The sequence below is a fragment of the Rana temporaria genome, chromosome 1, assembly GCF_905171775.1.
Source record: "Rana temporaria chromosome 1, aRanTem1.1, whole genome shotgun sequence".
Lineage (NCBI taxonomy): Eukaryota > Metazoa > Chordata > Amphibia > Anura > Ranidae > Rana > Rana temporaria.
This window is the reverse complement of record NC_053489.1, coordinates 223,974,887-224,119,065: the sequence shown is the minus strand read 5'-3', so window position 1 is coordinate 224,119,065 and position 144,179 is coordinate 223,974,887.

The following is a 144,179-nucleotide window of genomic DNA, read 5'->3' as shown; positions in this document are numbered from 1 at the left end:
CCCAGATTCCGATAAGCCTCCCGCCCGCATACCCCGACAACCAACGGCCAGGGTTGTCGGGAAGGGGCCCTGTCCTCATCAACATGGGGACAGGGTGCTCTGAGGTGGGGGGGCCGCAGTGCGCCCCCCTGCCCCAGAGCAGCCAACCCCCCCATGTTGAGGGCATGCAGCCTGGTACGGCTCAGGAGGGGGGGGGGGGGCGCTCGCTCATCCCCACTCCCTTCCTGGCTGGCCAGGTAGCGTGCTTTGGATACGGGTCTGGTATGGATTGTAGGGGGGCTCTCCTTACAACCCATAACAGACCTAAGGGCCCGGTATGCTCCTGAGGGGGGGACCCATGCCGGATTTTTATTTAAAATCCGGCGGGGACTTCCCCCTCAGGATTCATAACAAACGCCGCACACGTGTAGAATTGGCGGGAATCCAAGTCGGATCTCCCGTCGCTTCTATGACGCGCTTGCTGGGATGTGCTATCACTATTCCAGTGAATGCGAGATGTCGGCGAGATCTCGGCACCATGTCGCCGAGTATCAGCGCGACGCTGTCGTGCTAAAAACACAATATCACAAACACCTACTGTATATGGTGTTAAACTGGCAGTAAAGCACGCAAAATGATATGGCGTTAAACTGGCAGTAACGCACACAGAAGTAAATGGCGTTAAACTATATGGTGTTAAAATGGCAGTAACGCATGCAAAACTATATGGTGTTAAACTGGCAGTAATGCACACAGAACTATATGGTGTTAAACTAGCAGTAACGCACGTAAAACTATATGGTGTTAAACTGGCAGTAATGCACACAGAACTATATGGCGTTAACAGGGCAGTAATGCACACAGAACTATATGGTGTTAAACTGGCAGTAACGCATGCAAAACTATATGGTGTTAAACTAGCAGAAACTCACGCAAAACTATATGGCGTTAAAATGGCAGTAATGCATGAAAAACTATATGACATTAAACTGGCAGTAACGCAATCAAATAGATGGTGTTCAACCGTCACTACACTAACGCTGTCTGAACTGTCCCTACTCTAGCTATACACTAATGTCAAGATTACTGACACGGTCTAACTACACTACAGTGAAACTATCTGAGCTGTCCCTCTACTCTAGCTGCACACTATGCAAAGCTGAATTATGGTCCTCCTCACTACACTCACACTATGCCTAGACTGACACTAAACCAATATTCTACACTGACAATTGAAGCAAAATAGCACAGTATAGCACACTAACTAACTAATAGCACTGAACAGAGCCCTGTTCTATCTCTCTCCACGCCAAAATCACACTGAAAATGTCTGCCATTGAAAGAATACTATTATACTGTGGGGCGGGAATGAGCCACGATTGGATAAAGTCATGATGACAGTGTGCAATCAGGACTCTGACAGTGCTCTGTGCCCTGATTGGCTGAAGCTGTTCAGCGCCGCAATGCATTGTGGTCGGTTTGGGGGGCGAACAAACGGTCAAGCCACCTGTTTGTTCGGATGTTCGTCTAAACAACAAAAGTTCAACCCGAACTTATGCTCGGGCCGAACCGTTCGTCCATACCTAGTAGCAGCAACCACTGGATTATATACAGAATATATGTATATATACTGGCCCAGATTCGGTAAGATTTGCGCATAAATTACGGAGGCACAGGGCAACGATTTTGCCCTGCGCCCCCGCAAATTTGCGCCGCTGCCCTCGATTCACGGAGCAGTGGCTCCGTAAATTGCGAGGGCGCGCCGGCAAAATTGCCTGGCGTAAGCGCGCGCAATTTAAATGATCCCGCAGGGGGCGGGAATCATTTAAATTAGGCGCGTTCCCGCGCGGATCATAAAGCGCATGCGCCGTCGGGAAACTTTCCCGACGTGCATTGCGGCAAATGGCGTCGCAAGGACGTCATTTGCTTCAAAGTGAACGTGAATGGCGTCCAGCGCCATTCACGAATCACTTACGCAAACGACGTGAAATTCAAATTTCCCGACGCGGGAACGGCGGGTATACTTTAGCATTGGCTTCCCCTACTATTAGAAGGGGCAGCCTTACGCTAAACACGCCGTACGGAAACGACGTAACTTGCGTACGCAGGGCTCGCGCAACATTGTGAATCGGTGTTAGTATGCAATTTGCATACTATACACTGAGCACAATGGGAGCGCCCCCTAGCGGTCATCGCAAGAATGCAGCCTAAAATCTGCATGGCATAAGAGCCTTATGCCACGCAGATTTTAGGCTGCAGTCGGCGTTACGATTTTCCTGAATCAGGAGCATTCGTAACGCCGGCGCAAGCAAGCAATTGCGCTGCGTAACTATGGTTACGCAGGCGCAATTGCTCTCTGAATCCGGGCCACTCTTTGATTTTGTCTTGCTAGGGGGTTCTAGCTTGAGTGTACAACATACCCATAATGCCGAACAGCTGTTGGAGCTGACCTTTGTATGCAGCATGCTGTCGCATTGCTGTGTGATAACTAGCATGCACCAAAACACCACACATTCCCTCCTATTGCTTCAGGAAAATATAGGCATTCCATGCACCTTCCAAAAAATACTAAAATGAGAATCAGTAATGGGGAGGCAAGCAAGTCCAGCAGGATATAGAGTGGTAGGGCCACAAAAATTGGGGACATGGCCCTTTGTTCTCAAAATTGCTGATCAATAGTATCACACCACTCCCAGAAGATATTTAGCTAGCTGACAAAACCTTCTACATCTTCATCATCTTATGACGCATACACACGATCAGAATTTCCGATGAAAAAAGTCAGATGGACTTTTTTCATCAGAAATTCCGATCATGTGTGGGCCCCATCTGACTTTTTTCCGCCGGTGTTTAGAAATAGAACATGTTTTATTTTTTTCCGATGGAAAAAAAAACAATAGAAAATTCCTATTGTCTGTGTGCAACTCCGACAGAGAAAAACCCTTGCATGCTCAGAATCAAGTCGACGCATGCGCAGAAGAATTAAAATTCATTTTTCTTGGCTCGTCGTAGTGTTTTACGTCACCGCGTTTTGGACGGTCGGAATTTAGTCTGACAGTGTGTATGCAAGATTGATGAAAGTCAGCTTCATCGGGAAATTCCATCGGATTTTATTCCATCGAAAATTCCGTTTGTGTGTACGCGGCTTTAGATGCAGAAAAGTAGGATTGCTCTTCCTCCTACTGTACTCCTCTAAACGTTGTGCTTTTCTATAACCCAATATTTTTAACATATTCTCTCAAGTTCAAGTATTTGTTTACCTTCAATGTATCCCTTAAATCTGCATTAGAAGGCCCTCTATTTTTTTTCTTTTGCCATTGGTACATGTTCCCCATGGAAGTATTGGGGCTCTTGTGTCTCATAGGGATATAACAAATATCCCAGGAGATCATCAAAACATTGTTGCCATACTTCCTCATAGGCATGTGCTGATTCCTTCAAGACTCACTTGCAGGGGTGTTAAACCTTTCAGCACCAAAGTCCCTGTAATCAGGATTTAAAGGCTCTGTCCCACCTAAAAACTCTCAGAGCCTCCAAATGATGGGTCACAAGTGAGGATTAACCAATCCAGAGAGTACTGTAAACTAGTCCTCTCCTCTCTGACTGGACTACCCTGAAACCTCTCACCCTGCACGGGAGAGAACCCCTAAGTACTCAAAATGTCTAACAAACTTTCCCTTTAAGGGACCACAATCCATATAGTGGAAAATATACCTCCCATCCAAGAACCATCCCTGGAAACCTGTACATATCCCCACCTGCCTCAATGCGGAGATGTCAGAGGCACTGTGGGCCACCCTAAAGTTTCAGGCCGCGTACACACGGTCGTTCCAAATCGATGAGAATGGACCAAAGTTCAGTTTCATTGGTCCAAACCGACCATGTGTATGGCCCATCGGTCTGTTGTCCTTCGGGCCAAAATTTTAAAACATGCTTTAAAATCGAACCGATGGACCGCTGATCGATCGGTCCAAATTGTTTGGCAATTTTTTTTTTGTTTTTGTTTTTGGCAACTCATCACACCAATGTCCCCCCCCTCAAGGAGGTTGTGTCCTTTGTTAATTACACATTGTATTTCGGAAATGTTTGATGGCTATTCACCAGAAAAACACAATAGACAAGGTTGTAACGTAAAAAAAAAATCCATTTATTCTGGCAAAAATAAATAAGAAAAATAACGGCAACACTTGATCAATTTACAACATACATGCAGACTTTATGGACACCAAAGGCACAGTCCACCATGATCAAGAACAAAATCAACAACCTCAGGAGTCACAATGGGCTCCACAAATCACAAAAAATAAAAGCAGCAGCAAATGACATAAATTACCCCAAGCTGTGGTACTTCAACAAGCGCAGTTTGTGGCCAAATCAGCAGGAAGGCAGGGATTCACTTTCTGGTCTTCCTTACAGCCTTCCTTCCAGGCTGCCTTGCAGCATAACTTCCATGGCCCCATCCACGGCCCCTTTCAGGTGGTGATGATGTGGCAGCAGGAGTAATAAGATGAGCAGCAGGCCGGGCCGGGTCACTCAGATCAGTGTCCCTTGTCAGCAGGTCCCTTCTGGCCCACAACATGACCTTGTTGATCATGTCTTTGGTGAGCCCTCTTTTTTCCTCCCCCAATTCCTGCAGGTCATTGGAGAGGGAAGAACTGTAGCTCTCTGTTGGGTTCAGGATGATCTCGGATACCTCCCTGATGACCTGCAAGCTCTCCTCCTCCAGCTGCCTCAAGCGCCTTCTTTGGCTTGGTCGGCGCATCTGGAGGGGAGTCACCTGTGAGATGGTGCTGAGCCTGGGTACCTGCTGACATCCACTTGGCCCGGCCTCCTTCTGGCTGCCACTCACCCCTTCCACCTGGCTGACATCTTCAGGAGCTGCCGCCTCCTGGCTGGTCTCTTCCTGTGTAGTAAAAAGGAACATGTTTTAATATTTTGCACAATCAATCACACACATTTTCATGCTCTTGACTGTTTTATTTTTTTCATAATTTAAATTGAACTGACTCTCATTCTGACCCCTGCAGTTGGCATCCCTGTCACAATTCGTTCTGCCCACGACTTTTGTTTGTGTTTCCTAGCTTTCCATTTTGGTTACAAATTCATCTCAATAAACCAACAAGAATTTGCAGCCAAGAAATATGTTGTAAACTACTATACCTCACTGAAGGCCGGCAGATCTGCCTCCTAGATGTCAGCCAGCTCCTGCTCGCACTCTGCAGGGGTGGGGGATCCGTGGAAGTTCTGCTGGAACGAAGTCTGGAAGGAAGGGTGGAAGGAAGACTGGAAAGTGAAGGCCGGCCATCCATTTGATCCTCCAAAAAGCTGAGCTCTGTGTAGTACCACAGCTTGGGCTCCTTTACAGCACATGCTGCTGCTCCTGACCTTTGTGATTTGTGCTTTTTACGGTAGTTCTTCCTGTATGCACCCCTGAGGTTGTTGAATTTATCCCTAACCATGGTGCCTGTGCACTCCGGTATCCAAGTCTGCATGTATGTTGCAAATTGTGTTCAAGTGTTGCCGTTCTCACATTTGCCTTGTGGTAGGCTGGGTTCCTAGAATCCCAAAGGGAGGGTAGTTCCCGATATTTGTCGATAAATCTGAGAACATTTTCATGCACATTTAGCTGGTCCATCGTTTAAATGTTTTTCTAGAATACCAAAACAAAAAAATAGAAACACTAGGCTCAGCTTTTACATTGTCAGAATATGCGCACAATCTTTTGAGCCTCAAACACAGTGTCTCCTGCTGCTAAAATGATGCCCAGCTCTGCCCCATTGTTGTTGAAAATGCTGACTTTACCTGCAAACCCTGTGTTTATATTTCACAAAATAAGTGGCATAATAACATGCAAAAGTAATGATAGCATTCACCAAGGCACTATTCATGTGTAGATATCACATCTAGCATTGATGAGATGATACACTGCCTAATTACCTCTGTCCAACAATCACAATCGTTGCCTGATCTGATACACACTAAAATAAAGATGTTTTGCAATCTCACATATATATTTGAAGCTGTCTCCGAGCAAATGGAGAGCAAAATAGCATGGGGGGCCCCAAGCTATATAATCGCGCAAGGGTGCAATCAACATATAAACCCCACATCCAATTACTCAAGTATCTAGGCCTCTGCTGGTTCCATTTTCAAAATTACCTTTGATTCTGCCGTTCCTCACTTCCTCTCGAGCAGACTCCGCCTAAAATCACGTAATCCCGTCGTTATTCTTATATACCCGCGCATGCGTGAAACGCCGCCCTCTTCGCCCGCCCATGACGGACCCTTCCCTCTTTTCCACGCCCTAAATCATTGTGAAACAAGAATATGGCGGGGTCACAGGAGTGTGGTTTACCCTTTCCCGACAACATGAAAATAAAATAAAATTATGCAGAACCAAAAACTTTTCTATTTTGTTACCAGAAAAATAAAAAAAGCAGAGGTTGAGCACAGAATAAAAACCCCTGAAAAATAAAAAAATGGAGTGGCTTCTTCTTTCTATGCTCAATACCAGTATGTAGATGAGTGACTACTGTGCAATTGTGGCTTTTTACTAAAACAGAGAACTACATTTGGCACTAGAAGTGCACTAGAAGGAGAACCAGGGAGACAGATCAAAGGAAACCAAAGCAAGAATGACAAACAACTGTATAAATTCCAATGGTCAAATTATTAATTAATTAATTAATATTTCTTTATTTTGGGGGCCGAATTAGAAAGAAATATTTTCTGGCATAGCAATGGCCCCCCGACCCATGAAGTACTCAACATATTTGTCGCGTGCCTCAAGAGCAGATTGGGGGGCCAAGCCAGTGCGACCAGTGTCCATGCCAGGAAAGGTAGTCCTGCCTCAGAACCAATGTTGGATAGGTACGACTGGGAGTGCATGCGTAAAAAAATATGCAAAATGCAACAGGCAAAAACAACGGTGTTCAATTTATATTCTGCCAGGTGTATCGCTGTCTGGAACAGGCGGAACCGGCTGGCGAGTATCCCAAATGCATTCTCGACTACCCTCCGAGCTCTGGAGAGCCTAAAAGTGAAAACCCTCCTCTCCGGGGTGAGGGTCCTCTGGGGAAAAGGCCGCACGAGGTGAGGTCCAAGCCTGAAAGCTTCATCCGCGAGAAAAACAAACGGAAGTCCCTCCAAATTGTCTTCATCCCGTGGCAGTTCCAGACCACCAGATTGGAGACGCTTGGCAAACTCCGTCTGCGCGAACACTCCCCCATCAGACAGCCGGCCGTTCTTCCCCACGTCCACATACAAAAATTCGTACTGTGCCGACACCACCGCCATCAACACGATACTATGAAAACCTTTGTAGTTGAAATAGTACGACCCCAAACAGGCTGGCGGCACTATGCGGACGTGTTTCCTATCTATTGTCCCTCCGCAGTTCGGAAAATCATACCGCTGGGCAAATTGGGAAGCCACAGTCTGCCATTCCTGTGGCTTGGAGGGAAACTGTGGGGACAAACAAAAAATTACAATTAGAAATTTGAAAAATAACCATTGCTATCACAATTCAAAAAACATCCATGTGCAACATCAGTATAACATTTATTAGTATTGGAGTGAGTATTACATGGCCAAAAATATAGGCCCACTTATCAGACTCCTCACCCCTCTGATGGGGCATTAAAGATTTTTAGGGGGGGGGTTCTAGCTGAGTGTAGGCCCTAAAATTATAAACAGGTAGCACTCTGCCTAAAAAAAATGTGAAACAAATATATTAGACACATTTTAAGGGGGGGGGGAACTACAATGGAGCAGACAAAAATCAGGTATAAAAATGACTAGGCTAGGTGTGTTTGGCCCTAGGATAGCATGCTGGACAGGTTAGTGAAGGGAAAGATGCATGTAGGACAAGAAAAGGAGCATGGAAAGCTGAAAACATGCATGGGGACAAAAGGGAACATTCACAACATATTACAATCATGGTAAGTAGGGAAATCTGCAAGAAATAGAAGACATTAGCATACATTAAAGACATAGATTGTGATGTTAAAGGAGGAAACTTACCTTAATATAGTCCTCCTGCATGACTTGAATGATAGCAGAACATGTCTCCGGTATGATGATCCCAAACGCCTGGGGAGAGATGCCTGTCGAGAACTTGAGAGCCTGCAGGCTCCTCCCAGTAGCCAGGAACCGCAACGTGGCAATAAGCCTCTGCTCGGCCGTGATGGCTTAGCGCATCACAGTGTCCTGCCTCGTGAAATAGGGGGACAGAAGATCCAAAAGACGGTGGAAAAGGGGGTCCGTCATACGGAGAAAGTTCCTGAAGTCATCAGGATTATTCTTCTGGATTTCCCTAAGCAGAGGCATATGAGAGAATTGGTCACGCTGGCGCAACCGATTCTTGGCCCGGGAACTCCTCCTCCCCCTGTTCCTGGCCAAAGTCCTTGAGTTAATATGAACTGCAGAAGACAGCCCATACGCAGCAGGAATTCTAGCAAAATCACGCTGCTCCATCATGGATTCAAACCGGTCGGCTGGTCAGGACGCACTTCAAACAGAAAGCACCCCAAAATCCAGCAACACCTGTAAAGAACGCAATGCACACAGATACGAGCGGACAGGACGGCACTGCAAAGCAGAAACGACCCGAAAGCCAGCACTGAATGACAAATACGAACCCACAAGCACACACTGAACCAGAGAATACGATCTGAAAAAGGACGGAGACCGAAAAGCGCGAATCGGCTCTCACCAAACTTTCACTAACACGCAGTTACATGGAATTAGCAAAAGCTGACTCAAGGGCGGCGACAAAGGCTTTGGCCTTCCCCTTTATAGTGACGTCGTACGTGGTTTACGTGTCCGCATTCTGACCTGATCGGAATTTAAACTGATGGTGTGTACGCACATCAGTCCGTCAGGCCACTTCAGCAGTGAACCGATGAAAATGGTCCGTCGGACCATTCTCATCGGATTGACCGCCCATGTGTACAGGGCCTAAATGTACCCCAGGCATTTGCATTCTGGACTGTGTCCTACCACACATTGTAATACCAGGTACCATATTGTTACCCTGACATTTGTGTATTTTTCTGTCTCATACAGTGGGGCATGGTCCGACACCAGATAAAACATCCTGAAAATTAAAACCTACTTAATGGCAAGGCACTCTCATCCCGCTACAGCATAATTTCTCTCTGGCTTTCAACTTCCTGGTTGTCAACTAAAAGTCTATGGAATAATACTCCCCATTGACCTCTTGGGACAAAATGACTCCTAACTTAAGCCTTTATAGAAGCCATCAATTAAATTTATTAAAGGAGTCAGGTGCAATCATCACTGGATACTGCCATAAAGCTATTTTAAGCTAAACAAAATTAGAAGCACCACCATCTTGTCCCTAACCTGCAACTGTCTAAGCTTGAAGTACTAGTTGTACACCCACCTCTGTGCTTCTTGTGCCCTTTACCAAAGGCATCACTTTAGCAATCCTCTCACCCTCATGGGTGTATAATTAGGGATGGGTTCAGATTTGGCTCAATGAAGGCTTAGTCAGGAATGTTGCATGTTCAACATTCCTGCACCTGCTGAACCATTTGGCCAGTGGTCAACTTCTGCAGAAGGAAATCATTAATTGATTTATCAGTAGTATTTCTGTGGCCAATGAACAAATACATCCTGCTGTGCAGGTTGCAAATCATCCTTAATTGCTAAAGCATCCACCAGCATCAAGGCAAACACTATTTCACTGCCTGTAGGCTTATACACAAGCATACCAGGTCATTGACCAAACATGATCATCACCATATCTGGTCAATGGTGTCAGAAAGCTCCAGCTCCCCATGTTTACATTCAGCTGGCAGCTTTCAATTGCTATGTTAAGTTTTTCAGGATCAGATGATCAAGCACAGACATTGGCCCAGATTCTCGTAGATCGGCGCATCTTTATGCCGGCGTAGCGCATCTCGGATGTGTTATGCCGACGTAACTTAGAGAGGCAAGCTCCGTATTCTCTAATCAGAAGCGTTCATTTTTGCGCCGGCGCAGTGTAAATTCGTCGGCGTAAGTCAGCGTAATTCAAAGTAGGAAGGAAGTGGGCGTGATCCATTTAAATGAACCGTGACCCCATGCAAATGAAGGGCCGAACGGACGGCGCATGCGCCGTCACGTGATTGCATGTCCCACGCCCCTCTGCGCATGCTACTCTTGCCATTAATCCTGAGTTACGCCAGCCCACTGTTTACGCCCAGGGGATAAATACGCCCAGACATGCGCCCGTCGAGTGCAAAAGTACACCTGTTTGGTTTGGTTTGGTGGATTGGTGGCTTTACTTTTGCACTGATTGGAGACATGTCTGCCGAGCGTTCTAGGACCCGCAAAACAATTTCTCTCCAGAGGAGAAAGGCATAATACTTGCTGCCATGGAGAGGTACTATGATCGCCTCCATGGGGCCCTCAGCAAGAATACCAGCAAGGGGAGAAGGGACGAGATCCTTCAGAGGATCACGGACCAGGTAAATGCAGTGGGTAATGAGGCAAGGAGGCCCAAAGATATTGGCAAGAAGAGAAATGATCTTCGCCGGAGGCTTAAGGAAAAGATGGCTCTCATGGTGACCCATGCCAGGGGCACTGGTGGTGGACCTGCCTCCAGGGTCCGTCTCACTCCTGACGAGAAGGTTGTTGCCCGCTGCCTTACCAGGGTGCAAGTGGAGGGAATGCCGGGCTATGACTCAGTTCAGCCGCCCTTGAGGACAGGTAAGTGTGTTTTTATTCTACTATCTGGTGTGTAGCATGTGAGGGGGGGAAGGGAATATGTGACAAGTGTGTGGGTTCACCAACATGTGAATGTTTTGTGTCATCCGCAGATGTCCAGGAGGGAGCTGGGCCATCTGGTGCCCCTGCCCATCCCACACCATCCCCTGATGATTCTGCCCCTGCCCGTCCCACACCCTCTTCGTCTGATGAAGATGCCCCTGACCCCCAGGGAAGGCAAGCGGCATTGGTGGAGGAGAGTGGTGGCCAGACCTCCAGTGAGGAGGTCATTCAGGATGCGGAGCATTTGGGGGAGGAGGTGTCACTCTACCTGGAGGATTCGTCCACCTCGGCTGGTCCATCCCGGACGTCAAGCCAACGATCCTCGAGTCCCTCTGTCTCCATCCCCAACACACCAACTCCCTATAATCCCTCTGGCTCCATCCCCAACCCACCCACTCCCTCAAGTCCCTCCCCCTATGCCAGGCCTGAAGCCTCTCGTGGGCCCAGGAAGGCAACCAGGAAAACCAGGGGGGTACTAGAATTCCTGCCTGTGACCCTGACCACTGCCCAGGACACACAGACCCGCCTTATGGGTGAGATGGCCCAGGACCTGCGTAGAGTGGCCGACAGCCTTGGCGACAGGGGACACATGACTGATGGTCTGCAGGACGTGGCAGCCAATACCACAGCAACAATATCCTGCTTGGGGGATCTCCAGAGCACCACGGCTACCCTTGTGGCAGAGGTGCGGACCCTGAATGAGTCCGTCCAGTGCCACACTGCTGCCATTGTGGGAGTCCAGACGGAGACCAACAACCTTCTGAGACTTATAGCGGTGGCATTAGAGGGCAGGCCTCCAGCCCTGGTGGATGCTCCTCGGCCTGATGTTCCCCCCCCCCCCACCTTCAACCAGGCAGTTGCGGAGCCGTGGCCGTGGGCGTGGCAGCAGTCAGGGCAACTAGTTTTTTTATTATGGCTCTGGTGAAGAGTTTTTATTTATTTTTATTATGGCTCTGGTGAAGAGTGTTTATTTATTTTTGTTAATAATGCACACAGTCAGGCGTGCAGATTAGTGTAGAGAAAAAAGGAGTCGCGCTTATTAAACCAAATGTGAAAAACCTGTGTAGTATGAACCAATCCCTTTATGAGCGAATCGGTTAAATCACTTGTGACAATTAACAAGATCCCTATTTATGGAGGATCAATATAAAACGTATTCAATACACTTATTGATCAAACCTGTATAGTGTGAACCAATCCCTTGAGGGAAAGGGGTTAGATCACTTGTGACAAATGCAAGATCCCTGCTATGAAGGATCAATGTAAATTACTTCAATACACTTATTTAGTCAAAATAAATCTATATAGAAAAAATGTGCAAGAACAGTCCATTCCATAATAAAAAATAAAAAATAAGATAAAATAAAATTAGTCCCAAATAGTGGAAGAGGTGATGAATCCCAAGTGTGACTTTAGACAAATCCACAGTATGGTGAATGATGACAGACGGTGAGCCCTCCACCAACAGGTAACACTGACTCTTACCAGAAGGACAGTATAAAACAGCAGTAAGAATAAAAGCCTCTTTCTCCTCCTTCAACAGAAATGGGTATGAGCATCCATCCACCCTCACTCAGCGCCACAGCAATGAAAGCCAATGAGCAAAACGATTCGGAATTCCAAAGTATGTAAAAAGGAATCAAAAGCAGCTCATAGCGTATTACTGTATAAACGGTTTATTCAAATAAAAGGAAGATTGCGCACTTACATCAATCAGCATATATAAAAGCATAGAAAACAGCCGGCCGGACTGTATCGTGAAGCGTGTGCCCGAGACTTCCGGGTCCTCACATGTGCGACTTAGTGTGACTGGTGTGTGAATGTGGGGGGGGGTGACACTCCTGCCAGCAAAGGGGTGTCACCCTCGGCCGTGTGAATGGTGTATGAATGTTTAGCAACATAATTGGAGCCTTGGCGCGGCGTTGCTGCTCCCAAGTCCCGTGCTGTGGACTTGGGCTAATCCAATGTGATGAGGATGTGGGGTGTGTGCTAGGGACCACAGTGGTGTGCATGCGTGCATTCTCCTTGTGCCATGATGAATGTGTGTGTTTAACGTGTAAATATACGTTCCACGAGGCATCTCCTGACTGCTGTTCCCTCAGAAGACGGGGTAGCCTTGGTTTGGGGGGGACTGTCTGGTTCAGGGGTCAGGTCATCACGTATGTCAATCTCCAGGCCCTTTCTCACGGCGAACTTGTGCAGAATGCAACATGCCCCAATGATCTGGCACACGAAGTTTGGGGAATACAACAGGGTACCCCCAGACTTATCCAGGCATCGGAAACGGGACTTCAGGATGCCAAAGGTGCGTTCCACCACTCCACGGGTACGTATGTGTGCAGCATTGTAGTTTTCCTCTCCTGGAGTTTGGGGATTCCGGAATGGAGTCATGAGATGGGGTCCAAGTGCATATGCCGCGTCACCTGGAAGGGAAAAGACAGGAGGATGTTAGCCGTTCATGTGCCCCTCGTGATGTCTGCATCAGGGGGTCAGACAGGCATGCCTGACACCCATGTCACTCACCAACCAGCCAGCTGTCCCCGTACACGTTCTGTTCAAATTCTGTTGGGATGGTGCTTTGACGGTATATGTAGCTGTCGTGGCTGGAACCGGGATGTTTGGCACGGACGTGCCATATGAGGCCTTGGGCATCGACTATCATCTGTACGTTGTTGGAATGCCAGTGCTTACGATTGCGGTATATGTACTCTGTGTCACGGGGGGCTGTAGTGCCACATGTGTGCAATCAATGGCCCCCACGGTGCGTGGGAATCCTGCAATTCTGACAAAATATGACCTTGCCTTATTCTGCAGATGCTCCTGGGTGGGTCTGATGATGTGGTGGGACATGCGTGTAAGGATTGCGGGGATAACCTGGTGCACGCATCTGCTCATGCTGGTTTGTGACATCCCAGCCACCACTCCACTTGTACACTGAAAAGATCCACTTGCAAGGAAATGCAGTGTTGCCAGTACCTTGACCAGTGGCTGCACTGCATGTGAGCGGTGTGTCTGGCTGGTGATGTCATCCTGCAGGGTTCTAGCTAATTCCAGGATGGCATTAGTGTTGAATCTGAAGATGCGATACACCTCCGAATCCCCCATGCCAAAGATGTTTATGCGCGTTCGTTATATCCTCTCCCGTGCCCTCCTCTTTCTACGCGCCTGGGCACACACTAGTAGTGCTATGACCATGCCTGCCCCTGGCATGTTGGCATACAGAAGTCTTGTGCTGCAAGTGTGGTTGCTCAGCTCGTCCGTAACGGTGCTGCTGAAGCTGCTCTCCAGCTGACCTGCACACGTCTGGTGCAAAGTTGCCCCTGCTTTATGAGGGGCAAGTTTAGGCCGGACGTACAGCTTACACGCACCGCGCGTAGCCTGCGTCGGGCGGTCGTACGTTTGGGAATCGGCGCATTTCCCTCATTTGCATATTTGAATAGGAAATCAATGGGAGCGCAGGATGCTCCCGGCGTAACTATGCGCCTACACTACGCCGGCGTACAAAAGTTACGTCGATCGGAAGAAGCCTATTTTCAGGCATATCTGATTCTGTGGGTACGGCTCATAGATACGACGGCGCAAATTTACACTTACGCCGCGCATCTTGAGATACGCCGGCGTAACTTCTTTGAGAATCTGGGCCATTGTCTTTCTTTCAACAGGTTGTCAGTATAGCACAACCCCCGGAGGAGCTGCTGGTTTGTTTTAAGTGGCATGTTACCTCGTGTTCCTCCGCCATCTAGGGGTATTTGGTGAAAGTTGTAGTAACGGAATGTCAACAGGTATCTTTTCTGTGCTCTTTATTACCCAGCCGGGTAAAAACAATAAAACTTGGTGTAGAATAGAGGTTTAGCGAAAGTGGAGATAGCAGATTCAGGTGTGAACAATAGGGAAACAGTCCTGCTTCCAACGATACTTTCTTTTTCACCACTCCAGCCTGAGTGGGTGTAGTGCACCTGGACAGGCCTCTCTCACAAGCCTGGCAGCCAGAATGTCACTCGGAACTTGGGAAAATAAGTCTCTGCCACAGACCCTCCCGATGGTTGAAACAGCGGAGACAATCCTCCTTAGCAGACTTGACACCTGGATCTCCTTCAGATAGTTTTAAATTAGGGTACCGACTGACAGGTGACCAACATCCAGCCTCTCAGTGTTCAGTTCCCCTGGTCCCCGATGGATGGTCAGGCCCCTATTGGAACACCAGCCTCTCTTGGTACTCCTCAGGCAGACTCTCCACCGTACGGCCTACTCCAACAGGACGGACAGCCCAGGACCTCCTTAAAGCGGGGGTTCACCCGAAAAACACATTTTTAACATTAGATTGAGGCTAATTGTGGGAAGCACAATCGGGTGTTTTTTTTTTTAATCAATGCAGTACTTATCGTTTTAGAGATAGATGTTCTCCGCCACTTCCGGGTATGGTCTGCGGGACTGGGCGTTCCTATTTGATTGACAGCCTTCCGACCGTCGCATACAGCGCGTCACGAGTTGCCGAAAGCAGCCGAACGTCGGCGCCGTATAAAGCCGCACCGACTCTATACTGCACAGGAATGGGGGAAGATGCCCTTGTGCTCATAATATGTTTTTCACATGTTGTCCTCATTAAAATCCATACCAGTTTGGACCCCCATTAAACTCCCTGGTTGTAGCTCCAATTACTTTACCCTGGGTTGTTGAACAAGTCAGGGGTGTCCCCTATCCCCTCCTTTATTCACTCTGGCAATAGAGCTACTGGCTTACTTCATTACTTCCAACCCTAATATTAGAAAACATGTTAATAATAACTAGGAATTTAAATTAAAGGGTCACTAAAGGATTATTTTTTTAGCTAAATAGCTTCCTTTACCTTACTGCAGTCCTGTTTTCATGTCCTCATTGTTAGTTTTTGCTATGATGTTGCTGTAATCCTCTGTTCTGAACAGTCTGTTTCCTGATGAAAAAAGTCATGGGAGCTTTCTCTCTGTGGCACTAATCAAGGAGGTGTGATTACTGTGTGTCTTAAACCCCTCAGAACCAATCACTTTCGTTTTACAAACCATCACTGCCCTATTGGCTCTGTGTCTCTGTACTTCACAGAAGAATGAAACTAGATGCATAAACAAAACTGAAACTACAGGTACATTATATGATTGATTTTTATCTATTTTTAATCATTTTTAAAAGGAATCAGTTAACTATTATGTCTCTATACCCTGTAAACAGTCATTTCAGCAAAAAATGTTTGTTCCTTTACAACTCCTTTAAGCCTATACACTGACACATGTCTTTATGTTTGTGACTGACCCCTTAATCTCCTTGACCAATCTCCTAACCACACTCAATGCTTTTTATAACAGGCCTGGGTGTAAATCCATCTTAATGCGTGGACATGCCCATCAATATTCCACAACCCTTATTGAATAACATCAAAGACAAATGTGGGTTCTCCTGGAGTAACAATACCTGGGGATTCACTCAGATCCTCCCCTTATGCTAATGTATACCCATAATTACCCTCAAGCTTTCCAACATTAAACAATTGCTCAACCTGTGGTTCTCATACCGAAGATTTTTGAGCATAATACAGGCAGTGAAAATGGCTGTCCTCCCAAAATGTTTATTTTGTATTTTTCTGTATCCCGTTCAACATTACAGGCGATCCAGACGCCTTGTATGGGATGTTTGCTGATGTATAGAGCCCAATCTAGAGGAGGCTTTGGTTGTCCGGACCTTTGGAAATACTTTCTGGCTGCACGATTGATACAACTAGCAAAGTGGCATACCTCCCCAACCCATATACCATGGCTTCAATTTGAATGGATTTCAGTGGCCCCATACTACCTCCCTGGCCTCCTCTGGTCATGCTCTATAGGTCCAAGAGAGGTTGCACCACTTAATGGTATTGTGAGCCAATCACTTTATCTCTGGTCTCTCTATAAAGAGAAGTTCAAACTGCTTTCGAGATCCCCTCACTTAGCTTCCTTTTCTGGGTGAACCCATATTCCCCCAGCTTTCAATACAGGGCCTCACTATTGCAAGGCTCCTCCTTTTGCTCCTTTGGGTACCTTCAACTGAACTATGCCTTTCCTCGCTTTAAATTCTATAAATATTAGTAGATCCAACACTTTTTCTCCAACATTCTTATACAGTATGAGGATGTGGCCAAGTCACCATTTGAAAGTTTATGTGGCGAGGGTTCTAGAGATAAAGGGAGTATCTAAATCTTATATAAATACCTAAACGATCATGATACTCAACTGCTATGCTAGGTTGGGAAGCAGAAAACAGCCAGGAGCTCTCTGCAGAGGACTGGCTCAATATGGTCTCCAATATGCATTAATGTACCCGCCCTATTGCTATCAAGTATACTGTGGTTAACCACTTCCAAACCCCCTTCTGCACATTTACTGGTGACCTGGCTACACAAAACAATATACCTGTATGTCGCTTTGTGCAGTAGTCTCTGGGGGCGCAATCCCTACACAGTTAGTAAGCACCCCCTAGGCACACACTTTGGCCTTTAATTGCCCCTGGCGTTAACCCCTTCCCTGTCAGTGTCATTAGTACAATAACAGTGCCTATTTTTAGTACTGATCATTGTATTTGTATCACTGGTCCCCAAAAAAGTGTCAAAAGTGTCAGTTAGTTAGTAAGTAGATATGTCTACCGCAATGTTGCGGACCCGGTAAGAATCGATGATCACCACCATTACTAGTAGAAAAAAAATCATAAAAATATCCCATCATTTGTAGATGCTATTTTTTTACCAAAAATATATAGCAGAATACATATTGGTCTAAATAGATGAAGAAATGTTTTTAATTTTTTTATTGGATATGTATTATAGCAGAAAGTAAAAAATATTGTTTTGTTCTTTTTGTTCTAAATTGTCGCTCTTTTTTTTGTTTATAGGGCAAAAAAAAAAAAAAAAAAACTGCAGAGGTGATCAAATACCACTAAAATAAAGCTCTATTTGTGGGGAAAAAAGGACATCAATTTTATTTGGATACATATTTGTCGCACGACCGCTTAATTGTCAGTTAAAGTAACACAGTGCCTTATCGCAAAAATGGCCTGGTCATGAAGAGGTCAAAACTTTCTGGGGCTGAAGTTGTTAAGCTTCATACCCGTTCATATTATACCCCTGATAAGCTACACAGAATGTACCCATTAGTACATTCTGTAACCCCCTCTCTTAAGTCCTCACTTAAAGTTGCTTTCCCCTACTCTTGGACTGACGCCACCATCCCGTATTTAGGGCTTTTACTGACAGCAGATCCCTCTAAATTAGCAGAGGCTAATTACTCACCCTTGATAGCTACAATATTTCAGGAAACTACTCACTTAGCCAAGGTGGAGCTTTTCTGGTCAGGGCGCTTATGTTTCCCTCAGATTCTCTACATCTTAAAACTCTTATGCCTAGTACACACGAGAGGATTTTGATCTCCTGGTTGTACTAACCAGGAGATCAAAATCCCCGCGGAATTCCATCCGCGGTGACACGTCGCGCCGTCGCCGCGATGATGACGCGGCGACGCGGTGATATAAGGACTTCCACGCATGCGTCGAATCATTACGACGCATGTGGGGGATGGATTCGGACGGATTGATCCGGTGAGTCTGGACAGACCAGTGGATCAATCCGTTGGAATGGATTCCAGCGGATAGATTTCTTAGCATGTTAGGAAATTTTTATCCGCTGGAAATCCATCCCCGGGGACAAAAATCTGCGGAAACAGATCCGCTGGATTGTACACACCAGGGGATCTATCCGCTGAAACCGGTCAGCGGATCAATTTCAGCGGATCGATCCTCTCGTGTGTACGGGGCCTGAAACTCTTCCAATACCGCTTAAGAACAACCACCTAAAGACCGTACAGAATATCCTCAAGATCTAAGCACCCTCAGATCTCAGGCTCTCCTTGTCAATCATAGACTAGACGGAGGAATGGACAATATAGACTTTCATGATTATTTTCATGCATCCTTACTCATTCAGATTGGACACAGTTTTTTTTCTACACCTGAGATTCTTTGGTGCCAAATAGAATCAACCTTTAGCCCTGGTCCAGATCCAGATCAGACACCTGGAGACCATACCCTCCAAAACACTTTCCACTTACGATACAGTCCACTCCACTCCAAAGACTTGCACCACTATTTCTCTACCCAGTTTTTTGAGAATTTGATTACAGATATTTCTCTTTTACATTGGCAGCGAAAGGATATTCACCTAATCACAAACCTCTTTACTGGTAATAAAATCAAGTCCCTTGAGAAGCTTTTCAGAGAGTTTAATCTCCCTTTCTCAGATCATTATCTACACTTTCAAATTCCCCACCTCTTTCCCAAATCTTCAGGTCCCTTTTTCACTCCGTGGCATGGAAATTCCTCCTTCCAAAGGTATCTCTATCTTTTACTACTTATTTCAGGATAAGTTAACCTACACTAAATCTTCACCATACCACAAATGGGAAACTGGCTTGGTTGAATTATACACCCCTACTCAATGGTGCTCTGCATTTAAATATCTCTAAAAAAATCCTCACAATGCACAAATCAATGAGAGTTGTCCCAGAAAATGGCATTACGCTGGTACCTCACACCCCTTCACATCGCTAAGTTTCTTCCTCTGTTGAAGGGGATGCAGAGATTAAGAACATCTATTACATATGTTGTGGACTTGCAAGCATCTCACCGGCTTCTGGTGAAACATTTACATTTTATCTCAGGCATTGCGGGTATTCTTACTGCACCTGACTCTGGTCTTGCAATTCTCAATTTAGGAATAAATTAGTTCTCTCTTTCTTGCTGCTCTATAGTTACTCATATCTTACTGGCGGCTAGATTGCTCGTAGCCAGAGGTTGGAAATCTGCTGAAATACCAAACCTGTCAGGCCATTGAGATCGTCCATTTGCACTACAAAAACAAAGCTATGCTTGCTACCAAATGAGGTATAAGGAATGTTTTAGACTCACAATGGAAGTTTTGGACTGACCACTTTAAAGTGAGCTAATGCAACACAAAGTGATGTAATGCTCTCTTTGATATCTGCATTGATCATTTTTGGACCTAATGCCACGTACACACGGTCGTTTTTCGGCATGAAAAAAAATGAAAATTTTCATCATGAAAATGATTTTTTTCCAACTTCATTATTAAAAACGATGTTGCCCACACACCATCATTTTTGAAAAATAATGAACAAAGCACGGTGACGGACAACACGTACAACGGCACTCTAAAGGGGAAGTTCTATTCGCCTTTGGGCTGCTTTTAGCTGATTCCTTGTTAGTAAAAGACGATTCACGCTTTTTTGTCTGTTACAGCGTGATGAATGTGCTTACTCCATTATGAATTTCATAACTTGCTTCTGGGCATGCGCGGGTTTAAAACGTTGTTTTTGCCCACACACGATCATTTTTTACAACACGAAAAACAACATTTTGAAAAACGACATGAAAAAATGCAGCACGGTCGAATTTTTTTTTTGTCGTTTTTCAGAAGCCAAAAAACAATGTGAAGCCCACACACGATCATTTTAAATGACGTTTTAAAAAACGTAGTTTTTTTTTCATACCGAAAAATTATTGTGTGTATGCGGCATGACTCTCTGTATCCCTTTGTACATTTTGTACTTTTTTTTCTGTACTATATGTACCATCTTTGTATTCCTTAATTTCTAAAATGAATAAAACAATGGGAAAAAAAACAGATTTTGTCAGATTTTTGATGCTGAAAGCGGTACAGGCGTTTTATACTGTAGACCAGTAATTCTTAGGAATAACTCACTTAAATCTGTCCAAACCAGAGTCTAGTAGACATCTTGGGTATGATAAAGTTTGAAACACAAAATCATGAATTATAATATAATAAATAACTATAAATAATAATAATAACAAATAATAACATAATAATAATAATAATAATACATTTTCATTCAATACATTTTAGTCAATCATATAATCAAATCAGAAAAACTGAAACAAAAATGTCCAAAGAAGGGTGCAACATTACTAATATTGCTTTAGTAAAAATCCTGGGTACGATACATTTTAAAACATGGGACTTCACAAAGTCCGACGTCACCATCAGGACAATGGAACCTGGTTTCCTTTCATATTTTCTTTACACTGTCATCATGCTTTGAGCAACAAACCATGCACATCCTTGTGGGTGCTGACTTTTTTCAGTTGGTGGGATGTAGTCCATGAAGTGACGACCAGTCAGGCATTCCGGGTTGACAATGCCAGCAGCACAATGTCCTGCTCTATTCACAGTGGTTGGTGTTTGGTGGTTCAGAAAGATCAGTTGGGCAACTTTCCAAACAAAGTCCGCATGAACCACAGGTTTCTCACACTTTTTTTTTGCAGAATGTAGGCATTCCACAAGCATTGCTCAAGAAGATGCCTGAATATCTTCTTGTAATACTTTTGTTGTTGTTTTCTCATTGCTGGATAAATGGCATTGCTTGGTGAGCTCTGTCAACACCTCCCATGGTGTTGTTGTAGTCTATCACTACCTGTGGCTTCATGATGTCTTTCCCACCTTTTGTGCGTACCATGACATTGGAGGTATTATGGATTGTACTCATTAGGCACAAATCTTTTTTTTCATGCCAACGCAGTGCCATCATTTTGCCTTTCTGCCAGGCAACCATTTCTCCTGTCTTGAGCTTCTTATTGCCAAAGATTGGCAACATGTCACGCCGGTTAGCCCTAACAGTTCCATAGGCATCCATTTTGTTCTGCAGAAGGTACTCATAAAGTTCAGGAGATGTGTAAAAGTTGTCTGTAGTTACACAAGAGCCCTGATTTAGCAATGGCTCAATCAGTGAAAGAACAGAACATGTTGTCATTCCATAATTACTGTATTTTGGGTTGAATTTGGTTCCTTTCCCAGTGTATAGGACAGAATTCCAAATATAACCAGTTGTCGATTCACATAGCATAAAGGATTTTATGCCAAATCATGCTCTATCTGATGCCATGTATTGTATCCTGCTGAGTTTTCCCTTGTAGGCCATTCGACTTTCATTTATGCTGATGTCTTCTTCTGAATCATTTGATATACTTTCCAAATCTTCTTGAGTTTTGGTGCTGGATGAGTAGTTTCATCAAATTCTTAATCGTTTTCAAAGTGCAAATACTTCATTATCAGTAAAAATGTATACTCTGACATGACTGTGCCAAAGAATGGAGTGGCTAGTAATTTGTTGGTTGTCAAATACCACTTCTGCAGGGGTTTACTCACCACTACCTGAAGAATTATTAGGCCCAGAAATTTCCAAATGTTCTCTTTGGTCACGGGTTCCCAATTTCTGCTCCTTGAAAACTTCCGATGCGTAGCAGCCTGTTGCTCTTGGTACCGGTTTGTCTCTGTAACTACTTTTACAATAACTTAATCGGTCATAAATAGTTGGAGGTATGCTAAGGGTTTGTCATCTTCAACATCCAATTTCATACCAGGTGCTCCAGTAAATGGGAATCTTGGGGGTGCTATGTGATCTGTACCGCAGTCAATAGAGCACCAAGTCTGCACTAGGGATGAGCTTCACATTTGATACGAACGTATGTTCGACTCGAACATCGGTCGTTTGATCGTTCGACGAAACTCAAACAAAACGGGTCGTTCGCGCCAAATTCGAGTGACGTAAAACATCCCATAATTCACTGCGGTGTTGAGCGCTGATGATTGGCCAAGCATGTTGTATGTCCCGCATACTTGGTCAATCACAGCGCGCAAAAAACGAAGAGTCATAATTGGCCAAAGCCAGGGTGGCTTTGGCCAATTATAGCTCAGGGGGATTAGTACACGTTCTATAAAAGGCAGCCTGCACGGCGGCCTTGTGTAGTGTGTTCCGGCTTTTGTTAGAGAAGTCAGTCAGACAGTTAGAGAGAGAGAGAGATAGAGACACAGGGGCTGATTTACTATGCTCTATGCCTTAATTAGTGCGCCGGGTGGAGGCTTAATTAGGCGCATGAACCAGCGTAGCAGCCGGCGCATTGAAAGTAATATGTAATGCCGCGCCGATCTCCCTATAGAAGTCTATGGGAGAATTCAAAAGTGTTATTATTAAAGGCTAATCTGCAAGTTTTGTCCTAAAAAGTGTTTGGGGACCTCAGTCCTGCCCCAGGGGACATGTATCAATGTTTTTTTTTTTTTTTTAAACGGCCGTTTTTTTGGGAGCAGTGAAATTAATAATTCTTAAAGTGAAACAATAAAAGTGAAATATTCCTTTAAATTTCGTACCTAGGGGGGGTGTAATGTCAGCATGTGAAATAGCGCATTTTTCCCGCACTTAGAACTGCCCCTGCACAAAGTGACATTCAGAAGGAAAAAAAGCCATTTAAAATTCACACGCGGCTATAATGAATTGTCGGCTCTGACAATTCTGACAGGATTAATTCATAAAACAAACAAAAAAATGTGTAGGGGTTCCCCCAAATTAAATTACCAGGCCAATTACCAGGTTCCCGGCAAATATCCATTCCAGGCCCTTCAGGTCTGGTGTGGATTTTAAGGGGAACTCCACCCCAAATTTAAAAAAAAAATGGCGTGGAGTCCCCCTAAAAATCCACACCAGACCCTTATCCGAGCACGTTAACCTGGCCGGCCGCAGAAAAGAGGGGGGGACAGAGTGCGCCCCCCCCCCTCTCCTGAACCGCACCAGGCCACATGCCCTCAACATGGGGAGGATGTCCCCATGTTGATGGGGACAAGGGCCTCATCCCCACAACCCTTGCCCGGTGGTTGTGGGGGTCTGCGGGCGGGGGGCTTATCAGAATCTGGAAGACCCCTTTAACAAAGGGGACCCCCAGATCCTGCCCCCCCCTATGTGAAATGGTAATGGGGTACATTGTACCTCTACCATTTCACCCCCAAAAAATGTCAAAGTGTTAAAAATGACAGTAGCCGGTTTTTGACAAATCTTTTAATAAAATCTTCTTTTCTTCTTCCATTCGGGTTTCTTCCGCTGCTTCTTTCTTGGGTCTTCTCGTCTACATCTTGCCCGACGTGTTCTTCTATCTTCTCCGTCCGTCCTTCAGCCTCCTCGTCTGCCCGGTGTCTTCTCCTATCTTCTTCTCCTTCAGCCTCCTCGTCTGCCCGGTGTCTTCTCCTGTCTTCTCCGTCCTTCAGCCTTGTCGTCTGCCCGGTGTCTTCTCCTATCTTCTTCTCCTTCCGTCGGCCTCCTCGTCCGCATCTTGTGTGTTCTCCTGTCTTCTCCTCGGTCCGCCAGCGTTCGAATTTGAATTGGCCGCCGTGTTCCGCTCCTGGGACCCGCCCCCCTCTGACGCCACCAGTAAACTCCTTAGAAGGTCATGTGCGTCAGAGGGGGGCGGGGTCACAGAGCGTCACACGGCGGGGGAATTCGATTTGAAGCGCGACGTCCGGAGAAGAAAAACCCGCCGCAGCTTCCAATTGAAGTTCCCGCCGTGTCACACTCATGTGACCCCGCCCCCCTCTGACGCACATATGCCACACGCGGACTTTCAGATGAGTTAACCTGCGGCGTCAGAGGGGGGCGGGTCCCAGGAGCGGGAACACGGTGGGATCTTCAATTTCAAGCGCAGCACCCAGAAGATCAAGAAGATGTGGACGAGAAGGTCGACGGACAGAGAAGAAGATGGGAGAAGACGGCAAGACGGCAAGATGTGGACGAGAAGACCCAATAAAGAAGCAGAGGAAGAAACCCGAATGAAAGAAGAAGAAGGAACCACGGAAAGAAGATTTTATTAAAGGAATTGTCAAAAACCAGCTACTGTAATTTTTCACACTTTTGTCACTTTTTTTTTGTAAAATGGTAGGGGTACAATGTACCCCATTACCATTTCACACAGGGGGGGGGCGGGATCTGGGGGTCCCCTTTGTTAAAGGGGTCTTCCAGATTCTGATAAGCCCCCCGCCCGCAGACCCCCACAACCACCGGGCAAGGGTTGTGGGGATGAGGCCCTTGTCCCCATCAACATGGGGACATCCTCCCCATGTTGAGGGCATGTGGCCTGGTGCGGTTCAGGAGAGGGGGGGGGCCGCACTCTGTCCCCCCCTCTTTTCTGCGGCCGGCCAGGTTAACGTGCTCGGATAAGGGTCTGGTGTGGATTTTTAGGGGGACTCCACGCCATTTTTTTTTTATTTGGGGTGGAGTTCCCCTTAAAATCCACACCAGACCTGAAGGGCCTGGTATGGATATTTGGGGGGACCCCACGCCATTTTTTTGGGGGGGTTTTACGGCGGGGTTCCCCTTAATATCCATTCCAGACCTGAAGGGCCTGGTAATTTAATTTGGGGGCACCCCCATACTTTTTTTTTTGTTTTAATGAGCAATGACTGTAATCTTTATAGCCATGAGTACTTTAAACTTACTTTTTTTTCACTTCAGAAATGACATCTTGTACAGGGACAGTTCTAAGCACGGGAAACATGCGTGTAAACCCCCTCCCCCCCTGTATGAAATTTAAAGGAATATTTCACTTTTATTATTTCACTTTAACCACTTGTAAACATCCCTTGTAATAGGACTAGTGTGTGACAGGTCCTCTTTATGGAGAGAGGCGGGGTCAATAAGGCTGGAAAGCATGGTATTGGAGAAAAAAAAAGATCTCATGTTTTCAGCTGCAATCATGTTCGTTCAGCACAGTGGTGTAGTGTATAGCACTTTGACCTAGCAGCAAAAGGGTCGCTGGTTCGAATCCCGCCCGTGACACTATCTGCATGGAGTTTGCATGTTCTCCCTGTGCCTGCGTGGGTTTCCTCCCACACTATAAAAACATGCTGTAAATCGGATCCGGTCTAAATAAGCCCTAATATGCAGTAGTATATTTAGGTTTTGTGCTGTCCTAGGCCTGACTACATTTCTGCACCTCCTAATCGAAAAATGACCCACCCCCTCCTGTCAAAGCCACACCCTGTTTTTGTATCACCCGCCCTGGAATTTTCAGGGCACACACACACACTAGTTCTGGGGGGGAGGGGGTTACTGGGGGGGGGGGGAGGGGGTTACTGCCCCGCCTCTGCACTGCCTCCTGGCGTGGTGGCCATCTGTAAGCCAGAGGGGCCCCATAATCTTCTATTGCCCGGGGGCCCCATGAGTTGTCAGTCCGCCCCTGGTTCTAGTTTAAGCACAAATTTCATAGAGTTTTATTGAGAGGCCTAAGAAAATATAACCATGCCAATAGGCCAGGATACAGCGTGGCTAATATGTATGAATGTGTTAGAGCACCCCACCCAATGTTAACTAAAAAATTATTAATTTGCAAATAAGTATCATCTGCTCATTTTTTTGGGGATGTCTGCACCCCTGATAGTGACAACATTTGTGAGGTGTCTTCACCCTTTCTAATTCATTCACTTCCTGTCACATAGCCAAACAGGAAGTGATGGTAAAACCTTACTAATATCTTTTCTTGGGGACACAGAGATCAATCTAAATAGTTTCCCATTATGTAAATTGCACTCTAGCATTTTACTGTGTACACCCCAAATTATTAGGGATCTTGGACTTTGGGGTCCATTTACTAAAGGCAAATCCACTTTGCACTACAAGTGCAAAGCAAGGAAGAAAGAAAACAAAACAACTTTGCTTCTACAGGATTGGATGTTAAAACCATTAGTGCTTCCTCTCTGATTTTCAGCAACTATGCTTGTACTGCAGAGTGGCTTTGCCTTTACTAAACCCCAAACTAAATAATCATTTGGGGCAGGGATCCTCAAACTACGGCCCTCCAGCTGTTGTAGAACTACACATCCCATGAGGCCTTGTAATGCACTGACATTCACAGACATGACTAGGCATGATGGGAATTGTAGATCCTGAACAACTGGAGGGCCGTAGTTTGAAGACCCATGATTTGGGGTGTACACAGCAGTGCTGGAGTGCAATTTGCTTAATGGGGACACTAGTTAGATTGACCTGTGTCCCCAAGAAATGACACTGGTAGGGTTTTAACCTCACTTCCTGTTCAGCTGTGTGACATGAAGTGAAGCCAATTTTAAGAAAAGGGACACAAAGCTCAACCCAAAAAAAAAAAACACAAAGCAGGGGTTCTAACACTCACTTGGCTTCCATCAAACACCCACAATTTGAATAGGATTGCCTTGCGCTAGATTTAAGCACAGTGCTGTAAATCAGCACGTCAAGCCTGTCCACCAATAGCAAACCCCCCCCCACAGGCCATGTTTGCAGGTTTTCTTTCATCTTGTACATGTGCTTTAAAAGACAGTCTGGACAGCAATTCTTGATAAGAGAAATCCACAAAACATGTCCTGTCGGGGGTACTTGAGGGCTGAGGACCACTGCAGAAAAAAGAAAATACTTACCAGTTTTGTCTTTAAAGTCATGGAGAAAAAACATGGCAAACATTTCATGATTACACACCAGGAAAGAAGCTTAGACAAAAATCACACATAATTTGTTAGGCCCAAACCGATTTCAGCTGCAGCTGTCAACATATGTAGCATGAAAAAGTAACAAAAGACAAACTTAAAAATTTTAAAGTAATTTTTATTGGTCAACAAAACAAGGAAAGCAAAAAAAGACAAACAAACAAACACAAACAAAAATACATTTCAAAAATCTAAATAACCATAGCTTTAACATCTTCACACATTTTTCATAAAATAAGGCCACATAGACAAATACATCAAAGTGAACATCATTTAAAAATAAACCAAAACCATTGGCAAAATAAAACAAAAACCATGCAACAAACCACATTTGTGTTTAGCAACAGCATTTCTGCCAGCCTGCCCCTTCTGAGGGCAGCTGAGGAATGATCGATCCCTGCTTTTTATAACAGTGCTAGTAATGAAGCAATTGAAACCACATGAACAAATTGCAGTCTCTAGTTTGGGTGAGCTTGTAATTGGGCACACCTGCAATTAACCCAAACCACGCTCTATGAGCATCCAAGTGTTTTTCACCTTTTAAAAAGAAAGGATAATTGTTTTCTAAGTGTTTGAGCATGCTCAGTTCATCACACATGTAGGAACCAAGCTGCAATGGCATGAGAGCTTTTTTTTTTTTTTTTCCCCTGATCTGATGCTTTCCAGCCTGAAGGGGAGGTGTTAAAGACAGAAGTAAACACGCACATTTAATAATCTATTTGTGGGAAAAAAAAGGTTGCCAATTTTGTTTGGGAGCCACGTCGCACGACTGCGCAATTGTCAGTTAAAGCGACGCCGTGCCGAATCACAAAAACTGGCACGGTCATTGACCAGAAATATGGTCCGGGCTCAAGTGGTTAAAAATTCACAAAACACTAAAGTTAGCCCAATTTTTGTTGATAATGTGAAAGATGATGTTACACCGAGTAAATAGATACCTTACATGTCACGCTTTACTATTGCAAACACGCCTGGAATGGGGCCAAAATTCAGTACTTGAAATTCCCCATAGGCGACCTTTTTTTTTTCAGGTTACCAGTTTATAGTTACAAAGAAGGTCTAGTGCTAAAAGTCTTGCTCTCGCTCTAACGCACGCGTCAATACCTCACATGTGTGGTTTGAACGATGTTTATATATGTGGGCGGGACTTGCGTAAGTCCCGCCCACATATGTAAACACCGTTCAAACCACACATGTGAGGTAGTGACGCGTGCGTTAGAGCGAGAGCAAGACTTTTAGCACTAGACTTTCTCTGTAGCTATAAACTGGTAACCTGAGGGAAAAAAAAAAAAGGTCGCCTATGGGGATTTTTTTAAGTAATGAATTTTGGCCCCATTCCAGGCATGTTTTCAATAGTAAAGCGTGACATGTAAGGTATCTATTTACTCGGTGTAACATCATCTTTCACATTATCACCAAAAATTGGGCTAACTTTAGTGTTTTGTGAATTTTTAACCACTTGAGCCCCGGACCATATTGCTGGTCAATGACCGTGCCAGTTTTTGTGATTCGGCACGGCGTCGCTTTAACTGACAATTGCGCAGTCGTGCGACGTGGCTCCCAAAAAAAATTGGCAACCTTTTTTTTTCCCACAAAGAGAGCTTTATTTTGGTGGTATTTGATCACCTCTTCGTTTTTTTAATTTTTTGAGCTATAACCAAAAATAGAGCGACAATTTAAAAAACCAAAAAGAGTAATTTTGACTTTTTGCTATAATAAATATCCCCTAAAATATATATTCAAAAAAATAAATAAATCCCTCAGTTTAGGCCGATACATATTCTACATCTTTTTGGTTCCCAAAAACTCGCAATTAGCGTTTATTGATTGGTTTTGGCAAAAGTCTCCAAAATATGGCATTTTTGTTGTATTTTTTATTTAACAAGTTATTGCGGCGATCAGCGATTTTTATCGGTACTGCGACATTATGGCGGACACATCGGACACTTTTTTGGAACCATTGGCATTTTTCTAGCGATCAGTGCTCTAAAAATGCATTGCTTACTCTAAAAATGCCACTGGCAGGGAAGGGGTTAACACTAGGTGCGAGGGAGGGGTTAAATATGTTCCCTGGGTGTGTTCTAACTGAAGGGGGGGGGGGGACTGACATGGGTAAATGACAGATCGCTGTTCATGAAGGGGAACTCAAGACCAAAAAAAAAAAAAATGTGGGTTCCCCTTCAGGTGCATACCAGGCTCTTAGGCTTGGTCTGGAACATAAGGGGTTAAACCCGCGCCGAAAACCAGCGTGGGGTTCCCCCCAAGATCCAAACCAAGCCCTCATCCCAGGCACGCAGTCTGGCCGGACAGGAATGGGGGCGGGGACGAGCGAGCGCCCCCCCTCCTGAGCCGTACCGGACCGCATGCCCTCAACATGGGGGAGTGTGTGCTGTGGGGGAGGGGGGCACTGCCCCCCCACCCCAAAGCACTCTTGTCCCCATGTCGATAGGGACAAGAGCCTCTTCCCGACAACCCTGGCCGTTGGTTGTCGGGGTATGCGGGCGGGGGGCTTATCAGAATCTGAGAGGCCCCTTTACTAAGGTGGCCCCCAGATTCCGGCCCCCCACCCTATGTGAAGGAGTATGGGGGTACATCGTACCCCTACCCATTCACCTGGGGAAAAAAATGTAAAGAAATAAAACACCACACATGAATAAATTAATTTATTAGTCTGCCAGGGGTTTCTGCCGGGGCCCCCCCACCACCACATTAGGCCCCGGGCTTCGCCGTCTTTCACCGGGACCCCCTTCACCAGTGATGCTCCTGTCCTTTGGGGGAGGGTTCCGGGCTTCAACGGTTTCTGCGGGGGGGGGGGGGGTGCACTTGCACCCCACCCCCGTCTTCAGCGCCGTAATTCACCGGGACCCCCTTCACCAGTGAGGCTCCTGCCTTTGGGGGAGGGTTCCGGGCTTCGACGGTTTCTGCGGGGGGGGGGGGTGCACTGGCACCCCACCCCCGTCTTCAGCGCCGTAATTCACCGGGACCCCCTTCACCAGTGAGGCTCCTGCCTTTGGGGGAGGGTCCTGGGCTTCGACGGTTTCTGCGGGGGGGGTGCACTGGCACCCCACCCCCGTCTTCAGCGCTGTAATTCACCGGGACCCCCTTCACCAGTGAGGCTCCTGCCTTTGGGGGAGGGTCCCGGGCTTCTACGGTGTTTTCCGCCGGGGGGCGACACCCGCGGGCTTCTGCGATGCCTTCCGCTTCTGCCTGTTTCCTCCGCGGAGCACAGGGCTTGTCTCCGCTGTCCTCTCCCTTCTCTTCCATTCGATGTTGACACGACGAGGTCCGGCGCTGGAATGCCGTCTGAGCAGCGGGCATGGACTTATATAGGGCAATGCCACCATGTGACCTCAACCCATGTGACATCACATTCCCTGGGCATGATGGGAATGTGATGTCACATGGGTTGAGGTCACATGGTGGCATTACCCTATATAAGTCCATGCCCGCCGCTGACACGGCATGTCAGCGCGGAACCTCGTTGTGTCAACATCCAATGGAAGAGAAGGGAGAGGACAGCGCAGAAAAGCCCTGGGCTCCCGGAGGAGACAGGCAGAAGAAGGAAGAGAGAAGAAAGAAGACGGAAGAAAGCCCTGGCTCCGCGGGGGAGCCAGGCAGAAAAGGGAGCAGAGAAGACAGAAGAGAAAAGACCTGGGAGTTGGCGCACCCCCGGCAGAAGACCAGGAAGACCGGAACCCTGGCGGAAGGCACCGGAAAGACCAGGGGATAGGCGCCATCCCCCGGCAGAAGACCCCGAAGTCCGGATGCCCCCCTTAATGTAAAAGAGCTTAAATGGGGTGGGGGCATCCGGCGGAAGGCTCCGGAGAGGACCGAGGGATGGCGCCCTCCCCTGGCAGAAATCACCGAAGCCCAGGGTCCCGGCGGAAGATCGGGAGAGAAGAAACCCCCCCTTGTAAGAGAGCTAAAGAAGAAAGGGGGGGCTCCGGAGCAGATTAATAAAATATTTTATTCTGTGTGGTGTTTTATTTTACTTTACACTTTCCCCCATGTGAATGGGTAGAGGTACGATGTACCCCATACTCATTCACATAGGGTGGGGGGCCAGCATCTGGGGGCCCCCTTATTAAAGGGAGTTCGCAGATTCCGATTAGCCCCACCCGCATCCCCCGACAACCAATGGCAAGGGTTGTCGGGAAGAGGCTCTTGTCCCTATCGACATGGGGACAAGAGTGCTGTGGGGTGGGGGGGCAGTGCCCCCCTCCCCCACAGCACACACTCCCCCATGTTGAGGGCATGCGGTCTGGTACGGCTCAGGAGGGGGGGGGCGCTCGCTCGTCCCCACCCCCATTCCTGTCCGGGCCAGACTGCGTGCTTGGGATGAGGGCTTGGTTTGGATCTGGGGGGGACCCCCGCGCCGAATCGGCGCGGGTTTAACCCCTCACGTTCCGGACCAAGCCTAAGAGCCTAATGTAGCCCTGGAGGGGGACCCGCGCCGATTTCAAGTTTGAAATTTGGCGCGGAGTTCCCCATCATGGCTGAAAACAGCTCGGAGATTCCCATGCGCCGTGTCACGCAGCGCATTCACGGGTACGCCGCTTGGTATTTACCAAGATTTTCACGGCGTACTGACAAGGCGCACGGAAAGCGCCGACATTTCTCTCTGCGCATGCCCAGTATGCAAATGAACCTCCCGAGGTTCAGGCGCACTGTGCAAGCGTACGGGGATCTGTTTTCAAAAAACACTTTCCCTTTCAATTCGGCCCGCCAAACACATTCAAACACATGTCACTTCACTTCCCCTGCATCCCTCCCCCCCTAATAAACTCCCGCCCAAACCCCCGCAATTTACATTTCAATGTGCCGTGCGCCAGGTCTGTACTGGTGCACAATGCACCCTCTCCTGGGCGCACGGAGCACATTAGTAACTAGGGAAATACACTGCACTAGCAGCGTATTTCTTTAGTAAATGGCAAAACGGCTGCTACTCCTGCTTTTACTCCATGAGTCATGGAGTAAAGGCTTGGTAAATCAGCCCCACAGTGTCTTTTCTACCAGATAGATAGATAGATAGATAGATAGATAGATAGATAGATAGATAGATAGATAGATAGATAGATAGATAGATAGATAGATAGATTGATAGATAGATTGATAGATAGATTGATAGATAGATAGAGCAGGAAGGCTAGTCAGTATAGTTAAATCTACAGTTTGTAGAGAATATATTCACATCCCTAGGAGTTGTCAATATATTTATAAACTGTATAGCTCAGCTAGATCTGCTATTACTATCTGTCAGGCAGGAGATTGTTCTACATGCAGTGCTCTAACGTGTTGTATTGCCTGCATTAGGGATTAGCTTTAAAATATTAGTCTGTGTTATTCAACGTGTGCTAATTAATTGCACATACACGCATTACCTGTTACTGCACATGTGCAATTTATTTGCACAGATACATAGTCGCTTTTAATGCAAGTGGGCTATTGAATTGCACAGAAACGCAGTCGTTCTTACTGCGTGTGTGCTGTTTAATAGCAACTAAACGCAGTTGGTGTCACTGCGTGTGTGCTGTTACATAGCACCTGAACGCAGTCGCTCTTACTGCGCGGGTGCTGTTTAATACCACTTAAACGCAGTTGGTGTCACTGCGTGTGTGCTGTTACATAGCACTTGAACGCAGTCGCTCTTACTGTGTGTGTGCTGTTTAATAGCAACTAAACGCAGTTGGTGTCACTGCATGTGTGCTGTTACATAGCACCTGAACGCAGTCACTTTTACTGCGCGGGTGCTGTTTAATACCACCTAAACGCAGTTGGTGTCACTGCGTGTGTGCTGTTACATAGCACTTGAATGCAGTCGCTCTTACTGCGTGTGTGCTGTTTAATAGCAACTAAACGCAGTTGGTGTCACTGCGTGTGTGCTGCTACATAGCACCTGAACGCAGTCGCTCTTACTGCGTGGGTGTTGTTTAATACCACCTAAACGCAGTTGGTGTCACTGCGTGTGTGCTGTTACATAGCACTTGAACGCAGTCGCTCTTACTGCGCGGGTGCTGTTTAATACCACCTAAACGCAGTTGGTGTAACTGCATGTGTGCTGTTACATAGCACTTGAACGCAGTCGCTCTTACTGCGCGGGTGTTGTTTAATACCACCTGAACACAGTTGGTGTGACTGCGACTATTTTGTTACATAGCACCTGAACGCAGTCGCTCTTACTGCGCATGTGCAGTTTAATACCACCTGAACGCAGTTGGTGTGACTGCGTCTGTTTTGTTACACAGCACCTGAACGCAGTCGCTCTTACTGCACGTGTGCAGTTTACTAACACCTGAACGCAGTTGGTGTGACTGCGCCTGTTTTGTTACATAGCACCTGAACCCAGTCGCTCTTACTGCGTGTGTGCAGTTTACTAACACCTGAACGCAGTCGGTGTGACTGCGACTATTTTGTTACATAACACCTGAACGCAGTCCCTCTTACTGCGTGTGTGCAGTTTACTAACACCTGAACGCAGTCGGTGTGACTGCGACTATTTTGTTACTTAACACCTGAACGCAGTCCCTCTTACTGCGTGTGTGCAGTTTACTAACACCTGAACGCAGTTGGTGTGACTGCGTCTGTTTTGTTACATAGCACCTGAACGCATAAATATGGCTGGAAGGACAAAGAGAGGCAGAGAGTCACGAGGGCAAGCAGGCTCTGCATCTAGAGGTAACGCTGGTGGTGGATGTGGTGCATCCTCTTCAGCACGTGGCTTTGGCCGCTCGTCCTTCTTTTCGGGAGCTGGCCCTGTTGAGCCTCAACATGCAGAGAAATTAGTTGAGTGGATGACCAAGCCGTCCTCATCCTCCTCATCCTCTCTCACACAGACTGATCATAGTTTGTCTGGCAAAGCAGCTGCCAAGGCGTCCTCTTCCCTCTGCACAATGGCATCACACAATCCTTCCCTAGTCCCACCGTGTCCTCCTGAGGAGTCCCCCGAACTGTTTCAACACAGTGTTGGGTACATGCTACATGAAGATGTGCAGCGTTTTGAAGACTCCGATGGCAGAACACAGATAGAGGAAGGCATTGATGTGAGCCCAGGGAGAGGGGGTGGCCGAGAGGGACAACAATCTGGGAGTGATGTTCCCCCAGCTGGAGCATACTGCCAGGTTTTCAACAGTGATGATGAGGAGGGAGGGGATGATGAGGTCATTGACTCTACCTGGGTGCCTGATAGGAGAAAGGAGGAGGAAGAGGAGGAGGAGGAGGACGAGGCACATGCACATCTCCAAAGAGGCAGGATGCCCTCCAGGGGTCAGCTTAAGGGCAGCACACCAACTGCATTACGTGGCGCTGCTGTGTCTCAATGGTACAGCAAAAGTTCTTTGGTGTGGGCCTTTTTTCAAACATGTCCATCAGATCGTACCTTTACTGTTTGCAACATATGTCTCAAGCGTATCTCGCGTGGCCAAAACATCACCCGCTTGGGCACCACATGTTTGTCCAGACATATGTCGAGCTGCCATGCAGCTCATTGGCAAGCATACCAGAAAGACCCACACCAAAGTCCGAAGCGGACCTCCCCTTGCCCTTCTGTGACCTCCAACCCCACTAGACCCCCAGTCCTCTCTGAAGCCTGCACCGAAGGTGTAGAAATAGGTGTGTCACAACGTAGTAGTGGTAGTACATGCAGGCAATCTACTGATAGTACCAGACACATTTCCCTGCCCCAGCTGCTGCAGCGCTGAAAGAAGTACGCTCCCAGCCATCCACATGCCCAGCGGTTGAATGCTAGCTTATCAAAATTGCTAGCACTTCAACTGCTACCTTTTCAGTTGGTAGATTCTGCCCCCTTCCGTGAGTTTGTGGAATGTGCAGTACCTCAGTGGCAAGTACCCAAACGCCACTTTTTCTCACGGAAGGCGATTCCGGCTCTCTACCGGCATGTGGAAGGCAATGTCCATGCCTCGCTGGACAGGGCGGTCAGTGGTAAGGTGCATCTTACCGCTGACTCATGGTCCAGCAGGCATGGACAGGGACATTACCTGTCTTTTACGGCCCATTGGGTGACTCTGCTGGCAGCTGGGAAGGACGCAGGGCAAGGTAAAATAGTTTTGGAGGTTGTTCCACCACCACGCCTCCAAAACACTACTACTGCTTGTGACACACCTCTCTCCTCCACCCCCTCCTCTTCTTCTTCCTCTGTGGCCTCTTCCTGTGGTGATGTTTGCTCAGAACCAGCCATGCTCCGTAGGCGTACGGGGGGCTACACAGGAATGCAGGCCAAGAGATGCCATGCGGTGCTAGAGCTGGTGTGCTTGGGAGACAGGAGCCACACTGGGGAAGAGGTTCTTTCAGCTCTGCAGGGGCAGGCTCAGAGGTGGTTGACGCCACGCCAGCTGAAGCCTGGAATGGTGGTCAGCGATAATGGCACCAACCTCCTCTCTGCCCTGCGACAGGGAAAACTCACCCATGTGCCCTGTTTTGCGCATGTTCTCAATTTGGTGGTGCAGTGGTTCTTGGGCAGGTACCCAGGCTTACAGGATGTCCTGAAGCAGGCCAGAAAAGTATGTGTGCATTTCCGGAGGTCATATAATGCCACTGCTCGGCTGACAGACCTCCAGAGGGAATACAACCTGTTCAAGAACCGCCTAATCTGTGACATGCCCACCAGATGAAACTCTACGTTGGCCATGCTGCAGCGGCTGCACACGCAGCAGAGGGCCATCAATGAGTGCCTGTGCCAATATGGCAGCAGAACTGGCTCAGGGGAGCTTGGTTTTTTTTTACCACGCCAGTGGGCCTTGATCAGGGATGCATGAACTGTCCTGTCACCATTTGAGGAGGCCACGAGGATGGTGAGCAGTGACAGTGCATGCATCAGTGAGACTGTCCCGCTTATTCACATGTTGGAGCACACCCTACGTGGAATAATGGACAGGGCCCTTGAGGCAGAACAGAGGGAGGAAGAGGAGGACTTCCTTACCTCTCAAGGCCCCCTTTATCCAGACACTGTTCCTGCTTGCCCACCTAGAACACAGGAAGAGGAGGAGGAGGATGAGGAGGAGGAGGAGGAGGATGATTGTATCAGCAGCATGGAGGTGGAGCCTAGCACTCAGCATCAACAGCAGCAGTCTTCAAAGGGATCATTTACAGTCCCAAGGAACACGTGGACTTTTACGTGGCTGGGATGAGGTGGCTGCTGATCCTGTCGTCCTCAGTGACCCAGATATCTGTGCCCCGAATGCCTCTGCAAACCTACGCTGCATGGCTTCCCTGATCCTGCAAAGCCTGCGTAAGGATCCTCGTGTACGTGCTATCAAGGAGAGGACTCATTACTGGCTGGCAACTCTCCTTGATCCACGTTACAAGTGTAAGGTAGCGGACCTTATGTTGCCATCGTAGAGGGAGAAGAAGATAAAACTTCTGCGGGAGGCCTTGCAGAAGGGTCTGTGCAATGCGTTCCCAGAACCGGGGGGATTACCAAAACCTGGCCCTGGACAACGTCTTGCTGAGGCTTCGGTGAGTCAGAGAAGGAGCGATGGAGAAGGTGACCATCTGACCGATGCGTTCAGACAATTTTTTAGTCCACAGCCCCAAGGTCTGAGCGGTTCCAGCAACCATTGCCAGCGTCTGGTTTACATGGTCTGGGAATAGCTAGCGGCAAGATCCGACTTGGACACCTTCCCCACCGAAAATCCTCTGGCTTACTGGGTCTTGAGGATGGATCACTGCCAGAGCTTGCACAGTACGCAATTGAGCTACTGGCTTGCTCTGCATCCAGTGTTCTTTCAGAACGCACATTCAGTGCTGCTGAAGGCTTTGTGACCGATTACAGGGTGCGCCTCTCCACCGACTCTGTTGATCGACTGACCTTCATAAAAATGAATCAGGCTTGGATCAACACCAGCTACCAAGCCCCTGATGCTGATGTTACTGAATAATAATTTTTTGTTGAAATGTCAGATCCCTTTGAGACTGCTGATGCTGAGTGACTGTCCTGTTATGCTGCTGATGGAATATCCTTCTCCTCCTCACTTTTCTTGCTGATAGCTAGTAGGAAATTTTGTTTTTCTGGGCTCCGCCACCAGTGCCTAAGGCCTAATTTTTCTGCCTAATAAAAATTTTTGATGCAATACTTTGCACGTGGCTCCTTGTTGCACTCCAATTAAAGATATTGGGAGGGGTTGCAGTGTTGTGTTGTGCATAAGGCCTAATTTTTCTGCCCCTGTGTAACAAGGACGTCTAATAACAATTTTTGATGCAATACTTTGCACGTGGCTCCTTGTTGCGCTCCAATTACAGTTATTGGCAGGGGTTGCAGTGTTGTGTTGTGCCTACGGACAAATTTTTCTGCCCCTGTTTAACAGGGGCGCCTAATAACAATTTTTGATGCAATACTTTGCACGTGGCTCCTTGTTGCGCTCCAATTACAGTTATTGGTAGGGGTTGCAGTGTTGTGTTGTGCCTAAGGACACATTTTTGTGCCCCTGTGTAACAGGGGCGCCTAATAACAATTTTTGATGCAATACTTTGCACGTGGCTCTTTGTTGCGCTCCAATTACAGTATGTTTGAGGGGTGCCCTACAATTTTGCTTTCACAAAAAAATAATGGCCCCCCCACCACCCCTAAAAAAATCGAGATATTGTTGCCACACAGCACGTGCGCAAGCAGTATTAAATTACTTTGTTCTTATAATAATTTCATGTTGTGCAGGGACATTTCTAAACACGTGCCACTACTATAGACACACAGTAGGTGTGATATTTAAAGGAATTTTTCATTTTTTTTTCCACTGTAAGCATCATTAAAATCGCTGCTCCGGAAAAAACGGAAATTTTTAAAACTTTTTTTTCCATTGATACATGTTCCCTGGGGCAAGACCCGGGTTCTGAAAGACGTTTTCCAACATTAAATTGAATATTGGTCTTTAAAATTAGCATTTTTGAATTCGAACGTTCGAGTCCCATAGACTTCAATGGGGTTCTAAATGTTCGCGCGAACCCGCGGTCTGTTCGAACGTTCTGGTGCGAACCGAACCTCAGCTCATCCCTAGTCTGCACATCACTAAGCTTAGTCGCAGGATCGTGGCCGAAATAACTTTCTGTGTCTAATGACGAATTTCCCCATGAATCTCTATCACTCAATTCTGCAAGTGATTCTTCATCACTATAGCTGTTTTCCAGCAGGTCATAAACCACTTTTGATGGCATGCTTTTTGGATGTCATGTCATGGTTATTCTCCAGTTTCCAGGCAGAAAGTACAGTAAAACTGCAGGCAAGGGCACTGAAAAAAGCACTAGGGGGCAAACTGAGGTCAAATTATTTGATACAGTAATGTAATCCAATAAGATTACAATGTATTGTGTGTGTGTGTTGTGTTTTACCTGTTTTGAATCTTCCACCGGTTCCATCCCCTGCGTCACAACGCTCGCTGGGAAGGGAAGCCGGAACACACAGAGCATCAGGCGTAAGATCCAGCCACTGGACACAGCGGGAGTACTTCCTGGGATCCCAGGGACAAGGTAAGTCACCTCTTTTAGGATCCAGCGATGCAATCCCGAGGCTCAAGGTTACCGCTAATGGTTCTGAAGTTTCACCCCAAACCACACTTGGGAATACCACCAAGGAGATTAAAATCATGGAGAATAAAGCAGAAAAGAAACCAAAGTCTACAGAAACACCCAAAGCCTTGAATTGTGTTAGGTCAGAAGAATGAAAATGTCAGGGATATCTTACCACTAATAAGAGATATAAGAGATATAACAAAACAGCATTGACCCCCATCTACTTTGATGGAGAGATACGTTTTATAACGAATTACTGTATGCTCAAATTTATGTCATTTTTATATTTCTTATTGCAATTGTTGCTTTTATTCCCATGCATTTTCTTTTTGCTTTGGTGTCTAGTAAAGGGCAATATTTCTAACAAGTAGCTTGGTACAGTGGATGTGTTTAACATTTATTTCATGGTCATTAAACAATTTTCCAAGAGCCTGCATGAAGTAGAAATGAAATAAAGTAGTGCTATCTACAAGTAATTTAAATCAATTATTCTTTACAGTGAATGAGCCAAACCATTTTCCCTACATCTTTTCTTTTACAATTGCTCTTTAGAGAGATTCAGTTTTATATCAGTGAATCTGTTTTTTAGATTGTTTATCATTAAATAAAATTATAAATGAATTAGCATGCTTGCTGTTTCGTTAAAAAATGTAGCATTTATTTAAGCTAAACATAAAAAATTTTGAGAATTGCATAGTACACTGCAACCAACGGTGATACAGAAGTTCCAAGCTTACTGGAAAGTGAATATAAAAATATTTCATAGTGTATTTTTCTGCTGCTATGCTTGTGTAAATGTAAAGAAAATGTATAAAATGCTTCAGGTACCTCTAGTGAACGTATATTTAAATGATTATTGTGGAACATATTTTAAAAGAGAAGAATGGGTTTCCTTCTTATTCCCTAATTATACTTACCTAGGTGCGATGCTGCATCTGTCCCCCGGTGCCTCTGCACTGAAAACTGAGAGATCAAACACAGCCAATCACTTGGTTTTAAGAGCTCCATGAGCAGAGAGATGTAGACTGTCAGTCACAGCTCTCTGCTCATCTCCCTCCGCGCTCATTGGGAGCTGGGCTGTGAAGGGGCGGAGCAGACCTTCTCAGGCTCTCAGTGGCTGGGAGACTGAGACGGGTATCAGATTCCAGGCACTTGACTTTATTGTCGCAATTGACGCAGTGCCTGGACTGATATCTGTGATGTCAGCAGAGAGCGGATTTCAGTCCACTCTCTGCTGAAAACGTATGCACCGAAATATGAAAAAAATAAAATAACACTATTCACATTAACCAGATTTTCACACATTTATTTACATACTGTTACTGTTACATACTGTTACTGCAAATATGTATCCCAAACCTGGCACCCTAGACAAGCATATTGTCAGGATCCAGATCCAAACCTAGGGCCTCTGTTGGGCCTGGCTGTGGCTTTTCCTACTGACTTAGCTGCAACTCTGAATAGCAGAATGATCTTTTGATCAATCCAAACTCATACTTAGTTTTTCACTGAACTCTTATTCTCCCCTGAATTTCATTTATAAGCCATGTCTTTGCACTTCCCGTTTGCCAGATTATTGTGCTTATGCATGTATCTTGTTGCAACTGCTTCACTGAGCATTACCATAACTTGTGTACCATCCCTTGGATGACAGTTCACCAACTGATCATATCGCTTTCCTCTTTTAACCTGATTCATTTGGCTATTGACTTTAGTTTGACCACCAGCTATACTACTGCATGTTCTTTTTTACTGCTACTGCTTGCTTGTGTAATCAACCTGGCCACAAACATGCTTGCTTTAATATTTACTAAACTCAAATTATTGATCATGCCATATATATTGATTTCCCCCAGCCCAAATATTTTCACTAGATTCTGATTATTGATAATTAGTAGCACAGCTTATGCATAGGAACTTTATTCCTGGTTCATCCTTATTTAATTTAACTTGAAGACCAAGCCTTTTCTGTAATTTTTTGTTTGCATTGATTAGTATTTTATGCTAGAAAATATTCATTATATATGTTTTTTAAAGCAGAGTCCAGAGAAAACAAATTGGTGGGTTTTGTAATTTTTTTATGTTACACAATATTTGTGCAGTGGTTTTTCAAACACAATTTTTTGCAAAGAAATCTACTTTTTTTACATTTTAATGCCATAAAACACAATTAATAACTAATTTTGTTGGGTAAAATATAAAAGATGATGTTATACCAAGTAAATATATACTAAACGCCACGCTTTAAAATTAGACACATTCGTGCTGCGTAAATTTTACTATACATAGGTGACAATTTAAAAGCTTTTAAGAGTTACCACTTTAGATTTACACAGGTCTGGTGCTAGAATTTCAGCCCATGATCTGAAGTTTGCTGTGATACCTGACATGCGTAGGACAATTGCTGTTTGCGTGCGTGCGGGCCAGACATGTGTCTTCACCTTTGCACGCAAGCACCGGGGAACAGAGGTACTTAAAAGAAAAAATAAATAATATATATTTACAGTGTTGATTACTTTTATTGCTGTCACAAGGAATGTAAACATCCCTTGTGACAGCAATAGGCATGCAACAGGTACTCTTTATGGAGACATCTGGGGTCTATAAAACAACAGATCCCTCCTCTTCCCTAAAAAGCATTTAATCACACCAAGACTAGTGAGATTAAATGCTTTTGATTTTTAAAAATGCTGTCATTTACATTGGCGTAGCCCGGAAATTATGTGACATCATCGCTTTCTGGTTACTATATCATAGATCTAATCAAAGCCTATCCAGTCTTTTTTGGGCTCAATGACAGCTGGGGGAAGCACTGGCTGGTCGATCGGGACTCCTGGTAAGACAAGAGATCCTGGTAAAGCCATGAAAGGCAGGTGGGAGGGGGGATGTCCTCTCCAGCTGCTTGTAATAGCAATACCTAGGCTAGTTAGCCACTGGGATTGCTTTTACAAGAGAGCCGACCACTGGCTCTAAAAAAATGGCTGCAGGATAATGCCTTCAGCTGCAGGCATTATTCTGGTATAACTGCTCAAAACTCCGGCTATGTATGGATACATCACTGGAGTTGAAGTTTCTTATTCTTAAATGAAATTATTAAACCCAGTAATTCATATCAACTAATAAAGCCTCGTACACACGACCGAGGAACTCGATGGGTGAAACACATCGTTTTCCTCGTCGAGTTCCTTGTTAGGCTGTCGAGGAACTCGACAAGGCAAGTTTCTTCATTCCCATTGAGGAAAAAGAAGACATGCTCTCTTTTTGGCTCGATGGGATCCTCGACAGTTTCCTCGTCGAAAAATGTACACACGGCCGGTTTCCTCTGCAAAAAAAAATCCCAGCAAGTTTCTTGCTGGTTTTTGCCGAGAAACTCTGTTGTGTGTACGAGGCCTCAGAATTTTGTTTTACTGGTCTGTCTTCAACAGTATTCTGATTGAATGCTCTAGGTTATTGTCTTTGAAGTTTAGCAACTGAGAATTACACATCTTTATTATATAAGGCCATGTTGCGACATACTGATCTTCTAACTTACAACAGTTAAACATTGTTTATGACTGCTACAGGTAAGGAAAACACATAACGGTAAGTTACTTTCACATGAAGTATTTTAATTCTTTCTAACATTATAATACATTTATGTTATGTATAAGTTGCAGATACAAACATTACCTAATAGATGTGTTCACTCTTCAAACAAAATTTTCCTTCCTTTCACAATGGTCAATTAAAAAATGATCTACATTACAAAAAAATACATTGTCCTGGAAAACATTTAAGATGAGTTATGGGCGATTCTCGTTTACTTAAATGAAGTCTACTAAGTTTAGAACTTTTTTTTTACACTAAATATTGTTTTTGTCTTCACTGTTGGTGTTTAGATTGAAAAAGGTTGAATTTCCATCTACTATTAAAGTACATCTTTGACAACCGACTTTCTGTTAACTGTTTTTTGCATTTACCTTTTTTTCAGTTTTCTTTCTACATAAAAATAAATCTGCCACAACATATAAAATACAACATAGTAATAAAAAATTAACAAACAACACAATCAACATTAAAACTACACACAACAATTCAAGAACAAAGTCGTGCTCACTGTAATATCTTAATTAATAAACTACACAAATTTTCAGTTGGGGATCCATAGGCAGTAACCACTTGATTGTTTCACCATGCAGATTTATTTTGCAAGTTTTTATTTGTTCCACTCTCTGTTTTAAACATGGTGAGCCTGATATTGAGAACTACTACCAAATAATAATAATAATAATAATAATAATAATAATAATAATAATAATAATAATAATAATTAAAAAAAAGGAAAATAAATACAATTACAAACAGTGATTATCAACCCTATTCACAAATTAGATGAGTCAGATTTTTCCCCCCTTAGAAATATTTACAATGATTTCTGCAGTCTAAGAAGATTCATGTGATTGCTTTCTGATATAATGATTGTCTGATTCTCCACAAATCACAAATCTGCAAACAATTATTCAGACAAATCAATAGTTTGTGAATGACACATTTTTCCTGCTTCTATCATCACTAAAAACATCTACTGACTGGAATTTCTCCAATCACAAGCCTGTAGGAAGCACTATTTGTTTTATGTGAAAGACATTATGACAATAAAGTGGGCGTTAATCACAAAATTACAATCTACTGATACAAAATCTTATTGTTTTAATTTTTTTGTGACCAGATGTTTCTAAAAAAAAAATATTTTTTTGTAAAAATATTAAGTGGAAAATTAATATCTCTTGGCTTGCCAGCTCGATATTCTACCCATTTGTTTGTGAAAAGGATAATGTAATCAATTACATGGTGAATGTCTAAAACAATTCATAATGTTTGCTCATTTGCATTTATTTGTTATGCTACAGATATGCCACATCATTTTATCACTTGCTTCTTTCTGTTAGTGCACTTTCCTTGGATTTTACGCTCACCATTTAAGTAAATGGAAAGTAGACAGCATGTCAAAAACTGACAGTATATGACATGTTTTGATGGTGCTTCTTAATGTGATGCAAATAAACAAAGTGATTTAACAAATAAAAACAAAATATTTTTACATCTGGAAATGGCTCTGAAAAGATTGTGTGAAAGAGATGTTTGCCATAGGGATTTTCAACTTTGTTTGAGAATATTTTTTGTTAGAATGTAAAAATGTCTGACTGATACTCATGAGAGTTGTAGATCGCAAAACTCTGTTTTCTTAAGTATTAGGCTGCAACAAAATATAGGGTAACAGAAATAGATGTACACTATAGATACAGTGGAGATTTGAAGAGCAACATCAAGGTGTAAATATTAGCGTATTACTGACTTTACATTTTATAGCAATCACTAAGGTTTACTTTTTATTAGCCAATTGTAAAAAGAAAAATCCAGATATTAGGCACTCTACAAGGGACTGATAAAATTTAACATGCATTCTGTGGTCATAAAAAGACAAGAGTTGGGTAATGTGTCAACAGCTGTTTTCTGGATTGGCTGGTGCCCAAGTGAAGTTTATTTTAAACTCTGTATCCACTGTTATTTTTGTTTCAATTTCATTAAACAATATAAAGCAAGTGGTAACATGTAAACCTGGAATCTAGGAGACTGGTTCATTATTTTTACTTGTGGGGGTGGGGTGGTTTAACTAAGGGCAAACAAGGTTGTCATGAGTCTCTAAACTGAGAACATGCATGTAAAATGTATTTTCTGGGCCAAATGTGGCCCTGTAAAACCTTGTTGTGGCCCTTGACTGGTTTAGGAAGATAAATTGAATAAGGCCCCATATGTTCTTTAATTATTAAGTGTATATATATTTACACAGCCTTGTACATAATGGTCCACTCCCACTTTTACATTTGGGTTTCACATGTGTGCCCTATAAGAACCAACCCATATCTTTCCTCCTTCTTAAAATATATTTTTAAATTTCTGTTTCCACTTTTGCTCTCCATAAAAAGAAAGGTAGAAGACAGTAAAGATTAAATCTGGTAAAAGATTACAAATTCTTAAGGCACAATCTTGATCCATTGCCAACAATCAGTTACTGGTTGTGAGTTTATGTACTTAATTTTTTTTCATTACAGATTTGTTTCATAGGTGTAAAGGTGCCTATAGAATGTAGTCTCCTTAGACTCTTCATCCCGACTCCCAAGACAACTATTTATTTAAAAGGACCATACTACAAATGTTGGTTGGATTGTGCTTGCAAAGCTTATACTCCTCTAGCATCTACTGGTTAGCTTGACCCTCCTTTTGTGTACCCTTCTGTTGATTGTAGTAAAGTTCCAATACAAGAAAACTTTGTAGAGTTGCTTTTGATCCTCAGCAGATAAGCAGGACCTGTAACTCCCTCTTTCTGTCCCTGCTTATTTTCCTATAGATACTTCCTATAACTGCTCGTTTTTGTCTAGGGAATTGTAGAGGAGATATACTCACCTAATTAAATTCACAATTCCTCCCAGCACAAGACCAGTTCCTGCTGCTCCTGCCCCCCGCAGTCTAGTTGTCTTGTGCAGTGGCCTGTTCCTGTTGTCCTCATGTCCATAGAGCGGTTCGGAATGGGAGCATGGCAGAAACAGTCCACCGCTGGACATGGGAAAGTGCCATTTTCTGGAAGATCAAAGGATTGGGCGAGTATAAGCTCTGCATTCACCCTTAGACAAAATGAGCAGCTACCCCATACTGCTTTAAGCGTGTGTGAACACTACACAGTAGTGGTTTGTGTTCTAGGTAAAGTCCTGTAGGCTAGGCATAATTCTTTCAGTATTTGTTATTATTCTGTATGTATAGACTCTGCACAGTACCACTTCTCTTGTCTGGTATGAATGAATGAAAAACGTATAAAGCGCGGCGCATGCGAACTGAATCGCTTCTGGGCGCTAGTTGTTCGTGTCTCATGACATCAAAAGAGCAGAGTTTTGATCTGTCTTCTGAAAGTCAGGTGGTTTTCCTCCAACCGAATGCTGGTTGGTAAAGCGTTCCATAGTCTAGGACCCTGAAAAGCAAACCTTCTTTCTCCTTTGGACTTGTATTTGGTTTTTGGTACCCTGACCAGATTTTGGTCGGTGGATCGCAGAACGCGATTCGAATTGTGAGGTTCTATCTTGTCGCAAAGATATTGCGGAGCCTTCCCATGGATGCACTTATGTGTCAGGCAGAGTGCTTTAAATGCAATTCTGTCTTTTACTGGCAGCCAGTGAAGGGTTCTCAACGAAGGTGAGATTGATTCCCATTTTTTTTTCCCAGTCACCAGTCTGGCGGCCGTATTCTGAACGACTTGCAGACGGGAGATTTGGTACTTTGGGAGTCCGAGGTACAGGGCGTTAGCACAGTCCAGTCTGGAATTCACGATTGTTCCCACCACGACTGCTACGTCTTCTTTGGGGATAAATGGAATAAGTCTGCGTAGTAGGCGCAACAGATGGTGCGCTCCGCTGACTACTGACCCTATTTGTGCGTCCATTGTCATGAAGGTGTCGAAGATGACCCCGAGACTTTTGACTTTGGAGCTAGGGGTGATGATTTGGCCCAGAATGGGCGGCGGTGTCCAGGTTGTTGCCAGTTGACTCTTTCGGCTGGCGTGAAACATAAGGAGTTCTGTTTTTGAACTGTTGAGTTTAAGATAACTCTTAGCCATCCAGTTTTCTATCAAAGAGAGACATTTCTCTAAACTGGGATGATGATCCTTTTTGTTGCAGATGCGAAAATACAGTTGCGTATCGTCTGCATATGAGTGATAGAGTAGTTCTTGGCTACTGGTAATATCAAAGAGAGGGCGTAGATAGATGTTGAAAAGCACCGGTGACAGGGGGGATCCTTGGGGGACTCCACATGACACCGTGCGCTTTTCCGACGTGAAAGAACCAAATTTAACTGTTTGTGATCGGTTTTCAAGAAAGGAAGAAAACCATGGTAAATCACCTTCTGCGACTTCTGCTACCTTGGCTAGTCGCATCAGTAACAGTTTGTGGTCTACCGGGTCAAAGGCTATGCTGGGTTAAAAATAAAGTCAGTGAATGTGCTGCCTTCTACAAGAAGATTGGTTACTACAGAGCACAGTCCTGTAGTAGGCAGTGCATTTAATTCCTTTTTTATTTATATCTTTCGAGGTTCAAAAACTCAGTGAGTGTGCTGGCTGACACCAAATAGTTCCCTTTGCACCATAATATCCAACCATACTGAGCAGGTGCAAAGGGCATTATCTTGTGGAAGGTAGGCTGCACACTCACTTTGTATCTGTCCAGTTTGCACACTATGACTGGGTAGGTGCTTCCTTCCTTCCTGAGCAGGTACTAAATACACCATTTTATGGCAGGCAGTGCACTTTTTTTTTAACCTATGTCCCAATAAAGTTTCCAAAATGATTTTAATAGATAAAAAGGGCAGCATTGTAGTAGGCAATAGCCTCACAGTTTTATTCCAAGCTTTAAATCTACATTCCTGTGGTGTGTCACACCAGTCACTAGATGAGCTGCAAGGTGTCCGTACATTTATTTTATGACAAGTAATCCTGCTGAATTCTTGCTCCTGCTGGAATGCCTGGAACTATCTGCTTGCCAGAGGTCCTTATTACTAGATTACACCTTAATCCATGCAACATTGTTGTGTTACTATTTTGCTTTCTTTGGAAAAATAGATGGTTCTTGTTATAACGAGTGCCTTTTTATCTATTAACCAGTTGCCGACCAGCTTCCACAGTTATACTGTGGCAAATTGGCTCAGCTGTGCGAATTAACGTACTGGTACGTCGACTCGTGCACTGGCTTTTGCGGGTGCACGCCAACTGCGTGTCGCAAAAGCTCGCCCATGGGTCTGGTGGACTCGGTGTCCATTGGCCACCCGCGTTCGCAAGAAAGAGAGCAAGGGGATCTGTCAATGTAAACAAACAGATCCCCGTTCTGACAGGGGAGGAGTCAGAGATCAGCCATTCCTAGTGATCAGGAACAGCGATCTCTCTTTTCTTCCAGTGAGCCTATGCCCCATACAGTTAGAAACACGGCTCAGGGATCACAGTTAACCCCTTGATCTCCCCCTAATTTTAACCCTTTCCTGCCAGTGCCATTTATACAGTGATCAGTGCATTTTTATAGGGAGTTGGTATATTGGTGTCACTGGTCCCCAAAAAGTGTCACATAGGGTCAGATTTGTCCTCCAAAATGTCCCAGTCCCACAAAAAAATTGCAGATCACCGTCATTACCAGTAAAAACAATACAAAAATTACATACAAAGTAATTTTTCCCCTATTTTGTAGACGCTATAACTTTTGCTCAAACCATTCAATGTACGCTGATTGTGATTTTTTTTTACTAAAAATGTGTACATATTTTTTTGAATATGTATTACAGCAGAAAGTAAAAAAAAAAATTTTCTTTTCAAAATTGTCGCTATTTGTTTGTTTATATCGCAAAAAAATATAACTGTAGAGATGATCAAATACCACCAAAAGAAACCTCTATTTTTATTATTACAATGTCACATGACCACACGATTGTCAGTTAAAGCAACGCAGTGACGTATCACAAATAATGGCCTGGTCAGGAAGGGGGTAAATCCTCCCTGGGGTGAAGTGGTTAAAAAATAAAATAGTTATTTTTTTTCTGCCCCAGGATGGTACTTTTGTGTGTGGGCTTCAGAGCATTTTTTAGGTTCTGAAAAGCGGACAAAATTTTTTTTCGAACGAACATGCTGCATTTTTTAACAACGTTTTAAACAATGTCGTTTTTCGGGTTGTAAAGAATGATTGTGTGTGGGCTAAAACAACATTAAAAACCCGTGCATGCTCAGAAGCAAGTTATGAGATGGGAGCGCTCGTTCTGGTAAGCACATTCATCACGCTGTAACAGACAGAAAAGCGTGAATCGTCTTTTACTAACATGGAATCAGCTAAAGCAGCCCCAAGGGTGGAGTCATCCGCATGGAACTTCCCCTTTAGAGTGCCGTCGTAAGTGTTGTACGTCACCGCGCTTTGCTAGAGCATTTTTTTTTAAACGATGGTGTGTGGGCAAAGTCGTTTTAATGATGAAGTTAGAAAAACTTATTTTTTTCTACATGCCGAAAAACATTGTTTTTTTTTCATGCCGAAAAATTATTGTATGTACTTGGCATGAGTCATTGGAGTAACTTGTCCTTAATCTGACAATTTTTTCTGAAGTTTAAGAGTGCTTTCACACTCACAGTGCCCGGGCGTCAGCGGTAAAGCGCTGCTATTCTTAGTGGCGATTTACCAACGTTTTTGCGGCCTTTTCAGCCACTAGCGGGGTGCTTTTAACCCCCACTAGTGGTCAAAAAAGGGTTAAAAAAGGGTTAAAAGCACTCAGGCATTAACACTGGGATTGCAGCTGAGGCTTTTTTCAGGCGCTTTACAGGTGCTATTTTTAGCGCTAAAGTGCCTGAAAAATGCCTCCAAGTGTGAATGGGGTCTTAATCAGATAAAGCCAGCCCTCAGGCAGGCTGCTACTTCAGTGCTGTAATTTACATAACTCATATTGCTTTGAGAATTCTTTGTCATCCATTATGTGTAAACAAAGATTCTATACATATAATAACCAAGCAATTGTAAAATCTGTTTAGAACATGCAAATAAAAAAAAAGATATATTAAATTAAAATCCATAATATGGTATAAAATGTGCATGTGCAGAAGAAAGGAAAGGCTTCAAAAGACCCATACACCGTGCCATAAAAGCAAATGAGGCAATACATGTGTTTTTGTGCTTTTGGCTTAGTGAATGTGGTGAAGCTCATCTGACTTCTATCATCCAATCAAGTGCAAACAAAGAACATTTTTCGTATTTTTTTGTCCTTGCATATGAGTGTGTTTTCTTTGCAAAGTGAATTTTTTCCACACTCACTAAGATGAAAAATTAATTTGCAAAGATAACAACCTATACACCTTCAGGCCCTTTTCACATTGGAGCTCCTCTCACCTCTCCAAAGATGCTGCTGACAGGAGATTTCTTTCACCTCAGTGTGAAAGACCTCGGGCTTTCACATTGAGTAGGCAGTGAAGGAGTTTTTCAGGCGGTATAGCAGCGCTATTTTTAGCGCTGTACCGCCTGAAAAACTCCTCAGTGTGAAAGGGGTCTTAGTAAATCAACCCCTTAAGGTTTGGTAAGATTCTCAGACTTGCAATTGTAAGTAAGGCACAACCACTGTGTAGCACAGCAATGTAGTGAGTAGAACATGTTTAAATGTATAAATGGTTTTCAACATTTAAAACATAAAAGATGTGAATAGTGTGGTGTGCACACTCAGCCCCCCTGAGTCAATACTTTGCAGAACCACCTTTCACTGCAATTACAGCTGCAAGTCTTTTTGGGTATGTCTCTACCAGCTTTGCACATTTACAGAGTGACATTTTTGACAATTCTTCTTTGCAAAATAGCTCTGTCAGATTGGATGTAAAGTGTCTGTGAACAGCAATTTTTAAGTCTTGCCACAGATTCACAATTGGATTTAGGTCTTGACATTGACTGGGCCATTCTACCACATGAATAGGCTTTGATCTAAGCCATTCCATTGTAGTTCTGGCTGTATGTTTATGGTCATTGTCCTGCTAGAAGGTGAACCTCTCGAGTCTTTTGCAGATCCTAATCTAGGTTTTCTTGTAAGATTGCCCTGTATTTGGCTCCATCCCTATTCCCGTCAATTCGCACAAGCTTCCCTGTCCCCGCTGAACAAAAGCATCCCCACAATATGATGCTGCCACCACCATGTTTCATGGTGGGGATGGTGTGTTCTGGGTGATGTGCAGTGTAAGTTTTCCACCACACATTGCTTTTTGCTTTTAGGCCCATCTGACCAAAGCACCCTCTTCCACATGTTTGCCAGGTCCCCCACATGGCTTCTCACAAACTGCAAACAGGACTTCTTATGGCTTTCTTTCAACAATCACTTTCTTCTTGCCACTCTTCCATACAGGCCAGATTTGTGGAGTGTACGACTAATTGTTGTCCTGTGGACAGATTCTCCCACCTGAGCTGCGGATCCCTGCAGCTCCTCCAGAGTTACCATGGGCCTCTTGGCTGCTTCTCTGATTAATGCTCTCCTGCCAGTTTAGGTGGACGGGCGTGTCTTGATTTGCAGTTGTGCCATACTTTTTCAATTTTTGGATGATGGGTTTGAACAGTGCTCCGTGAGATGTCCAAAGTTTGGGATATTTTTATATAACCTAACCCTGCTTTAAACATCTCCTCAACTTTATCCCTGACCTGTCTGGTGTGTTTCTTGGCTTTCATGATGCTGTTTGTTCACTAATGTTCTCTAACAAACCTCTGAGGGCTTCACACAACAGCTGTTATTATACTGAGATGAAATTACACACAGGTAGCCTCTTTTTACTAATTAGGTGACTTCTGAAGGCAATTGGTTTGACTGGATTTTAGTTAGGGGTATCAGAGTAAAGGGGGCTGAATACAAATGCATGCCACTCTTTTCACATATTTATGTGTAAGAAATGTTGAAAACAATTTATCAGTTTCCTTCTACAGTACTTCACAATTATGTGCCACTTTGTGTTGGTCTATCACATAATTTCACAATAAAATTCATGTATGTGTTTGGCTGTAACATGACAAAACATTGAAAATTTCAAGGGGTGTAAATACATTTTCAAGGCACTGTATAACAAGTTAAGAAATTTTTTTAATACCACAGGCAAATATTGGTATCCAGCAGCAAGACTAATGGTATATTATGTAATGCAGATCAAAAGGAAATCAATGCTTTTTTTTTGTATTTTATGGAGTTTTGCTGTCTTATTATCTAGGGGCAGGATGAACAAAGCTGCATTACAAAAGCAGCACACATCAACGTTGCTAATTAATTGGATTAATGGAAGGGCAGTGCAAATTAAGTCTGGCTTGACTAATTTTAATAAAAACTGGATATCAATCCCAGAAGTAATTGGAATATGGATGAAGTAAATTAAGTTAAAATAGTGGAGAGTGTGGAATTCATTAGGCCACCCACTCTCTGTAATAGTTAATATGTAAGCTATTAATATGCAAATGAATGCAAATGATTTTTTTACACAACCATTGATTGAGAGTCTAAAGACCAAAGTGAGAAATCAACAGACAATAAAATTTAATCTTAACATGAGATGAAGAAGCTGTGATAAGAGTATCACTTTTCAATATTTTGTTAACCGCAGGCCATCTGTGTGAAATTGCAAATAAATAGTAACGGGGAAATATAATACTGGAGAAGCATACAAAATAATTAGTTCTCCTTAATGTTGACATGTGGACCTAACTAACTCTTTCAAAACCAGAGGACATTGAAATATTGATGGACAAAGTCAGGATAGGACTGGAAAACGTTGGCCAAGGAAAGGGGGGGGGGGCAAATGCAACCAATCAACCATTACATAGTAGGGACAGATTTCTGTGAGCCAAAACAAGAAATGTACCATGGTACTGTATTGCTTGGTGCACATAATGCAAAGTGGGTGTTCCTGAAAGACATGGATAAATACATATTATTATTATTATTACTATTATTATTATTATTATTATTATTGTTTGGGATTTATATAGCGCCAACAGTTTGTGCAGCACTTTACAACATGAGGGCAGCCAATACGGTTGCAATACAATTCAATCCGGGAGGATCAGAGGGCACTGGATAATTATTACACACATAATAGATAATTGTTGCACACATCTTCCAGCTTCTTCAGTTTCCTTTGCATTTTTGTCATTTGGTCACATGACATCTCAAAGCTGAAAAGCTAGTTGATGGTGTGATGTGATCACAGGTCAAAACAGGAAACACAAAATTATGCAGACTATGTATCATTGAATGCAGGTCACACTCTGATAGATGTCTGAATGGTGAAGTATCTCCACTTACAGCAGCCCAGCATTTCTTATTTCTACTGGCCTGGTGGCCAAAATCCCACAGCTCAGTCCTCCTTTGCCCAGAACAAAGTTATTGATATCAGTATTCATTGGCTATTGGCTAACTTATTGGCTAATAATTATAATAAAAAAAAAACTCAATATACCCTTCTGCGCTTTGAACAAAAATTATAATAAATAACATCCATAACCCCACCCCACCCTCAAAAAAAGTTGATAAAGTGACAAGGCTGCTGTATGTAATGTATATAACCAGTCCACAAATGTAATATCAAATACACGTTACAGCGCTAAAACATAATCAGTACTGTCAGGGATCAAGGCTCAGGTATATTAGAAGCAGCTTTTCCAGAGCTAGTCATCCTCCTTGAAAAAGTATTTTATAGACAAAACGTTGGGAGTGGAGTCTGATGATAGGATGAGTTTTGGATCTGTGTCTCTTGAGCAGTGGAAGGGTTGTAAACAGTCAGAGGGTTTGAGTGGCTGATCGCTGCATTCTAATGCCACACACGCTCTCCACAGGAAATCTTGTTTTAATGTGCCTACGTATGTGAGTATTTTTTTTTTAGTGTCTTTAATAAAATTATCCAGAAGTTATCACGCCATTGGAGTTTTCCTGTTCTTTTTATTAACCTATTAACTTTATGTAATCATTTTAGGGAGTTGTGAGGGAAGAGCAGAGGCAGTAGTGGATAACAGCCTAAGTAACTGAGATGAGCCTCGCTTGCCTAATCTGTTCCCAGGTAGGCATATCGGTCTGCTAAGTGTAACCCTTGATTGTGGTGGAGGGAAGACTTTTTTATGTAACTAACTCAAGCACCTGAGAAGAAATGCTTGGTGGAAGAAACTTTTAGGCCCCATGCACACGAGACGCTGCTAAACTCGAGTTCAGAGGCATTTGGGCATTTTTTTCAACTGCCCCTGAACACATTTAATGTTATCCTATGTGTCCATGCACACAATCACGTTTTTTGGCGTTTCAAAGCAGTTGGGTTTAGGGCCGTTTTTCCAAACCCAAAATTTTGGGTTCAGAAGCTTTCAGCTTTTGCGTTTTAGACGCAAATCGCGGCAAATCGCGGTACCGGCGTTTTGCCGCGATTTCGTTTATAGGCGTTTTTAAAGGTGACCTATTTTTTTACATTAGAAATCTCAAAAATGATGGCAAATGATGAAAAACCATAAAAAAAAACATAAAAAATGTAATTGCTTGCATTGCATTGTGGACAATCCACAACTTGTGGCAGGTGACGTGGCCAGTGGACAATCCACAACTTGTGGCAGGTGACATGGTCAGGTGACGTGGCAAGTGGACAACCCACAACTTGTTGTAGGTGACGTGGCCAGGTGATGTGGCAGGTGATGTGGCCAGGTCACGTGGCCAGTGGACAATCCACAACTTGTGGCAGGTAACATGGCCAGGTGACGTGACAAGTGTACAATCCACAACTTGTGGTAGGTGACGTGGCCAGGTGACGTGGCAGGTGACGTAGCCAGATGACATGGCAAGTGGACAATCCACAACTTGTGGCAGGTAACGTGGCCAGGTGACATGGCAGGTGACGTGGCTTGGTGACGTGGCCAGTGGACAATCCACAACTTGTGGCAGGTGGGGTGGCCAGGTGACATGGCAGATGACGTGGCAAGTGGACAATACACAACTTGAGGCAGGTGACGTGGCAAGTGGACAATCCACAACTTGTTGTAGGTGACGTGGCCAGGTGATGTGGCAGGTGACGTGGCCAGGTGCCGTGGCCAGTGGACAATCCACAACTTGTGGCAGGTGGCGTGGCCAGGTGACGTGGCAAGTGGACAATTCACAACTTGGCAGGTGACATGGCCAGTTGATGTGGCAGGTGATGTGGCCAGTGGACAATCCACAACTTGTGGCAGGTGACGTGGCCAGGTGACGTGGCAGGTGATGTGGCCAGGTGACGTGGCAGGTGACGTGGGCAGGTGACATGGCAAGTGGACAATCCACAACTTGTGGCAGGTGACGTGGCCAGGTGACATGGCAGGTGACGTGGCAGGTGGCGTGGCCAGTGGACAATCCACAACTTGTGGCAGGTGGCGTGGCCAGGTGACGTGGCAAGTGGACAATCCACAACTTGTGGCAGGTGACGTGGCCAGGTGACATGGCAGGTGACGTGGCAGGTGGCGTGGCCAGTGGACAATCCACAACTTGTGGCAGGTGGCGTGGCCAGGTGATGTGGCAAGTGGACAATTCACAACTTGGCAGGTGACGTGGCCAGTTGATGTGGCAGGTGACGTGGCCAGTGGACAATCCACAACTTGTGGCAGGTGACGTGGCCAGTTGACGTGGCAGGTGGCGTGGCCAGTGGACAATCCACAACTTGTGGCAGGTGACGTGGCCAGGTGACGTGGCAGGTGATGTGGCCAGGTGACATGGCAGGTGACGTGGCCAGGTGACGTGGCCAGTGGACAATCCACAACTTGTGGCAGGTGACGTGGCAGGTGACGTGGCCAGGTGACATGGCAGGTGACGTGGCCAGGTGACGTGGCCAGTGGACAATCCACAACTTGTGGCAGGTGACGTGGCCAGGTGACGTGGCAGGTGACGTGGCCAGGTGACATGGCAGGTGACGTGGCCAGGTGACGTGGCAGGTGACGTGGCCAGGTGACATGGCAGGTGACGTGGCCAGGTGATGTGGCCAGTGGACAATCCACAACTTGTGGCAGGTGACGTGGCAGGTGACGTGGCCAGGTGACATGGCAGGTGACGTGGCCAGGTGACGTGGCCAGTGGACAATCCACAACTTTTGGCAGGTGACGTGGCCAGGTGACGTGGCAGGTGACGTGGCCAGGTGACATGGCAGGTGACGTGGCCAGGTGACGTGGCAGGTGACGTGGCCAGGTGACATGGCAGGTGACGTGGCCAGGTGATGTGGCCAGTGGACAATCCACAACTTGTGGCAGGTGACGTGGCCAGTTGACGTGGCAGGTGACGTGGCCAGTGGACAATCCACAACTTGTGGCAGGTGACGTGACCAGGTGATGTGGCAGGTGACGTGGCCAGGTGACATGGCAAGTGGACAATCCACAACTTGCGGCAGGTGACGTGGCCAGGTGACGTGGCCAGTGGACAATCCACAACTTGTGGCAGGTGGGGTGGCCAGGTGACATGGCAGATGACGTGGCAAGTGGACAATACACAACTTGAGGCAGGTGACGTGGCCAGGTGATGTGGCAGGTGACGTGGCCAGTGGACAATCCACAACTTGTGGCAGGTGACGTGGCCAGGTGACGTGGCCAGGTGACGTGGCAGGTGACATAGCCAGGTGACATGACCAGTGGACAATCCACAACTTGTGGCAGGTGACGTGGCCAGGTGACGTGGCCAGGTGACGTGGCAGGTGACATAGCCAGGTCACGTGGCCAGTGGACAATCCACAACTTGTGGCAGGTGGCGTGGCCAGGTGATGTGGCAAGTGAACAATTCACAACTTGGCAGGTGACGTGGCTAGTTGATGTGGCAGGTGACGTGGCCAGTGGACAATCCAAAACTTGTGGTAGGTGACGTGGCCAGGTGACGTGGCAGGTGATGTGGCCAGGTGACGTGGCCAGGTGACGTGGCCAGGTGACGTGGCAAGTGACGCGCTAAATACACGTACACTGCTGCTCTCTCAGCTGCTCTGGTCTCACAAAATAGCTGAAATGGTTAAATAATATTGTTTTTTGAGCTTAGGGAGGGTCTTATGATGTTTCTTAACCAAATGCTTATAAACGCAAACGCGGTAAAACGCGGTAAATCGCGGTAAAACGCCGCGAAATTCGCGGCAAAAACGGGCGTTTTAAACGCCGGTTTTTGCGTTTGAAAACTTGTGTTTAGATGAGTTTGCATTTGCTTCTCGTGTGCATGGGGCCTTAGAAGAGTGCTGCAAGCATTACGCTTGCACTACTGTTTGTTAATTCTTACAGTGCAATATAATGTCCATATAGGAAGTAAACAAATCCAATTGCCAAGTGCTGAGTGATTCTAAAAGTGCTTTGTGCTCTTGTTGTATGCCGTGATCACTAAAATTCCATGCTCTTATACAGCCCACACTCACCAACTTTTTCACCCCTTCTTAGGGTCTGGTGCCTTCACAGTATAGGCCACTGTGTAGCCCACTGGCCGTTACTCGTCCCGCTGCGCTGATGATGTTAGTCCAGTAATAGCCCATACATAGGAGAGAAAGGAGCCCCAGATAGTGTAGTATCGTTTTATACTTTATTTAAATAAACGAAAAATGGGTACTCACATGTAGACAAAAACAGTATGGCATATAATGCAAAATGAAGGAAAAACGTTCTTGACAGCCGCACTCCAAAAATAAATAGCTTTTATTGTAAAATAAAAAAAACACACACAAAGCATGCCACAACAGACGGGGTAAAAAGCTGACGCATTTCACACCAAACTTTAGTGCTTATTCATTTTACAATAAAAGCTATTTATTTTTGGAGTGCGACTGTCCAGAACCTTTTTCCTTCATTTTGCATCATTACATGCATTGCCAGCACCCTTGGCTTTGGATCAGGTGAGGAGACTTTCTGATTAGTATCTTAGAGCGATGATTCCTCTTTTTCAGTATGGCATATAATGTTGACAAAAGTCTGATGCCTGGAAACGATGTGACGTTCGTAGCGTGTGCTACCGGTTTCGTTGTGTGACTTCGTCTGGAACACGCTGAGCGTCACTTTCACTTCCTTTTTTATAGCAAAATGAAAGTCTCATAGTTTTTAAGAATGGTGGAAGATGATATCAGGAAACTAAAAGTACAAAGGTCCAAAAGAAACAATATTTGGAAAACGATAAAGGAAATAGAGAAAAAGAAGAACATCATAATCAGACCAGAGGATAAGGAGGGGGGGCTGGTCATTCTGAATAAAAAAGATTATGAACTTAAAATGAACCAGACACATATAAAAAGTTGAGAGGAAATCCTAAGGGTGAATATAAAAAGAAACTAACAATGTTTGTTAAAAAAGGTGAAGAAAAAAAAAGGGGAAGATAGGGGTATCCTTACCAAAAAGGAAGCCACATTCCTCACACCCAAGGCGGCAAGGACACATGTTATATATTATGTCCCTAAAATACATAAATATTAAAGCAATATATTAGTAACCATAGATGTAAATTCCCTGTATACAAATATAGTGCAAGAAGATGGACTACAGAGTGCAGAATAGGCATTATACAAATACACAGATATGAAAGATGGATAAATTAAATACATTAGTGAGGGACTAAAGCTAGCCATGAGCCACAATTATTTTTGGCATAAGGGAGAATTCTTCACGCAAACCAAAGGTGTAGTGATGGAGGCAAAGTATGCACCCAGTGTAACAAACATCTTTCTCAATAATTGGGAGCAAGAACAAATCTATAGTGTAGAAAGGGAGAACCTGAGGCTATACCATAGGTATATCGATGATATTATCATTGTTTGGAGAGGAACGGAAGATGAACTGCAAAGTTTCTTTGATGAAATAAAACAAAACGCATATGGTATGACTTTCTTGGGAACTTGGAATAAGCAGTCCATAGATTACCTAGATCTCCAACTGTTCAGAAACAATGGCACTATTAATACTAGGACCTTTTTTTAAAAAAAACTGATCGTAATGGATACATACAAACAAACAGCTGTCACCACAGGCAGTGGATAGGCTACATTCCAAAGGGGCAGTTGATGAGAATTTACCGCAACTGCAGTAATATCAATGATTATGAGACTCAGGCAGACACTAGTATAAACAAGTTTGTGGAAAAGGGATATAAGAGAAAACGTGAAGAAAATGAATAGGAATTCAATGATAGACGGTACATCAAAAAAGAAGATATCAAAAAATAAACGTATCAACATGGTATTTTTAACAGGATACAACATACAGCACAAATCCATGAAAACCATAATAAAAAAACATTGGCCTATTTTGCAATCTGACAAAGTATTTAAAACCATCATACCCACTAGACTCTCTTTTATCTATAGAAGGGCACCAAATCTAAGAAATTGGCTTGTTCATAATGCCCTGAACCCTCCGAAGCAAATTAAAATCTTCAAGCACCTCAAAGGATTTTCAAATGCGGCACATGCTTACCCTGTAGGTAAGCAAGAAAATGATTAGGAAAGAAGTGAAATTCACCTCTTTGGATCTGAACATAACATAAACAAACTGATTATATGTAAAAGCACCCATGTAATTTATGTCGTTGAGTGTCTATCCTGGAAGCAATACGTGGGCAGAACCACAAGAGAGTTACACATCAGAATACGGGAACACATAACCAATATCAAAAAGGGGTTTAACAAATACAATGTTTCCAGACATTTCAGAGATTACCACAACCGGGACCCCACATGTATGATCTTCTATGGAATTGATAAGATTAAGGGACATTGGAGAGGGGAAAATAAAAAGATTAAAGTATCTCAGAATGAAACCCGATGGATTTTTCAGCTAGCCACTCTCCAGCCCTCAGGCATGAACATAAATCTAGATCTTAACTGTTTCCTAACAGATTTTTTAAGTTTTAACACTTATATATATTTAACCCAATTCCCACTTTATTAGGTTCTTTATAATTATCTTCCACCTAAGACACCTCCAATTTAATTATACAAATGGTGGGGGCTATTTGAACAGTAGTAATATCCCTTGTTTATTTTTATTTTTTTTATTATTTATATTTATTTATTTTTTTATTTTATATTTAAAATAGTATCACTACATTTCATGTTATTGATTTATGCATATTATTTTCCCTGGTTTTATCTTCACCTTAATTGATGAAGGAACATAATAGGGTTAGTGCATTACCATGGCACATATATATTTAATATTTTTTTGCCAATTTTTCAACCAATTTTCCGAGTTTGTTTTTATCCGTCTTAAGATAGCACATCGTGACCTGGAGATTAGACGTTACAGGATTCCAGTAACACATAGCATGTTTTATAACCCTGTATTGATCTATGTTTTAAAAAAAAAAATTAAAAGGTCATCAGGCTAATACTAACAATTTAACTATAGGAAGTAAGATTTATGTCTTCAAAATCCCACCAAACATGGCCGCTGCCTGACTATTTGTGGTCTTCAGTCTTCAATAACCTACCCAAAATGGTGGGCGATCTATTTCAGTCTCCGGTCTTCAATATCACACCCAAAATGGCGGCAGACAGGTCACGATCTGCTATAAAAAAGTGAAAGTGACGCTCAGCGTGTTCCAGATGAAGTCACACGATGAAACCGGTAGAACACGCTACGAACGTCACATTGTTTCCACCCATCAGACTTTTGTCAACATTATATGCCATACTGTTTTTGTCTACATGTGAGTACCCATTTTTCGTTTATTTAAATAAAGTATAAAACAATACTACACTATCTGGGGCTCCTTTCTCTCCTATGTATGGGCTATTACTGGACTAACATCATCAGCGCAGGGGGACGAGTAACGGCCAGAGGGCTACACATTGGCCTATACTGTGAAGGCACCAGACCCTAAGAAGGGGTGAAAAAGTTGGTGCGTGCGGGGTGTATAAGAGCACAGATTGCAGTGATCACGGCATACAACAAGAGCACAAAGCACTTTTAGGCCCCATACTCACGACCAAACATGTCTGCTGAAACTGGTCCGCGGGCCAGTTTCAGCATACATGTTCGGTCGTGTGTGGGCGCGAGCGGGCCGAATTCCAGCAAACATTTGCCCGCCGGGCCTTTTCCCAGCAGACAAATATTCCTGGACGTGTTTTAAAACCGTCCGCTGGAATCCTGCCCGCTCGGACATGTACGGTCGTCAGTACAGACCTACCGTACATGTCCAGGCGCCCGCCGTCCCTCGCATGCGTCGAATGACTTCGACGCATGCGTGGAAGCATTTTAAAGGCGGGCCGCCCACGTCGCTGCGTCATTGTCGCGGCGACACCGCGTCATCGACGCGGCGACACCGTGGACACGCCCCGCGTATTGTTTACGCGCGGACTTCTGTACGATGGTGTGTACAACCATCGTACAGAAGCCCTCTGGCAGACATGTATGGTGAAAACGGTCCGACGGACCGCTTTCACCATACATGTTTGTTCGTGTGTACCCGGCCTTAGAATCACTCAGCCCTTGGCAATTGGATTTGTTTACTTCCTATATGGACATTATATTGCACTGCAAAAACATTTTTGTTTAATAGCACATCTTTTTAAGAGTTAACATAGGTACCCTAATGGAACAGGAATTTTAAGTTTTGCACATTTTCTTTACCTAGCAGTGTTTACACAGGCACTTTAGTTTGCACAGCACTGTGATATATATTTTATTTAATTATTATTATTATTATTATTATTATTATTATTATTTTTTCATAGCTGCATTTATGATACATACTGTGGAATCATTCTAGTAGTTTACACAGGCACTTGGCACTTTTGATCATTTAGCACCTTGTGTATATTTTGCACACTGCACCTTACACTAGGAGCCTCTTTTATGGAGCATCTAGCTCCATAGGACCAGCACCAACTCTACTTTATCTTTCTTCTCAACAATAACAACCTATCACAGCAATTGTGTTATAGTGAATTGGTTCTCTTGGTTCCTAAATATTTTCATTAAACCAGGTGCTGTCCGTGAGTGCCACGGAGCGCCCTCCAAGTACAAACGCTTTCTACCTTATAAGAAGGCCCACTTCTGAGACACTGTATGTATGTGTGAGCTTGCCATTAATGGCTTAAAGATTCAATATGGATATGGGTTTGCTTACTTTGTGTGCAGAATGAGCAATCCCATGACTTTCTAGTTAAACAGGTAAATTTTTTTTACTCTTATATTTAGTTGTTTTAAAACCCTGTTGGGCTGATTTTGCTCCTCATATCAATAATTTAATAATACAAGCTATGTTCATTCAGCACTTTATGGCTTTGCAGGACTATCCTTAATATGGCCATAGTGGTAGTTCTAATAGTATTCATTTTTAGCTTCTGCTTAAAATTCACAGTTATTCAAGACAATTTGTATACTGAACTTTTACTCTGTTCTTCTTGATACAATTTGCTGTACTTAGTGTCATATAATCATGATGACATAATTGCACTAGCACATTTATAGATGATTATTCAATGCATGCTACAGGATTTAGTTCTGCACCACAGTATGTAATTAAGATGTCATGTAGTACCTATAGTAAATTATATTTGTGCTTTTTGGAGCTATTACTATTTATATCAGAAAACATGAACACTGAAAGTATACACCTTCCATGTGAATCTATGTAAAAAATTACTATCTGGACATTGACTACTATAAAGAACAGATTTTATATTGAAAATATCTATGGACACTGATATCCTGTGCTGAACTGCAGCCTTGTAAACATCTCTAGGTCATGGTCTGTTTGGAAAATGACACACAAAAAACTCTCTAAATATATGGCAGCTATGATTGCTGGAAGGTCATGTCTACATTTGACCTCAGAACTTTGCTACTTGCATGTCTTATTTTTATTCTCCAGAATTTGTGAAATTGGGTTGAATCACTTTGAATTTTTTTTACCCCTTTGCTTAGGTACCTAAGTTTCTTTCCTTCACTGTAAATTTCACTTTCAATGTATCTTCGTGACTTGTTTTTATCAGTCAGTTGTTTGCTAATCAGGAGGTTATTGTTGTCTGTATATTGTTCGTTTCTTTACTGTCAGGCCTCGTACACACGACCGTTTTCCTCGACAGAATCCATCAAGAAACTTGGTGGCAGAGCCACCGGTCGTGTGTATGTTTTTCATCAAGAAAACTGTCGAGGAACTCGACGAGAAAAAAAGAGAACGCATTTAAATCATCTTTAGAATGGGACAAAAATGAACAATAATGATCTTATTTTGCTGCTGATATTCACAGAGTTCTGACTAACTTTTTGTAACATCTTTCATGCTGATCTCATGAATATTTTGGAATAATTTATATAGCCCTAAAAAAATAAAAAATAAAAAACAGATCTTCATTTTTAAATATTATTTAATTATTATTTATTTTCTAGTCATCTCCATGTTTTGTTTTTTTGGGGTGTCAAGTTACCACCATTGTAACATTATTGTTTGGTCTTATCTGATCTGTCCCTTTATAATTAGACCTTTTGTAGTATTTTTAAAGTTAACCTGCCTACTCACAAGCTACATTTTTGGGTTTGAGGAAAAACACATAGACAAGTATGAACTGTAAACAAAAAATAACATTTATTCTGGTAAACAATATAAAGAAAATAAATACAAGGCAGCACTGAATAACCTGCTGCCATGTGTGCACTTGTGTGTGGAGACTAAAATTGGGACATTGAGAGGCACATACAGGAGGGAGCCCAATCTGGTCTTGGACTCCCAGAGGTCAGGAACAGCAGCAGGTCAGATAGATGTCCCGAGGTTGTGGTACTACAGCAGGCTTCCTTATGTCAGACCACCTTGAAGCAAGGCCATCACTTCTTGGTCTTCCTGGTAGCCTTCCTTGCTGCCTTCTCTGCAGCCTGCTCTGCAACCCTCTCTGCAGCCTTCTCTGCAGCCTTCCTTCTCAGCTTGGTTGGAGGCTGTGCCTCTGGAGGTGTACTCGTGCCAGGAGGATGAGAATAATGTGAAGGAGGAGGTCGAGGACAAGGAGGTTGAGAAGAAGGTGGAGGAGAAGAAGGTGGAGGAGGAGGTGGAGGAGAAGGAGGTTGAGAAGAAGAAGGTGGAGGAGAAGAAGGTGGAGGAGGAGGTTGAGAATAATCTGGTGGGGGAGGATGGCCGTGGCTACAAATGACCGTGTCCTCAGTAAGTAGCCCCCTCACCCCCTTATTCACCAAACTAACAAGAAGTGGCTCAAATAAGAGGCCTTGGTCCTCGGTCATTTGTCTCATTTTGGCCATTACGAGGGTGCCATAGCCCTCTTCAGGGGTGGTTGGCTGCTGGAGGGTGGCCTGTGCCTCTCTAATCAGGGCCAGTGCTGCCCCGCTCACCCTCATATCCCTCCTGGCCCTTCTTGTAGGAGGGCGGATGGGAGGCACCTGGCACCTTGTGCTGCCACTTGGCCCTGCCACCTCCTCTGTGCCACTCACTTCTGCCACCTCCTCTGTGCCACCTCCTCTGTGCCACTCACTTCTGCCACCTCCTCTGTGCCACTCACCCTGGCCTCCTCCTGCCTGGCACTTTCCAGACCCTCATCCTGGCTGATGTCCTCCTGTGTTTAAAAAAGGGACAGTTTGAGATTTGGCTTCAAAATTCACACTCAATTTTCAGCTCATGACTGTTGCAAATTGATTGAAAATATATAGAAAACACAATCATTCTGACCCCAGCAGTTTTAATTATTTTCTCCCCCAACTTATTCGGCCACTACTGACTATTGATATGGAAAACACTTTTAGATCAAACATTAGATATTTTTTACATATTAACATTTTTTTTAAATACTATACCTGGCTCCAGACAGCCAAATCCGAGTCTTCCTCCAGGATGGAAGGCTCCTCTTGCTCCTGAGAGGGCTCACCTTGAGAAGGATCAGCTTGGCTGAAGGGAAGGCTGGAGGGAAGGCTTCTTCTTGTGTTTTTTCTGGAGGGTTATCTGGGGGGAAGGCTGGAAAGTGATTCCCTTGTTTCAAGTTGGTCAATGACCACTTTTAATGGTAACTTTCAGTCTTATATACAGTACAGCAGGTTACAGTAATCACAGGAACAAAACCACACCCCACCCATACATCACACGATGAGCTTCAATCACATTCTTTTAGATAATTACATAGAGGAGTTAATTATCCCCCAGACGTTACGTCTCCAACGATAAGTCATTCACCTTCACCTGAGAAGTCACATTCCTTCATTAACAGAATTCAAACAAAACACCATCACACAATGATTTCTTCTCAATCCACATCTTTAGACAGACGGTCCGTCTCCGACAGAAAGGTATTCACACCTCTGAGCTTCAATAGGCTTTAAACTGTGTTATCACACAATGAAAGGCCTTTCAAGAGCCAGCCTTATTTAACATGTCAACAGTCTAGTGAGTGAGTGAAAAACTTATATAGCGCTCCACATGCAAACTGAATCGCCTCTGGGCGCTTGTTTGACCACTTCTCCCTTGAGCTCAGAAGAGGTGGGTTTTGATCTTTCTCCTAAAGGCCAAGTGGTTCTCCTCCAACTGAATGGAAGTTGGCAAAGTGTTCCAAAGTCGAGGGCCTTGGACAGCAAATATTCTTTGGACTTGTATCTGGTTTTGGGGATTTGGAGTAAATTTTGGTTGGAGGATCGCAGAGCGCGATTGGGGTTGTAGGCTTTTATTTTGTCGCATAGGTATTGGGGGGCATTTCCCCAAATACATTTATGCGTTAGACAGAGTGCTTTGAAAGTGATTTTGTCTTTCACTGGTAGCCCGTGAAGGCTTCTCAGTGATGGGGAGATTGATTCCCATGGTTTTTTTCCAGTCACCAGACGCGTGGCCGTGTTCTGAACGACCTGCAATGCGGCCAAGCAACGTCCATGCAGCTCCCCTGGGCTCTGACACCTGTCATCCTTGTTTCTTTGCTCTCCCACGTTACTGACTGTTCAGTTTCCCCCACCTGGAGGCTGTCGTGGCTGTTTGCCACCCCCTCCACATATTTTTTGTTCCTATTTGGTTGTTTATTTTAATTTTACATTTTCTTTTTGCTGCAGCTATACCTAAGGTATTGCTCTATTTACAGCTCTTTTTCACACTCGCCCCTGGGCTTTTAGACTGCCTTAAGCCTGGTATCGAGCCTGCCTCCGGGACCTCACCTGCTCTGATTTACAGCACCTAACTGTAAGTGTTACCCTTCTATACACACCAGCCTGCCATTTCCGCAATGCCGCTTTCGCTCCTATCATTAAATGTGAATGGCCTAAACCACCCTGCCAAGCGCCACTCACTGTGGAGGACCGCCATGATCCTCCGCAGTGATGTACTATGCATCCAGGAAACCCATTTACTACCGTCAGCCTTACACCTCTGTTCCAATAGACAGTTCCCTCACATATTCCATGCCTCCCACTCCACCAAAACTCGAGGTGTCATGATTTCAGTCAAAGACACAGTGGACTTCAAACTACTGAACTCTGTTGCAGACCCTGAAGGTCGTTTTCTGATTCTAATTTGCTCCTTAAACCATGTTACATACACATTGGTGAATATCTACGCCCCTAACACATGTCAATTGCGGTTCCTCCGCAAAGTCCTTGCCACCACCAAACCTGTCCAAAAAGGACATCTGATACTGTGCGGGGACCTTAATTTGGTGGCAGACATCCGATTGGACTCCACTTCGGCAGTGAAGAGACGGGGTTCGTCCCTATTGAACTTTCTCTCGACTCATGATCTCTACGATGTCTGGCGTTGTCTACATGGCTCTGAGAGGGACTTTACATTTTTCTCCTCCAGACACCGCACGTACAGAATTGATCTGTTTTTGACCGATAAGTGGATTCTACAAAAGATATGCATGTCTACGATCCACACCGCGACATGGTCAGACCACACCCCGATTTCGATACAAAATCGAAGATTCTACTTTGCAACGCAACACGTTTCTCTGGCGAGCTAACGACTACCTGCTCCAAAACGACAAATATACGTCGAAGATCTGTGATCAGATTGTTGATTTTTTCATGCTAAACAAAGGCTCTGTGTCTGACCCTGCGGTGGTGTGGAGCGCTCATAAAGCGTATATGAGAGGAATGTTAATAAAACTGAGTTCACGTCTTTAGCGAGAGAGGACGCAGCGTTTAGACGACCTGACAACCCAAATAATGACGCTAGAAACCAGTCACAAAGCGAACCCCACAGACTCACAGACAAAGCTTCTGGTGTCCCTAAGACAGGAACTTAAAACCCTACTTCTTCAATTTTTTGAATTCCTTCAGAGGAAATTTAAAGCGACTTCGTACTCCACCTCCAACAAAGCGGGGAAGAAATTGGCACAACGCCTCAAAGGCAGACGCGCCAAAACTAAAATTCATCAACTCTTTCACCCCCATACGAATCTCTCCCTGACGAACCCCCAGGACATAGCCGACGCTTTCAGTACTTACTATGGTGACCTCTATAATCTGGAACGTGATCCTAATACCCCACAACCCATGCGCACTGAAGTTGACGACTTCCTCCGCCCTATTGACCTCCCCTCCTTGACTGTACAGCAATTGGAAGCACCTAACGCCCCGTTTACTGTACAAGAAATTCTCAGATCAATTGACTCCCTGCCTAGTGGTAAGGCATCTGGGCCTGATGGCCTGACAGGAGAATACTACAAACAGTTCTCCTCCTCTCTGGCCCCACATCTTAATGAAGTGTTCAACAACGCTGCCTCCTCTTCTACTTTTCCGAATTAATATTTAAATGCACTGATCATAACCTTGCCGAAGCCAGGAAAGGATCCAAATGTCCCTCAAAACTTTCGCCCAATCTCACTACTCAATCTCGACCTAAAACCATAGCCACACGATTATTAGGAATTATGCCCGAACTTATTCACGTGGACCAAACGGGATTTACAAAGGGCAGACAGGCATCAGATGCCACTAGGAGGATGCTTAACCTAATCCACCACGCGGAATCCACCGGAACGCCTTCTCTGCTCCTATCTTTGGACGCAGAGAAGGCATTCGAAAGGGTTCACTGGACGTACCTTGAAGCTGTACTCCGGAAATTCGGATTTGACTGCCTCATTCTAAATGCCATCTTAGCACTATACACTAATCCTAAGGCCCAAGTTTACATGGAAGGCATGCTTTCCTGCCCTTTCTCTATCACCAATGGCACACGCCAGGGGTGCCCCTTATCCCCACTTATTTTCAACATGCTCATGAAACCCCTAGCGGAACATGTCCGCTCATGTACCGCCATCACTCGCCTTACTATTGGCCCATGATCCCACAAAATTAGTTTATTCGCAGATGATGTCATCCTTATCCTAACTAATCCGACCTCCTCCCTGGCTGAGGTACAAAAGTTATTGCACTGGTTCAGCTCGGTATCATATTACAAGGTCAACACGACTAAATCATTCATACTAGACATCAACATTGATGCGACAGCCAGAAATCTCCTAGAACTCCAACACCCGTTCACATGGGCACGCACTGACATCTCTTACCTGGGCATTCAACTGCTGAGAACGCTAAAAAAACTCTACTCATGCAATTTCTTACCCTTGCTGCAAAACGTCCTCAAGACCTCCCAATTCCTAGCGAAACATGAACTCTCCTGGTCGGGCAGACTTGCAGCCTTTAAAATGATTTGCCTACCCCAAATCCTGTACTTCTTCCGGACCCTCCCTGTACCCTTACCTACCTCTTTTTTAAGATCCCTTCAAACGATGTATAACAAATACCTTTGGAGCGAAAAAAAACCTAGGTGTGCACATTCAATATTGACTAAGCACAAACTAGCAGGGGGCACAGGTTCCATAGACTTTAAAGACTACCATACAGCAGCCATTTTAGCCCAACTACCCGGATGGTTCCAACCGTTAAAACATTCACCCTGGGGGCTCATGGAAAGCTTTTCTCTCGCTAGACCCAATCTTAAGAGTTGGCTACTAAGCACCCCTCTAGGCGCCACAGTTCCACCTTCCCTGCCTCCACCTATGAAAGCATCAGTTCAAGCATGGGAAAGAATGATCTCCCTACTTGACTCTACTACTAGCACATCACGTTTCGCTATCCCTCTGGACTCTCTCCAGTTCCTATCGCCAGACCTGTCATTGACACGTTGGTCCCTCAAAGGGATCCACCATCTACACGATCTACTGCAAGACAGTCAACCTAAGGCCCCATACACACAAGAGAATTTATCCGCGGATACGGTCCAGCGGACCGTTTCCACGGATAAATCCTCTCAAAGATTTCCGCAGATTTCTATGCGATGGAGTGTACACACCATCGCATTGAAATCCGCGCGGAAATCCTCTGGCGATGACGTGTCGCGCCGTCGCCGCGATTATGACGCGGCGACGGGCGCGACGCTGTCATATAAGGAATTCCACGCATGCGTCAAATCATTACGACGCGTGCAGGGAATCCCTTTGGACGGATGGCTCCGGTGAGTCTGTACAGACGAGCGGATCCATCTGTTGGGATGGATTCCAGCAGATGGATTTGTTGTGCATGTCAGCAAATATCCGATCTGCTGGAATCCATCCCAGAGGAGATTTCTCCGCGGAAACAGATCCACTGGCGTGTACACACCATAGGATCTATCCGCAGAAACCCATTTGCTGGGATTTATCTGCGGATGGATTCTATCGTGTGTATGGGGCCTAAGACTTTCTCTCAACTCAAAACTGACTTCGATCTCCCAAACGTTGAGCACTTTACTTTTCTACGGGTGCACTATTGCTTAAACACGTTACCCCTTCCCCTTTACAATATCCCTCCTAAAACGTGGGATTACCTCACAGACCCTACCTCTAAGACCAAGGGCATCTCCCACTTTTACAACATTCTCCACAACAAATGCACCTTTTCCAAATTGACCCCTCATCTTAAATGGGAATCTGATCTTGCGTGCAAATTTACTGAGGATCAATGGTGGTGCGCCTTTAAGACGGTCTTTAAGGCCACTAAATCCTCAGCCCTTTGGGAACTCACTCAGAAAATCTCCCTTCGATGAAATTGGCATCTTTCAGCACTAACAACTCTGACATTTGCTGGAGGTGTAAAGTAACTAGAGGGGACCTGTTACATGTTTTTTGGGACTGCCCCAACATCCAAGACTACTGGACTAACACCTTTAATCTCATTTCCGACGTTACTAATGTCAAGCCAACCCCTACACCTGCTCTTGGAATCCTTAACTTGACCATTGAAGACATCCCCTATCATATGAGACACATAACTACACACATACTCCTGGCAGCCAGGCTCAACATCACAAGACACTGGAAGGCGGACCAGAGCCCCTCCATAGTTCAGGTCATAGATCTAGTTGCGCTTCACTCCAGCTACGAGACTATGACAGCAGCCAGTACTGGACAGTCCTCCAAAACTCGGGCGCTCTGGCAGCCCTGGTTCGACTGGACAAGAGCTGTGACTATCCCATGATGTTAAGATCCTTTGCCCCTTCTGGTATACTTCTTGACCGGGCAATACATATTCATACTGACGCTTAATATTATTCCTTTCTTTTTTTCTTTTTGACTAACAGTTTCACTACCTCCCTTAGGGGAAGACAACATTGCGCAGTGGACTTTGTTATTAACCCCCTCTCCACTGGTGTGACACTAATGATCCTATAAGGGGTGTCGCATCACGGGGAGGTGACTAAACATGTGTTTTATGTCCATTGTGTTCCTTACCACAGGTTTATTTTCTTAATATATGTTGGTGAACGTGATTCGTTTAATTGATGCATGTTTCATGACGTCGTTGCACGACGTACAAGTCTTAACTGTACCTTGTACTACCGTTTGAAATCTTAATAAAAAACATTGAATTAAAAAGACAGGAATAGCGATTAGAGACAGTCAAGCGTCAATTACAAGAAATCGCACGTTATCAAGGAACAAACTAAACTTATCCTTGGGACATACTGTAGACTTGTTCCCAAACAAAAGCATTTCTTGATAATGTGTGGGTGATTCATATATATATATATATATATATATATATATATATATATATATATATATATATATATATATATATATATATATATATATACAGTAGATCATATGAAATGCACATTGGGGAAAGGGTAACAAACCCTGGGGACTTTCAAACGGTGCTAGTAAATAACATAACACAAATAATATAAAAAAGTAGAAAAATGTATTTATTGGAAAACAATCAATATAAAAACCATACGATAAATATGAGTTATAGCTCCAAACATGAGCTTAAATGAACCTGTTGCAAAAGTTGCTCTACATGTTTCGCTCGAATTGAGCTTCTTCAGGAGCTTAAACAGGTATTGCTACAGGTCCAAAGGAAAAATACACAGGATGGAACAGAGATTAGTAAATCTATATGTATAGGTACAGATTAAACAATACAATGCAGTACATATAATTGGGGGAAAAAAAATAATAAATACATATAATAATTCATACTCATATTTATCGGATGGTTTTTATATTGATTGTTTTCCAATAAATAAATGTTTCTACTTTTTTATATTATTTGTGTTATCGTATTTACTAGAACCGTTTGAAAGTCCCCAGGGTTTATTATTCTTTCCCCAATGTGCATTTTGTATTCTCTATAGGGGATGAGGTGCTTTGATTTGAGGGTCTGCTTTCCACAAATTGTTTCAGTAGATTATATGACTTAAGCAATGATTTCTAATATGGATGCTTACACCTAAGATGAATGCTCATATCTAAAATGGAGTCACATTGGTTAATATTCCTTCAATCCCCTCTTAATTCATAAAAATGAATTCCTAAAGCTTTTATGCTCATCTTTCCTTTATTGATTATATGGTGATCTAGCTTTCATATACAGTCGGGGTATAGGGTAATAAACCTAGCAATACAGAGAGTTGTAACCCCCTCTTAGATCATATATAATGACTATATGCAGAGTGCTTAAGAACCTATTTGGATGTGCTTATAAGCTTTCATATACATTGCATAAGGCAGTATATCACTAGGGGGCACTGGGCCCTTTCCACTATGCACATACAACACTTAAAGCATAAGTAGAGTATTACTACAAAGATTATAATCATTATTATGGTAAGCATGATATCCTTAAGCCAAGAGAAAATACCTCCAAATCCAAACCCTCCCTCTCCAAAGGTGCTCCATGTTTAGGCAATGTCCCTGGCCTCTTGTAGCTTGTCTACCTCATTTCTATATTGGGCAATAATCTATATTGCTATGGGACATTCTACTGAGAACAATATCAAGACAGGAATAGTGATTAGAGACAGTCAAGCGTCAATTACAAGAAATCACACGTTATCAAGGAACAAACTAAACTTATCCTTGGGACATAGACTTGTTCCCAAACAAAAGTGTTTTTTGATAATATGTGGTTGAGTTATAAATATATATATATGATTTTCTGTAATATATATATACGGTAGATTATATGACTTAAGCAATGATTTCTAATATGGATGCTTACACCTAAGATGGATGCTCATATCTAAAATGGAGTTACATTGGTTCATATTCCTTCAACTAGGATGGTAATTAATTACTTAATAGAAAACAAGCTGATTCAACCGTTGGATGAGACACCTCTCCAATTTAAGCAAGGGACCATCAGGAAAAATAGTTGATGGGACAAAGGGATGTCCCTGGAAAGCAAAGTAGGGGGAGGGCAACCATGGCTTTTAATACAAATTAGCTTTATTGATGAAAAAAGTTGACGTAGCAGATGCAAGGCACAGCGCCGTGCTCCACCATGTGTCCCTATCCAGGAATGTAAAGGTTTTTCCCTACCGCTAAATACATCCAAGTATGGAGCATTGAATAGGTCTACTTCCACAATAACATTGCGCTCCAGATGTCTAAGGGGACACCTGATCATTCATGTGACCAAACAACTCCAGGAAGCACTCCCGGAATACATACCAGAGATTCAAATTACCAGCGTTCAGCTTAGAGCCATCACTGTTTACCTCCACGGTTTCCATCTAAGAAATTACAAAGACTGAAATTACCTTCAGTTGAAGGCGTCAAGACATATGAGTGGTGAGAGCACTGAAGGGCAGCTTTGACTTACCTTTTCCACCTCTCCTTGTTTCTCTTATGGATTGTGGATATTGTTTGAACTGTGAGGCATTAACTAATACTTGTGCATGCTGCTAACCTGGTTATTGCTGTGCTCCACATACTGATTGGGTCCTCTTGCAATCTTAGAAGAGGTCATACATGCGGCGATTCATGAAATTTTTATGTACAATCAAAATGGAATGTTGCAACTCAAATATCTGCGACTTTGATTGTAACCATGCTTGAATGACTGGCACATTGAGATGGGCTATTTTGGCAACCTGTTCCAACATACAAGGAAATAGGATGTTTTGCTAACCTTTTTTCTATCAACATATAACCCACTGCACTGATGGACACTGATGGGCACTGATGGGCACCGATGGGCTGCACTGATGGGCTGCACTGATGGGCAGAAATGGTGGGCACTGATTGGCGGCACTTGTGGCCACTGAGAGGTGGCACTGATGGGTGGCACTGAAGGGCATTGATAGGTGGCACTGGTGGTCACTGAGAAGTGGCGCTAATAGGTGGAATTGATAGGTGGCACTGATAGGTGTCAGTGCTTGGCACTGGGTGGCAGTGATGGGCACTGATGGGTGGCAGTGATGGGCACTGGTGGGTGGCAATAATAGGCACTGATCGGCACTGGTAGGTTACACTGATAGGAAGCATTACTAGGTGGCACTGATGAGATACTGATTGGCACCACTAGTAGGCATTGGTAGGTGGCATTGTAGGCACTGGCAGGTGGCACTGGCACAGGTTGCAGGAGGCGCTGGCAGGTGGGCACAGATGAGGCAGAATTGCCTCTTTCTCTTTGGGACCGATGTCCCTTGTACACAAGCCGGTGGTCGTCTGTTAGCGTGAGGAAAAAAAAACAATTACCAATCATTTGTTTACATTATGTGATCAGCTGTCATTGGCTGACAGCTGATCACATAGTAAGGGGTCGGGATTGGCCCCTTACACGGATCTGTGATCACCCGAGTCGCAGTGACTCAGTGATCACAGCATGCGCCGTGCGCTCCCTGCAGGGTTCGTGCATTGCACATGCAAAGGGGAGGACGTCTATTGACATCCTTTTGGATATTCAGGTCCGCGCTGTAGCCGTCATTCAGCTATAGCGCGGGCCTCTAGTGATTAAAGTGAAAAGGAGGCACTACATCCAGAAGATAATTGACTTGGTAGCATTAGGTGCTACTCTTACCTGGAGAACAGGGATTGTTTGTTTGGAGCTGCGGGCATAACTGTGCTTTGTGTTTTCTAAGACAACGTTGTTTATTTACTGCATAATGTTTTTATAATTATGGTTAGGTATAATGAGGAGCACAGCTCTGAACAGGGCCTAGTGTTGCCTTGCATGTACTTTAACAATATTGTGTGTGTACTTTTTTCATCAATAAAGCTAATTTGTATTAAAAGCCGTGGTTGACCCTCCCCCTACTTTGCTTTCCAGGGACATCCCTTTGTCCCATCGACTATTTTTCACTAATTCTGGTTACCCCAGTGACTAACAGGGATTCCATAATTTTGGATGGATTTTCTCCCATCTCCTGTTTGGGCTGCAGGACAGGAAGTGAATGGAAATCATCACAATGAGACAAAAAAATGCAGTTGGCATTGAATAGGAGTTATAACCTTCCCTTATCTTACCAAATGAAAATAAGTGTTGCCTTTAGATCCACTTTCAGCTGCAGAGATTTGGTAGTCATTACTGATCAACGACTGGTTCATTTTTACAAAGGCCAGTTGTGTCTAGGTACAGGCAAACAATATGAAACTTACCCCCAAAAAAATTGAAAAGAGGAAACAGCAACAGCTAAAAAACAAACAAAGTTGTTGCTGAACCATTCAAAATATCATATCAATTACATGTAAAATATGGTTCATGTCACAAATTAAATATAACAGAGTATGAAAATCTGTAATATATACCATAATACTATCTCTATAATATACTATTTAATTATTATTATTAATAATTTTATGAGTATCTAACTATCTAAATGATAAATTATTATTTCATATGGTATTAGGCACTCAGCAAGAAACCAAGGGCCAGATTCACAGAAGAGATACGACGGCGTATCTCCTGATACGCCGTCGTATCTCTGAGAGTATCTATGCGGCTGATTCATAGAATCAGTTATGCATATATAGCCCTAAGATTCGACAGGTGTAATTGACTTACACCGTCGGATCTTAGGATGCAATACTTCGGCCGCCGCTGGGTGGAGTTTGCATCATTTTCCAGCGTCGGGTATGCAAATGAGCTTTTACGGCGATCCACAAAGGTTTTTGCGTTTGTTACGTCGTCGCTAGTAATTTTTTCCCGTCGCAAAGTTAAGCATGCTTTTACATGGCTTAACTTTAGACAAGCCATGTTAAATTATGGCCGTCGTTCCCGCGTCGAATTTCAAATTTTTTTTTGCATAAGACGTCCGGGAATACGAAAGTACGTTACGCACGTCGCCGTTCAAAAAAATGACGTCAATTCGCGCGAAGCACGGCGGGAGCGCGCCTAATTTAAATGGTACACACCCCATTTGAATTAGGCAGGCTTGCGCCGGACACCTTTGCGTTACACCGCCGTAAGTTTACACGCAAGTGCTGCATGAATCAGGCACTTGCGCTGAAAACTTGCGGCGGTGTAACGTATAGACGATACGTTACGCCGCCGCAGTTATATGTGAATCTGGCCCCTTTTTTGTCAATGTAATACTTAAATATTTTTAATATTTTAAAAGTAATTTGCAAAACATGGATAGGGATAGCTTTGTATGGAATTAATGTATTATCTTTATTAACTAATGATTATGGATAAAGGTGATGTTTCTAGTTCCAACAGATGCAGATACAGTTTGTCAATATTTTTTTATTTTACCTTTTTTACAGTTTACAGTTTTTTACAGTTTAAATAAAAATGTTACTAGTTAGACACTAGCCAGTGTCCTTATTGTGGTGTCTGATAGTTGTTATAAATATGCCAGTGTTATATTGTAAATGCAGAAGATAACTGCAATGGAGCCTAAACTTTTGCTACTGTAGCCTACAATAAACAAAAGTGAACACATCATGCTTAGTTGGAAATTAGGCTTCACTTGTTCAAAAATAAGAAAAATGCCATAAAAAAGGCATCAATGCACATGTAACATAATTAAAAGCTTGAACAAGAATAGATTACATACATAACTGAACACAAAGCAACAAGGCCAAACACATGATATTTTGTCACTAAGAGGTTACCTGAACTAACATAGAAATTATTAGCAAGGATTTTGCTAAATGAAACACAAAGTAAGTAACATCTTCCCTTTACACTTCAGAAGTTAACAAGAATTACTTAATTAAGGTATGACTAACTCGTAATAAACAGTAGAGAAAACTAAGTTAAATTGATTGTGAGTGTTATGGTTCACTCTCTTCTACACACACAGACTATTCAAGCTCATGCTACCTGCAATATAGTTATAGCAACACTGAAAGGTCTAGTTATTTGCCTGTTACATATTCATACAACTAGGGGGCTGTAAGCATATTGTCACATTGATAACAGTCAGTTGTAAGGGACCTAGTTCAAGAACAACACAAATTATCTATTGCAAACTTGGGGTTTCTTCTGAATATTTTCATAAAAGTTTGTGATGTCTGCAATATATATATATATATATATATATATATATATATATATATATATATATATATATATATATATATATATATATATATATATATATATATATATATTCAAGTTATAAATAGTGTTTTCAAGGGTTTTCAAGGGTTCCTAAACAGTTTTTTTTGCAGATCTACATGAATGAGCAATTCTCCTGATTGTATCAACAATCAATATGTCTCTAATCATCAGGTTAGTTTTTGTTTTAATTTTCAATCTGAGACAAAATGAATAATAATAAAAAAAAGACATATATAAAAGTGTTGGAATAAGTAAACATTTCTGGAAATTATTAAGAACTTTTTTCAATGGAGGAGGAGAACAATTCAGCTCAACCTGAAGCCCAAAGCTATCAGCCATCTCAGTGCTGGAAGTTCAGGAGATTTTTAAGAACCTGACCACAGCTTCAGGATTACACAGTTAGCACAACTGTGGGCCGGTGAACTGAATGATAGAGATGAGTTTGCTTAGGCCTTGCTTTGGTATTTAACCCCTGAGCTAAGGTGCAATTCCACTGCTACACACATGAGCAAAGCCTTTGTCTCTGTTGGGCATTGCAGCATGCAAGTACTGTGCCCACCAAAACTGGGGGTGTAAAATGGACATGTGTATAGCCTGCATGTAATCAATGCAGATGCAGCATAGAAGTTGACTGCCCAGCAATTAGCACTGCCCAGCACTCTGCTGGGAAGCAAGATGTCCACAGTAGGAGTGATAGAATTATGGCTAGTGGGGGCCACACAAACATAGTGGGAGGCCTTTTGCAGGGAGCAGGGGGAATACCTGGGGGTAGAGAGCAGGATGGTCCATGACACTAGACAAACTGAATTTTTAAAAGGATTGCCAAGCAATAGAAGCCTCCATATTCCTCTCTGGACATATTTATTTGATGTACCCAGATAACACAGGGTGAATCAGCACAAAATTATTTAATGCAGGGCAGAAATGCAAACTGAGACCTGAGACCTTTCAGGTATTTTCGTTATAGTTTTAACAAACAATAACGAAAGCGCAGGATCCGAAAACCGAAGGATCCGACATAAACAAATGCTTTATTTTCGTTTTCGTTGTGACAACAGTTCAATATAGATAGGAGATTCGACATGACGCTGACAATAACAATCTGTATCTATCGAACCTGTGGTCGAATGTGCCTAACCTTAACTCTATTAGTGCAAGATTATTCTACATAGAGAGGAAAGATTAGACGTTCTAGAGAGAAAAGTTTCGACATAGAGAGAAAATATTTGACATTATAGATCGAAAATATTTGACATTATAGAGAGAAAAGATCGCTGCTAGAATTGGGTGGGGGAAGTAAAATAAAAATAATGATGAATGTTATTGGCTGATTGTAACCAAAGAGGAGGAGCAGTAAAATAGCTAGAAGTTTGCACTTGGAGAAACTAATGTGAAAGTCGGCTAACTGTTGGGGTAAACAATTCAACATGAACGACGAAAATTCGACAAAGCAGCGAAAAACATATAAACGTTGAATCTGTCATTGAAGGCTCATGGTGTATGTCGAAAGTTGTAAGAAGATTCGACGGAGCAGCTAAACTGTACGATGCTGCAATCGGAAATTTCCGGTCAAATGCAGCCGCCCATAGGCTATAGAAAAATTCTAATGTTGGCTAGTTGGACTAGTAATAATAATTAATAAATATAATTATTTCTAGTCATACAACATTAGAATTCTACTATAGCTAGCTTGTAGGCGGAACATTAGATGGGAAATGTATGATTGCGGCGTCAAACAGTTTATCTGCTCCGTCGAATCTTCTTTAACCATCAACAGACACCATAATACTTCAATGACAGATTCTACCAATTAGTTTGGATTTTCGGACAAATGCAATTTTTAATGAAAAACAAAATAAATTAAAACTAATTTCGGGAGTAACTAAATAAATTTATTTTTCAGACGAAAACTATATTCCGAAACAAAATATTTTAGTGTGCACATGTGTATTGGCCACACAGACATCATGGGATCACCTAAGCAGATCTTTAGTCTAAGGCCCCATACACACGATAGAATCCATCCGCAGATAAATTCCAGCAAATGGGTTTCTGCGGATAGATCCTATGGTGTGTACATGCCAGCGGATCTGTTTCCGCGGAGAAATCTCCTCTGGGATGGATTCCAGCAGATCGGATATTTGCTGACATGCACAACAAATCCATCTGCTGGAATCCATTCCAACGGATGGATCCGCTCGTCTGTACAGACTTACCGGATCCATCCGTCCAAAGGGATTCCCTGCACGCGTCGTAATGATTTGACGCATGCGTGGAATTCCTTATATGACAGCGTCGCGCCCGTCGCCGCGTCATAATAGCGGCGACGGCGCGACACGTCATCGCCAGAAGATTTCAGCGCGGATTTCAATGCGATGGTGTGTACACGCCATCGCATAGAAATCTTCTGAAATCCTCGAGAGGATTTATCCGCGGATACGGTCCGCTGGACCGTATCTGCAGATAAATCATCTCGTGTGTATGGGGCCTTACAGATGTTAGGTTGATTTCACTAGAAAGGCATAGAGTTTGAATACAAAAGTAAGTTGGAGAATTCAGAGCTGGTGTCCTCCTATTTGGACTTTCTGTAGTTTAACCACTTTGAACATCGAAGTGTCCATCATCTTTTTTTAAAGGCTTGAACTAAACCCATATGATAAAAAATAAATAAAATCTTGCCATCATTTGCCATATCCACTGGTTGCTTTTAGTAGTGTCTCTGTTCTCAATGCTGGTGTTACACTAATACTGTTGCTCTAAAGATCTTTATTTCTTCAGGCAGCTTATTAGGGTCTTGGTCAATGGGATTTGAGTTTGTGTCAATGGCATTGGATTGACGTTCTAACTATATCATTGAGAATTGCATTTGACCTGCAGTTGACTTCCCTCTGACCTGCATTTGACCTGCTTAAATTAGATGTTGCACTGCTATAGACTTGTATGGGATTGCAAAACCCATGTGACACAAAGAAAAGCCCATTTACACAGACCCTTACTTTCCTTATCTTCCCAAATACTCCCAAAAAGGGCACTTTATGAGCAAAAATATGTACTCCTATATGCATTCCTTTATAGCTGCTTATTCAGGGATTTTTTTTTTTTTTTATTAGAATTTTCTCTAAATATTAATTCATCATAAAACTCAAGGTAGGGACCAACTTGCTAGTGGAACACATTTAAAGAAGTCACCAATTTCTAGTTACAATTATTCTGTATATATACAACAATCAAATTAAAACATGAGTAAGAATGAGCTAGTACAAAATGAGCAAGGAAAACTTGCATTATATCTAGGTAGCTAACATATGCTTTGTCTACAGAAATGATTCACACATTCTTAACAGTATCAGTGTAACACTGCCAGTGGCAATCAGCTGCCCAGCACCGTCCCTTCTGATCACAGCTTGATGTACTCAAGAAGCAAACTAACCCATCACTTTGTTTTGACTGAAGTCACCCCTGCTGCTTTCTTTCCTCTGTCTTTGCTGTGAATATGCAGCTTGCCTTGAGAAATTGTTCCACTCCGACTGCTCAGAACACACTAAATGAGATTACCACGCACTGCTTTCACAGTATTGCTAGACAGTTCATTTACAATTATGTAGCTTACTGTTTAACACTACTGCTTCTTCCTCTTTGTGGCATATTTTATTTTTAGTCTAGGATCAAAACAGGTGGCATATGGTACTGTTTCACACAAAAAGAAAGCTTTGATGACTTTTAATGATATTATATCCCAGTTTTTTCAACATTGCCTGTGGTTTCAGGAATGCCAAAAGTGATCTCTATTTAAACAACAAGAAAAAAAAAATCAAGAAGAAATTTAGACTGCGTGGCCCAGATTCAGAAAAGAGATACGACGGCGTATCTCCTGATACGCCGTCATATCTCTGAGTTCGGGAGGTCGTATCTATGCGCCTGATTCAGAGAATCAGTTACACATAGATATCCCTAAGATCCGACAGGTGTAAGTGTCTTACACCGTCGTATCTTAGGCTGCAATTTCAGGCTGGCCGCTAGGTGGCGCTTCCGTATGTTTACACAATGAATATGCTAATTAGGTAGATATGGCGATTCAGAAACGTACGTCCTGCCGGCGCATTTTTTTACGTAGTTTACGTTCGGCTTTTTTCGGCGTATAGTTACCCCTGCTATATGAGGCGTAGCTAATGTTAAGTATGGCCGTCGTTCCCGCGCCGAGTTTTGAAATTTTACGTTGTTTGCGTAAGTCGTTTGCAAATAGGGCTGGACGTAATTTACGTTCACGTCGAAAGCAATGACGTTTTGCGGCGGATTTTCAAGCATGCGCACTGGGATTTTTTCACGAACGGCGCATGCGCCATTCAAAAAAAACGTAGAATACGCGGGGTCAAAGCAAATTTAAATAAAACACGCCCCCAACATCCCCATTTGAATTGGGCAGGCTTACGCCGGCCCACATACGTTACGCCGCCGTAACTTAGGGCGCAAGTTCTTTCTGGATACGGAACTTGCGCCCAAAGTTACTGTCACGTACCTGATGGGAGACTGAGATGACGAGGTCGGCCTCTCTTGTATCTCCCGCCCTGGCACCGCTGGAGATGAAACAGAGGACACCGAGGGACAGGAGGAACACGAGTGCCTGCAGATGAAGACTCCGACAGCAGTAGCGGGAGGTGCGAGCCGGGATGAGTAGGAGGCACTCCGCGGGAGCAGCGACACTGGATATCAGAAGAGGTGTAGTTCCTGGAAGACTTGTAGCAGGAAGTTGCAGGAAGTCGCAGGAGCAAGTCGCAGACACTGGGGGGTTGCCAGGGCTCAGCACAGGAAGCAGATGCAGGGTCATACAGAAAGCCGGGTCAAGTGGAAGGCGGGCAGCGAGGTACCAAGCAGCAGGCGGTAGCAGCGTCAGGTGAATAGCCAGGATCAGAAACCAGTAGTCAGGGGATAACAGAGTTCAGGAACGGGGTCAGGGCAAGCCAGGTTCAGCAACAGGAGATCAGCAAGGTAACAGCAAGATTCAGGGTATCAGGGTACAAGCTGAAGACCAGTCAGCACTGCCTGATGGTCAGAGCTCTCTTTAAATAGGCATCAGGAAGGATCTTCCTGTCACATGATGAGCCTATGGCTCCCATTTCATCTACTGGCAAGATTGCCAGTACTTCTCCTATGGCCATTTCTTCTACTGGCAAGATTGCCAGTACTTCTTCTCTGGCCATTTCTTCTACTGGCAAGATTGCCAGTACTTCTACTACGGACATTTCCCTGACACTCCGTCCTTTCCTTACATTGCCCCCCCCTTACGGGCAGCCTCTGGATGCCCCTCAGGGCTCTCTTTTCTGGGTGGCGTTGAAAAAAGGCTTGCACCAATCTTGGTGCATGTATGTTAGAAGCCGGTTCCCAAGAATTTTCTTCCGGACCGTAGCCCTTCCATTTGATTAGAAACTGGGTTTGACCCCTTCTCTTCCTGCAATCCAGAACGGTTTCGACCACAAATTCCTCGTTTCCTTCGACAAGCACAGGGGCTGGGGCTTCGGGTTCACGATCAGGGAAGGGGTTAGCAATGGATCGTTTCAAGAGGGAGACGTGAAACACTGGGTGAATCCTCAAACTTCCCGGCAGGCTAAGCTCAAAGGCAACAGCATTAATCCTCTTCTTAACAGGAAATGGGCCAATGTACCTGGGTCCTAATTTCTTAGAGGGGCAAGCCAACTTTAAATTTGCAGTGGAAAGCAACACTTTATCCCCTGGTTGAAGGTCAAGGTTACCTCTCCTCCTCCTATCGAAGAACCTTTTGTTGCTTTCTTGGGCTTTAGTGATGGTTTCCTGCAAGAGTTGGTTGTTGGACCTCCAGAAGTCCAGACGATCCTGTACTGCTGGGACTGACGATTCCTGGGGAACATCAGACAAAAAGGATGGGTGGAACCCATAGTTAGCAAAAAAGGGGGTTTGTTTGATTGCAGAATGAATAGAGTTATTGTATGCAAACTCTGCTAACGGCAAGAGAGAGGCCCAGTCATCTTGTGCGAATGATGAAAAACAACGCAGATACTGCTCCAGAGTCTGGTTTGTCCTCTCTGTTTGCCCATTAGTCTGAGGATGATAGGCAGAGGACAAACAGTGTTTAATGCCCAGAGCTTCACATAGGGACTTCCAAAATCGGGATGTAAATTGCACCCCACGGTCAGAGGTGATGTTAGCAGGAATGCCGTGTAGGCGTACAACTTCTCTGATAAAGGAAGAGGCAGTTTCCGCTGCAGAAGGGGTACCTTTCAGGGGCACAAAGTGGGCCATCTTAGATAGCCGATCCACAATTACAAAAATGGTGGTAAACCCTTCGGAAGGGGGTAACTCGACAATGAAGTCCATAGAGATCATAGACCACAATTTGTCAGGAACAGGAAGGGGTTCCAATAGGCCCCAATTCTTAGCCCTATCAGACTTATTCCGAAGGCACGTTGTGCAAGATTTAACATAGTCCCTGCAGTTTTGCAACAAGTGGGGCCACCAGAAGGAGCGCAGGACCAAATTTGAGGTCTTATAGGCTCCAAAGTGCCCTGCCAAGGGATGGTCATGGCACATGTAAAGAACTGCCGTTCGTAGGTGCTCAGGAACAAAAATTTGCTCACCGTGGTAGTAGAGCCCTTCCTTACATTGAAGATGGAGTTCCGGAGGTGGAGGATGGTTCTGGACTGCTGACTTGATTTGCGAGATGAGATCACTCTGTAACAAAAGAAAATTTTTAGCAGGCAAAATGGTATCAGGTTCAGGAGGAACCTCAGTGTCTTGGAACATACGGGAAAGGGCGTCTGGCTTCCCGTTCTTAGACCCTGGCCGATAAGTAATATGGAAGCAGAATCTTGCAAAAAAGAGAGCCCATCTAGCCTGGCGGGGTCTTAGTCTCTTGGCTGTTCTTAAATACTCAAGATTTTTGTGATCGGTGAACACAAGAATAGGATGGGCCGCTCCTTCGAGAAGATAGCGCCATTCTTCCAGGGCAGACTTAATAGCGAGTAATTCCCGATCACCAACGTCATAGTTCCTTTCCGAGGTACTTAGTTTCCTAGAAAAGAAGGCAACAGGGTGAAGTAGGGACTTTGTCCCCAGTCGTTGAGACAATATGGCTCCCACAGCAATTTCGGAGGCATCAACCTCAAGAACATAGGGCAAAGCAGGATCAGGATGTCTCAAGATGGGTGCAGAAGTAAAAAGGCCCTTCAATTTTTCAAAAGCAGCTTGAGCCTCTAAAGTCCATGAGAAGGTTGTGTGTGATCTGGTTAATTGTGTGATGGGAGATATGATACCTGAAAAGTTCTTGATGAATTTCCTGTAAAAGTTGGAGAATCCCACAAACCGTTGTACAGATTTTTTATCAGTCGGGGCTGGCCATTCGAGAACTGCAGAGACCTTTTGGGGGTCCATAGCAATCCCATCCGCGGAGATAACAAGACCCAGGAACTGAATGGTGGACTTATCGAACTCACATTTTTCTGCTTTGGCATAAAGATGGTGTTTCCTTAGTCTGTCTAGTACCTTCTTAACATGGACTCGATGACGCTCAAGGGAAGTGGAGAACACCAATATGTCATCTAAGTAAACGATGGTAAACACATCAAGAAAGTCCCGAAACACATCGTTCACAAAGTGCTGGAAGGTCGCTGGCGCGTTACAAAGCCCAAAGGGCATCACCAGGTACTCAAAGTGCCCAAAACGAGACCTAAAGGCCGTCTTCCACTCATCCCCTTCTCTGATTCTGATCAGGTTATATGCCCCTCTTAGATCCAACTTGGAGAAAACACGTGCTTCACGCAGTCTCTGAAACAACTCAGGGATGAGGGGTAGAGGGTATCGATTTTTAATGGTAACCTTATTTAAGTCCCGATAATCGATACAAGGCCGAAGCGTGTGATCTTTCTTTTCAACAAAGAATATCCCCGCTCCGGCAGGGGAAGAAGAAGGCCGGATAAAACCCTTGTCAAGGTTTTCGTTGATATACTTCTGTAATTCCTCAAGTTCAAGTTCAGAAAGGGGATAAATTCTGCCAAAGGGGATCTCAGCGCCAGGTAGCAGTTCAATAGGACAGTCGTATGGTCTGTGAGGAGGGAGAGTGTCGGCATTCTTTTTATTGAAAACATCTAGGTATTCATGATAGACGGAAGGCACAAGTTTAGCAGTCTCAGGATCCACAGTGATGCAGAGGAATGGTTCACCCGGGCTGGGCGTGTGAGGAAAACAGTGTTTCTTGCAATAATCAGAAGAGAAAGACACCTCCCCAGAGGACCAGTTGATGAGAGGATTGTGTGCCTTCAGCCAGGGTTGCCCTAGGATAACTGGGAACAAAGGGGATGTGATGACATCCAGACGTAGGAGTTCATGATGCCCAGAAGCAGTGGAACAGGGAATAAGTGCAGTCTCAAGAGTGACGGGTCCCGATTTAATACCTGAACCATCCGCTAGATGAACTAAAAAGCTGTTTTTCTTGGCGCACAATGGCAGTTCATGCATGGTAGCGAAGGAAGAGTCTACAAAACAGCTACAAGCCCCAGAATCCACAATAGCGGGGACAGTAAGGATCTTTCCTGAAAACTGGAGAGAAATTGGGAGTGAGGTGTGGTTCTGGCCCAGGCTTGGAGAAGCAACCATCTGGGATGGAGGAGAGGGTCTCCTACGGTGTCTTCGAGGACAAGACTGAAGGAAATGGCCTTCATCGCCACAGTAGAGGCAGAGTCTATTATGATAACGCCGAGATCGTTCTTGCTGAGTCAGAGGAGATCTCGGAAAACTGGCAGGCGGAACCTTCTGGGTGTCTTTCGGCATAGCTGCGGAGGAGGCGGGTAAAGGAAGTTTGGAATGAACAGGCAACAAGTGGGAATTCAACGCTTTTTCAGACTGTCTTTCCCGCAGACGATGGTCAATCTGTATAGCAAGAAGAATCAGGTCATTCAAGGAAGAAGGTGTGTCCACCCTGGCTAGCTCATCCTTGATAGCTTCCGACAAGCCGAGACGAAAATGGAAACATAAGGCAGAATTGTCCCATTTGGTATCAGCGCTCCATAAGCGAAAGTCCGATACATAGTCCTCAACGGGCCTGGAGCCCTGTTGCAGGTGACTCAGAGTAGCTTCCGCTGTGTGATGACGGAAAGGGTCAGCATATAGTTGAGCCATGGCCGCAAAAAAGGAGTTCACGGAAGCCAAGACAGGATCATGTTGCTCTCGAAGCCGGTGGGCCCAAGCCTGGGGTTCATCCAGCAATAAGGAGATAAGGAATCCCACTTTAACTTCTTCCGTAGAGAAGGTGCGGGGTAGCAGAGAGAAGTAAAGTTCACAGGCACTTTGGAAAGTTCTGAATCTTTTACGATCTCCAGAGAAACATTCAGGTAGGGGCACTCTTGGCTCAGGGGAACAGGAAAGTTCAACATGGTTGCAAGTCAAGGTTTGAGCAGCAGAATGCCTGATTCCCAAGTCCTCAGAGGTAGAAGCCAGGCTGGGTGCAAGCTGCAATTGGTCGTGAAGCTGAACAAAGTCCTTATGTAACCCTTGCACCGTTTGAGAGAGTGCGGTAACAGTCCGACAGAGGGTTTGTAGAAGAGAGACCTCCCTTTCAGACTCCATCACCGGCTGACTGGTACTGTCACGTACCTGATGGGAGACTGAGATGACGAGGTCGGCCTCTCTTGTATCTCCCGCCCTGGCACCGCTGGAGATGAAACAGAGGACACCGAGGGACAGGAGGAACACGAGTGCCTGCAGATGAAGACTCCGACAGCAGTAGCGGGAGGTGCGAGCCGGGATGAGTAGGAGGCACTCCGCGGGAGCAGCGACACTGGATATCAGAAGAGGTGTAGTTCCTGGAAGACTTGTAGCAGGAAGTTGCAGGAAGTCGCAGGAGCAAGTCGCAGACACTGGGGGGTTGCCAGGGCTCAGCACAGGAAGCAGATGCAGGGTCATACAGAAAGCCGGGTCAAGTGGAAGGCGGGCAGCGAGGTACCAAGCAGCAGGCGGTAGCAGCGTCAGGTGAATAGCCAGGATCAGAAACCAGTAGTCAGGGGATAACAGAGTTCAGGAACGGGGTCAGGGCAAGCCAGGTTCAGCAACAGGAGATCAGCAAGGTAACAGCAAGATTCAGGGTATCAGGGTACAAGCTGAAGACCAGTCAGCACTGCCTGATGGTCAGAGCTCTCTTTAAATAGGCATCAGGAAGGATCTTCCTGTCACATGATGAGCCTATGGCTCCCATTTCATCTACTGGCAAGATTGCCAGTACTTCTCCTATGGCCATTTCTTCTACTGGCAAGATTGCCAGTACTTCTTCTCTGGCCATTTCTTCTACTGGCAAGATTGCCAGTACTTCTACTACGGACATTTCCCTGACACTCCGTCCTTTCCTTACAGTTACAGCGGCATAACGTAAGATACGTTACGCATGCCGGATAGATACACTCAGGTATTTAGATATTAAACTATGGAGGATTAATATAAAAGTCACAAAGCTTAATTTTGATTAGCTCCATCCTATTAGGTCCTTTAAAAAATGGGGCAAGAAGCAAGCTAAGGATATCATTCATTTACTTTTTTGATTTGTTGTTCCATTTTTTACTTTCAAAGAGTTTTATTTTCAAAAAAAATCAATAAAAAGGAAGATACAATACAAAAAACAGCCATTCAGACAGATATCAAAAATAGAAAACAAAATAGTAGAGATACAGGCTTATGATTGACTACTGGGTGAGTCTCAAGTTAAAACCAAGGGCAGACCTAAACCAGGAATGAAGGGGTTGCAAGAAGAGTACAAACAATAAAGATGCAAAAACCCCCCGGAGATCAACCCCTACGATTCAAAGGAGAGGAGGACATCCGACCACCCCCCCGTCTCAGGAAGCCTCATAAGAGACCCTAACTCCGTCATCATAGGCTCCAGATAGTAGGGTAACCGGAGGATCCCCAACCACTAGCACCCCAAAGGGAACTCACTGTGCAGATGGGTGGGGACACCCCAGACCACCCCACATCGGAGAGGATCCACAAATAGACATGACATCTCCAAACATAACGGTGCAGGAATGAAATCCACATAAAACAGTAGTATGTAAGAAGTAAACAAATAAAAATAAAGAAGAGGAGGAAAAAAAAGGGGGGGAGAAGAGCAAGAAGATAAGAAGAGAGAAAGGGGAGTAGGGGAATGAAAGGGAGATTGCACCACGGGAACATATCATCTCAAAAGAAGCGGAAAATAACCCAGCAATAAATTAACCTAGGTTCCCGGGATGAGCGAAATACCCACATGCTGAGCCCATGGGCTCCAGATCAATTCAAAACTAGGCAATGAGTCATTCAACATGGCTGCTACCTTTTCCTGGCACATGATCCAGGAGATCTTCCTGAATGCTGCCTTACCAGAGACGCTCGGTAGTTTCCATGCCTTGGCCAAAGTAATCTTTGCACCAAGCAAGATAAAATGAATCAGTCTGCGCGTCTGTGTAGATATTCCGGGAAGGTGTGCGTTCAACAAGAAGGATTCTGGGTGTCCTGAAATCTCGTAGCCAGTAACCTTCTTAATAGTTAAAATAATTTTTCTCCAAAACGGCCTGATTCTAGGGCACTCCCACCAAATATGTGCAAAAGAGCCCAGCAACTGACAACCCCTAAAACATAAAGGGTCAGCTGAGGGGAAAATCCTAGCCAACTTAGAGGGAGTCAAGTACCATCTAGTTATGACCTTCAAACTGGCTTCCATGAGAGAGATGTTAATGATACTTTTGAAAGCAGAGGAAACAGCTGCCTGCCAGGTCTCCAAGCTCCACTTAAACTGAAATTCCTCCTCCCAAGCTAGCATGAAGGAGGACTTGGTGGACGGTGAGGAAAGTGACGCATAGATAATCGATATGCCTCCCCTCCCCCCGATGGACTGACTACAAAACACTTCAAAATCGGTGAATTTAGGGGGGGACGGCTTGGTAGACCAAATGCTATGTAAAAAATGACTAATTTGAAAAAAGCTGAATCTCTCAGAAAGCGGGAGTTCAAATTCACGAACACAATGGGCTAGGGAAACAGGGCCATTAGGAGTGAAGAACTGACCCAGGCGATACAGACCCCTATCTAGCCACCAACGAAAAGCTTGTATATCCAATCCAGGGGGAAAAATAGGATTACGAAAGAGGTGAGATAGGGGTTTAATATCAGATGTGAGGTTGGAGTTCACTTTCAATTTATCCCATAACGCAAAAGAGTGAGAAAGGGTAGGGGCAAGGATAGGGGGTCTCAACTTGGGGACCATCCATGAGAGGAAGTCCAGAGTGTGTAGAGGTACTGCTTGTCGTTCAATCTGAACCCAATCAGGTTTATCCCATTTAGTAAAAATTATAGAAAATTGAGCCAATCTTGATGCCAAGTAGTATTTATATAAGTGGGGTAACCCCAAGCCACCCTGTTTCCTCGAATGGAATAGAGATTGCTGTTTAATCCTATAACCCGACCCTCCCCAGACAAATTTCAATATTTTGCTTTGGAAGGATTTCAAGTGATCTTTCCTCAAGGGGATCGGGAGGGCTCGAAAAAGGTAGAGCAGCCTTGGAAGCAGGGTCATTTTTACAGCATTTATTCTTCCTAGCCAAGACAAATTAAGTCTGGACCAGGATTTCAAATCCTGTTCCAATTTACGATACATGGGGGGGTAATTTCGGGAGTAGAGAGTTTCAAATTTAGATGTGAGGAAGATGCCCAGATATTTTATATCAGAATCACTCCACTCAAACCGGAAATCACGTTTTAGCAGGGTTACCATCTCGGGATTAAGTGAAATATTAAGGGCTAAAGATTTAGAGAAATTGACTAGTAGGCCCGAGATAGCCCCAAAGGCGTCAAGGATCTTATTTCGATTGGGAATAGAGATCAGAGGGGACGTAAGAAATAAAATTAAATCGTCGGCAAATAAGCCACATTTGTGCATCTTGGGACCACAGGAGACCCCCAACACGTTAGGATTCTCTCGAATCGCAATCGCGAGCATCTCCATGGCCATCGCGAAAATAATAGGGGAGAGGGGGCACCCCTGCCTCGTGCCTCTTGCTATTTGGACCGGGGAGGAGTAATACCCCTGCACACGAATGCGCGCCGTGGGAGAGGAATAAAGTGCTTTCAAGATGCCAATGAAACGACCACCAAAACCCCATCTATCTAATAGTGTAAAGATATAAGGCCAGGAGACTGTATCGAAAGCTTTTTGGATATCTAGTGATAACAGCATACCCTGCTGCTTCGGTCCCCCTGGCCAGTTGGATTGAAGAATTGACATAATATCAATGACTCTTCTAGTCTGGTCAGGCCCCTGCCTCCCTGGGATAAAGCCCACCTGATCCTTATGAACGTATAAGCTGATGAAGGTATTCAGTCTATTAGCAAATATCTTGGTGAGGATTTTAACGTCGTTGTTTATCAGCGAGATCGGTCTATAGTTCCCAACATCTTCCGGATTTTTATCGGGCTTGGGTATAACAGTGATGAATGCGGCGTTCAGCTCCGCAATAAGGGGGCTTCCCGAAACCTTTTCATTGAAAAACTTTGTCATGAAGGGGGCTAAGGACTCTGAAAATGATTTATAATATGGTACTGAAAAGCCGTCCGGGCCAGGCGCCGAACCCCTTTTCAGACTTTTAATGACTTCCAACGTTTCAGCTATGGAGATCGGATCCTCCATAACGGCTATGTGTTCCGCTGAAAGTTTAGGGATAGGGAGGGTGTCTAGAAATTGGGAGATGGAGCTCTCAGAAGCCTGTCTACCAGAATCATATAATTTACCATAGAAGTCCCTAAACACTGCAAGAATTTTAGAGGGATCAGAGGTCGTGTACTGTTGATGGGTCCTAATCCTAGGAAGGGTACGAAGTTTCACTCTAGGGGACAGCTTGGTAGCAAGCATTCTGCCCAATTTGTCCTTTTGAGAATAAAATTTAGCCCCACTCCATCTAAGTGATTTCTCAGCTCGCGTGGTAAGGGCAAGGTTGAGTTCCAACCTAGCGGCCTCAATTTGGGAAAGTAGGACGCTAGAGGGATTTGCCTTGTGTTGGGTTTTAAGGGAAGTGTATAATTTTTCAAGTCTATCAATATCAACTTTTCGTTCCCTTTTCAATTTAGATGCTAATTGGATAAATTTCCCTCTAATGGTAGCTTTGTGGGCTGCCCAAAGAACCTCAGCCGAGACATCCCCAGTGTTATTTAAGGAGAAGTATTCGGAAATAGCTTTATTGATTTCAGCAAGAACTACGGGATCAGATAAGAGAGATTCATTAAGTCTCCACTGAAAAGGTTTAGGGTTGCGAGAGGGGTTATAAATAACAGCCACGACTATGGAGTGATCAGAGAGAGACGACTCCACAATCCTGGATCCAGAAACAGTAGGTAAATGGGATGAGGACATCAGGATATGATCAATCCTGGCGTAAGACTGATGTGGGCATGAAAAATGAGTAAAGTCCCTAGTTGTTGGGTTTTGCTCCCGCCAAACATCAGCTAAGCCGTGCGCATGGAGAAGACGGGCTAACTTCAAGCTAGCTCTAGTGGGACGCTTTAGAGAGGTCTTAGGCTTATTAGATTTATCAAGTCCCTGATCTAGCGCCAGATTGAAGTCACCCCCAAAGATGGGAGTCCCTTCAATCAGCGGGCCTAAGGTAGAAAACATAGAACGAAAAAACGGCAATTGGCCTTTATTCGGGGCATAGTACGAAATAAAAGAGAACATGTGATCATCGATCAGACCTTTAACTAATAGGAACCTGCCATCCGGATTTCTATAGTCAGCACGCCAAGAAAAATTAGAAGCTTTAGAGAATATTATCGCCACCCCTTTAGTTTTGTCTTCTGCGTTCGCTAAATAAAACGTAGGGTAATTATGGTGAACAAAGGTGGGACTGTATCGCCTGGGGAAGTGGGTCTCCTGCAGTAATATAACATCGCATTTAAGCGATTTGTAACTGTCAAACAACTTTCTCCGTTTGATGGGGGAGTTAAGGCCCTGAGTGTTATGGGAGGCTATTTTAAGGACTGGAAGAGGTTTGTCAGCCATCGAGAGGAGAGAAAGAAATGCCACTAATCCCTGCGTCACTTACCTTGAGCAGAACCGGACCCCCAATCGGCAAGTGGGAGAGACACTCATCCAAGAACGAGATACATACAGAGCTCCCAAATTTTGCCTGACAAAAAACAACAAAAAGAGACACAAATGAAAATGTTCCCGAGGTGCAAGGGATAGGGGGGGGAGATAGGGAAAAGATGGAGAAGAAATAAGAGAGAGAGAGAGAATAAAAAGACAGAGAGATCACAGACAATCTCTCTGGGAGAGGCGGATCAGACTCCAAGGGGTACAAAAATCCCCTAGAGCCAGATCCTTCCAGAAAAGTCTGCATAACAGACAACCCATCCCACGGACTCCGAGGAAGCCGAGAGATAGATGGAGGCGCATGCTAGGTACACAGCTCCCGGGCACCTAGTAAAAACAAAATGCGAAAACGTACAAAAAAAAAACAGATACACATAGATAAAACTTATTTTCAGTTATCTAAGGCCCACAAAAGGGAACTAAACCCTCGTAGAGAGGAATATGACATCCCCCCTCCTAGGTGGAACAGAACATAAAAAATATCCAAAATCTTAAACCCCCCTAAGGGGAACAGAAACAAACAAAAAAAAAATAATAAAGAAAAGGGAGCCCCCCTACACAGATTAGAGGGACCGGACATCAGACAAAACAATCTCCCTCCTGCCAGGGGAAACCTAAATGAGAAAAATGAGAAAGAAATACAATTCCCCAAGGTGCTCTCAGGTTTGGAGAATGTCCTTCTGTTTCTTCAACTTCGGTTTGTTCCAAAGCGGGGTAAGCGGGCTGTTCGGAGAAGGACGTTTGGCAGGGTTGTGCGATGGGTTTGAAGTGTCCATGTCAGCTTCCAGGGATATCAACTTCAATGAAAGGAGGATCTTTTCTCCGTCTTGAAGAGTGGAAAAGGAGTAGTACTTCCCATTAAGAGAAAATTTAACAGCGAATGGAAATGTCCACCAATATTTTATAGCCTTTTGAGACAGGACCGACAACATAGGTTTCAGGGAACGGCGTCTCTGAATTGTAGATTGGGACAGATCGGCAAAAATTTGAACTGGGTGACCCTGGCACAGGATTTGATTTGTTGCTCTAGCTTGTTTCATTATTTCCTCTTTGACCAGAAAAAAATGGGGCTTTACGATAACATCCCTAGGAGTGCCATCCTTTCTGGGGGGGCCCAGAGCTCTGTGAACCCTATCAAGTTCCATGCGATGTTGCGGGATATTCGGGATCAGTGACAAAAGCAACTCATGAGTAGCCTGCGTAACATCCGTTATAGCCTCAGGGAGACCCCTGATCCGAAAATTGTCCCTTCTGGTTCTATTTTCGAGTTCATCTATCCTAAGGAGAGCTGAATCGAGTCTGTCCTGTAGCGTTTGAATATGACCAGAATTTTGGTTGGTGGCGGAGACTGTGAGGTCTAGCTTGTGTTCGATGGCTTCCATTCTTGAGCCTAAATTCTGGAAATCAGCCTTAATATCAGTGGTTATTTTAGCTGCTGTAGATGCCAGACCCCTATCCAGAAGAGCTGACAATCTATGAAATAAGTCATCTGAGAAAGATTCTGGGGATTGTATAATAGGGAGGGGGCTGTCCTGTTGCACATGTTAGGACATGCCTGCTGAAATGTGCCCTGCATCACCAAAGGTCCTACTCAGCAGTGACTCGGTGGACGCTGGGGAGGGAGTCATTTGAGGGAGAGCCGCACTCTGGTGTGCTGGAGTGTATGACAGTGTAGCTGGAGCGATTACCTGCCTCGGCTCTGAGTGTCCCTCCACACGTGCTGCAAGGTGCTGTGCTGCGGCGGCCATCTTGGATCCCCTGGGCGGCTGGGCCTGATCGAATTGCGGCCCAAGATCCCGACGAACCGGAGCGCTCGTCATACAGGGGGATAGACCGGGTCAGGGGGAGTCCGGGGCTCTCGTCAGTGTGCGGAGAAGACCCCTCTGTAGGCTGCAGTCGGTGCCGCGGGAGCAGTGTACGGCGGAGCTCCAGATCACGGGGCCATCTTGGATCCCTCGCGCATGCGCACTCTCTGTTGTTCCATTTTTATGGCAGTAGAGTCTGGTGTTCTTTTTTCGCCCAGTGGAACATTTTAGCACACATCATGAACTCTGGGCTACTGGGTATGGTTGAGTATGGATTCAACATAAATTATCCCTTACATTTTTTTGGAAATGTTGCCTCTTTATGAAAATAGCTGGTTGTCTGTCATGCTAGGTCAGCGGTTTTAGTTCTTTGAAGGTACTGACTCAGGGCAAGTATGAAGATTGACTCTGCTGATCTGCGTGCTTGTTCCAGGTCAGTTACTCAGAAATAGAGTTGAGCGGACACCTGGATGTTCGGGTTCGGACCCGAACCCGAACTTTAAAAAAAAGTTTGGGTTCGGGAACCCGAACCCAAACTCCGAACCCCATTGAAGTCAATGGGACACGGACTTTTAGTAAAAAAAAAAAAAAATGTGCGGAGGTCCCCCCAAATTCAATAACCAGACCCTTTAGGTCTGGTATGGATATTAAGGGGAACCCTGCCGTCAATTTAAAAAAAAATGACGTGGGGTTCCCCCTAAATATCCATAACCAGACCCTTCAGGTCTGGTGTGGATTTTAAGGGGAACTCCACCCCAAATTTAAAAAAAAAATGTCGTGGAGTTCCCTCTAAAATCCACACCAGACCCCTTATGCAAGCACGTTGACCTGGTCGGCCGCAGAAAAGAGGGGGGGACAGAGTGTGGCCCCCCCTCTCCTGAACCGCACCAGGCCACATGCCCTCAACATTGGGAGGGTGCTTTGGGGTGCCCCCCAAAGCACCTTGTCCCCATGTTGATGGGGACAAGGGTCTCATCCCCACAACCCTTGCCCGGTGGTTGTGGGGGTATGCGGGCAGGGGGCTTATCAGAATCTGGAAGACCCCTTTAACAAAGGGGACTCCCAGATCCTGGCCCCCCTATGTGAATTGGTAATGGGGTACACTGTACCCCTACCATTTCACGAAGGAAGTGTAGATTCTTGTAAAAAAAAACACACAGACACCGTAGAAAAAAGTCCTTTATTAATAAAAAAAAAGAAAAAAACTCCAGCGGTGATAATCCACTCGTTCCCGGCTTCCTGCTCCAACGTTGGAGCAGGAAGCCGGGAACGAGTGTCACCGCTGTATTTTTTTTCTTATTAATAAAGGACTTTGTTCTAGGTGTGTGTGTTTTTTTTAAACTATTTACACTTGCTTCGTGGAATGGTAGGGGTACAATGTACCCCATTACCAATTCACATGGGGGGGGCAGGATCTGGGGGTCCCCTTTGTTAAAGGGGTCTTCCAGATTCTGATAAGCCCCCCGCCCGCAGACCCCCACAACCACCGGGCAAGGGTTGTGGGCATGAGGCCCTTGTCCCCATTAACATAGGGACATCCTCCCCATGTTGAGGGCATGTGGCCTGGAACGGTTCAGGAGAGGGGGGGCGCACTCTGTCCCCCCCTCTTTTCTGCGGCCGGCCAGGTTAACGTGCTCAGATAAGGGTCTGGTGTGGATTTTGGGGGGAACTCCACGCCATTTTTTTTTTAAATTTGGGGTGGAGTTCCCCTTAAAATCCACACCAGACCTGAAGGGTCTAGAATGGATATTTGGGGGGAACCCCGCGTCATTTTCTTTTTAAATTGACGGCGGGGTTCCCCCCAAATATCCATTCCAGACCTGAAGGGCCTGGTAATAGAATTTGGGGGAACCCCCACACAATTTTTTTTATTTTTTATGAATGAATCCTCTCTGAATTGCCGAAGCCGACAATTCATTATAGCCGCAAAGCCGACAATTCATTATAGCCGCAAAGCCAGTTTTAAATTACTTTTTTCCTTTCAGAAATGACACTTTGTGCAGTGCCATTACATAGCCGAACTCCGAACCCGAACCCGAACTTTCAGCAAATTATTCGGGTTCGGGTCCAAAAAAAAAGAAATTCGGTACGAACCCAAACTTTACAGTTCGGGTTCGCTCAACCCTACTCAGAAAGCATTGAAGTTAGGGGACCAATATGAAAACCAAGTAGTAGTCATATTTAACACCTTCCTGTCCAGCCTATAGTCCAATGACGCCCGGGAGGGAGCACTGTTGTTCTGGGATTGTTTTCCACCCAGAACATGGGGCCGCACAGCGGCGCGATCTGTCACCGGCTGTGTCCACTGTGTCAGCAGTGATAGCCTCTGTGTTTTCTTTCAATACAAATGAGCACAATACTAAGAAAAAGAACAAGAATGCCACAGGTTTGTATTAAGTACAGTAGAAAGGTTATTACAGGTCAAAAGATATAGCCAATGCACTTTGGGAAATCACAACTCCCCCTTCATCAGGGCTGAAGAATTAAATGACATAAAACAATATTAATAAATATACATATGCATATATGTATAGTTATATCCTATGACCTATAATAAGCTTGTACTGGACTTAATACAAACCTGTCATGTTCTTATCTTTTTACATATTATTTTGATCACTACAGACGCCCTTAGGGATATCCTCACTGATAGAGCTGCCTGTAAGGAACGGAAATTTAGCTGTTGTCAGTTTGATAAAATGACAAACTATTTCATTCAATTGCCTCCATAGCAACTATTACCATTCATGCACTTTCTGACTTCTGAACTGTGCCTCATGAGTTTTTCAATGTGTAAGCCCCTTCACTATTTAGGTCTAAGGCCTCGTACACACGACCGGACATGTCCGCTGAAACTGGTCCGCGGACCAGTTTCAGAGGACACATCCGATCGTGTGTACAGGCTAGCAGACAGATTTCCAGCGGACTAAAGTTTCTTAGCATGCTAAGAAACTTGTCCACTGGAGAGCTGTCCGTCGGACATGTCCGCTGGTTAGTACGTCTAACCAGCGAATTGATTCGACGCATGCGTGGAAGCATTGAACTTGCGCGATAGAGAACATCGGTGTCGTCTACGTCACCGCGTTCTCTGTCCACGGGGATTTCGGTTTGATGGTGTGTACAGCCATCAGACCGAAATCTCAGAGCAGACATGTCCGATGAAAACGGTCCGCAGACCGTTTTCATCGGACATGTTCCCTCGTCTGTACGAGGCCTAAGAGGGTTTTGCTTATTGTGTGAGGAAACAGATATAAAATCATTTGGGAAACCTCACTGAAGGCAGGAAGAGTTTGATGTTTATGTTGGTGCTCTGTGCTCATTGTTACTGTTTGCATGCAGTCACAGACACACAAACAGGGATTTTTTTTCTTGGAGAATATGTGCAGGTACACCCCCCTTTCTGTGTCACTGCTTTTCTCTGCCCTACCCACCTCTGAGCACTGTTGCTTGGTTCCACCCCCTACCCACATCCGAGCATTGTCCCTTGGTTCCATCCATCCATTCATTGATGCTGAAAATGTCTATAGTTACTGTATATTGAGATATTCTCTATGGGCCAGATCCTCAGCCAGCGGTGCAAATTTAGTTTGTCCTAACTTATGTCATTTAAGTTACGTTGCCCTAAGTTGGTGTCGTAAGGGCCGTATCCACAGCACATTTGCGTCTAAATTTGCGCCAGCGTAACTTAAATTCAGAGGCGTAAGGCAGGGTTTTTGCAAGTGGGAAGGAAGTGGGCGTGCTTCATTGTAATGAGCCGTGACCCCATGCAAATGAGGCGCCGGCCGTACTGCGCATGCGCGCACAAATCGGGACCTCACTGGGCATGTGCAGAACTGGTCTCGGCGCAATCAGTGAGATAGGTAAAAGGCCAAGTGTACTTAGTTTGAGGATCGCCCTGTGTGTAAAAAGCACCACACACACACACTTCCCTTGCAAAAGTATATCCCATTGTTCCCCTTCCATGAGCAATTTGCTTCTGCTCTGTTTGTTTGTGTGTTGGTAAGTTGTGTTTGTGAGAAAAGTGTTTGAGGAGTTGGAGAGTCTAGTTGTTGTTTGTTTTTGCGAAGTGTCTTTATTTAATTTGTTTGTTAGTGTTTTTGCAGATTTTTTTTAGGTGTTTGTTTTTTGTTTGTTTGTTGGTGCGTGTTTGTTTTTGCGAAGTGTCTTTATTTAATTTGTTTGTTAGTGTTTTTGCTGATTGTTTTTTGGTGTTTGTTTTTTGTTTGTTTGTTGGTGCGTGTTTGTTTTTGAATTACTATTAGCTGTGTCCTTGTGTGGTTAGATTTTGGTTAGTTTTTTGTGGTGTATATTTTTGTCTGGTTTTTGGGTGTGTATTGTAGATTGTTTGTCGGGTGTGTTTGTTGTTGCTGGGTGGTGTATGTGATGCCCCCCAAACGCAGGAAGCTTAATTTCACCCTGGGAGAGAAGCAAATTCTTGCTCGGGGCATTGTGAAATATGGGCGATTTCTGCATGGCCCTGAGAGCCAGAACACCACCCCGGCCAGGAGGAGGCAGCTTATTAAAAAAATCACGGACCAGATCAATGTGGCGGGGGGGGGAGCCCAGGACCCCCGCTGGCATACAGAAAAAAATAAATGATCTGAGGAGCGTCGTCCGGAATAAGATGGCAAGGATCGACGCCCATACCAGGGGCACTGGAGGAGGGGGACCCTGCCCAGTCAGACTGACGGAGGAGGAATGGGCAGTGGCCCAGTGTTTCCACCCACAGCAGGTGGTGGGCCTGCCTGGCTATACGTCAGATGTTCCTAGGAGGACAGGTAGGTTTTTTTGTTTATTCTCTGTTGATTAGCATGTGTGGGTGGGGGAAGGGAAGATGTGCCAAGTGTGTGGTTCCTCAAACATGTGATTGTTTTGTGTCCTCCACAGATGGCCAGGAGGTTGCACGCCAGGAGGTTGCAGGCCAGGAGGTTGCAGGCCAGGAGGTTGCAGGCCAGGAGGTTGCAGGCCAGAAGGTTGCAGGCCCATCGGGCCAGGCTGCAGCACCACCCCCAAGACAGGCTGATGATGAGTCCCAAGAAGGGCAGGATTCCCCAGGGGAGGGGATTGGCCAAACCTCCACTCATGAGGAGGTTGAGGGGGAGGAGGTTGAGGGGGAGGAGGATGAGTGGGAGGAGGATGATGAGGGGGAGGAGGACGAAAATATGCAGATTGGCCGGGAAGTCCTCCTGGCCACTGATATGATGACCTTTGAGTCTTCCCCTGAGGCTACCCCTGAGGCTGGCACCAGTCAGGCCACCATCAGGGGTAGCCCCTCCCACTTCTCCCCCAACAGGCCTCCAGTCACCAGGGTCACTCTCTCCCCTCCTCCAGGCCCGCAAGACTCAGCAGCAGCCAGGGGGCCAACCCAGGAGACCGTGGCTGTGGGCGAGCGTCTGTCGGCCAGTGTGGTGAAGGACAATGCCCGGCAGACCCGCACTCTTGGGAAAATACTTGAAAAAATTACGCAGATGGAGCACAGCCAGGGTGAAATGATTGAGGCACTCGGTGATGTGGCCACCAACTCAACGGCGGTCATTACATGTTTGAACGACATACAGACCGCCACAACACGCATGGCCCATGAGCTGAGTGCCCTGACCCAGGCTGTGCAGGACAATACTAGGTCTGGCCAGGCCAATGCGGCTGCCCTCACTGCCTGTCTCACTCGCATTGCAGGGGCCATGGAGGGCAGGCCAGCAGGGGCGGCTCCTCCTTCCCCTGCTCACCCCCCCAGGAGGCTCCTCCTTCCCCAGCTGACCCCCCCAGGAGGCTCCTCCTTCCCCAGCTCACCCCCCCCAATGGACATCCTCCGCGACGGCGTGGCCGTGGCCGTGCCCGTGGCCGTGGCCGTGCCCCTGCCCGTGCCCCTGCCCGTGCCCCTGCCCAGCCAAGGCGTAGCAATCGCCGCCGCTAATTAATTTGCTGGGATACTTTTGTTTTTTTGTTTATGCATTTTTTTTTTTATTATTAAATTTGGTCTTCTGTACTTATGATTTGATTTATGTGTGTGAATGATGTGTGAATGTGGGGGGGTGGCATTCCTGAGAAATTAAGGGTGTCACCCTCAGTTTTGGTGGAGTAGGGATCCCCAGGACCAGGGAGAAGTGCAATCCCAGGTTCATGAATGGTGTATGAATGCACAGTGACATAATTGGAGCCGTGGCGTGGCGTTACTGCTCCCAAGTCCCAAAGGGGGGGGGGACTTGGATCTAATCCAATTCGATGTGCATGTGATGTGTTTGTGCTAGGAACCACAGTGGTGTGCATTCATGCATTATCATTGTGACTTTATTGATGTGCATTTACAGGGAAAAGATACATTCTTATTGTGACATTAATCATGTACGTTTACTGGGAAAAAATGCCTTCTGCAAGGCGTCTCCTGGCTGCTGTGCCCTCAGCAGACCGGGTAGAGTTGGTTGGGGGGTATTGCCTGGGTCGGGGGTCAGGTCATCACATAAGTCAATATGCAGTCCCCTTCTGAGGGCAAAGTTGTGGAGTATACAACATGCCCCAATTATTTGGCACACAAAGTCTGGGGAATACAGCAGTGTACCCCCAGTCTTGTCCAGGCATCTGAAGCGGGACTTCGGAAGCCCAAAGGTACGTTCAACCATGCCCCGGGTACGTATGTGCGCCTGGTTGTAGCGTTGCTCTCCTGGGGTTTGGGGGTTCCTGAATGGGGTCATCATGTGAGGTCCCAGGGCATATCCAGAGTCACCTGTAAGGGAAAAGACAGGAGGATATTAGTCATGCATGTGCCCCTTGTGATGTCAGCATCATGGGGGGGACATACCTGACACACATGTCACTCACCAATCAGCCAGCTGTCTCCATACATGTTCTGTTCCAAATCTCTGGAGATCTGGGTCTGCCGGTAAATATAACTATCATGGCAGGATCCCGGAAATTTAGCACAGACGTGCCAGATGAGGCCATGGGCATCTACGATCACTTGCACATTTATGGAATGCCAGCCTTTACGATTCCGGAAGATGTGCTCAGTAGCATGGGGGGGTTGTAGTGCCACATGGGTACAATCAATGGCCCCGATGGTGCGTGGAAATCTGGCAAAATGATAGAAGTCTGTCATGGTCTTCAAACGCTGGTCCTCCTGGGTGGGTTTTTGAAATTGATTTCCCATGCGCCGCAGGATTGCAGGGACCACTTGGTGCACACACCTACTGATGGAGGATTGTGCCATCCCAGCCACGCCTCCACTTGTGCGTTGGAAAGAGCCAGTGGCAAGAAAATGAAGAGTTGCCAGTACTTTCATGAGTGGCTGCAGTGCATGGGAGCGTTGTGTTGGGCTGGTAAGATCATCCTGAAGTATTGTTGTTAATTCAAGGATGGCCTCACGGTTAAATCTGAAGATGCGGAATACTTCAGAATCAGGCATGCCAAAGAGATCTTGGCGTGGGCGGTATACCCTCTCCTGTGCCCTCCTCTTCCTCCTCTGTGCCCTCCTCCTTCTTTGCGCCTCTATAGACACTAATGCAGCTAGGATCATTGATGGTCCTGGCATTTTGGCAGACAGATGTAGTCCTGAAAGTGTGTGTGTGCTGAGCTCTTCAGCAATGGTGTTGCTTCAGCAGACATTCAGACGGCATGTGTAAAATTAGGGCTGCTTTTATAAAGTGTAAATTCCCACCGGGAAACTAACAGGTGCGCACAGGGCGTTATCTACGGCGCACACACTTAATTCTGTGGATCGCCCTATCTCCCTCATTTGCATCTTTGCCTATCAAATAAAGCGGCGTGCCTAGCGTAATTTGCGCCCGAGAATGCGCCGGTGTAATTATTTTAGGTAGGACGGAAAAGCCGGAATTTCAGGCGCTTCTCGTTTTGAGGATCGGGCGCAAAGATACACGCCGTGTAAATTTAGAAAAATCGAGTTAAGTCGGCGTATCTCTTTTGTGGATCTGGCCCTATGTTTCACAGCAATAACTTCATCCAACTGTTTGGCTGTCATACCCTCCTCTTGTTTTATTTTTTTAGGCATGCTTTTGTTTATTTTCCTTTTAGTTATGTTTGTTTTCACAAAAAAGGGGGTGAAGGTATTTGTTTAATGTTTATAGACTTCACATATTCACTAGAATATTTTTGGGGTTTTTATTTAATAGTAAAATACATGCATTTAAATGTTTTGTTTTTCCCCTGGCGCCCACTGACATGTAGCTCGTCAGGAAAGAAAAATTACAGTGAGCATCTGTCACTCAATTTTAATTTTTGTGTGTTTTTTAATGGAATGCTGGCTGGTGTGGGCTCTGTTAACAAACTGGCTTAGCTATTGTTTATAGTGTGACATTGGGGTGTTTAGCTCAAGTGGATAGATGCTCTTTTGGTGCAGTGAGTCCACATTAGACAGGCGTTATAGTTAAGGGCCTGTTAGCCCACGTTTATTAAGTGAAAAAACAAAAGAAAAAGGGTCCATTCAGGATTCACACGCTGGGGTTTAACCTCATTTAGCAGTCCAAAAATAAGGAAAAACATACTGAGCCACCTGGTTCCCTTGTCAGCAGTTCCTCTGCTTGCTTTCAACAGATTTCAGGATTCTTTCCAGCCCCCTGGACTCACTGGCTTCCTCAGTCTTCCCGACTCTCAAGGCTGGCCAGCCTTTCCCAGTCCCTGGGTAAAGAATCCATTTTACATGGGCTGTAGTCTCCCACAGGGCAGACCACTTTCCAGACAAGGGTCTGCCTTCACACAGCAGTAGCAAGCTGCTCACTCTCCATCATCCTCCACTCTCTGCTCTTACCAGCCCCTCATTATATGGGTTGTGTGAACCTGGGCACAGAACCTGCTGGCTATCCATAAGACCTGGACACAGGGTTGGAGATCCCATCTCACCCAAGTCTCTGCTGGATCTCCAAAATACAGAGCCCCATCCGAACATAACAAAATCCAGAGAAAGCTGCCACTCTGTAGCTCTGCAGTCTACTGAAATGCCGTCCTTATTTGCTCCATTTCCATAGGGACAGGGACTCTCACTATTGCAAAAGACTGTACATATCCTGACTCCACAATTTTAGAGGCCTGTTTGCAGTAAAATAAATGCACTATAATGCTGTTTTTTTTGTTTTGTTTTTATTAACAACTTCAATACCGGACACGTTTACCCCTTTCCTGCCCAGGCCAATTTTCAGCTTTCAGCACTGTCACATTTTGATTGACAATTGCACTGCCATGCAACACTGTACCCATATGAGATTTTTATATTTTTTGTTTCACACAAATAGAGATTTCTTTCAGTGGTATTTAATCACCACTGTGATTGTTTTTTGGTGTTTTTTTGCAAAATAAATGCAAAAATACATACAATTAAAAATGTTTTTCTTTGTTTTGCAAATAAATAAATAAATTATCTGTGTTCATAAATTTAGGCTAAAATTTATTCTGCTACATTTCTTTGGTGAAAATAACCCAAATCCTTGTATATTATTTAGTAATCAGGAAAGTTTAGGAAAGTTATAGAGTCCACAAACTATATATCTGAAAATCAATCAATCCTGCCTATTTCATTCCTTGAAGCTCAAAAATGCCAGGGCAGTACAAAAATCCCCCAAATTACCCCTTTTTAGAAAGTAGTCAGTCCAGTGTATTTAGTAAGAGGCATGGCGAGTTTTTGAAGTTTCCATTTTTGTGTCACAATTTTCTGGAAAAATAAGAAATGTAACCACTTCAGCCCCGGAAAAATTTACCCCCTTCCTGACCAGAGCACTTTTTGCATTACGGCACTGCATTGCTTTAACTGACAATTGCGTGGCCGTGCGACGTTGCACACCGGGTGACAGACCGCATGAGGGCGATCCTGGGAGGACATCATATGTCCTCCCAGGATTCCCGCCGGTAATGGTAAACTCACTGAAAGCAACGGCACGTATGTGCTATTGCTTCAATGAACATGTGCCGTTCAGGTTTAGGAGATATCCAGGGTAGCTACAGGTAAGCCTTCTAGGCTTACCTGTAGCAAAAGGTGTGTTGTAAGGGTTTACAACCACTTAAAAAAAAAAAAAAAGTGCACATACTCAGTAAAATATAAGGGGTGTGTTTTCTGACAATAAATGATACTGTAATGTTGATTTTTATATTTAAAATAGCGGCTTTGTGTCCTGTTCAAAATGGGGCTTCAGTGCAAAAAATTTACATTTGGAATGTAGGCTCAACAATTTTTGTGGTTTGTTTCTGGGGATACATGACACTGTAATGTCTATTTCTAGGTTAAAAATGGCTGTTGGGGTTCCTTTTTAAATTGGGGCTCAGTAAAAAAAAGTTATTACTGTGAACATAGGCAAGACAATTTTTGTGATATTTTTTTCTTGTAAAAAGTACACTGTAATGTGATTTCTAAATATAAAAATTGCTGTTGGTGCTCTTTGGGGCTTGAGTAAAAATAAATGAATATTGGAAATGTAGACACAGGCACTTTTTTGGAATTGATTTCTAGATTTAAAAATGGCTGTTAGTGTTTCTGTTCAAACTGGGGCCCAGTGAAAATAATTTAATACTGTGAATGCATGAGGACTTTTGTGGACTTTTTACTGGTAATACATGCATCTGTAATGTAGGTTTCAAGGTTTAAAAATGGCTGCAGGCCCAATCATATCTCGGGATGTTTTTTTCTGAGAATAAATTCTGTTCTAATATTAATTTCTAAATTTTAAAATGGCTGTGGGGCGTCCTTTTCAAATGGGGCATAGTGAAGTGATTATTTAATAATGTGCAAGTAGTTATAACATTGATTTATCGTCTTTCTGCTGCACATAAATGATACTGTAATGTTAATTTCCTGATTTGTTGGGAGGGGGTGTGTCCCGATGTTGTGGTGGTAGTACTACTTTTTGGTGCTTTGATTCTCCTCCTCTATATATTGCTACATAAGCAACTTCTCTGTGTAGGATGACAACACAAAAGTCTACCAAAAGCTCTAGAGGACCCCTTTAACAGACTACCAACGTCGCCAACCCCTCCATGAGGGAGATTTTTATAATCAATTGGGAGAAGGCCAAACCACTGCAGCTGTTTTCTGTGCCTGGAATCAGACCCACAGTGGGTTTTACAGCCCCAGGCCCATGAATCTTCAAGAGTGCAGGGCATTTTTCCCTGCATATGGGTGATTGTGTGAATAGACAGGATTTATTCACACAGGTACTCTGGCCATGTGAATGAGTAGATTGTTCATGCAGCTAAAGCCGCCTTATTGTAGAGGGATGCAGAGGCTGTATGAACACAGCCACAGGTCCTAACTTGAGTAAGTAGGGTGAGTGGCTATGAATGCACACTGTCTGTCTTCAGGGCCATGCACCTGTATGCAAATGTCTGTAAAATTAGTACCTGGGGCTGTGTTCTTACAGCTGCATAGTGAAACATAGGCTTCCTGTACACAGATCCAGGTTGCTCAAGCCACATAAAAAAAAATGCTGATTCACACTGTACAAGCCACAGTGACCATGTGAATGAGCCCCAAGACCTCATTTATATACTGAGCATTATTTATTAACTTAATAGTGTCTTATCTTTTAGATTATAGATCAGCTTCTCCATTGCTGCTAGATAGTTGATATGATAGACCTACTTTCCGTAGAAAGGTTACCTGTTTGGAATTAGGACAGTACACAATGTCACTGGTCTATTTTTCCAAGTACCTTAAAAATAAAAAAATAAAATCTACCCTCTGAGTCCAGCAGCTGGTTCGTAAGTAGAGGAGCTGAGCAATTCACAGTAGAAGGCATGGTCAGAGGGTATGCCTGCACATAAATATTCACAGCAGATTAAAGATGGAGAGGGTCTGTGGGGAGAAAAAAAAGGGGAGGTTTTACTACATGGGAAGGGGAGTTTAGGAAATAAACCTAACCAACGTGGGCTTTGTTTTAACCCTTGAGGGTAAGAAAAAAAATGTGACCCCCTTAGGAAACAGGGATCCAAGTTATGGGAATTGCGTCAAGATATTACCAGATGTAGATTCAGACCTGCTAGTTCACCTAATAGAAAACAAATTGTGAATAAAGAAGACGGGAAGAAAATACAGTGGGTTTCAAAGGGGAGCCTGCCTCTCTGAGGTGGGGAAGAAGTCTAATACCAAAGTATTTATATATATTCGAGAAACTAGGAGCTCCATTAATTGAACACAATCAAAAGAGGAATAACTGGCTGTAGGGGATAGGAAGATACAGATCAGGCCCACCTATAAATACATGATGCCCCAGTCTGAAACCCCTAATCTTATATGTCCAAAGTTACAAGAGAAGTCAGTAAAAACAGGCACTAGGTCAGCTAAGGTGGCAGCAGCAGCATTTGTCTATTCATTCACTGTCTCCAGGCATGCAATAAAAGGGTGCGAGCCTAAAGGGGCCCCATCCCACAGTCAAGCAACATACCCAATGCCCCCAGCCGACACAAAAAATGAGAGGCATATTATAGACTAGTATGCAAACTCACATTACCTAAAGTCTATATGGATCTATAAAGGTTAACATCCAAACTAGGTTTGCCCAAATTGTTTACTGCAGCCTATGAGAAATAAACAAGGGTCAAAGGACAAGGACCCAGGAACCCTATCAGGAACCCATTGTTCAACAGATGCATTCGCTCCCCTAAGACCTTAACCTCATTGAAAAAAAGTCTGCATATGGCGGTCAAATTGGGACAACAATAGCTGTCTCAACTCATGTCTTGCTTTGCATAATATATCATGAGTGTGAATTGATGAAACAAACATAGAATGTGTAGTGCGTAAACCAAATAAATATCACCCCAATAAATGAATAATATATATATCAATAAAAGTGATAACAATATAAACAATCATGAAAAAAAAGTGACAATAAAAACACTCATAAATATACAAAACACTAAATAGTGTATATAAAGTCTCTGGAGAGAAATGATGACCAAAAAAGTTCAAGGTGTGAAAAAATAGTGATAATAATTCCAAAATTCTGAGATGGAGTGCAATAAAGAAATCCACCACCGACCAATGAACCCTAGTGAACATGTGTCCAGAGGGTCAACAGAGCAGGATATAAATCAATACAGGAAATGGATCCTCAGCTGCGATTCACACGGAAGTGACTCACATATCACTCCAAAGGGGACCAAGAAAATTATTCGAGCAGATGGGTACTTCCAGGAGGTGCCCAAGGGGGCCAGAAGGTGAACCGATGTGATGGAATATTAAAGAGGAAGAAAAGGGCACATAGCGTAATACTAAATGTGTATTGGTTTAATGTAGGTAAAAACACTTACATTTAGAATAGTTGAACAGCGCTTATCAATTATAAACAATGGCAGCAGTGGAGTCTCCCGACGCGTTTCACAACAAAGTGCATCGTCCCCCCAACATTGTCAATTGGTAGTGTTAGCTGCTTACCACAGATAGCGTGGATTTTTTTGTATTTTGTTACCAGTGGAAATTGATGGTTGTTGCTTATTAGGCCGGGTACACACAGGCAAACATGTACGATGAAACCGGTCCGTCGGAGCGTTTTCACCGTACATGTCTGCCCGGGGACTTCTGTATGATGGCTGTACTAACCATCACACAGAAGTCCGCGCGTAAACAATACGCGGGGCGTGTCCGCGCCGTCGCCGCGACGATGACGCGGCGACGTGGGCGGGCCTGCCTTTTAAATGCTTCCACGCATGCGTCAAAGTCATTCGACGCATGCGAGGGACAGCGGGCGCTCGGACATGTACGGTAGGTCTGTACTGACGACCATACATGTCCGAGCGGGCAGGATTCCAGCGGACGGTTTTAAAACAAGTCCAGGAATATTTGCCCGCTGGGAAAAGGCCCGGCGGGCAAATGTTTGCTGGAATTCTGCCCGCTCGTGCCTACACACGACCGAACATGTCTGCTGAAACTGGTCCACGGACCAGTTTCAGCATACATGTTTGGTCGTGTGTACGGGGCCTAAGTGTTTTCTAGCTCTTGTATTTTAGAGAGTAGATTGCCTAGCAGCCGCCTCCTTTGCCTCTTGGCCACTGCACTCATTTTTAACAATACACCCCTCAGGCATGCCGTGTGTGCATTCCATAGTGTAAAAGGGTCCGAAACCCAGTGCATGTTTAAGTCAAAATATTATTTTATGTTTACTTAATTAGTCTGTTGTCTGGATCTGTCATCAAAAACACATCATTTTTCCAACTATTTGCTTTGGTTTCAGTACGTCCCTTTCCCACCATAATAGACACAGGAATGTGGTTTGACCATGTTATGTTGTGCACATCAGATTTAGTAATAGATTGTAAGAGAAATATATCTACCAAGAAGAGGTCAATTCGAGAGTATGATAGATGCAAATGTAAATAAAAGATATAGTCCTTGTTAGATGAGTGTTGACAATGTCAAACATCATAAAGATACTTGTGGCAGGTGACATGGCAAGTGACAATATGCAACTTGTGGCAGGTGACATGGCAAGTGACAATCCTCAACTTGTGGCAGGTGATGTGGCAAGTGGACAATCCGCAACTTGTGGCAGGTGATGTGGCAAGTGGACAATCCACAACTTGTGGCAGGTGATGTGGCAAGTGGACAATCCACAACTTGTGGCAGGTGGCATGGCAAGTCACAATCTGCATCTGGTGACAGGCGACATGGCAAGTGACAATCTGCAATGATTGAAAAAAATAATCTGGAAGTGCCCCTCCCGAGACTAGACTCTGGATCCGCCCCTGGAGGACCTGTCACAAAGGTAGGATCCAGATTTCCATGCACTCCTGGAAAAAAGAAATAGACCCCTATTGTTTTACATACTGACTATTTCTTTCCCCAGGAGTGCAAACTGGTGAAACGAGCACTTGTAAAAATTAACGATTCCAGAGATTGATCTGCTATATCTTGGGGGTAGGTAAACTTAGATAACTATTTAAATACACAGCAAAGGGACCTGCTGGGGTCCTGCAGTAGTAGCAAGTAATGTGAGTCTGAGCCTCTCAACCCTTGTCTGGAAGAGGTTTATGTTGCAGAGAGTCACCAGATGCTGAGGCTAAAGGGGTGATAATTTCCCACTCTTGCAGCAGTTGAAAGCCTTCATCCATGGTGGAAATTAGGAAGTATTAATTTCCTTTGGTGATTTGCAGCTTGGCGGGAAAATTCCATCTATGTTATGTTGTGATTTCAGAATGCTTTTGTAACCATGGCTAGGTTTCCTCTGTGTTTGAATGTATATTAAGAGAGGTCAGCAAAGAAAGAAAGCAAGACCTTGCATGCATTCCAGCCAGTAATCAGATTTTTTTTTTAGAGCTAGACATTTTTGTCCAAATTTCAGGTATTTTCGTTATCGTTTTAACAAACGAAAACGAACGCACAGAATACGAAAACCGAAAGATCCAACATAAACAAATGCTTTATTTTGTTTTCGTCGGTCGAATGTGCCTAACCTTAACTCTATTAGTCCAAGATTATTCTACATAGAGAGAAAATATTCGACATTATAGAGAGAAAAGATTCGACATTATAAAGAGAAAAGATCACTGCTGGAATTGGGTGGGGGGAGTAAAATAAAAATAATGATGATGATGAATGTTATTGGCTGATTGTAACCAAAGAGGAGGAGCAGTAAAATAGCTAGAACTAAATTAATATTTCAACATGAACGACGAAGATTCGACAAAACATCGAAAAACGTTGAATTTGTCATTGAAAGCTTATGGTGTCTGTTGATAGTTCTAAGAAGATTCGAAGGAGCAGCTAAACTGTACAACGCTGCAATCATACATTTCCGGTCAAATGCTCGGCACATGGGCTATAGAAAAATTCTATTGTTGGTTAACTAGTAATAATAATTAATAAATATAATTATTACTAGTCATACAACATTAGAATTCTACTATAGCTTGTAGGCGGAACATTCGACCGGAAAAGTATGATTGCAGCGTCGTACAGTTTCGCTGCTCCGTCGAATCTTCTTTGAACATTCGACAGACAGTCAGACACCATAAGCCTTCAATGACAGATTCAACCTTAATTAGTTCGGATTTCGGACGAATGCAATTCCAACAAAAAAATGAAATAAATAAAAACAAATTTCGGGAGTAACTAAATAAATGTATTTTTCGGACGAAAATGAAAATCCAAAACAAAATATTTCAGTGTGAACATGTCTAGTGAGAGCCATCAGCTTCTCTTTGGATCTGTAGACATGTATTCATGCTATAGTGTCTCTTGGAAGCCGGTCAGGTAGGTGTTTAGGTTTTGGGAGTGATTCTAACTGTAGGGGGAGGGGACTCACAAGGGGGAGACCGATCTGTGTTCCTCTGTACTAGGAACACACATTGGTCTCTTCACCTCTGACAGGACATGGATCTGTGTGTTTACACACACAGATCCACAGTCCTGCTGTAATTGCGGGCAATCGCGGGTGCCGACGGACATCGCGGCCGCCGGGTCCCGAGCAATGCTGCCGGGGGGCACGCGCCCCCTAGATGGCCACTGGCCAGGAAGCCCCTGGACGTCATATGACGTACACCCAGGATGGGAGATCCCATCTGTGGACGTCATATGACTATGGGCAGGTAGGGAAGTGGTTAAAAACAATAACCCAAATCAGTGTATAATAATTAGTCTGTAGGAAAGTTATAGAGTCTACAAACTATGATATACTGTATACAGTATATTTGAAAATTTAACATTTCTAATATACCATACAGTATATACTCAAGTATAAGCCGGCCGAATATATGCCAAGGTACCTAATTTTACCACAAAAAAATGGGAAAACAAATTGACTTGAGTATAAGCCTAGGGTGGGAAATGTAGCAGCTACTGTAAGTGGTAAAGAGGGTCAACAATGCCCATCTGCAGCCTCACTGTGCCCATTTGCAGCCTCACTGTGCCCATCTGCATGCCTCACTCTGCCTCATGTACCTGATATCCCGCTGTGTCTTAACTGCAGTCGGCAGCCGTCCAGTGTAGCAAAGCCCAGTCTCCTCCTCGTCCATGATAGACGGAACACTGATTCAGTTTCCCAGCACTGAGTCAGTGTTCAGTGTTTTGTCTATAATGGACGAGAACGAGGAGGAGGCGGGGCTTTGTTACACTGGACAGCCACTGACTGACTGCACGACACAGCGGGAGACTCTCCGCAGGGAGGGCTTTTTCAGCACATAAAAAGTGCTGAAAAATTTAGCTTATACTCAATTATATACAGTACTTATGACCTATCTCATTTATTGAGGACCTAAAATGAAATATCTCCCAAATGATCCAATTTTGGAAAGTAGACAGTCTGAGGTATTTAGTAGGAGGCATAAAAAAACTTAAAATTGTGTACTCACCTTTCCGTAATTATCCTTTCCTGACACATCATGGGATAAATCTCAAGGGGGAAATACTGCGCTAAAGTAAATAAAAGTGAAATAATTTGTGCTGAAGAAAAAGCTGCAACACCTACAAACATGCGATACTCATGTATAGAAAATGTAAAAAAAGGGGGGGAAAGGTCGCGCTAATATTTAGACAATAAATTAATCATTGAAAGATGCAAGCAAAAAAAATTATGCCAAACAATAAGTGAATAATAAAATAGTGCAAGCAATAGATAATCATATACAATAACATACAGTGATTAGCTGGATGTTCTTAATTCCTCATATAGTGTATACATATGTGAATGTATAAATATAAACAAGTCCCAGTATTAAAAGTCCAAAAGTGATGGTAAGTAAAACATGAAAATAACGTTTGAAAAGTAGATCCACCGTCACCAAGATGAAAAAATAAATCTGCTCCTTAAGGGATACACCAGGAGAAAAAATGGACATCCTTACCAGACACGTTGGACCTCCTGTGTTAGCAAGGTGGTATGGGCCTGCAGATATAACCCTCTGTGGGTTTTGATGAATCACAGATAGGTATGCTGCTGGGCTCCTTACTTCCGTCCTCTATGTCCCTTAGGCTGTGTCCCTCCCTCTGATGGAATCAAAAATCCACTGATGGACTCGAAAGACACACTGAGAAGTGTCTTCTTCCTCCCTCCAGTCAAGTGACAAGGGGATAGAGGAGAGGAAGAACAGGAAGCCTTCCCTCACTGCACAGCAGTGCTCTCTATTGCCACCTGCAGGCTGAAGGGAGATGGCAGTACACACTGGAGAACTGGTGCCTGTAAATTACCGCATTCAAACGGAAAACAGAGTGGGGCAAAGAGGAGGAGGCCTGGCGGTGATCCACAAGACTCACCTCTCGATCACCAAACCAGACCTTCAAAACTTGCTTCCATTCATGGAAACCCTCACCCTGCAACTGCAAACAAATTCCCAGGACATTGTCCATATTCTACTCTGCTATAGACCGCCCAGTCCAAAAACGCACCTTCTCACATCATTGACGGAATTCATGTCCACCTATACCCTAAACATCAAACACCTCTTGCTGCTCTGGGATTTCAACCTCTGGGCCAACTCCTCACAGGACCCCATCGCCGACTCCTGCATCGACCATCTGGAAGGTTTAGGTCTGCAGCAACTAGTACATGGGCCCACTCATGCCTCAGGTCACACGCTCGATCTTATTTTCAAACAAGATTTGGAAATCAACATTCTGGAAAATGAGCCGCAACCATGGACAGATCACCATGCTATTAAATTCACAATTACTAAAAATGCCCCCTCAAAAAAAACTATAAAACCGGCGAAGAAGCTCCACTCGGAACTCTTCAAAACTACATTAAGGAACAAAATAAAAACAAGCCAACAACATCAAACAGCCACAGAAACACTTTACGCCATTAACAAGGTGCTACTACAGTCAGCCGACTTAGTATCACCAAAACGCAAAACATGCATCCGGAAAAACAACTCCAGCTGGTTTAACGACCAGCTGTCGCTGCTAAAGCAAGAGTGTAGAAGAGCGGAAGCAGCTTGGAAAATAAGCTCTTCAACCCAGTCTGTTTAGAGGCCCCCAATTCTGATTCACAAGAATTTTTCAATGAATTATCGGATCATTTCATTAATAAAATTGAAAAAATCTGTGAAAGTATTCAGCAAAATAGAACCGTCATCAACCCCTCCCCAAATCACAAACCTAACACCCACATAAAACCGCCGCAAAAAACTAATTTCACTCTAAAACCCATTTCCATCGATGCCACTAAAAATATCATCGGTACTCTGCGAAACAGCACAGCACCCAATGATATCATCCCCACTAAACTGCTGAAAGAATGTGCCGATATTTTGGCACCAGCTATCACGCAGCTCATAAACCAGTCATTCAAGGAGGGCATGGTGCCAACCTTGCTGAAACAAGGCATAATCAAACCAATTTAAAAAAAAAACACCCTTGACGCCAAAGACCCAAACCACTGGTGACCCATAACAGGCCTAAATGTCTTCTCCAAGGTAATGGAGAAAGAAGTTGTACAACAGCTACAACATCATTTAGACACCCATAAATGACTCGATCCGTTTCAATCGGGTTTCCGTCCAGGTCACGGGACAGAAACAGCACTACTCAAAATATGGGATGACACTCTCGAGGCAGCAGACGAAGGAGAATCCTGTCTTCTGGTACTGTTGGACCTAAGTGCTGCTTTTGACACTGTAGACCACAAATTATTACTGACTCGGCTAGCTGAAGTAGCCAGAGTCACGGAAGGTGATTTATCCTGGTTCTCCTCCTTTTTGGAAAAACGATCACAAATAGTGAAACTGGGGCCTTTCACTTCTAAAGAACGCACGGTGTCATGTGGAGTCCCTCAGGGATCCCCTTTGTCGCCTGCTCTGTTCAATATCTATCTCCGCCCTTTTTTTGAAATCATCAGTAACCAGAAGTTACTTTACCACTCTTATGCAGATGACACACAACTGTATTGGAATGTTAAAAGCATGTGGCCTGGTATGGTTTAGGGAGGGAGTGCTCGCTAGCACACTTATCATGGCCTGACAGGCTGCATGCTTGGATAATGGCCTTGTATGGATTTGTGGGGGACCGTACGCTGTTTATTTAGGTATTATTTTAACTATAAAATGTTAACATAATTAAATAATAGGACATCATCTACAGGTAGAGAATAAGAAAAATAAACTTACATTTGTCAGCCTGAACTTGGGATGAGCACATGCTCCACTCTGGCAATATGTTTCTGGCTATTTCAAGCCATGCTAGTTTTTTCCACATGTTGTTCTTATATTTAGGATGCTGGGTGTCGTAGATCATAGGTTTGTCCCTGACACGTCGGATCAGCTACTCACAATCCACAGATTCCTTCACCTTTGCTGGAACTTTTTGTCTCTGTCTTTTGGACATGGTTGCTCAGGTCAGCAGCATCAAACAGACAGGGGAGTTACTTGGAAAAGGGGGAGGTGGAGGAGGAGGGGAGAAAACTTCAGTTCACACTGCAACACATCCGTGAATCAGATGCGTCCCCATAGAAGATAATGGGCCTGAATTCGCTCCTAAGTCAGAACGCAACATCGAGAAAATGCAAATCCAGATATGTGAACCAGCCTCATAAAAATGTATGTATTTTAAAATGACACGCAAATTGGATGCATTGTAATCCGCATCCAATTTGCATGGGTGTGAACCAGGCCTCAAGAAGGGTTCTTAGGTTGGAGGTAGGGGCTAGTGCTGTTTCAATTTGAGTCCAAAGTGGAATGTCCTTGTCTCTGAGCCAAAACTTAAGTTGATCCAAATGGACCACCCAAAAGTAGTCACGGATGTCTACCACTCCTGCTCCCCCAACTGATCTGTGTTTGATCAAGTAAGAATGTTGACATCTTGCTTTCTTGTTGTCCCATAGAAATTTTTTAAAGATACTCGACAGGGTTTTAAAGTAGTGGTTAGGTATGTGAACAGGTAGGGCCCTAAACAAGTAGATCATTTGGGGAAGTATGGTCATCTTGAAGGCTGACAGTCTCCCTACCCAGGATAGTTCATAATGTGAGATGTGTCGTAGCTGTTCTTTTACCTTGATTATGAGTGGGTTTAGTTTGGCCGCGACTAGGGAGTAAATAGTGTGTGTCAAGGTAATGCCCAGGTATGGGATTCCTTTGAACTCCACTTGAAGGGGAATTTCCTTTGTGGGTCTTGTTTGGTCACTGCGTTTAGGCCAAGATCCAGAATTGGGGATTTTGTATAGTTGACCTTGTAGTATAATATGGTGCAGAATTGTGACAATATTTGGTGGGCGTGTGAGAGTGAGTTTTTTGGGTCTGTCATAATTAGGATCACATCATCAGCAAAGAGATTTATTACATTTCAGGAAGATTGGAATTTGAAGCCTGAGATTAAAGCATGTGTCCAAATCATTTCTGCTAGGGGTTCAATCATTAGATTGAAAATGGTCAGTGAGAGTGGACAGTCTCTTGTCGAGTTCCATTAGAAATGTTGAATGGTTTGGAGAGAAGGCCAGAGGTGTAGACATGCACTGATGGTTGTGAGTATAAAGCTAGAATAGCCAATAGTATATTACCTTGAAATCCAAATTTACATAATACTGATGACATATATTGCCAGTGTACTCTGTCAAACGTCTTCTCTGCATCTATGGAGAGCAGCAGAGAAGTTGTTTGTGTTTGTTCTGTATAGTGTAAAATATTAAGTACTCTTCTTGTTGCCTTAGAAGTTTGTCTGCCCCCTATGATCGTTTTTGATTAAAGACAGCATAATATACGTAAGGCGTTTGTATTTAGAAGTGATATTGGTCTAAAATTGGCCAGTGTTGTATGATTTTTCCATGGTTTAGGTAACGTGACAACATAAGCTGTTTGCATCTCCTTGGGGAGGGAAGATGTTAGGGCTGCTTTTGTGTAGACTTGTAGTAAGTGAGGAGATTAAATGTTGTTGAAAATTGTAAAATATTCAATGGAGAAACTATCTGGGCCTGGGGATTTCCCATTGGGGAGTGATGTTATAGTATGTTCGATTTCATTGGTTGTAAACGGGGCATTAAGCTTAAGTAAGTGTGCATCTGAGAGTGTAGGGAGGTTCAATTTTTAGTAGGAAAGCTTTGATGTTCTCTTCTGAAGGTTGGATAGTGTTTAGGTCATCTCTCAGATTGTATAAAGCCCTGTAATAGTCATAAAATTGGTCTGCTATATCCTGGGGGGTTGGTGATTTTGTGGTGTAGGGTGGGGTGAATTAAATGTGTATTTCTGGATTTCGCTTGCGCTACTTTTATCCTATTGGCCAGGTGTTTGCCTGCTCTGTTCGTGTTTGCATAGGAGTTCGTCTTTAGATGGCGGAGAAGTTTGTCATACTGCTGATTTAACGGGTTTCTTAATTCCTCCCGTAATTTGCTAAGAGTTATAGACGTGTTCTGGTTGGTGTCGCGTTTATTCTGGGATTTTAATCTATGTATCTCAGACATAGAGGTATTGAGCTTGAGGTTATAAAAATTTTTTGCCCTAGCACCTAGCTGAATCAAAATACCTCTCATGTATGCTTTATGAGCATTCCATAAGGTGCAGGGGTTGTCAACAGAAGATGCATTTGTTTGAAAGAAGTCATTAAGATGTTAAGTGATAATTTTAGAGCTGGTAGGCTCTTGTAGTAAGCGAATGTTGCATGTTTCTCTTCTATAGTTATGGAAATTGCAGCGTGATCAGACAAGGTTATATCATGTACCCTGGATGAGGATATCTTTTGTAATAGCCATTTATCAGACATGAACATGTCAATTCAGGAATATGTACAATGTCTGGGGGAGAAGTAAGTGTAATCTCTTTCGCTCACATGTTGGAATCTCCAGACATCGTACAGTTCCTCTGAATGAAGCAGTTGACGTAATACTATCAAAGGGGGACATTTCTCGCGCTAAAGGGATATATACACTGCATCCTGGATGCAACCAGGGAATTTAACCTGCCTGCTGCCACAGTACAGACAAGAGGAGACGCTAATGGCAACAAGCAAGAGGTTCCTCGAATGGGATGTGGAGTTACAAGCGTAACAGAGAAATTTCCAGAGGAGATCCTTACCTGTCAGCAGTGATCGAGCCTATCCTTCTTCTCCATGGTCTGAGTGGATCGATATGCCTGATATAATCCTGGATCTGGTAAGAGTACATCTTTACTTACCTCTCGGTGGGATTGTGTGATTCCTCTAATCAGAGATCGGTGGTGGATCAGTCCCTGGATATACTTCTATTCCGCATTTGCCTCTGTCTATCTATTGATCAATATATGTGGTTTTTGTTTTTCCTGTTTTTTCTCTTATTGGGACTATAATTTGTGTTGTTTGGCATAAGTGCATCCCTAATGGACTGACAGAGAATTTTTTCTTTCAAGTGCTTCATCCATGCTAACATGTTTTTTGATTACTCCTCAAGGTTTTCACATATTACTTGGGCATCCTCAATAGCTTTTAAATGCACTTGCACTTGGTTTATTAATTCACATTTTCATGTTGTGACTCTGAGCGCAACTCATCTTTTTTCTTTATTTTTTTTTTCTTTAGTTGACGTAATGAGGCATTATGACTTGTCACCTGAGAGCTGTTGTCTAGGTTAAGGTCTATTGTTAAGTTAAAGTCCCCACATATCAAAAGTTGTCCGTATTTCACAAAGGCAATGCGTTTAAAGAGTGTACATCTAAGTTGGTGGGAGTTCGGTGCATATAATGCCACTAATGTATATGGTTGTGCGTTGATTTCACAGGTACTAATGATGAACCTGCCTTGGGTCCAAAGATGGATTCCTTTAGATGTAAAGCAAGAGAGTTTCGAATGACTAGAAGACCACCTTTTTTTTCCTGGGTACATGCTAGATACATGTAGGGATAGTCTTTATGTGAGCATTTGGGTATGCTGGAGGCTTGTAAGCGTGTTTTCAGGATGCTTAGTATGTCAGCTTTATGCTTGCATGCTTCCTACCACATAGAGAAACGTTTAGTGTGGTGGTTCAGGCCCCTAGCATTGAGTGACAGGCAAGCGAAGGTCATGTTGTAATGTCATGGATGTGTGTAATGATGTAGTGCTTCTAATCACTGGTACGGTGAGTTTTAGGTGTTCACTGGTGTGCTCCTCCATGCCTGTTGTCATCTTTGGGTGGAGATTATATCCGTCGTTGGTGGTCTATTTTGAATATCTTGTCTCCTGAAGGATGTGGGGTGTGCTGTCGAATTAAAAGTCTCAGAAGTGATTATCGGGTGTTTTCCAACGTGCTGTATACCGTATAAGGGGAGAGAAAAACGAAATAGTACAATTTTTTTTTTAATTTAAACATAGGTAACCGTAAAAAAGAGGATCCCTTGTCAGTTTCGAGTGCAATAAATGCAACTGATGTGGAGGGGGGAAGGAAGGTAAGGATAACTTCCCTCTAAACGGGGGGTTGTGCTCGGTTGGGTGATATGTAAAAGAGCTTTGATCCACCACTATGTTTTTTTGTATTTCCTCTGTGTGATACCACCTGCCATTCTGGTTCCACGGTCAGCGGCAGTATTGGCTGGGTTGGTGCAGATGTAGATTCAAGAAGTATGCCCCATTGGCATAGGGTGGTAAGACCCTCTTCTAGTGTTGACACTGTGGTTGTTATTCCATTGTGGGTAATTGAAAGTGTAGTAGGGTATTTCCATTTATTTAGAATCCAATGGTTTCTTAGTGCTTTGGTGATTGTTGCTAAGTTGAAGGGTGTGTCTGGATAAATCAGGTAGGAGCTGAATTGTCGCATATACATCTGGTAGTTGCTCAGCCTTCCTGAATGATGTCATCAGCAATTCCTTCACGTGGTAAAAATGTACTCTTAAAAGGATATCCCTGGGCACATCAGCAGCCAGAAAAGATGGTTTTGGCAATCTGTGAATCCGATCGATCGTTAGATCTTGTTCTAACAGTGCTGAAGCTAAGGAGGAAAATAGGCTCAGTACAAATTTGGTTGGATAGCACAGACTCAGGGATGCCCCTGATTTTTATGTTATTTCTCCTGGATCTGTCTTCCAGGTCAGAAATTTTGTCTTTTAACCAAGTAATTTCTTCATGTTTTGCATTATGGGAGTCCACTAGATTATTAAAGGATGCAGCGTATTCCCCCATGGTGTGTTCCACATGATCTATTCTGCCTCCTAAAACTTTCACCTCCACTTGGCACTGTTTCACAGTGGACACTAAATCAGCCTGCAGGGATACCCTAAGTGACAGCATCATATTCTTCAGTACAATATCTGACACAGGCTGTCCTGTAGTGGGAAAGACTGATAAAGGGTCTGGTACTGAGGTGATTCCTTTGGATGTCTGGGTCCCACTCATCTCCATGTCTGGTGCCGCTGGGTCCCTGTGTGGAGAGTGTTTGCGGGCTTTGGATTTCACTGGGCTCCTTGTGGTCAGGCTGGAGGCCCTGGACGAGGTGCTGCTGTTGCCCCCTTTTTGTCCCCTGTTATCACTGCGCTGGCCGTGGCTCGCCGCATTGTTCTCGTTGCACTTGTAGTGCTGTGGGGAGCTGGCATTGGCGCCATTTTGCTGTGGCCTGAGAATCGCGGGGAAGAATGCGGGCATTTTGTTCATCCGTGATGCTTCTTTCCTGCGCTGTGTCATCTTGCTGCTGTTCCTGAGAAGGAAGGAGGTATTCCGTAGCTGGTAGGGCGGTGGTGGGCTCAGATGATCGCAGATCCCCCCGGTGGCCGAGCGGAGCTCGTGGATTAGGTGTCCATCTTAGAGCTCAGTCGACATGTTTTTTAAAACATTAACGTACCAGAGATGGGAAAGAGATTTACAGACCTCCTTCTCGGATTCCCAATGGTACATTGCCATACGACATAATCACAGGGCTTCCAAAGGTATTACCTATTGGGAATTATCACCAAAAATCCATCGATGGTATCTTATCCCTGTACAAATGCATACAAAACAACAACCTTGCAAAATACACCAAATCCTGGGAGCCTTGGCTAAATAGCCAAGGGTGATTGAGGGTTATACACACACACACACACACACACACACACACACAAATGTTTGTCTTTCATTTCTATTTTAAACTGAATGGACTGTTTTACAAGGTGATCATTTATAATAATTTTAACCCTTCACCCCCCCTTACATCTAAGCTCTATCCTGTCTCTGATTGCGACCTGTATTTCAACCCTCTACTTCTCTTAAACATCTGCTCATTAACCCCCCCCCCCAACCTCTGAATGTATGTGACTTGTACAATAACCCCTTCACCTCCTATTCCCTCTCTGTATGACCATGAGCTATGGGGATTCAATTAAAAAAAAAAGTTTTAATAGGAAGTATGGAAATCTGTTTTTTTTTTCAAAATGTTTGGTCTGTTTTCCTGTCTATAGTAAAAATGAAATAACATCAAAATAAAGTTTTATCTGTTTAAAAAATAAAATAAAAACAATATATATATATATATATATATATATATATATATATATATATATATATATATATATATATATATATATATATATATACACAATTTGTCTGTGGATAGTACTGCCTGACAAAATAATTGTCAGTCAAATGAACACAGCACTGAAAACTGACAGATGGCCTATTATAAAGGGGTACTGCAAGCTGGTTCTCAAGTGGTCAAAGCAAGGGTGGCTTAGTGGCAGCTAGGAAACTACTATTTCCAGTAAAAGGCATCACTGCCAGACTATTTTTATCCTATGACAAGAATCCTTTAAAAATTCCACATGTAAATCAATTTGCTTAAACAGTAGTGCCATACTTTGTTTATTGTCTTTGACCAAGATGACAAATCAAATGTGTATGTGCACGGCTGCTTTTCATCCACATAAGCAACATTGTAAAATTTGAAAAACGTTGCAATGGGTAAAGTAGTGGCAAATACTAGAAATGTAGTAAATGTTAAAAAAAATCTTATTTAAGTTTACATTATAAAATCTATGAAGCAACTGAGAAAGAAATTATATCTCAGTCTGACAAGGCATTCTTCAAAATCTTTAAGAATATTGTATAATCATTGTGGTTGCATAAAATTATAAACAAATATGTATGTCTAGGACAAGGTAGATTGTGTTAAGTCTGACCATCTGCTGTCTCTGTATGCTATGGTTTGGCACACGTACTGTATTTATTTTAACCCAATATGCGTCAACACTAGATTAACTGGGTTAAACTGTTAATGCTTTCTGTCTATGGAAGGCTGCTTTCATTAAGTGGCTCCCTGTTGCTTATTTGACTGTAGGCCCAAATCAGATGTCTCAGTGGGCTTGTTACATTAAGCAGGCCCAAGTGGTAGGAGATTTAAAGCATCAGTATGAAGTGCTTTATCACTTCATACTGTTTTCTTGGCTGCTTTCATTGGCCTCACTTCACAGGGTTTTTGGCCTGCAAGCAGAGGCCTCTCTGCAGGCCTATTACAAATTCTACTTGTTGATGGTTGCCTTGTTTCAGAACTTAATGGTAGAATAATATTTACACAGTAAACTCCTCCAGAGGTGTTATAAACACCATAAAAAGGATTTTCGAAGCTTAATGAGTGTTAGTGAACTCAAGACAGGATAATGTGGCAACTGTGTGTTATAATCTGATTTGGCATCTTCAGCTCAGCAGGAGTTACAGGGTGTAACATCTCTCCTCTTCTTTACTGTGTAACATTATTAGTCTGGCACATTGCTAAATGCAGAATTTCAATAACTCCAGAAGACTGTATATTATACAGAGCAAACTGGCTTCCAGGCAGGCAGACAACAAATAATGCAGCACAACAATATTCTGCTAGGTGCCATTTAAAAAACGCACATCTTTCTCATAGATTTATTTGATGAATAGGCTGTATTTCCTAATAGGTTACAATTGCACATTCATCTATATTACAGGACACGTAGTGAAAATCAATATGTTTTTATAGATTCATTTTTACTTTTTAAAGAAAATGTAAGAATCATTTTATGTTATTAAATACATATTAGTAATTTCAAGTAATTTATTTTCTTGCTAACAGGATTGAAAGAAAGTGTCTGGGTTCAGTTAATAGGCATTCGTTGAACCCATCATAACGTCCAAACATTTGGAATTGAAAACCAAACCCCTTTGAAGTTTATGCAGGGGCAAATCTTCATAACAAACCCTGGCAATTTCAAGGCTAAAAAACAGGGCATGGTAAGCTTGCCACGGTCATAGGGAACATGTACAAAAAAATACCATACAGCAGGGAGAGGCAACACCTTTTATTGCAACTTTGGGAAAAAAACACAAATCCTTTGGGCTGAGTTCACACTGGAGAACGCAGCGGCTCAAAGCAGGAGTACGGTGCGTCTCAATTCACTGTTTCAGGTCCGATTTCAGACCAAATTTTGGGCTGAATTCGGAACTGGAAATGGACCAAAAGACGCACAGGGCTCCTGTGCAATTTACACTAGAGTCGCTGCGGAGCTATGTGGACCAGCTCCATAGAGAGCCTGTGCATTCAATTCGTAACAGTAAGAAACCAAATTACAGGCTTTGGGATGCCTTAAACTCTTTTAAGGCATCCCAAAGCCTGTAATTTGGTTTCTTACTGTGGGTTTCGGGGTTTTTCCCCCATCATACTTACCTAGGTGGATGCAGCATCGGTCCAATGTTGCATCTGTCCCCTAGCACCTCTACACTGAGAACCAAGCCATCAAACATTGCCGATGGCTCGGTTCTCTCATTTTCCCAAGCATCTCTCCTCTCTGCTCCTACATGCTCACTGGAGTGGAGAGATGTGGAGGGGTGAGGAGCAGCCGTCTCAGGCTCCCAGTGACTCACTGAGAGGCTGAGGCATGTGTCAGTCCAGGGGCCTGGTGGATCCTGACTTCCATTGTCTCGAGGACGCAGTGCCTGGACTGATTCATGTGATGTCAGCAGAGAGCGGACTTCAGACTGCTCTCTGCTGAAATGAATTGCACTCCTGTGACCCATTGGAGAAGCCTGGCCAAACAAGCTCAGGCTGGACTTTTCCTTTAAGACTGTTGTGGGCCTAATCCTCAAAAGAGATACGACGGAGTAACTGCTGTTACTCCGTCGTATCCCTGGTCCTAACTATGGAACTGATCCACAGAATCAGTTTCCCATAGTTAGGACGAAGATCCGACATGTGTAATTGAATTACACTGTCGGATCTTAGGATGCAGTACCGCATCCGCCGCTGGGGGCATTTTGCGTCGAAATGCCGCCTCGGGTATGCAAATTAGGACTTACGCAAAATTAGGGCTGCTTTTACAAGGTGTAAACTGTTTACACCTTGTAAAAACAGACCTTTCTTGCTAGCGACGCGATTTTTTTTTAATTTTAATTTTTTTTTTGCGCCGCATCTTTTTTTTTACCCGACGCAACTTTATTGTCCCGTCGCAATCCACAAAGCCCGACGTAACGTAATTTCACGCTATGCACGTCAGGAAAATGACGTCACAAGCATGCGCAGTACGGCCGGCGCGGGAGCGCGCCTCATTTAAATGGGAATCGCCCCCTGGAGAAGAGGAACGCCTTGCGCCGGCCGGATTTAAGTTACACCGCTCAAAATTTCTAGGTAAGTGCTTTGTGGATCGGGCACTTAGGTAGAAATTTTGCGGCGGTGTAACTTAAATAGGAAAAATTACGTTGCGCCGCTTCTTTGTGGATTACCCCCTGTATGTGGTGTTATAGAAAAATTAGAACAGGATCAGCAACATCATATCCTTGCATGACATATTTTGGATGTTTTTTTTCTATTTTATTTAGTTTTACATGATTTCTTGGCCTACAGTAAATACAGCAGCAGAACTCCAAAACCCAAAGTTAAAGATCTCAACTTCATACATAATAGCCAGTTGCACAACAGTTTAATAGTATAGAGTGTACGTTTTTCTTGCACAGTGCCACATGGCATTATTTTAAAAAATAATATGTCAAAACAGAGTGCATTGAAACAATTCAAAACTACAACTTCACATTCCTACTCCCTCCAATCCACATATCCTCAGTTTTTCCTAGCATATTTAAAATATAAACTTCAGGACAGAACAGTACGCAAGCACTTCAATCCCACTGTATCAGGAGTTCAGGCAGGTGCACTCTATTTTATACACTTTAGATGGCACTCAACTGGGGAAGCTGTTTGGATAATGCCACCCATGTAACTCTGGCAGTCATCTTGGGTCAGACAGAGCCAATTTAAGGCCCTGTCTCCCAGGCTCAATGCACATTTTTCTTTGAGTGTGGGTTGTATAGAAACAGGTCATCTGTCTGACAGGGACAGTGATTAGTGGCAGGGAGAGGTTCCAGATGAGTAGGGAAAAGGATACTCAATCATTCCTGGAGACCTCCACATTTGGGCACATGGTAACATGTTACATTGTAAGGTGCCTTCCTGATGAGCCTGTTTTGAATTGCCGATCTTTAACTTTAATACAAGTTGTGTTCCTACAACTAGACTCAATGTTTGCTGCCGCCTCACCACACTGCACCTTCCCACATGCTGGCATTGATGAGAAAAGTTGGGTTGCACTGCTGGAGAAAAATAAAAAAGGCTTTTTAATCTTTCACAATACAGGGGGAAAGGCAGGGAATTATATTGACAATGGGAAAGCCAGACAACAGCAAATAAATGAGCATAGAGTCCTACTACTATAGTTTGCCCACCCTTTATCAAAGGTCTATGATGGCTGCACAAAATGTAAAAACACATCCTATAAAGCCTCTGGGAAGCTGCTGGATTTTTGTTCAGCCTACCAATGGAGAATCATGCAGGAAGTAAAAAAGTGGTTGACAAAACCTCTTATTCCTTCCAGTTGCACAGCGGCCACTTGCCTGCAAGTGATGCTAATGCACTATTTTCCTTCTCCTGAAGAGTGCATAGCAGCTATTTTCTGGGGCTTGGTAATACACATTTCCTGACAGACTACATGGCAGCATACATGTGGGTTAACCCCGCCTCCACTCCTCCCCTATAGGAACTCTCTCCCATAAATCTTTGCTCTAAGCCAGTGGCCATGTTCCTTTTTTTCCTCCTTCTAAGGACCGGTTTGGTTATTTGTCTACCTGAAGTTTTTCCTCTCCATGATGTGGTGAGCACTGGGAAGACAGGTCACGATACTCCGATAAGCCTTGGCTGTTAACAGGGTATGGAGCAAGCTAAACGGAAGATACTCTGATAAGCCTCGGCTGTTAGCAGGGTATGAAGTGGGCAAGCGAAGGAGGCACTGGAGAAGCTAAAGCCTGGCCATTGGCAGGCAAGTGGCGCAATGGACAGATAGCCCAGCTGTTAGCCGGTGGCCCTATCTGCCCCAAGCCTGGTGTGATTAACCTACCTGACCCGGTGTGATCATGAAAGCAGGATTGAAGTTGCCATATACTTGCCGGGTCATGTATACTTTTATATTACATATTCGTTGCAGCAGTTAATGTGTTTCTGTTTGTCTGTTTCTTCTCTGGCTCTAGTGTCTTCCAGTCAATGGGAGCTGGATACCATTTGCATTTCAAGCTTCTGCTTTCTCCTCCGGCCGAGCGTCCCTGGGTTGTTCCTGCCCAGGGGCCCAGCACGTGGGGGCGCTGCGTGCGGTGGTGGCATAATTTCAGTGGAGAAATTCAATTGGCGGTCAGTACTGTTGATATAGGGATTTCTCTGTAGGCATCTTGCAGCAGTTTCCCAAAGTGCTGTGTGCAATCATCACAGGTATATGTTCTGCATTAACACCCTGGTATGCTGTCTCCATGGGCGTCCGCTACAAAGGGCAAGGGGGGGGCAAATGACCCCCCTGGAAAATCAAGAAGGTGTTGAAGAGTCTTGAAGCCACGGGCTGTCTGAGCAGTCCTGGGCCGGATGTCACACAGGCACAGAGAGCAGAGTGAAGCCACCTCCCCCTCCAGTGTTTATATGTACACATGGGGAGGGAACCTGCTGCCTGTGCTGCGCTAATGGTTGATCTGAAGTACTGAATTGGATGGGGGAGGGGGTCCGTCTGTACTGAAGGGGGGGGTTGTGCTGAATGGGGGGTCCATCTGTGCTGAAGGGGGGTCTGTGCTTAATGGGGGTTCATCTGTGCTGAAGGGGGGGGTCTGTGCTAAATGGAGGGGTCTGTGTGGAATAGGGGGGTCTGTGCTGAAGGGGGGTCCATCTGTGCTGAATGGAGGGGTCTGTGCATAATGGGGGGTCCATCTGTACTGAATGGTGGGGTCTGTGCAAAATGGGGGGTCTGTGCTGAAGGGGGGTCTGTACATTCTCTAGGCTATATTTATATGGGCATTAAGTGAAGCTGAATTATCTCAAGAGCTATTTCACACTATCAGCTGGCCGCGTTATCGGTAAAGCGCCACTAAAAAGCAGCATTTTACCATTGTTTTAGCTGCGATATACGGCCGTTAGCGGGGCACTTTTAACTCCCGCTAGGGTTTGAAGAAAGGGTTAATGCGACTGTATCGCTGCTGCTGCAGTGCCCCCCCCCTGAAAAAAATTCAACGGATGCCCATGGCTGTCTCTGTGTGATTCTGCTATGATTTGATCACCTGTGCAGTTTTACACTGTGGATGTATTACTGCCCCCTGTGTGGCCAGCCCTGGTGTAGCAGGTATGAGAGGGTGGGTTTAACCCTTTCCTTTCCTTGCTGACCTGGGTACTCTTTTTGAGTTCTTTCACCATTTCCCTTCTATCCTATTTTGCTTTTGTGAGTCTTTCTAGGTCAGGTTGACAATACACGGCATGAGATGATAAAGACATCAGTGGTGCACAACATTTTTCTTCAGATGTATTTGTCATATAGGTCACTGTCAATGTCCAGCCTTCATAGCAGAAGCTCTGAATCCTCCTCTACGCACCCACTGCTATGTCAGCTGCTCCAAGGAGGGAGCCTGCTAAGGATGCAGGTCTCCAGTCCCAGAGGACAAGTCTCTGTGTGAGCCATGCTAAGCCTAGGCGGTGGTGTTTTACAGCAAATGGAATCCCTAGTGAGGCACGTGGTGCAAGAATCCCTTAAAGAGTGGGATACAAGCCACACACAAAGTCCAACAGCCATTGCGGCATGTTCTCCCACTAGGATGACCAGGTAGAACTGGAACTGTCCCAACCAAGGTAGCGTCTCCTGCAAAGCAAGAGGAAGTTCTGTAAGGACTAGGGTTGAGCGAACCCGAACTGTAAAGTTTGGGTTCGTACCAGACTTTTGGGTTTTTGGTACCCGAACCCGAACAATTTGCTGTAAGTTCGGGTTCGGGTTTCGGTGTTCGGCAATGTAATGGCGCACTGCAGGGCAGCCAATCACTAGCGTTACTAGGGTTGGTGTCACCTGGTGCAGTAAAACATGGTATCACCCTCCCCCCAAAAAAATATGTTCCTGTTTTCTGAACATTTTCTTTACACAGCCCCCAAACCTCTGAACCCCTTTACATTACACAGCCCCCATACCTCTGGACCCCTTTACATTACACTGCCCCCATACCTCTGGACCCCTTAACATTACACAGCCTCCATACCTCTGGACCCCTTTACATTACATAGCCCCTCGACACTTCTGGATTCCTGGAAACCTGCGTTCCATGTGCGTTTCTTGCACTGCATTCAAAATGCACTGCAGTTGTGATCTGCAGTGGGTGTCAATGTTAACTTAATGACACCAAAAATGCAGGTGTAATGCTTTTACCTGCATTGAATCGTACGGTACAGTAGTACCATGCAATCCAGTTCCTGTGTGTCTTATAACTCTTGGTGTGGTACAGCACAATCTCACCCCATTGAAATGAATGGGCTGAAATTGTACTGCACCTGGAAAACATGTGAATTGCACAGGAACGCAGTGTGATCCTGTGTGAATAATTGTGTGAACCGGCTATGATTCCTGGAGCCTAGTGCTGGAAAAAGTTCCGCCACCTGGCTCCACTTACTTGCCTGGCAGGGGGGCACTAGTGTGATCACCTGGGGGGATTGGCCTGCATGTCTAGCGGGGTGCCCTGATTGTCCCCTGTGTAGCAGCCAGCATCTATTTGAATCAGGGCTGGGGGAGAGGGTACTGCATGTGCTGCATGTGCTGCATGTGCTAGGGGGCACTTTGGGAGGAGGGAGGACATGTGCTGGTGGGGCAGATTTTCCTAAAACGCACAGTAGCACATGCAGTCTTTTCTCCCCCACACCCAAATCACTGCAAGTATTCATTTATATCAGCTCCCCCACGTGCAAGTGTCATCTATAGTGTGTGTGTGATAATGTGTGTGTAATAATAACAGGCCTTTAGATGAGCAGCATATGCACAGCAGCGCCTCACCTCCTCCCGGCTCCTCCTCCTGTCTGTGTACACAGAAGATGTCAGAGCGGAGGAGGTGTGGTAGGGGGTGGGTTCATCAGCATTGCCAGTGAGAAAGGCAGCCGGCTGCCATGAAGAGCTGGGCTGAGATTGCGTGAGACAGAAAACACTCCGCAAAAAGCTGCGGGGTGTGTGCGCTCACATTAGCGTGCTCCTCTCACGCAAGTCATTGCTCCGTCACTATGCTGAGATTGAGCAGTAAGTCCGCTCTCAGCACAGAAAAGCAGTTCTCCATGCATACCTATATGTGCAATGGCTCAGTATTTAAGTTTATAGCTAGTGGAATCTGGTTAAATTACCCCTGACACACACAAAAGCTGTGCACACATAAAGTACATGTGTGCACTATACTCTTTATGGTAATGCACATTTTGTGTTCTGATGCATTACAGTGCCCAACCCACTAAGGGCCCATTTACACCAGCAGGTGTGTGTTATGCTACACACAAACCACACATAATTCTTCTAATTTATCACCTAAACACGGACAGTCACAAGGTGCACACAAACAAGGTGATGGGAGGTCTCACAGAGCACAGATTTATCCAAATATGCATAATTGGGCCCTATAGCAGCCCAAGCTGTACAATTAATTCACACTCAAAGCATGTCACAAACAGCTCAATCCATTTTCACCCCCACTTTTGGGGAAGGGGATACAGATACAAGAAGATTGAATCCTCCCAACACCCTGCTGCCCCAATCCCGCCTCACTTCAATACCAACAAGTGGCACACACAAACAAAAGACACAAAATACTTGTGTAACACATCAGAATATGCCTTTAGGGGAAGCTCCCCCCTCCACACCAATGATGACGAACTCAGAGTAATCAATCTCACTCCTTACCCCCTATCTCAAGACAAATTCACAGTTCTCCTCAGCTTCTGTCCTAGTAGTAAAATGGATAAATAGGAAGTGATAAAGGACTTATACCTTTTCACAAGGAAACTAACATACAAATATATATTTGACCCAGATAGAAAGCGGGTAAGGGAGGAAAAAGAATTGTCAGAACAAATTAAGAAATTTACAATGAAGGATGTTCCTATTGGAGGAGAATCAGGAACATAATGATAGTCAACCAATAGAACCCAGTTCAGTGCCAAACACACAATCGCAAAGTGATTCACGTTTTAAGAACAAATCAAACCAATTTCCTGACCTTACCACAAACTCCCAAATATCAACCATCCTTATTGCTATGATTAGTGAAATCAAATGCATGCCAATGGTCAAAAATACCTCTAATCTTACTGCACAACAATAACAAGCCCTTAAACAATTACACTGTAGACAGACAACATCTTAATTAATGTTGGGTGGTACCGACCTATTACACTTGAAACCACCTCCCAATTTAAGCAGGAATACAAACAGCTTATTTACACTGACTACATGGATGCTCTAATTGATAAACAAACATACGAATACCTCAATATATATTTTCCAAGAAAAGCATGTCTTTATGCTATCCTGAAAATCCACAAAAACATTGAAACACCCCCAGCTAATCCAATAGTGTCTGGAATCAGCTCTATCACAGAGAATGCAAGCAGATTTGTGGATTTCTTTCTTATGTTCAATGTCACTGGACTTCCTTCTTATGTCAGAGACACATCAGATCTTTTGAAGTGACTGGATGGATTGACAATCCCTCCAGACGCATTATTGGTCACAATCAATGTAGAGGCATTATACTCTAGCATTTCCCAAGAATTAGGCTTACAAGTTATTAAAATGTTCTTAATGGAACAGAATCACAGACAATGGGAGTTCTATTCATTTGTACTTAGGTTGCTATCCTACATCCTCAAGCACAATTAGTTTTCCTTTCTCGGTCCCCACTATCTCCAGGTGCAGGGCGGGGCCTTGGGTACTTGCTGTGCCCTGGCCTACGCTAATCTGTACCTGGGGGTGGGACGCAATGTATTTTCAAATGAGGCACTTAGTCGATACCTGGACCAAGCTATTTGCTTATTCAGGTATATCGATGATATCCTCTTGATTTGGACAGTCACTGTGGAATCACTACAGGAATTCATGCAGCAGTTGAACATCAATCGGTTTAAACTAAAATTCACAGTGAATTGGCATAGGGACACTATATAATTTTTGGGCCTATCCATAAATAAATATGTATCCAACAATATTGCCACAAAACTCTACCGAAAAAGTACTGTGGGCAATACACTGTTGCATGCACAGAGTGGACATCCCACCTCCCTTGTCCACAGCATCCCATATGCTCAGTACATCTGCCTTCGGCTGAATTGTACATATGAATTGGATTTCAAAACCCAAGCTGCAGAGCTATGATTATGCCTGCGGCAATGGGGATATAGCAAAATCCTGCTTAGGAGGGCATATAATAAAGCCCTCAACAGGGATAGAAATCAATTGCTCTACCCCAATGCAAAATGTAACCCCAAAGATCAGACCACAATGTTCATCACCGGATATTCTGCCCAACACCAACAACTTTGTACATGTATGCAAAAACATTGGCATTGGCATTGTCAGAAGTACTCCAAAGATAGTGTTCCGCAAAAGCCCCTCAATAGGCAACAAAATTACATCTAGCCAGTATGCACCAAATAGTAATACCACACTGAAATTAGGAATTTTTCACCTGTGGGAAATGCACGTATTGCCCCTGGGTACAAACAGGCACAAGATTCTGTTTACCTAATGGGGAAATGTTTTATCTATGTTTCCATGCAACTTGTAATACACAGGGAGTTATATATTTGATGGTGTGCAGATGCGGAGCATTCTCAGTAGGCAAGACAACCCGCCAACTTAAACAACGCATTTATGACCATATTTACTACTCCCAATTTGCAAAAATGCTTACACCAGTTAGCCACCACCTGGGTCTTTATTATAAGTTTGATGTTACCCTTGTCCATTTTATTGTACCATTTTATTGTATGTGTATTCATCTTTAGTGTTGAGCGGAATACGCCATATTCGATTTCGCGATATATCACGAATATATAGACGAATATTCGTGAAATATTTGCTAAAATCGAATATTCGTGATATTTTATCCAAAAAATTTTTTTGCAAAGTTTCGCTAATGCGAAATTGATTGCGAAATTCTGAAACATTCAATTTCACCTGCCCTTTGGAAAAAGTGTGGTTTTACGTAATGGACCCTGCAACTAACAACAAGGTATTAATAAAATAAATACATTATTATATAGATTTGAGGGTTTACTTTGACCAATTTGTATATTGATTAGTTTAATAAATATTGAATAACCATAGATTTGGAAAATACAGATCTCTCCTCTAGACTGACCTGTATTGAGTTAGGTAAAGATCAACCGCACACTGGGGCCCCTGATTCTGTTGAGTTAAAAAAAAGCCAAGTAAACCGTTTACGTTGACATCTCTTAAATGTCTTTATGTTAAACAGTTATTATTCTCATTAAAGAGGTGAAATGCAAATGATGACACGGGACAAAAGATGGAAAATTCTTTGAAGATGTGATACACTGGAAAAACGCACAGAAACACTCCACTCTCTCTAGCCACCTTGTGAATCTGCACTGAAATACTGCTGGGAGTGATCTTATATACTGGTCGTGCAGGCAGGTTCCTATTGGTTGCTATGGAGGTTGCTAACCTCTGACAACTGTGGTAGGAGAACTCTGATTGGCTCTGATGCAAAAGAAGGGCGGAGAAAGTATTCGCGAATATTCGTAATTCGAATATTCGCGATAGCGAATATTCGTCAACATAAAAGGATCGCCTCAGCTTAGCTACTCGACCCAGGGTCTCTAATCATACCAGCAATGCTTTTAGACGTCGATGGAGATCACTAGGATGTGATCTGTTTTAAAAATAAATTTTAAAAAATGCGAATATTCGTAATAGCGAATTTTGGCTGCGATATTCGAGTTATTCGCGAATAATCGAATATGCAATATTCGTAACGAATATTCGCAATACGAATATTCGTGAGCAACACTATTCATCTTGTCGGCCCTGACAACCTGCATTATGAATTTGTCCTGCATACAAATTGTTTTATAAACGTTCCACGTTCCACGTTCCAACAAATAAAGTCAACGTTCCAACAAATAAAGTGCATAATTACAGCAATTGTACAATGTACACTAGACAGCTAGATTTTAATTATTGTATGGGAACTTCCAAAAATATATAGTTTGGGGGTCTCTTACAAACTCTGAAACTTGCAAGTGAATTTAAAAATGATAAAAAAAAGGCTAAGTCCTGGTTGGCTCAAAGTGGAGAGTGCATCTCCTCAGCAACCCTTCCTGTAGTCTGAGATGCCTTTAAGGCCTATATGATAGGGAATTACGTATAATCAATAAAGGCAACCCAACAGGATCATAATGCTACCTTGAGGTGGTTACAGGAGGAGGAAAGGAGTTGCAAGCCAGTTAATGCTTTGACCTGACCTGCTTTAGCTCCTACCCCTGAAACCTATTCCAAACTGTTGGAGACTAGGTGGCAATTAATCCTTCATTTCACAGAGCTAACGTAAACATCCTGGGTATGGAGAGCAGAAACCCCTTTTGAGTAGGGTGATAAAAATGGCAAGTTGTTGGCTATGCTGGTAGTGGATCAGTGGGTACAAACAAATATACCATATATTCACATGCCCACAACCATGAACTTATATTTGATACCTTTCTTACATATTTTCGCAACTTATATGCTCATATGCCCCTATACCTGCTTACAATGTGAATGATTTGGAGGAGCTGCTTGTAAATTTCAGATTTCAGATCTCAAATCCCCCCCCCCTCTTGTCCTGATGGCTTTCCGGCCGAGTGGCATAGAACACATGCAGGGACTTTGGGACCTAGACTTCAAGCATTATATAAAGTTTGTATTGACATGATGTCCTCCTACCTGACTCCTTGTTGGAAGCTCACGTTATTTTGTTGCCGAAACCAGGTAAGGATCTTCTAGATTGCTCCTCCTACAGACCTATTTCCCTGCTCAAAGAGGGTTTGACAATTCTTGCAAAAATTCTGGCCATCGGGCACTCACAGGTTATTACTGCTCCCTTAGATATTGATCAAATTGGGTTCATCCCTGGGAAATCCACCAATACTAACCTACGGAGGTTGTTTACTCATTTACAGATCACACATGATAATGGTGGTGGTGTCGTTGGATATGGAAAAGGCCTTTGACTCAGTGGACTGGGGCTAGAAGGCCTTGGTGCAGGACCATAAGGTTTTTGGTCCCCATTTAATGGCCTGGATTTCCCTAGTATATAAGTGTCCTAAAGCATCTATGAAGATAGGTAATGGGATTTCTGCTCCGTTTGAAATGGGGGACGCGACAGAGGTGCACACTTTTGCCCTTTTTATTTGCGCCCATAGCTATTGCCCTCAGGAGGTCCACAGAGGTAGGAGCTTTGTTGGTGGGTGGGGTTAGAGAATGTACAGCCCCTTATGCAGACAATCTTTTTCTATTCCTACATGACCCTTGTCCCTCTTTCAGGTGGATTTCAAGATACTATATATCTTCTCTACCTACTCAGGACTTAGAGTAAATTGGGGGAAGTCCAGTGTTTTACCTATTGATAGCAGTGCTCAAGCACTTACTGCTCCTGATATACCTATACCTTGGGTGACTCACATTAAATAGCTTGGAATTGTTATCTCTGCAAAAGTAACAGATTTTTTGGCCCTTAATTTTCATCCCGTATTTCCTGCATTTAAAAGATATTTGGAGGCATGGAAACAATTGCCCCATCATTGCTAGGAAGAAATAATCTGCTTAAAATTAAGATTTTACCTATTATGTTATATTTCCTCCTAATCTCCCCAGTGTGGGTCCCATGTTCCTACTTAAAAAAAAATGTACGGTTTGTTTAGCTTTTTTATGTGGTCTTCTCCCCACCCAAGAATAGGATTAAGAACTTTTCAAGAACCTTTGGCACAAGGGGGCCTAGCTATGCCTGATTATAAGCACTTTTTTAGTGAGCCAGATGGTATATTCACGCAAATGGAGGATTTGATGATGGGGATGCGGCCACTGTGTTGGAGGTGACTCTGGTAGTCTTATGTAAAGGGCTACATCATTTACTCTTTAGAGGACCACAGAGCTACTAGGTACTGACTGGCTCTATGAGGGTCACTGTTAGGGCGTGGGATAGGGCATGAAACATCATGCAGTCGGAAGGGCACCAAATATTCTGCCTCTACGCCACTATGGTATAATCACCATTTGCCCATTTTGCCGTAATACCAGATCCCATTGTGTGGCAAGCAGCTAAAGGACATTTTTAGTAGTGGGCACCTGCTTACATTTAATGAACTAAAATCTAAATTCCAACGGCACAACTGCTATTTTTTCCGCTGCATGTAACTGCATCATGCTTTTTGTTCCGAGTTTGGAAGCACCGCTTTATAGATCTAATCCTCAGACTTGTAGCAATCGCTTGCATCGGAAACAACTCCAGAAGACACTGCCTGCAGTCTAAAAGGATTATTTGCAGTTAGACTTAAATCTATTGAAAAGAGTATGGAGTGGTGAATGTCTGTGATACCCAATTTTCAAGGTGATGATTGGAATGACCTGCCCCTTTAAATATTTGGTGTCTTTGACTTCCAGGGACTACCTGAGTCAATATGAAATTCTTCTTCCGATTTATTACACCCCGGCCAGACTTTCCAGGATCTATGCTTCTGATTCGGCAGACTGTTGGCATTGCCAGCATTCCCTAGCAGACTTTGAGCATATATTTTTGCAATGCCTACTCATACAGCTCTTTTGGAAGGTGGTGCTCTGGGCTCTTGAGGATATTACAGTTCTTAAAGTGCCCTTGACTATTGCTGTGTGTTTACTTGGTCTGGTGGAGAAATTGTCACCCCTTAGGGTGCAGAGGACTTTACTGTCTATCACTCGGTTTTACGCACGTAAAGCAATTCTTTTATATTGGAAGAAAGCTGAGGCAACCTCTTTGACCTATTGGAGGAGACTAATTAATTAGGCATTGCTATTCTATAAAGCCACATACCAAAATAGAAGTTGTCCCAATTTTTTTTAAGAAGGTATGGCATTGTTGTTTGTCTGAGTCATCTACACTTACTTGAGGCTGTCGTAGTTAATCATAAGTGGAGTTGATTCCTGTAGTGAGGAACAGAGATGATATATGACTGTGCTGGCAATCATGTTGGATACTCAGACATCAATCCTGTTGTGGCCGGTGATGTCAGTATGTTAACATTGCCGTGGGGCTTCTGTAAGGATGGTATTGTCATGCTAAAATTATCCTAGGTTGTTTCTCAAATGTACGTGTCTTTATATCAATGCGCAGGTATTGCACTTGGGGAGGGGGTTGTTAAAGTCTGTGTTCGTAGCCTTACTGTTTTCTTCAGTATCTGGCTGTGCCAGTAATATTATTATATTTTTCAGTTTTTTGGTATCTTGCATACCCCACTCTATATAAAAAAATGAATAAAAATATTTTTCCAAATAAAAAAAGTGTAAATTGCAAAACTGATCTGGCCACTCCAGGTCAAAAGTGGAGTGCAGGACCTGGCAGTGAAAGGGTTGAAGGTAAAGCTCAGTCCAACATGGACATTTTGTAAAAAAAATTGTAAAACAGTAAAGTAAATATTTACCTTTCCTGTTGCCTACAGTGTTGAATGCTGATCCAATATACAGACATTCAGCGCTATATATATAGATATAGGAACGAGAATACAACAACAGGTTACACACCATTATAGTTGTGAACGGGAAATAATCCGCAGTCAATTAGAGATGTGTCAAAGATATAACCTGCAACAGAATGTGGTTCAGCAATAGCTGTAAGGGAACTGCCAGAAGCACTGGGGATATGTAAAAGTATTACTGCACCACGATCTGACATTTGTTTCCAAAAAGAGCCTTTGCAAGTACTGATTTAATCAATGCGGCTGTACAAGGCAGAATAATTACTTACGGGCAAACACAATCTAAAATTAGCTCATTTATCTTCAGATATGCTAATTATCAATAGAGTATAGTAATAGCTTCTGGAAGAGAACGCCTTTCATTGCAAAACTATCTAAAGTGAATTGTCTACAACAAAGTATGAACCAATTTTTGCATATTTTTTTTTCTTATTCTCAAGTTGCAGTTGAGTACTTTTAGCACTGGAGCAAAGCTCTAGGGGCCAGATCCACATATAATTGGATAGGCGCAGCGTATCAGAGATACGCTACGCCACCGTATCTTACCTGGCTTTAAGTCAAATCCAGGAAGATGCTCCATTTCGAAATTTCCCGCCGTGCTTTGCGCGAAATGACGTCGCAACGACAAATTTCGACGCGGGAACTACGGCCATACTTTAACATGGCAAGTCTATCTATACGCCGCAAAATAGCAGCTTTAACTATACGCCGGAAAAAGCCGACTAGAGACTACGTAAGAGAATGCGACGGCCGCGCGTACGTTCGTGGATCGTCGGTAAAAAGCTAATTTGCATACCCGACGCAGGGGTAGATTCAGATAGGTTAGCGGATCTTTAGATTTACGTTACGCCGCCGCAATTTTTTGAGGCAAGTGCTGTATTCAGAAAGCACTTACCTCAAAACTTGCGGCGGCGTATCATAAATCTCCCAGCGGAATTCAAATTCCGTGGCTAGGGGGAGTGTAGTATTTAAATCAGGCGTGTCCCCGCGCCGATTTAACTGCGCATTTTGGCGTGAGCGTAAATTACGTCCATTCGTATCCGCGAACGACTTACGCAAACAACGTAAAAATTCAAAACTCGGCGCGGGAACGACGGCGGGCGTTCGTTTCTGAATCGGCGTAAATGCTCATTAGCATATTCAATGCGTAAAAGACACGGAAACGCCACCTAGCGGCCGGCCTGGAATTGCAGCCTAAGATCCGACGGTGTAAGTCACTTACACCTGTCGGATCTTAGGCATATCCATGCGTAACTGATTCTATGAATCAGTTGCATAGATACGACCGGCCGGTCTTAGAGATACGACGGCGTTTTAGGAGATACGCCGTCGTATCTCCTATCTGAATCTGGGCCGCGGAAAACGACGCAAACTCCACCCAGCGGGCGCCGAAGTATTGCACCTACGATCCGAAGGCGTACAAAGCCGTACGCCTGTCGGATCGAACCCAGAAGCCGTTGTATCTTGGTTTGAGGATTCAAACTAAAGATACGACGTGGGTAATTTGAAAGTAAGTACTTGCTATGTGGATCTGGCCCTAGATTTTTAATTTCAATGATAATTTACATAGATGCCGTAAACCCTAAGACCTGTGAGGAATGCACATATTTGAACATAGTAGAATTCAAAAAACAAAATCATTCATATCTTATTATACTAACAGAAAATGTATTATGTGATATTCAGGGAAATTCAGGGTCACAAACATGTGTATAGAATACGACTGGCTTAATGAAAATCCTATTTATTCACTATAAGCAACAGTTTTTCCCAAGGAATGCAAAGAAATCGACCATATACAGTATATAGCTTCTCTTCAGACAAACAAAAATCTATTTCTTCAATGCAATTCAGCTTTTCAGTAAGAACGGTAAAGGGCTCACCAGTTAGAAAAGAATCAAGGAGACACTGGTCTTTAAGGACACATGGTTCAACAGATTTCTAGGACTCTCCTAGGACTCTCCTGACAATTACTTAATTTAGCTTTGGCAAGATGTTGATCTGATTCAGCCTGGCGGTCATAGACAGGGCATATTGTGAACTCCCAGGCCCGAATTCACGTAGAATCGCATATCTTTGTGCGGGCGTAACGTATCCTATTTATGTTACGCCTCCGCAACTTTGACAGGCAAGTGCCGTATTCTCAAACCAAAGTTGCGGCGGCGTAGCGTACGTAAGCCCGCCTAATTCAAATGTGGTATATGTGGGCGTGTGTTATGTAAATTTTATGTGACCCCACGTAAATTACGCTTTTTACGAACGGCGCATGCGCCGTCCGTGAAAGTATCCCAGTGCGCATGCTCCAAATTAACCCGCAAGAAGCCAATGCTTTAGATGTGAACGTAAATGACGCCCAGCCCTATTCGCGAACGACTTACGCAAACTACATAAAATTTACAAAATTTGATGCAGGAACGACGTCCATACTTAACATTGGTATGCCTCATCTACGCCTCATATAGCAGGGGTAACTTTACGCCGGGAAAAGCCTGACATAAACGGCGTATCTGTACTGCGTCGGCCGGACGTACGTTCGTGAATTGGCGTATCTAGCTGATTTACATATTTCTAGGCGTAAATCAGCGTACACGCCCCTAGCGGCCAGCGCAAATATGCAGTTAAGATACGACGGCGTAAGAGACTTACGCCGGTCGGATCCAATATAAATCGCATAGATACGACGGCTCGGACTCAGAGTTACGACAGCGTATCTGGAGATACGCCGGCGTAACTCGTACGTGAATCCGGGCCCCAATGTGTTCTCATTAAGTTTAACCTAGGGGTAGTGGCTTACACAAAAACCCTGACCAGGCAAAGGCTCCCCCCTTTTGTGGACCAAGCCCACCAGTTCTTGTTTAAAAAAAAATGGTGCTCTCTGTTTTAACCACTTCTCCTCCGGAAGATATCCCCCCTTTCATGACCAGGCCACTTTGTGCAATATGTCACTGTGTTACTTTAACTGAAAATCACGTGGTCATGCAACACTGTACCCAAATAAAATTTGCTATTTTTTTCTCCACAAATAGAGCTTTATTTCGTGGTATTTGATCACCACGTGTTTTTTGTTTGTTTTTTTAAACAAAAAAAAGACTGACAATTTTGAAAAAAAAAAGAAACAATATTTTTTTACTTTTTGCTATATAAAATATCCAATAAATAAATGGAATCCCAATAAGCATACAGTATATTGATTGGTTTACACAAACGTTATAGCATCTACAAACTATGGGATATATACTGGGATATATATCTATGCTGTACTAGACTCAAGCTGCCACCAACTATGCAAAGAAGGTGTAAAGAAAAATATAAACAAAATATATCAGGAAAATGTGAGTCTTTTACTAATTGCATTTTTTTGTCTTTTTAGACATTGAGAGCTGAGAGTGGACAGCATAAATTGTTAAAACTTAACAACCCTTCAAGATGATAACTGTTCAATATCTACCCTTGCAATTCAATGTTTGTTGAAAAAAAAATTCCCACTCTAAATTTTAAAGATTGCAAGGGTTTTAGCAAACTTTTTTGTTGAATCATTATATGCATTCTCAGGCTAAATTTACACTATTGGCAGCCCTTTGCTGCCCCTCTGAGAAGCCATTTGCGGTGGGGGCAACATACTGCCTCCCCACTGCCAGTTTTAAAGAGCCAGTCAACTCTGCTGAAATTCCCCCCCTTCCCTGAAAAATAAAGCCATAATGTGCTAGAATGCATCGCATACTAGCACATTATGTGACACTTACCTGAAAACGAAACCCACTTCATCCCCACTGCAGGCCACATCCATCTTCACTGTCTTCCTTCTACAGCTCTGTCCTCTTCCGGGATGAAGGGGATGAGTCTACGTAGCATGCGGAGCAGATGATGAGAACCGCTGACAACTGATCCTATTTGTGCATCCATCGTCATGTCTGCGTCAAAGATGACTCCGAGACTTTTGACTTTGTTGCTTGGCGCAATGGTTTGTCCAAGGATGGTGGGTGGTGTCCATGTGGTCCTAGAAATGGATTTCCTATTTGCGTGAAGGTTGAGTAGTTCTGTTTTGGATCCGTTGAGTTTGAGGGAGCTTTCAGTCATCCAATTGTCGATCAGTGTGAGGCATTTTCCAAGTTCATGAAATTGTTCTTTTTTGTTGGTGATTCGAAGGTAAAGCTGCGTGTCGTCAGCATAAGAGTGGTAGCGCAGGTCCTGTTTGCTGATGATTTTGAGGAGCGGGCGGATGTAGATGTTGAAGAGTACGGGTGAGAGGGGCGATCCTTGCGGGACTCCGCATGTAACAGTCCGTGTTTCTGATGTAAAACCTCCAAGTTTCACGGTCTGAGTGCGATTTCCTAGGAAAGATGCGAACCACGGTAGGGCCGCGTCAGAGACTCCTGCTACTTCTTTGATTCGTGTGAGCAATATGTTGTGGTCTACCGTGTCGAAGGCTGCGCTAAGGTCCAGCAGCACTAGGAGACAGGATTCTCCATCATCTGCTGCTTCAAGGGCGTCATCCCATATCTTGAGAAGAGCCGTTTCTGTGCCGTGGCCTGGGCGAAAAACCTGATTGTAAAGGATCTAGGAGTTTGTGATCGTCCAGGTGTGGCTGAAGCTGTTGTACTACTGCTTTCTCCATGATCTTGGAGATCGTGTTGAGGCTTGTTACCGGTCTGCGCTGGTTTGGGTCTTTTGAGTCGAGGTTGGGTTTCTTTAAGAGGGGTTTTATTATGCCTTGCTTGAGGTTGTTCGGGACTATCCCTTCCCTAAATGATTGGTTTATGATGTGCGTTATGGTGGGTGCCAAGATGTCCGTGCATTCTTTCAAAAGTTTTGTAGGAATGATCATTCGGTGATGTGTTGTCTCGGAGGCTTCCGATGATGTTTTTTGTGGTGTCGATTGTAATTGGGACCAACTCAAAAATCGTCGATCGTGGGTTATTTATGTTGATTTCTTCTTCTCGCTGTATCTGAATGTGGTTGGTGTGTTTTTTCTGTTAAACTGTTGCCCGGATCGTTTCGATTTTGTCGATGAAAAAGTCAGATAGCTCATTGCAGAATTCCTGTGTTTCACTTGCAGGGGGCTCCAAGCAGGAGGGGTTCATAGTCTTAGCGACTAGTTTAAAAATTTCCCGTGGACGGTTTAGGGCTTTGGAGATGGTGTGTGCGAAATGGTCTTTTTTTGGCTTTAAAGATCGCTTTGTGGTAGTTCTTGGTGAGGGTTTTGTACTTTGTGAGGTTGTCTTTTGATGGGTTCCTCCTCCAGGCTCCTTCAGCTCTTCTGCGATCCTGTTTCAGTAGAGTGAGAGTGTCGTTGAACCAGCCCGAGTTGTTTTTCCGGCTGAGAGCTCTGCGTTTCGGAGCGACTGTGTCTGCTGTTTGTAGTAACGCTTTGTTTAAAGCGTTGAGTGTTTGTTCCGTTGAGTGGTTCAGGACTGCAACATTATGGCGGACACATCGGATACTTTTGACACATTTTTGGGACCATTCACATTTGTACATCGATCAGTGCTCTAAATATTCCAAGGATTACTGTATAAATGTGACTGGCAGGGAAGGGGTTAAAACTAGGGGGCGAGGAAGGGGTTACATGTGTTCCCTACTAGTGATTCTAACTGTGGGGGGAGGGGACTGACTAGTGGAGGTGACCAATCTGTGTCCCTATGTACAAGGGACACAGCATCGGTCTCCTCTCCCTGACAGGATGTGAATCTCTGTGTTTACACACAGAGATCCACGTCCCTGCTCTGTCACTGCCGATCGCTGGTACCTGGCAGACATTGCGGCCGACAGACACGAGCATCGGCATCTCAGTGATGTGCCGGGCAGGCGCGCGCTCGCCCCAAGGAGGACCTGAGGCTGTAAAAAGACGGTCTCTAATTAAGATGAAAATTCCCTACTTGTAATTACTGGAAATAACAATTACTGTAAGCCTTATGTACACTGGATGTTTTAGGATGGTTTTACAGCTGCTGTTTTTGGCTATATTCAATAAACTCTCCAGCATGTTATCCCATGTGTCCATGCAAACATAGGCTGTTATCAACTGTTTTTTTGGCTGGGGCATTTTTGAATGTAAAAAAAAAAACGCAAAACAAGTGGGTTCTGAGAGGCGTTTTTAAGCTGTAAAAATGCCCTAATGTCAAAAAACGCCTAAAACGCCTAAAAACACAGATAAACGCTCAAAGACATGGCTAACCAGCATTTATTTTTATTTTTGATCCATTGGAAAAAAACGCTAATAAAGGTAAGAAACGCTATTGCAAAAACATTAAAAAACTTTTAAAAAACTCACTGCTAACCTACTGGCATTTTTTATAACGTTAAAATAACGTCTAGTGTGCATGAGGCCTTGGGGTCACGTTGATAGAAAGCAAGTCACCCTTTGAATGCCATTTCCCCTGAATACCCCCTCAAGTCTATTTGTCATTAAATACTTTTTGTGAATAGGGGAATTCACATTTAATGTCACCTGAGAGGAGATTAATACCCACAGCAATGGATATATTTTATTACATGAGTAACAGACCCACTGATATGAATGATGTTTTCACCATGGTGCAAAATTTGGAGCACAAGGACTCACAGACGGTCGTTTTTTGTGATGAAACAAAACAACGTTTTATGTGATGAAAAAAAACGACGTTTTTGAAACTTCATTTTCAAAAACGACGTAGCATACACACCATCGTTTTATGAAAACTCTCTAGCAATACGCGGTGACGTCCATCACGTATGACGGAACTATAAAGGGTCATTTCCATGCGGAAGACGGCCTCTTTTGCTGATATCGTGTTGCTGCGTGTTAGTAAAAGTTTGGTGAGAGACGATTCGCGATTTTCAGTGTTTGTGCTTGAACTTTCTGTCGTACAGTTTGTGTATTTGTAGTCGGATCTGTGATACAGTGCTTGTATTGAGGACGTATTTGTTTTGGCAGTGCGTTCTTGTGTGCACGGTGCTGTTTTGCAGGTCGCTCTTCAGAGGCCTTTCTGTACTTCAGGGCGGAATTTTGAGTCAGATCTGATTTGACAACCGTTTTCTAGCCATGTTGCGGGTACGTTCTCGTCGCCGAGATCGTGCTGTGCATGTTGTTAGGATGTGTGCTGCATCCCGGCTCCGTTCCTTGAGGAGGGCAAGAAGGACTTTTGTGGGCCAAGAACTGGTTTCTTTGCAGGGACCAGTTCTCTCATATGCCTCTGCTGCGGGAGATCCAAGAAAATAACCCTGATGATTTCAGGAATTTTCTTCGGATGTCTGACCCCGTATTCCAGCAGCTTTTGGCTTCGGTGTCGCCATATATCACCAGGCAGGACACCAATATGCGGGAAGCCATAACTGCTGAGCAGCGGCTAGTTGCTACGTTGCAATACCTTGCAACAGGGAGAAGTCTTCAGGACTTGAAGTTCTCTAAGGGCATCTCCCCCCAGTCTCTGGGCGTCATAATCCCGGAGACGTGTTCTGCCATAATCCAGGTTTTGCAGGAGGACTATATTAAGGTAAGTTCTGACCCTTAAATGCACTTTTTTTTTTTTTTGGACTTAATTTTTTGAAACAGTCCCTAATTAACCTGTTTGTAATCATATGCTGGGAATGTTCCCTTTGTCTCCATGCATGCTGTATTCATTTTTGTTTTGGTCCTACATGCATCTTTTATCTAGCCAACATGTTCATTTAGTGTTCTTTTGTTAGTGGCAAACCCACCTAGCCTAGTCCCTATATCCCCCTAGATTTTGGTCCAGCATTGTAGTGCACGGCCAACCAAAACCCAATGTTATTTTTTATAACTGTCTAATTCCCATAATTAGATGTCAAAGCCACATTTTTTTTTAGAGGTCACAAACTCATCTTGGGGGGCCCCCCCTCACCCTTTTATGTTTGAAGTTTGGTGACCATGAGAGGGTGTGATTATTCTGCTTAGTGATCCCTTAATATTATTGTTTTTTTCCCTAATACTTGAAATTAACTTTTTATTTTTTTTAGGATCCAATAATCTTTTGAGATATTCTGTTAGTAATGTTTTGTCACAATTTTTTTGGTTACTCTACAGTTCCCTACCACGCCACAGGAATGGCAGACTGTGGCAGCAGACTTCTCTCAGCGATGGAATTTTCCTAACTGTGGAGGAGCTATTGATGGCAAGCACGTCCGCATCGTGCCACCACCCCATTCTGGATCCTATTATTTCAATTACAAAGGGTTCCACAGTGTCGTACTGATGGCGGTGGTGTCTGCCAATTATGAATTTCTTTACGTTGATGTTGGGAGAAATGGGCGGATGTCAGACGACGGGGTCTTTGCCGAGACCGAGTTTGCCCAACGGCTTCAGGCGGAGGACCTTGCATTGCCACGTGCGGAGGATAATGAAGAGGGGCTGCCGTTCGTTTTTATAGGTGATGAGGCATTTGCCTTGGGTCCCCACCTCATGAGGCCATTTCCCCAACGTGCCCTCACCCCTGAGAGGAGGGTGTTTAATTATAGGCTGGCCAGAGCCAGAAGAGTGGTGGAAAATGCGTTTGGCATCATGTCCAGACGATTTCGCTTGTTTTTAACCGTCATAAACATGGCAGAATATAAGTGGAACACTATTATTTTATGTTGTTGTATTTTACATAATTTTCTTCGAAGACATTCTTCAAATTATTTGTCCTTATTGCCTGATGAGGCAGTTGATGTCCCAGAGGCGGCCCATGAGGCAGGCCATCCAGGCTTGGCCCCCCAAAACGCACGTGCAGTGCGCCAGGCCTATGTTGACTATTTTATGGGTAGGGGGGCCATTCCAATGCCTGATCTTGGGTGAATGAACCTAATAAATATTTTAGGCAATAAACATTCTAATGTCTTTTTTGGAGTATTTTTTAATGTTTTTGATTTTTATTTGTGTCCTAGGTTATCATAGTTGCATGTGTTTTGGATGGACTAAATATCCTCCCTTATTATATGTTACCAGCATAAATCTAACATTTTTAGGTATAATGTCATCATTGATCGAAAATAACAAGCCACACAATTTTTAATCTCCATAATTTTTATTTTTGAATTTCTGTGTTCAAAATTTTTGAGGATCACATATATACATGTTATTTTTTTTTCAAAACAGGTACAAAATCTTTTTATTTTTTTGTGTTTTTTTTTATTAAATATCAAGGTAAAATCACTTTTTTTATTTTTTTGTGGTTTTTTTTATTAAATATCAAGGTAAAATCACTTTTTTTTATTTTTTTGTTTTTGTTTATTAAATATCAAGGTAAAATCACTTTTTTTATTTTTTTGTGTTTTTTTTTATTAAATATAAAGGTAAAATCATTTTTTTTTTTTTAATTAAATATCAAGGTTAAATCACATATTTTTTTGGGGGGGGTACTTATTTTTTCTGTTTTTTTTACACATATTCTCAAAAAAAAAAAAGGTTTCAATAATATCCTCCAAAAATTTGCCAAAAAAAATCAAACCCTACCCAAAACATCCAGGAGATTTTTTAACTGTAGTTCAACCCTTTTAGCTCTTTTTATAATTTTTTGGGCTGCTATCTGGATGTCTTCATTCTGTTCCCTG